At 48.7% G+C, this 144,179-nt stretch overlaps 1 protein-coding gene across 4 annotated transcripts; it reads right to left on the bottom strand.

The window, feature by feature from the left end:
* Positions 1-24,126: 24,126 nt before the first annotated feature.
* Positions 24,127-136,969, bottom strand: ARHGEF10L (Rho guanine nucleotide exchange factor 10 like). Of its 4 annotated transcripts, XM_083161879.1 has the most exons (28): positions 136,794-136,969; positions 112,048-112,107; positions 103,074-103,256; positions 94,272-94,299; positions 75,527-75,618; positions 70,301-70,378; positions 70,013-70,185; positions 66,993-67,109; positions 60,719-60,827; positions 60,067-60,179; positions 59,906-59,983; positions 56,632-56,811; positions 55,126-55,242; positions 54,904-54,996; positions 54,651-54,824; positions 54,229-54,374; positions 53,781-53,959; positions 53,589-53,704; positions 53,327-53,460; positions 51,559-51,659; positions 45,480-45,601; positions 40,942-41,028; positions 40,502-40,716; positions 39,688-39,842; positions 39,454-39,596; positions 35,118-35,286; positions 29,075-29,197; positions 24,127-27,639 (listed from the first exon to the last, which is right to left on the bottom strand). In XM_083161879.1, the coding sequence occupies exons 2-28, from the start codon at positions 112,088-112,090 to the stop codon at positions 27,107-27,109; spliced, it is 3,801 nt and encodes a 1,266-aa protein (XP_083018005.1). In that variant the 5' UTR covers positions 112,091-112,107; positions 136,794-136,969; the 3' UTR covers positions 24,127-27,106. The 4 variants fall into 4 exon arrangements, with proteins under 4 accessions (XP_083018005.1, XP_083018007.1, XP_083018006.1 ...); XM_083161881.1 differs by lacking the exon at positions 66,993-67,109 and having other exon boundaries at positions 136,794-136,968; XM_083161880.1 differs by lacking the exons at positions 94,272-94,299; positions 103,074-103,256; positions 112,048-112,107; positions 136,794-136,969 and adding an exon at positions 75,848-76,008.
* Between the last annotated feature and the right edge of the window lie 7,210 nt (positions 136,970-144,179).

The raw sequence follows: 144,179 nt of genomic DNA, 5'->3' as shown, positions 1-144,179 counted from the left end.
AATAAATATATCTATCTCCAGGAGGGCCTGCACCACCTCTGCTGCCACCCGGTACATCCAGCTGCTGTGTCCAGGAGGGCCTGCATCACCTCTGCTGCCGCCCGGTCCATCCAGCTGCCACGTTTAGGAGTGCCTGCATCGCATAGCACTGGGTTAGTGTCCAAAGGCCAGGTTAATTTCCTGACCACCTACTCCACACATCTCCATTAGAAACTCTTTGGCTAACCTTGCTCTGTAGGCAGGGCCGATGCAAGATTCCTCTGGCAAACTGTCTGCCTACTCCCCCCACACACTATGTATGTATGTATGTTCTAATTGTAAAGCGCAATGGAATATGCTCCGCTATATAAGAAACTGTAAATAAAAAAATTGTATGTGTGTGTGTTTGTGTGTGTATGTTATTGTTCATTCTAGCACGCCCCATCTTTGAAAACCGATGCAGTTCCTGTTCCCTGCCTGGGGTGTCGCTGTCTGCAGTGGTGATTCTTGCACAGGTCTGGTTTTCATATCAGTGCTGATATACAGACCACACTGTGCTAGAAGCACTACAGCAGACAGCCTGTGTGTGTGGTTAGGGTTATAGGCTGCGGTGTGTGTGGTTAGGGTATAGGGTGTGTGTGTGGTTAGGGTTAGAGGCTGCGCGGCATTGTGTGTGTGTGTGCTTTGGGTTTTAGGCTGGGGGGTGTGTGTGTGCATGGTTAGGGTTATAGGCTGTGGGGTATGTTTGTGCAGTTAGTGTTATAGGCTGTGGGGTGTGTGTATGGTTATAGGCTGTGGGGTGTGTATGCTTAGGGTTATGTTATATGCTGCGGTGTGTGTGGGTGACCCCAGCGGCAGACAGATCCCCCGGTTTCTCCCCTCCGGATGTGTTGCAGCCGCCGCTGCATGGGTCACAGAAATTGATAACCATTACAAAAAAAAACAAGAAAAATCTAAATAATGAATGGCTTTTAGCTGCAATAAGATTCCCATTACCTTCCATTTACATAATTGCAACAATGTTTACACAAATGATACATAGTAAGTGCAGATTTTTCAATGTATCAACAAACAAATACAATGTTCTCTTATAGTGGTGTTGAAGGCTGCAGAAAAAAAGAGCAGTCTTCCCTGATTCAGCATAAGTTTCTTTTTAAAATGATCATGCAGAATTCAGTTTATTGGGAATGGGCACAGGTGAATTCATGAATGCATAAAATTTCAAAACAGGCAGGCACTGCCCGCCTACTTCTGTGACATCAGAAGTTGGACAGAAGTTGGCCGGGAAAAAAAAGTTTACTGGTTGGAAGAAAAGTTGGTTAGATGTGTGGGGAACTGTTTTAGTTGGACTGTCAAGTTGGTTGGTTGGAGGTTTGAAGGGTTTCAGAAAAGTTGGTTTGAAGTTGGTCTGATGTGTGGCCAGCATTATTAAGACCTATGCCCAGACGCCAGATCTAGTTGCCTGTCTTTTGCCCAGTGCTGAACGGGAGCTGCAAAGGTCAGAGCCATAACTAGACTTTAGTTAGAATTCTCGAGCTTTCTATGCAGGGTCGGACTACAATGCCACATGTGATGGGTTTGAATCCTGGGCATGTCAGTATCTTAAAATATAATGAAGAACAGTGTGACTGGATAACAAAGGAAGTTCATGAATGTTGTACAGGTATAAGCGACGGAAAGGGTGGAGGAAAGAGACAGCGGGAGTCAGGAGATACCGAGCTTCAAAGATGAGTCACCTAAGGAGTAATTAAAGAAGATAATTAATACTTCTCGCAAACAGCGCCCCCTGCTATGCAGTGCTATGGCACTCTCTACTCACCACCCCTGCCAACGCAAAGACATAGAAGAGGACCTAAAGGTTTATTCACAGAGAACAGTTGCCAAGTCATGCCGGAGCGTTATATTGCTGTATATGTTTTATTAGCGGAGAGCAGGAAATGACCCTCTGTTCTGAGGCTTCTACTGTAGTCTGACAATAGCGCTTTCAGCTGTGCACGGTTATAAAGCCTCCGGTGTGTTCTAAGAAAACCTTCTCCCACAAAGCTGAAAAACAATCTCCAGAGCTGACAAGTGCCCCTGAAATGTGCGCGGTGCGCGGTGTGTGTATATACAGTATATATAACATGTCATTATATCCGGCACACGGGGTCCCTGGAATGAATGGACAGACTGACAGGCCATTTAGTAACGCTCTGATTCCAGGTAGCGCGGCTGTGCATGTTCCTGCGCCGTGACCCCATCAGCTGCGTCACACTATCTCTCAGCTGGTGGCACCCCACCAAGGTCAACACATGCAAAAGGATGGTATGGAAAGCGTCGACACGTGAAAAGGGTGACATGAGTTTTTAAATTTCTTTACTTTTTTTAGAACTTTTTCATACTTTTTACTGTCGACCCATCACCTGTATACCAGACATTTGCATATACATTTACTGAGGCTTCTAAAAATTAAACTGTGCCGCGTAGGTGTCTGCGGCAGACAGGGCCGCCACTAGAAATATTGGGGCCCGGGACTGACCTACAGTCTGGGCCCCCAGCAGCACAGCGCCATATCTCCGCCCCGCCCCCCTCGTGCCTGCCCCTGCCTCCCCCGTCCCCATTACGATTACTTGCCATCAGCCTCCACGGTCCGGAGTGCACACTGCACAGTGCATCCTGCCGAGCGCCGAGCCCCTCTGTGTTCTAGGCTCGGCGCTCTGCAGGCTGCACTGTGTATTGTGCGTGGCTGGCGCCAGTGTCAACACGGGGGGAGGCTGTGTGCGGGTTTGCGGGGGCTGTGGGCAGCTGTACCCAGGGCACCCCCCTGGCGGCGGCCCTGGCGGCAGAACTTCTAGTCCTCAAAGTCCCCTTCCCCCAAAAGACGTCCCATCGCCCTCCACTACCCCAGGATAGCTGACATTATATTTGCCCCTATCGATACCAATAGGGGCTTATTCACATCACACTAGTGCAGATCACGTGATCAACATCTCGGTATCCGTCACCATTTTAATAGTGTCTGATTGGCGTTTAACCCTTTACCTTCCGGCGGTGTTTGAATGCCAGTCTTTGTGGAGGGATTGTGTGCCAGCGCTGCTTGTTCTGCACACAGAGGATTTCTGGATGACTACGCCGCGTTATTAATACGCAGACACAGGCAGAGGGGGTTACTCGCGAAATCTCCATTGTGCAGCTCAGCAAACAATTTTGGCTAAGTACTGTCTGCAATCAGTCCGCCCCAGAAAGGTGGCGGGTAATAGAGGAGCCGCCTGTGCGAGGCTCTGCAATGGAAATGCGATCATCTTTAATGACCCATACAAATAAGACATTGCCGGCTTCTCTCAACAAAATATCATAACTATTGGAAAAAGTCATAATGGATTACACAGGGCTGGAAATGGGAAATGTGCGGGAGGCGGGCGAAGATCAACAGAGCCAAATGCATTGTCTCCACAGAGGAGCGGGCCCAGGTCTGCCAAGCAGTGCTACGCCGACACACCACAAGCATCAGAGGCGGCGGCATGGTATGGACAGTGTCGAGGTCAACAGGTCGACACTAGGAGGTTAACACAAGGTCGACTTTGACAAAAGGTTGACGTGCACATAGACGACATTGAAAATGTTGACATGGAAAAGGCCGACACATGCAAAGGTCGACATGGTTTCTTCACGGTTTTTCGGGGGGTTTCACCTGACCATGTGTACCCCCAATTAGTGTAGCACTAGTTCCAGTGTTTTGAGGGTAAATATGTGCGCTTCTGACGGGATCCCACAGAGGTCAGTATAGTTCCTTGATATATTGGGCTATTTATTGGTTTTCTGATTGAGCCACAAGTGTGTGACATTAAATCCTCAGTGGGAACAGACTGTGATCCTAGAGAGTCCTGCTAAAAGGCTTCGGACAACCATTCATCAATCAACAGGTTCCTGGTATATAACACATAGGTACAGCGCCCCCTGCTGCTCATAGATGAAATATCAGAGGACAGAGCAGCGTAGTAACCACAGGAAATGTGCCGGATAAATCAGTTCTGGAAGCTGCTTGGTTGCTATGGGCAACGTATACTTTTGTCCTCTTAGAAGAATTGATACATCTCCCCCTGAGTCTTCCTGTATCATAGTATATAATGAGTGGTACCCTATTGTAATATACCATGTCCAGGTTATTGGCCTGTTGGGGTGACCAGCGCCTGTACATCGGGGTGCAGATGGAGGAACCCCCAATCTGTGTTCCCTGCAATGAATTTTAGTAAATAGATACAGCAGTACCTACTGTATATGTGCAGGTGGTTACTAGGTAACTGGAAGCCATAGGTCACTTCCTATACCTGCTGCTTACACAATCTCTCCAAGGGGGCGATGGCCGAGATCTGCATGGGGGGGGGGGATGTATTGTGTTATAGTCATGGGATGATGCCGGTATACAGGTAATACAGGTATACAGGTAATACAGGTATACAGGTAATACAGGTATACAGGTAATACAGGTATACAGGTAATACAGGTATACAGAGTATATAGGTAATACAGGTAATACAGGTAATACAGGTATACAGGTAATACAGGTATACAGGTTATACAGGTAATACAGGTATACAGGTTATACAGGTAATACAGGTATACAGGTAATACAGGTAATACAGGTATACAGAGTATACAGGTAATACAGGTAATACAGGTAATACATGTAATACAGGTATACAGGTAATACAGGTATACAGAGTATATAGGTAATACAGGTAATACAGGTATACAGGTAATACAGGTATACAGGTTATACAGGTTATACAGGTAATACAGGTATACAGGTAATACAGGTATACAGGTAATACAGGTATACAGAGAATACAGAGTATATAGGTAATACAGGTAATACAGGTATACAGGTAATACAGGTATACAGGTATACAGAGTATACAGAGTATATAGGTAATACAGGTATACAGGTAATACAGGTAATACAGGTATACAGGTAATACAGGTATACAGAGTATATTACACAATCTCTCCAAGGGGGCGATAGCCGAGATCTGCATGGGGGGAAATGTATTGTGTTATAGGGTAATACAGGTAATACAGGTATACAGAGTATATAGGTAATACAGGTAATACAGGTATACAGAGTATATAGGTAATACAGGTAATACAGGTATACAGAGTATATAGGTAATACAGGTAATACAGGTATACAGAGTATATAGGTAATACAGGTATACAGGTAGAGTATACAGGTAATACAGGTAATACAGGTATACAGAGTATACAGGTAATACAGGTATACAGAGTATACAGGTAATACAGGTATACAGAGTATATAGGGAATACAGGTATACAGGTAATACAGGTATACAGAGTATATAGGTAATACAGGTATACAGGTAATACAGGTATACAGAGTATATAGATAATACAGGTATACAGGTACAGTATTCAGAGTATACAGGTAATACAGGTATACAGAGTATATAGATAATACAGGTATACAGGGACAGTATTCAGAGTATACAGGTAATACAGGTAATACAGGTATACAGAGTATACAGGTAATACAGGTATACAGAGTATATAGGTAATACAGGTATACAGAGTATATAGGTAATTCAGGTATACAGGTACAGTATACAGAGTATACAGGTAATACAGGTATACAGGTAATACAGAGTATATAGGTAATACAGGTATACAGAGTATACAGGTCATACAGAGTATATAGGTAATACAGGTATACAGGTAATACAGGTATACAGAGTATATAGGTAATACAGGTATACAGGTACAGTATTCAGAGTATACAGGTAATACAGTTAATACAGGTAATACAGGTATACAGGTAATACAGGTATACAGGTAATACAGGTATACAGAGTATATAGGTAATACAGGTATACAGGTACAGTATTCAGAGTATACAGGTAATACAGGTATACAGGTATACAGGTAATACAGGTAATACAGGTATGCAGAGTATATTACACAATCTCTCCAAGGGGGTTATGGTGGAATGTGGAGATCTGCAGGGGAGATGTATTGTGTTAAAGCCATGGGATGATGCAGGTACAGTATATAGGTAATACAGGTAATACAGGTATACAGAGTATACAGGTAATACAGGTAATACAGGTATACAGAGTATACAGGTTATACAGGTAATACAGGTATACAGAGTATACAGGTAATACAGGTATACAGAGTATACAGGTAATACAGGTATACATAGTATACAGGTAATACAGGTATACAGAGTATACAGGTAATACAGGTATACAGAGTATACAGAGTATACAGGTAATACAGGTATACAGAGTATACAGGTATACAGAGTATACAGGTAATACAGGTAATACAGGTATACAGAGTATACAGGTATACAGAGTATACAGGTAATACAGGTATACAGAGTATACAGGTAAAACAGGTATACAGAGTATACAGAGTATACAGGTAATACAGGTATACAGAGTATACAGAGTATACAGGTAATACAGGTATACAGAGTATATAGGTAATTCAGGTATACAGGTACAGTATACAGAGTATACAGGTAATACAGGTATACAGGTAATACAGAGTATATAGGTAATACAGGTATACAGAGTATACAGGTAATACAGGCATACAGAGTATATAGGTAATACAGGTATACAGGTAATACAGGTATACAGAGTATATAGGTAATACAGGTATACAGGTACAGTATTCAGAGTATACAGGTAATACAGGTATACAGGTAATACAGGTAATACAGGTAATACAGGTATACAGGTAATACAGGTATACAGAGTATATAGGTAATACAGGTATACAGGTAATACAGGTATACAGAGTATATAGGTAATACAGGTATACAGGTACAGTATTCAGAGTATACAGGTAATACAGGTATACAGGTATACAGGTAATACAGGTAATACAGGTATGCAGAGTATATTACACAATCTCTCCAAGGGGGTTATGGTGGAATGTGGAGATCTGCAGGGGAGATGTATTGTGTTAAAGCCATGGGATGATGCAGGTACAGTATATAGGTAATACAGGTAATACAGGTATACAGAGTATACAGGTAATACAGGTAATACAGGTATACAGAGTATACAGGTTATACAGGTAATACAGGTATACAGAGTATACAGGTAATACAGGTATACAGAGTATACAGGTAATACAGGTATACAGAGTATACAGGTAAAACAGGTATACAGAGGGCGGTATTCAATGAGGCAGAATCGCCAAGTTTTATGGCGATTCTGTGTTTTTTTCATGTGTGCCGGCGATTTTTTGAGCTGAAAAAGCGAATCACCCTATTCAACGTCTTCTATTCGCCGATGACGACCGGTGAATGAAGCACCAATCGCCAAATGTTATTCTCTACAAATCGCCGTTTTTTGTGTATAGGGATTTTCATGGGGATTCGCCGGTAGTCGACGGGAATCGCCAAAAGTGTATTCAATGAGAAGTTGGCGATTCTTATTTCTTGTTTCATATCGCCGTTCCTCACCGAGTGTCCCTCGTCATCTTTTTGTGGTGAACTTTTATCGGAACCTGTGAAATAATTGGTTTTAAGTGTTCAATTTAACTCTGCAAGTGTAATATAATATTATTTGCTGCCCTTGTGTGATGTGATGGTCGTAGAAGTGCTATACAAATATATATTTAATTTTTTCTGGTATTTTTTTTTTCTCCCACAACGCACTGTTCTTACCCATGGTGCACCTCACTTACCCATGATTCTCCTCCCCACCTCACTCCTTCGTTTGGCCTTTGAGGAGATTACACAGCTTTTGCAGTCTGCTGTATTGGAATCGTTTTTTCAGGGTAATTTGCATTTTTCTTGCATTTCACTGCAATTTCTTACAGTACTGAAGCTGTTTAGGGAAACGCCGGATTGGCTGAGAATCGCCGTTGGGGGCGGCGATTCTCAGCCACGTTGAATAGGGTGACACAGCTAGTCCCGGCGACTCCCTACGCTTGGCGAATCGACGTAAAAAACCGGTGAATGGCTGGCGAATGTAAAATCTGAATCACTGTGACCAACGATTCAGGTCATTGAATACCGCCCAGAGTATACAGAGTATACAGGTAATACAGGTATACAGAGTATACAGAGTATACAGGTAATACAGGTATGCAGAGTATACAGGTAATACAGGTAATACAGGTATACAGAGTATACAGGTAATACAGGTATACAGAGTATACAGGTAATACAGGTATACAGAGTATACAGGTATACAGAGTATACAGGTAATACAGGTATACAGGTATACAGAGTATATAGGTAATACAGGTATACAGAGTATACAGGTAATACAGGTATACAGAGTATACAGGTAATACAGGTATACAGAGTATATTACACAAGCGATGACGCTGGCCTTGTGTACTGTACTGGTGACCATCATCATCAGTTCTTCCATGTCTTGTACAATGTACAAATGACTCATCATTGTAATGTGTGTAATTGTAATATATAGGATATATCTAGAATGGGATCACCTCAGATATCTAGAACGGGATCACCTCGGATATCTAGAACGGGATCACCTCGGATATCTAGAACGGGATCACCTCGGATATCTAGAACGGGATCACCTCGGATATCTAGAATGGGATCACCTCTGATATCTAGAACTGGATCACCTCGGATATCTAGAACGGGATCACCTCGGATATCTAGAACGGGATCACCTCGGATATCTAGAATGGGATCACCTCTGATATCTAGAACTGGATCACCTCGGATATCTAGAACGGGATCACCTCGGATATCTAGAATGGGATCACCTCTGATATCCAGAACTGGATCACCTCGGATATCTAGAATGGGATCATGTATGGAACCAAGATTGTGATCACCTAGAATGCATGTGCATGCTGGGTTGTAAAGACATTCAGGAACTCCTAGTTCCAGAGCAGGTTGCAAGTGGCTGACAGGGTGTGCTGAGACTTGCAGTTCCATAGCCAGCTGGTAACAGTTACCGCACACCATCAGAGCATGCTGGGATTAGTAGTCCTACACTGGACAAAGAGACACACACCGCCGGAGTCTGTACTAATTAAAACCTGTCATCATAATTGTAAGTCCGCACAGACATCTTTACTAACACGACAGCAGGTCTCCAATGGAAGACTTGCAAAAGGCAGTTCCGAGCTGAACCGGTGCCAGCGTCCTACAAAGAGGTAGAAGATGCTGACCCCAGGGTCCTGGTGATCTCACGGTGCCGCCTGCGGGCACACATGGCACTGGCACCGGCGACATCACAGATGAAAGGAATTCATGTCTCATGTATAATTGATGAACGTATGCCCAGAGGGCGGCTGGTGAATGCTGGGCCCTTCGGCAGGTGAGTGGTTAACACACTTTTGGGCCCCAGGTGCTGCGTACTCCTCCATCTGCCCGCTCCGTGCTTTGGGCATGAGCCCGGTACTGCGCTGAACATGCCTGAGATGAGAGTATATATCTGAATATTTCATAAGGATAAATTCTCTCTTGCCGAGCGCAGTGTGTTCCTGTGGAAGAGCTTTAAAGACGCCGCTCGTGTTACTGCCGCACTTCACTGATAGAACTTAACCCTCCTTTCAGGCAACACGCTGGGCTCGGACAGAATACCTTACTGGTGAATTATTAACCGCTCTGGATCATTTGCATGGAGCCGATGCTGGGGGACAGGGTGACCAATTCATTCATAGCTGGGTTCCAGGGGCCAAATTCAACAGCGCCAGGAGCCTGCAGAACCCAAACCGACAGCTTTGTTTTCCTACAGAGGATTAGAGACTGCAGTGGGTATCTGTGAGGATTCTGTGCTCAATGCAGTGGCCATGTGGAGCCACCACAAGCGGCTTTCTGGGCAGGTCCATCCTGACATGTGTATAGGGTACAGTGTTCCCTGTGGGGGGCCGGATTACAGGATTGGTAGGAGCGGGGCCTGTGCAGGATTAGTGGTAGGAGCGGGGCCTGTGCAGGATTAGTGGTAGGAGCGGGGCCGCTGCAGGATCGGTAGGAGCTGGGCCTGTGCAGGATTAGTGGTAGGAGCGGGGCCTGTGCAGGATTAGTGGTAGGAGCTGGGCCTGTGCAGGATTAGTGGTAGGAGCGGGGCCTGTGCAGGATTAGTGGTAGGAGCGGGGCCTGTGCAGGATCGGTAGGAGCTGGGCATGTGCAGGATTAGTAGTAGGAGCGGGGCCTGTGCAGGATTAGTGTTAGGAGCGGGGCCTGTGCAGGATTAGTGTTAGGAGCGGGGCCTGTGCAGGATTAGTGGTATGAGAGGGGCCTGTGCAGGATTAGTGGTAGGAGAGGGGCCTGTGCAGGATTAGTGGTAGGAGCGGGGCCTGTGCAGGATCGGTAGGAGCTGGGCCTGTGCAGGATTAGTAGTAGGAGCGGGGCCTGTGCAGGATTAGTGTTAGGAGCGGGGCCTGTGCAGGATTAGTGGTAGGAGAGGGGCCTGTGCAGGATTAGTAGTAGGAGCGGGGCCTGTGCAGGATTAGTGTTAGGAGCGGGGCCTGTGCAGGATTAGTGGTAGGAGCGGGGCCTGTGCAGGATTAGTAGTAGGAGCGGGGCCTGTGCAGGATTAGTGTTAGGAGCGGGGCCTGTGCAGGATTAGTGGTAGGAGCGGGGCCTGTGCAGGATCGGTAGGAGCGGGGCCTCTGCAGGATTGGTAGGAGCGGGCCTGTGCAGAATTGGTAGGAGCAGGATTGGTAGCAGCAGGATTGGTAGGAGCGGCGACTGTGCAGGATTAGTGGTAGGAGCAGGGCCTGTGCTGTATTTTTAGGAGCGGGGCCTGTGCAGGATTGGTGGGAGGGGGGCCTGTGCTGTATTTTTAGGAGCGGGCCTGTGCAGGATTGGTGGGAGGGGGGCCTGTGCTGGATTTGTACGAGCAGGGCCTGTGCAGGACTGGTGGGCACAGGTGCAGGGAACAGCCATCCCACTTATAATTCCAGGGACTGATTTGTAGTACTATACACACACACCACATACTGGGCCTTATTCTGCTCGGTACGGTGGGACCGTATACGGGCGGATCAGGGTTTTTTTCATCTGCGCATGCGTAGCTTTCGCAATGCGCAGGTGCAGCGACCTCACGGACGGGTCTCTCCGTGTGAAAAAACATGTCCGCAAGAGTACGGTCATTGTGGGCGGCATGGGGTCGTTTTTAGGGGAGCGGCCGGAATAATGTGGAAAACTGGGTGTACACGGGGGTGTGCACCAAAAATGTACGGTGCTACAACTGCTCGATCGGCGAACGCACCATGCATTTTGGGCCAAAAACAGGCGGACGCCAAAGATACCTCCAGACCACCCCTAGAGATACCGTATGAGAGCGGACGCCTGGGTCTGCTAATTAACGCCGATTACTAGTCACACACATACACCTGAATGTAATAAGCAATGCTGCAGCCTATTAAGTGAAAACCATGATTTCACTACCTGCAAGCCACACACAGCCCACAAACACATTGGAAGCTTATCTTTCTACACTTCTCTACATGTAAAGGTTGGTTTCATTTCAGGTAAGATTCATTCTAAGACCTGCTTATATATGTCAAGGTAGTTATTATATAACCATCTACACCCATTCAGTAAGTGTTTTTGTATACTTTTAAAAGCAGGACACTCAATTACAGAAGTCGACATGTGTCAACTTTTTCACTGTAACACCAACATAACTTTATTTAAAAGTAAAACCAATGTGGGGAAACATAGATAGTGATTAAAATGCCACATTAGAACATAATAAATATACATGTAATGAGGGGTAAAATGATGTTTTATTAGGCTGTTCATTAAGGTAGATAATTGAGGTAATAGAAAACAATTATTGAATAACAATTACAATAATTAATTAATTGTCTTAATTATAGTTAACAGGCTAGATTAGCAGGTCCATATATGTGAAGGGTATGCCAGCGTGCACAGACGTACGCTCACTCTCACAATCGGTGACACACGCTGAGTTTTCCATTGAAAAAAGGCGAGACCCGTCCGTGCACTGTGGCGTACGCTCAGATAGCCGTAAGATGTCGGTGTGAAAACGGACGCGACCCGTCCGTATACGGTGGCATACGCTCAAGTGTATGCCACTCCCCATTGTCGGTGTTTGTGACCGTCCGTATGCGGCTGTTCTGTGGGCGGATTTACGCTCAACGTCCGCGTACGGGAAACGTACGGTGAAACGGACCGTACGTACGTTGCACTGTCCGACCAGAATAAGGCCCACTGTGTATATAGATAGATAGATACACATGAAACATTGCTGGTGGTGTCCCTATGTGTGATACAGCGAGTGTTCTACCAGACTGATGGAAATGTCAGAACGGATGATTGCAGCTCTGGTAATATCTCCAGCCCAGAATCCATATCACAGTCCCACAGTGGTTGGAGGCACGTAGGAACTATTTCCTGGCGGCAGGGAAGCAGGGGAGCGATGGAAGGAATACAGCAGGAATAGTAGGAGAGCGGGGTGGGGGGGAGGGGGCTACGATGGGGGGGGGGGAGGATCATGCTGATGGTTTATCCAAGCCACACTTCACTGAGCAAGAAATAGCTTCTAGTGATTAAAAAGGAAAGGCCCCACATGGGAAGTGGAAGTGGTATATTGACTGGCACCAAAGTGGTCTGGAGCTGTACACATAGTGTCACACTTACCGGTAATAACCGCTCAGTGTCACACTTACCGGTAATAACAGCACAGTGTCACACTTACCGGTAATAACCGCACAGTGTCACACTTACCGGTAATAACCGCACAGTGTCACGCTTACTGGTAATAACCGCACAGTGTCACGCTTACTGGTAAAAACCGCACAGTGTCACGCTTACTGGTAATAACCGCACAGTGTCACGCTTACTGGTAATAACCGTACAGTGTCACGCTTACTGGTAATAACCGCACAGTGTCACGCTTACCGGTAATAACCGCACAGTGCCACGCTTACCGGTAATAACCGTACAGTGTCACGCTTACTGGTAATAACCGCACAGTGTCACACCTACTGGTAATAACCGCACAGTGTCACGCTTACTGGTAATAACCAAACAGTGTCACGCTTACTGGTAATAGCCGCACAGTGTCACGCTTACTGGTAATACCCGCACAGTGTCACGCTTACTGGTAATACCTGCACAGTGTCACGCTTACTGGTAATAACCGCACAGTGTCACACCTACTGGTAATAACCGCACAGTGTCACGCTTACTGGTAATAACCACACAGTGTCACGCTTACTGGTAATAACCGCACAGTGTCATGCTTACTGGTAATAACCGCACAGTGTCACGCTTACTGTTAATACCTGCACAGTGTCACGCTTACTGGTAATAACTGCACAGTGGTCACGCTTACTGGTAATAACCGCACAGTGTCACGCTTACTGGTAATAACCGCACAGTGTCACGCTTACTGGTAATAACCGCACAGTGTCACGCTTACCGGTAATAACCGCACAGTGCCACGCTTACCGGTAATAACCGTACAGTGTCACGCTTACCGGTAATAACTGCACAGTGTCACACTTACTGGTAATACCTGGACAGTGTCACACTTACCGGTAATACCCGCACAGTGTCAAGCTTACCGGTAATACCCGCACAGTGTCACACTTACTGGTAATAACCGCACAGTGTCACGCTTACTGGTAATAACCGCACAGTGTCACGCTTACCGGTAATAACCGCACAGTGCCACGCTTACCGGTAATAACCATACAGTGTCACGCTTACCGGTAATAACTGCACAGTGTCACACTTACTGGTAATACCTGGACAGTGTCACGCTTACCGGTAATACCCGCACAGTGTCACGCTTACTGGTAATACCCGCACAGTGTCACGCTTACTGGTAATAACCGCACAGTGTCACGCTTACTGGTAATAACCGCACAGTGTCACGCTTACTGGTAATAACCGCACAGTGTCACGCTTACCGGTAATACCCGCACAGTGTCACACTTACTGGTAATACCCGCACAGTGTCACGCTTACTGGTAATACCCGCACAGTGTCACACTTACCGGTAATACCCGCACAGTGTCAAGCTTACCGGTAATACCCGCACAGTGTCACACTTACTGGTAATAACCGCACAGTGTCACGCTTACTGGTAATAACCGCACAGTGTCACACTGGGAATCTGCTTTAGCCATAAAAAATGAAGGGACTGTAGCAGATATATGTTTTGGATCATATATGTGCAAAATACTTACTAAAATGACAATTGTTTGACACAATTTCTGGCTAATTCACAAGCACAAAATACGTCCCATGGAGAGATGCTTTCGCTTATGTTTATGTAAGTTGCGTCCAGCTCCGCCTGTCATGTGGTCAGTATGCCACGCATTTTGCGTCAACTTTGCTCTTACTGTACTTACTATACCATTCTTTCATTTGGCATGGTGGCGGATACATGGGATTTTTCTTGGCCATGACAGTTTGGAAGACTTAAATTGCATCTGCGGAACAGACAGAAAACAACAGCAACACAGAAAACCACGGGACTGCTTTGAGGGCCTTATTCTGGTTCGGGCGGCCAAACATGCGTACGTTCCGTCCACCCACCAAACATCCGCATACGGACGGTCACAAAGACCGACAAAGGGGAGTGGCGTACACTTGAGCGTACGCCACCGTACACGGACGGATCTCCTCTTAGACACCGATAACTGGCGTACAACAGAGCGTACGCCACCGTATACGGACGGGTCTCGTCCGTTTTCCCACCGACATCTTCCGTATATCTGAGCGTACGCCACAGTGCATGGACGGGTCTCGCCTGTTTTCAATGGAAAACTCAGCGTGTGTCACCTATCGTGAGAGTGAGCGTACGTCCGTGCACGGTGGCATACTCTTCACATATATGGCCCTGCTAATCTAGCCTTTCAACTATGATTAAGCCAATTAAATGAATTATTCTAATTGTTATTCAATTATTGTTTTCTATGACCTCAATTGTCTACCTTAATGAACAGCCTAATACAAATACATTTTACCCCTCCTTATATGTATATTTATTATGTTCTAATGTTGCATTTTAATCACTATCTATGTGTCCCCACATTGCTTTTACTTTTAAATAAAGTTATGTTGGTACTACAGTAAAAAAGTTGACACATGTCGACTTCTGTGAATTGAGTGTCCTGCTTTTTAAAGTATACAAAAACACTTTCTGAATGGGTGTAGATGGTTATAAAATAACAGAATGAATCTTACCTAAAATGAAACCAACCTTTACATGTAGAGAAGTGTAGAAAGATAAGCTTCCAATGTGTTTGAGTGCTGTGTGTGGCTTGCAGGTAGTGAAATAATGGTTGGGACTTAATAGACTGCAGCATTGGTTATTACATTCAGGTGTATGTGTTTGAGTAGTAATCAGCGTTAATTAGCAGACCCAGGCGTCCCCTCTCATACGGTATCTCTAGGGGTGGTCTGGAGCTATTGTTGGCGCCCGCCTGTTTTGTGTCAGAAATGCACGGTGCGTTCGCCGATCGAGCGGTTGTAGCACCGTACGTTTTTGGTGCACACCCCCGTGTACGCCCATGTTTACACCCAGTTTTCCTCATTATTTCGGCCGCTCCCCTCAACACGCCCCTATGCCGCCCACAATGACCATACTCTTGCGGACAGGTTTTTTCGCACGGAGAGACCCGTCTGTGAGCGTTGTGAAGTCGCTGCGCCTGCACATTGCGGAAGGTACGCATGCGCAGAACAAAACCCCGATCCGCCCGTATACGGTCCCAACGTACCAAGCAGAATAAGGCCCTGAGTGAGCTCACTTCATCCTCACTACATACTGCTCCTGGCTGCTTAATCTGGATATTCAGCCGTAAGATCGCCATTTCTACATCTGCTAAAACTTTTACTATCACTCATTATAGTTGTATGCACACTGTCAGATTTGACAATGCCCAGCTGTACCTCTAATGATTTCACCTCTCCTGCTCTTCCATTGATAGTAGGTGTCCCCCAACATTTTATTCTTGGTCCTCTTCTTCTCTATCTCTACACGTCCTCTCTCTGGGTGAGCTTATTTGCTCACTAGACTTCCACTGACCATCTCTCATCCTAACCTACTGTTTATGCTCACGTCTTCCCCTTCTGTGTCACCCTTCTGTCTAACCCTCCCCTTTAGAATGTAAGCTCTCACGAGCAGGGCCTCTCTCCTCATGTGCCTTCCTTAGAATATATAAACCTCTGCCACCCTGATGTAACTATCCTTATTTACACTGTACTTGTCCTAAATTGTCTTATACTGTAATTCGATATCTGTCTTTGCTCATTTGTGTATTGTTAGGCGCTGCAGAACCCTTGTGGGGCCATATAAATAAACAATAAAAATAATAATAGTAATCTGCGGCCTACCCCGTACGCATGTATATGATATATACCGGGATCTCTGTCACTTGGCAAATTAGTGCCAGATAAATGTTCCTATGTCATTGTCACCAGTTTGATGGCAGGAGCTGAGCTGCTTACGGATGACAGTGGGAGAACGCCGCTGGGAATCGCCAGTGTGTAAGTCACTCTAGGGATGGCGTTTCGGAGCTGCGACAAATGGCGGACATGCTGGATCTTATCGGTTGTCAGATTGTGTTGCGCAGGTGAGAGAACACGGTGGGTGGGCGGAAAGGGGGACCTGGGTGTCTATCACTCACTGTCCATCCAGGCAGAGTAATTACCAAAGAGAAAGAAAACGCAATCTCTATTCATTTATCATTTTAATTGAGATTAAATGACAGCGTGCGGAGCCGGGAAGCCATCCATCAGTCGGAGCTGTGCCACACTCCGGTACTGTCTGGATGTCATAATACGCAGGTAATTACATTTATAAGCTGCGGTCCTGGATATTGTGCTGACGAACCAAAGAGACGACACGTCGGAACCGTGGGGGGGGTCTCACACTGACGCTGGCCCTCTTCTAGCAGCGAGCACATTCACATTCGGCGTACAAGTCCCTTTTTTCCTGGACGTGTTGCAGTATTTTATTTCCTTGCCTGACATTTCCTAGCTGCAACCTCCGTCTTTCATGCGGAGCAATTTGTGTGATTGCCGCGGCAGCTCGCGTTACTACGGGCCTTGTGTTGCAGAGCGCTTTTGCGTTTGATGTCTCCTTTTGTCCCACTGCAGGTAGTTTAAAGTCGCTCTTACATCTGAACTTATCCCAAGAGCACAGCCTCCAAAGCTCGACAGAAAGGCGCGCGCTCTGCCTCGCTGCCTCGCTCAGCTGGATCCGCTTTGTTATGTCCCCTTCTCTTTTTTTGCAAAGCCGGATTTTGAATTCGTCTCTACGTCTGCCAAGATATTCCTGAGCTTGGAACATACAGGAGAGAACTGCCAGCTGCCAGAACACAGCGACGCCGGGCGAAGGGGGGAAGCGGCGTTTCATGTCACCGTGCGGCGAGGAAAGAAGAAGGTAATCTGCAGTATGATGACGCGGCGTCCTTACTGCAAATCTTGTTGTTGTATACGGTTTACATGTTAACACTACATACAACAACCACACGCTAGACCGTCCTCGCCTGCAGCGGACACCAGGGCCGGGTATTAATCGTCGGTCTTACCGGAGAACACTGGCACTGACAGATCGCTCAGCACCCATCGCTGGCACAATGCTACGTATGTAGGGCCTACTAGAAGCTCCACCGCCACCACCTGCATTCAGTACAACAAGGATCATCCTTCATTTTGTGATGGGCAGAATCGGTGCCCCCCCAAATCCCAGTGCTGTAGGCAGCTACCTGACGCTTCAAGCAATCTGATGGAAGTGTCTGGACATCGCAGGAAATGGCCGGCGGATGACAATGTGGAAAGTTGGATGCAAAACTTGTTCGTGTGCACTTGTGAGCACCGCTGATTCTGCCTCAGCTGCTGAGAAATGTCACAAAACTACATTGCCCAGCATGCACGGGCAGCCAAGGACCAGAGCTGATGCTATCTGAACCACAAGCACCAGCATGCACACAGTCAGTGGCAGATAATCCCCACAAAAGGCAGTGCAAGGTCGCTGAATAGTCATGACCTGATTTGACCTTGACTTCCCTTTGCTGTGCAGCCAATCACAAGCAGTCAGCATGTGGAAAAATGTCTGCAATTGGCTGAGCAGCTCAGGGGTCTCTTGGTCAGTCCAGGTCAAGGACATACAGAGATGGGCACCCGCACTATAGGGATGGCCATTGGTGCAGTCATTACCGATGGTTGCCATTGTTGGCAATGCTGCAACCAGCCATCAATAATCATTAACTATAAGTTTTAGCTATCGATGGTCATCCATTATCTTTGACTGAGTGGCCCTTCGACCAATCAGAAAGTGGGGGGTGGGGCTTCAGGTTGTCGGGGCGGAGCTATGCTCTGTGTCCCAGCTTCTAGGGGGAAACAAATCAGTTATCGGTTCTACTGTGCAATCTATGTAGTAAAAACCATCTGGTTCTCCAACATCGATGGCAAAGGTATTCAACATCGGCCATAAACCATCAATGATTTCAGATTATCGATGGACGATCACACTTGGGGTTTACTAGGTTTCCCCTTTTGGGTATACAGCGAGCATCACTGCCCTGCTCTTGCTTAGATGATGACCCAGAAAACTTCTACCAAGATGGCTGCCATTAAGTACTCATTGGCAGCGCCATCTTCACATACTGGGTGAGATTTAATAGGATGATAGAATCAGAAAGTGAGAGATTTGGTAAGAAATCTCCAGGTTTTTTAAAGCAGCAATCATTTACACTGCTAAACCAGTCTGATATTGCAGTGTAAATGATTGCTGCTTTAAAAAAACTGGAGATTTCTCACCAAATCTCTCACTTTCTGCTTCTCTCATCCTATTAAATGTCACCCACTGTGTTTATGCACTACAGTATTACGCAGATGTGCGCACGGACTGCAGCAGTGACTAATTGCTGCCGTCAGGTAACCAGTAATACTATACTATCTCTGCACATAACATGCATACAGTAGCTGTGTCCATTATGATCTTCATCTTCATTATGATGGTGAGGGTCTCACGAGATTTCTTTTTCGGCAAATATTGTATAATACTAAGTTGAGTGACTACATTGTTAAGGTGATGTCCATATCCCAGGAATTAATGTCTGTAGAGTGCAAGTCGATGATGAGGAGATTGCCATGGTGATGCTACAGAGCTTTAGGGGGAAATTTACTAAACGAAATTTGTAAAAAATAGGTGTATTTGTATCCAGAAATACACTTATTTTTAACATTTACTATCCCGAAAATACGGCAATTCGTATTCGAATTGATGTGCTATCAATACGACTACGAATTGCCGTATTTTCTGGATAGTAAATGTCAAAAATAAGTGTATTTCTGGATACAAATACACCTATTTTTTACAAATTTCCTTTGGTAAATTTCCCCCTTAATGTCACAATTCAATTTCCTAGTGGTTGCTCAAAAGCTAATACCAAAAATCAACAGAGATAGTTAGGATGCCGTTACTGCAGTTCCCAGAACATGTACCAGTTGGATAAAATGCTAATAATACTGCATTACACATCATGGATGTAAAGCCCAGCAACTTCAAGTACAAGACAGGGCACAAAAGAGTACATTTACTAAAGCTTCTAAAAAAACCTCTGTGATCGCTTGGCGTCGACAGTGAGGTCACAATGTAGATACTTTGTGGGATCACATGTAGAGAATGTGCCAGAGGGGTCAGAGAAGGAATTGAGCAGGTCACTGGCTGAAGAATAAACCAATGTATGGCGGAGCTTACCACTCGTCAGTAAAGTAGGAAGCAAGATCTCGTACACGGACAGTAGCTGGTGGGAAAGTGATTGACAGTAATGAGTCATTTGTGGTTGGGAGGTTGAGCAGAGATGGGAGGTTGTAGGTTTGGTTGTTAGTAGTACCCAGAGCACTAGTACAGGTAGATATAGGTATAGTATAGTCCTATATGTGAGGAGGTGGAAATATAAGACCTACCGCAATGACCGTCAACACTTTTGTAGCCATTTGGAATATGGCAGTACTGTAGCTCTTACACCCCAAGCTTCACCCTCTGGTCCTCACTGGTGGATGTGTTAGTGAATAACACTGGAATGTTGGAGATGAGAACGTTGAGTCAGAACCCACAATGGTCCCAGTTGTTGGACTGTGTCTTGCCGGAAGAGCTGGTGTTACATCTCAGAGGTGGAGTTAATACAGCTGGTTTGGGCTTTGGCCTAACGTGTCCCAATTTTCCAACTTGGTAACTGCCTATAACGGCCACTAATACTCATTATCTTGTCGTCTTTGCCGTACTCTATGTTTTGTACTATACCAGCGAAGACGATCTCAGATGACAGCAGCGCGCTGCCTATTTCCTGGATGCCTCTGCGTCGGTTCCCTGCGTCAGCAGCAGTAATGCTTTCAGTCTAGTCGTGTACATAATCTCGCTGCTGTTTGTATTTTTGCATCATCCCAGCAGCAGATGTTCTCTGAGAATAGGAGACCAGAGCCAAACATGTTATCATTAATGTTTAACTTGTCCTGTTGCCTTTGTGCTGGTGGCTGTGATTGGCTCGGCTCCCAGAAGGGGAGAGACGGTACCCAGCGCCGTGTTATTTCGGCTTGGAATACTCTGCGCCTAAACAATGGTCTCTGCTTCTTCTCTGTCTCTCATGGGGCCTGATTCAGCAGTGATTGCAGATTTGCAGAAGTCGGGCGTGATCTTTTAACCTGCGGTCACAGTGCCAAAAATTGGACTGTAGTGTAAGGCACAATGCAGAGAGGCGATGGGACAGGAAGGCAGTGTGCGGGGTGGCCCTGCTTTGTGCTGGGAACCTCCCCCTCCCCCCGCTGGCTACCTCCGGGAGATGTACTGTTGCAACGTTTCGCAGAATGAGAACGGATGCTGAATAAGGCCTACTGGACGCGCATGTGCAGCCACCAATAGCGCCAAGCTCATAGACTACAATGGGCTAACGGCATCTTTAGATGACGTTAGGTACCCGGGGGGAGGCAAACAGTGTGGGGTAGATGGAGCCTGCTGCTTATCCAGTGACATCACAGTGTACAGTATGGAGGTCACTACAGCACCTATACGACCCCCGTCCGCTATACGCGATGTGCAGCAGCGAGTGGAGGCTGCAGCACGGGAACTTGCAGTTTATATAAAACTGATTATTAATGGCTTCCAGCTGAAGGCACAGCCGACACACGAGCGGAAGATAGATGGTCTGTCTCTGCCGCAGACATACCCAGCGAAGGCGGTGGGGATGTATAATTAAGTGGAACATAGGTGTCCGCGTGTAATCAGAATTTACCACATGCACAGTTGGAGATGTTTCTGTATTACTCTGTCATCTCCTGCGTTCCGGCGTCACGCAGAAGGAGCCTCTCAGCCTGGGACTTATGGAACTACTTTGGAAGTGGGGGGATGGGGGGGTCTGTCCCCAACCGCATTACTGTATTCCTTCAGCAGAAAGAAAACAAATGACTATTGTGTGAGAGGGAGGGGCGGCCATTCCTGCGCATCAGTGAGACAGACGCCACACCGGCACAGCCACGTATTCCTAATCCCGTATACCATCCAGTCATCCCTGATGAACAGTAAAGGGAATGGAGAGAATCCTAAACATATCCGGGATAGTACTGGCCCATCTTAAAGACGCAGTAACCCCAGTATTACAGTTTTTCTATATGATCTGATACATAAATAGACGTTTTATATACAAGTGCCAGCGACATATAGAATTACGCAGCACCGCCATTGTTCTCCTTAGAGATGAGCGGTTCGGTTCTCCAGAAATCCAAATCCACCAGAATTCTGAGGTTCCGAACTGAACCGACACCTGTTCCAGATCTCCTGAGTGGATCCAATATGAACAGAATCCCGGTCTGGATCTTCCTGCAGTTTGGAATTCGGATTTTAAATCCAAATGTTGCGCTTTGGATTGCAAACGTTGACATGATTTTAGCTGTTTAATTGTTTTCTAATATAAATCAATTTATATGAACGATTATCGAATTTCTTTTAAATTCTAACGGAACCAAACACCGAATCTGAACCAAACTCGTTAGGGAGGTTTTGCCAAAACACAATAATGCATTAGAACGGACACAAATGCTGCAATACTGTAACTGGGAGTGACCAATGAGACGAGGATGGAGGTTGACGCTGATACAGGAGAGATGGGGGCGGAGTCTGTAATGGTATGTACCTGGGATACTGGCGGCTCTGATGGATTCTGATTGTGGAGTCAGTAACACTTGGCTCATCCACCGCGTGGGGCTGTCATTATCCAGGGGCTCTGGAGATTGGGGTCCTACATTCTTCCAGTAGGATGTTATATGCTGCAATCCAATATAATGAGTGCTAATCACTACAGGGACCCACCCCAGGGTGACACAATTCTGGGGTGACTACTTACCTCTTGCATAAAATTGCAGGGAGTATTTGGGAAAACCGTGAAAGGGTCCAACATGCCATGTTTTCTAGTCGTGTATATGTGTATTCCCAATTATATCCCAATTTCCAGGCGTGTCTATGTGCATTCCCCAATATCTCCAGGCATGTGTATATATACTCCCCATTCTATTCCAACATCTCCCCGTGTTCCCCTGGTTTCCTGCCATCTGCTATACTCCCAGTGTCTGGATTCCTAGTGGACGGTTCCGAGCTTCATGGCTTAAGCCGGCCATACATTAGAACGATATTGGGCCCGATGGTACGAGTTTGACAGGTCGTGCCATCGATTGTGCACACATCATTTTGTATATCGGTGCGAGACTGAGGGTCTGAGGACAGCTCTGACTGTACGACGCCTTGGAATATGTTGGTGCCATACAAAAATACATATTGCAGAATATCATGCTTTTTACTATATGAATGAAATGAATCCCAGCACTAGCGCCCCCATGTATTGGATGAGAGAAGTGCAAGGGGACATTGTATCCTTCTCACACGATGCTCCCTACCATCCCTATGCATTATATATCAAAGCACTAAGAAGAGGAGACCGACCATCGCCAGTCCAATCTCTCGCCTGCTTCCAGAAGCGCAGTCAGTTATGCCATTATGATTCCAGTCCCATAATCCTATCTGGGCTCCCCCTCCCCCGTGCGAGGCCAGGGCGCCCCCCCCCTCACAGACACACGTTTATGCTAAATCACAGCTACATAAACATCGATGCTAAAAGTCATTTGGCCACCTTCCAGATAACTCGCTGAGCAATTTAGGAAGAGATTACAAGAAACAACAGGAGAACCTACCTGACTCACATGACAATGCGGTGTAACAAGGCCCGCGTTCTGCGGCAGCCCCCCCGCGCCATACAATATTTAGCACCCTGGGGAGAATGTAACAAATGTATGAATAGATCATAATACATTGAAGTCCTGATGTGGCACTAACACAGTCTGCTTGATACACATTCACACCCGGGACACAAAACGTTCTAGAAAAACCTTTTTTATTTTCAAACCATAAAGATGAAGATTATGTAAAAGTGTCAGGGGAGGTTCCCGTGCCGGGCTGGGCTCTGGGACTGTGTAGAGATGAAGGCAGCGGGTACGGCGCGGAGAGGTGGCGAGAGGAGGGGGGGGGGGAGCAAGCTACGGCTTTGATCAATAAACCAGGACTGTAGAAAATTGTTAAATGCTCGGCAGGCTGTGCAGCGCGCTGCTTGTTTTATTTAACAGTCCTTTTTCTGTAAATGATTAGTCGCGGCCCTCGGTCGGTCTGTAACTGTCACATGACTGTGCGTTAAGGGAACGCAGTCGCCTTGCTGTCTGGCCATGGCTATTGGCCGGGGTGGGGCAGAATGTAGAGAGATAGTGTCAACGGTCAATATCCCGACCAGCAATGGCCAAGAGGCATAAGGCAGACATTGGCAAAAAGGTCGACATGCACTGAAGCATGGGGAGTTAGGCGAGCTACAGTAGCTGGGGATCCAAGTCAACAGTTGTCGACACTAAAAAAAACGTGAAAACCTCATGTCAACCGTTTTCCGCGTCAACCTAGTGCCTGTCACCCTAAACACTCTTAATGCATTGATCCACGACCAACAGAAACTACCCCCCACCCCCACCCCAAAGGTCGGACACGGCCCCAAAATGCAGCAATGGTAATACAAGGATGGACTGTGTGCTCTGTACAACGCTGCGGAATATGTCGGCGCTATGTAAATGACCGGTGTGGTGGTTTTATGGAAATGATGCATTTTATACCAAAATAAACCAAATGGCTATTCTTTCATTTATTAATATTCTGCAGGTTGTAAATAGAAAACCAAGGCATATAAATAGGCAGAGACAGATCAATACCAGAGATGTACAGGACCTTGCCCAGAAGAGCTTACAATCTAGAAGAGCACATAACACACTAAAGTCCATAGATAGCATTAGAATTCCTTTGTGATCCAATAGTGCACAAACGCCGTTCCTCCAGGGTAATAATAGTGCACAAACGCCGTTCCTCCAGGGTAATAATAGTGCACAAACGCCGTTCCTCCAGGGTAATAATAGTGCACATACGCCGTTCCTCCAGGGTAATAAAAGTGCACAAACGCCGTTCCTCCGGGGTAATAATAGTGCACAAACGCCGTTCCTCCAGGGTAATAATAGTGCACAAACGCCGTTCCTCCAGGGTAATAATAGTGCACATACGCCGTTCCTCCGGGGTAATAGTGCAAACGGGTGATCACCATCCGATCAGGGATACGGTCATTAGGTCTACATTAACTAGGTCGACAAGCATTGGGTCTACACCACTAGGTCGACAGGCAACAAGATCGACATGGGTTTAGGTCGACATGGTTCTAGGTCCACAGGTCATTAGGTCGACTAAAGCATTCAAAAGGTTGACGTGGGGTTTTTCACTTTTTTTTTGAGCCGACATGTGCCGACAGGCGGTATTTTATGCCGTACCATCCACTAGGGCGTGGTGGTAGACTAAAATAGTGTGCAGAGCGTAGCGAGCGATGCGGTGCACTTCAAACTGTGTCCATGTCGAAAAAAGTGAAAAACCCCTTCGACCTTTTGACTGTCGACCTTGCCCATGTTGACCTAATGCTTGTGTCGACCTAATGTCCTGTCGACCTAGACCCATGTTGACCTTGCTGCCTGTCGACCTAGTGGTGTCGACCCAATGCTTGTCGCCCTAGTTGTTGTAGACCTAACAACCCACACCCCCGATCAGATGCCCAGGATAGGAGGGGTCGGGCTGGGGTTTGGGGAAGGAGCTGATCAGTGGCACCAGTGGTGTCAGAACAGGGTAGTATTGTGGGACAGGGCCAGGATCCGGGCTGGGGGGGCTCACTCCTAGGTCTCTGTATATAGTCACTGTTACCGCAGAGGCGCCGGTGCAGGCGTGCTGGAGAATGGCGGCCGTACCTGAGGTCGCAGCTGCAGCTGACATGTCCGGGGCCCGGTGCGCTCGGCCCTAGGTGGCTGCTATGATTGCTCTGTCTCACAGATGTGAAGCTTGTGTGTAGCTGTATAATTTATGCATGCACTAGAGATATATATACACCATTTATACACATAGAAATCTATATATTTACACGCACATATGTACATAATTGGGAACAGCTGCTATGTACAAGCACATCTGCAGCCAAGCTGCTAATTATGTCTCTCTCTATCTTCCCTGAGCCCACCCGCTGTGCCACATTGTGCCCTCATCACACAGCTAACCCGTTCCCTGCTGCCACCACTATACTCCCCGTACAGGCTATACCCGCTTTAGCGCATGCCCTGTCCCCGGATGCCATAAACCTGCGGCAGTGGCGAGTTCTAGGGGCGAATGTTCTGCCTTGCAGACGAGACACTGCATACGGCACTGCATATGGCACTGTATACGGACATGCATTATTTTGGCACTGCACCAGTGCACATCCTAAGGACACTATAGGCTTATAACACTGCGACCTCCGTGGTAGATAATAAGGCACTTACGCTGGCCACAGATCTAAGGACCCACTGATTGGACACTTACATGTCCACATATCGTACATGACCTCTCGCTGTGCATCTGGCACCGATTAGCGTGTCAGAAGGCAGCTTACACGGGCCGATAACCATTCCATCACCATAGATATATTATTACCAGCATGTCCGATGGCGGTGGATCTCAGTGAATTATTTTTGGGCGTGTGGAGGGGTATATAGCCGAGAAGTCTGCAATATTCAGCACAGACAGGCTGGTAGCGGAGGGATGTGGTTACAAAGCCTCCCATTGGCCAGCAGGACCCAGCAACTTCAGTAATACGGTATGCACAGGATTGGATACACTTGCTATAATATATAATATAAGATAGAATTCTACACTATCTAAAGAAAAGTATATCATTATAACCTGGTAATCCGGACCTGGTAGCAATCATATCTGGGTGTAAGGAGAAGAGGAGTCTCTGACCTGGAGGTGAATCACCGCGGTGAGGCGAAACACGTGCTCAAGATGCCGCACTGCAAATATCTATGTGGTAGTGTCCCAAGAGGGGTATTTTTATTAACATGGTTTAAGAGTAAAAGGGGTCACTCTTGTGTCTAAATGAGCCAATGGCAGACTTTACGGCAAGTGGATTGGTTAATGAGGTGATTACAAGATAGGCTTGGCCAGTGTACCTTGCTAATGAGCGCGGCTGACCAATGGGAAGGGGTTACAGTCGCGCAGTGTACCTACGAGGAGAACATTTTTGGTGTATAATGGACAATGTGTGGTCCCCAATCATCACACCATCTGGCCAACGTACTTTGATCCTACTGGCATGAAAGTCTATTTATGTTCTTCAGTGCAAACGCGGTAATAATGGCGCAGTGGGTTGACCTATGCTGAGGTATATGATATCAGTGAGGAAACTTCTGTCCACGACCCCTACAGGACGCTATTCACAAGCATTGTGTAGAGTAGATAGAGGGTACACAAAGACCACCCGGTTATACGGCCAACTACGGTCTCCCACTGAAATACAGAAATAAGTTACCAGCTATAAATACGGTCCTTCTCCCCATCCTACAGTACCTAGAGAACTACAAATTCCTGGAGGACAAAGCTTGGTTGCAGCTCAGTCTTCACCTGAGGTTATCGTCTCCTACCAAGGGGAAGTACGGAGCAGCTGGCGATGGCCGTAAACATTCCAGAGAGCCTAATAACACAACATAACCGCAAAGGGAAGACTCTGTTCCTGTTGTCACCACGGACTGACATAAAAACACCAAATGCTATAGGATAAGAGGCAGCTGCCAGATCAGTAATGTGCTGTCTGTGTCTATTCCGGGCTGGACACCGCTGGTGGAAGGATTAAAGTTCCGATAGCCAGGTCCTCCTGATATTATAACCACTGAGGTGATCTCTTTATGATGAGAGTCTCTGGCACAAGGTCGGCATCTAAACCACACGTCAGGATCGTCAGTCATCTCATATATAGAACCATCCTCCTCGGTGGTCTCCAGACTGCCCATGTCCGCTCTGGAGCCCTCTTTGGCGGAGAGGTGGTGGCCGGGGAGGTGAGATGTTCCGCGTAGTCTGTACTGGAGAAGAATCCCTTTCAGCCGTGATGGAGGCAGGTTCTCAGAAGGGGGTTCTTGGGATAGGCGGTTTGGGTTCTCCTTTGCTGCCGCTGCACCCTCACTTTCCCGAACGTCTTCTGATGACCCCTTCTCTGTCCTAAGAGCTTCTGGGGCCATTGTACTGCAGGCAACGTTGAGGAACTGCACTGGCCCACAATGTCCATTTAGGGAGACCATTCCTTTGCCTATGGGATTAGACAGAGATAAAAGGAAGTGAGTATGAGAGGTACAGGAAGTCCATGCCAACATCTCTTCAGGATTTCCCTGTAACGTGGAGGAGCTTTCAGGTGATCAGCATTAGGAGGGCTGGCAGCAATTCATATAGACAGGACATGTTCATTGCAGCAGCCTCCTACACACATGGTTATTACTATGTGCCCATACTATATATATATATATATATATATATATATATATATATATATATATATACATACCGCACAGAACAGGGAGTGCCGGACTCAGCGCAGCAATATATATATATATATATATATATATATATATATATATATATATATATATATATATATATATATATAATGCCTGTCAGGTTCTAAGCCGCGCATGCGGAATTGGTGCGCCAGTACCTAGCAGATGGGAATTCTGGGAAAACACGTAGCCTTTGTTCTAATTAATAAGTCCTTGGTCCTGACAGTCCCGTTCTTTTCCAGTCCCTATAGCGGATGGGGCAAGAGCTTCGGTCACTGCCCGTGGCCCATCCACCAATGCCAAGCCCATAAGGCAGGCTTAGGACCCAGGAAACACCCCCCTCTCAGTACCCACAGAGAGCACCGAGGAACAATGCAGAACTACATTGAAGACACACATAGCATATGATGCACAGGGGTCAGCATTGCTTACACAACATGGAGTCATGGGTTTCATACCTATCAGAGCTAATTACTGTATGGGGTGACTGCCCCCACATACTGCAGATATATACCAGCAGGGTACTGCCCCCTAAATATACATTAGTCAAACAGGATGCAATGTGCAGTGACAGCCGCACACTGGTAGCACTGTACAGTGACAGCCGCGCACCGGTAGCACTGTACAGTGACAGCCACGCACCGGTAGCACTGTACAGTGACAGCCACGCACCGGTAGCACTGTACAGTGACAGCCGCGCACTGGTAGCACTGTACAGTGACAGCCGCGCACTGGTAGCACTGTACAGTGACAGCCGCGCACCAGCAGCAATGTACAGTGACAGATGTGCACCGGCAGCAATTTACAGTGACAGATGCGCACTGGTAGCACTGTACAGTGACCGCCACATACCGGTAGCACTGTACAGTAACAGCCACGCACCAGTAGCAATGTACAGTAACAGCCGCATACCGGTAGCACTGTACAATGACAGCCACACACTGGTGGCACTGTACAATGACAGCCGTGCACCGGTAGCACTGTACAATGACAGCCGCGCACCGGCAGCATTGTACATTGACAGCCGCGCACCAGTAGAACTATACAGCTACAATCGCGCACTGGAAGCACTGTACAGCGATGGCTGTGCACTGGAAGCACTGTACAGCAATGGCCAAGCACTGGTAGCACTGTACAGTGAGTGGTTTATGCAGCAAGTGTTTTAATTTCCATATTAACAATTACTCCTACCTGTGATTTTGGGGATCCCCTCCAGCTTTGGAACAGGTAATGTGATTAGGATGCCCAGGTGTGTGCCCACCCACAGCAAGCCCTGGCAGATCAGCAGCGCTGTTACACGCGGATTCTTCTGCCCTGTGGAAGGAAGACACCCGAGGGGTGGTCACTACATTGTATGACGTTACACACTACATACAACACAGAGACACATCCACTGTACACCGATACAGGCACATGGGTGGGTGCTGCCCCCTGCAGGCCTCTTATGATTTGCAGTCTCCAGAGATCAGACCAAAAAAGATGCTTGTTCCCGGCCAGAGCTTAGCATGTTGAGAGTGTCAGCTTGGTTTACTCCTAATGTTCACTGATTATCATGAGGCGGGAGCCAGGAATCTGTACTATACCATTACCGAGCCCATCACTACCCCGTCCATCCAGCCGCAGTACACCCCAGGACAGACGTCACCTAATAATAACTTACCTAATGATCTAGGCACATCAGCGTAATGCCAGGAGGTGGCATCTTCTGGGGAACTACACAGAGACTATACAACAAGTATTCACATCCCCCAGCATTGGTGCCGGGAACTACACAGATACTATATAACAAGTATTCACATACCATAGCATTGGTGCCGGGAACTACACAGAGACTATACAACAAGTATTCACATCCCCCAGCATTGGTGCCGGGAACTACACGCAGACTATATAACAAGTATTCACACCCACTAGCATTGGTGCCGGGAACTACACAGATACTATATAACAAGTATTCACACCCCCTAGCACTGGTGCCAGGAACTACACAGATACTATATAACAAGTATTCACATCCCATAGCATTGGTGCCGAGAGCTACACAGAGACTATATAACAAGTATTCACATCCCATAGCATTAGTGCCGGGAACTACACAGAGACTATATAACAAGTATTCACACCCCCTAGCATTGGTGCCGGGAACTACACAGAGACTATATAACAAGTATTCACACCCCCTAGCATTGGTGCCGGGAACTACACAGATACTATATAACAAGTGTTCACATCCCCTAGTATTGGTGCCGGGAACTACACAGAGACTATATAACAAGTGTTCACATCCCCTAGTATTGGTGCCGGGAACTACACAGAGACTATATAACAAGTATTAACACCCTCTAGCACTGGTGCCGAGAGCTACACAGAGACTAAAATCCGGGTACCCACCATTCCCAACAACACTAGGTACACATATTGCTTAGTGTGTACCTGGATTTTACATGTCAGTGTGAGCGAGTACTAATTGAGCATTACCTGGAAGTAAAATTGAGTATTAATATACTATTACATGTCAGTATGAGCGAGTACTAATGGAGCATTACCTGGAAGTAACATTGAGTATTAATATACTATTACATGTCAGAATGAGCGAGTACTAATGGAGTATTACCTGGAAGTAACATTGAGTATTAATATACTATTACATGTCAGAATGAGCAAGTACTAATGGAGCATTACCTGGAAGTAACATTGAGTATTAATATACTATTACATGTCAGTATGAGTGAGTACTAATGGGGTATTACCTGTCAGTAACACTGAGTATTAATATACTATTACATGTCAGTATGAGCGAGTACTAATGGGGTATTACCTGTCAGTAACATTGGGTATTAATATACTACTACATGTCAGTATGAACGAGTACTAATGGAGCATTACCTGTCCGTAACATTGGGGGTTATTCTAGTTCATTCTTTCTGACAAATTCCTTCTTAGATGGACAAAACCATGTGCACTGCAGGTGGGGCAGATGTAACATGTGCAGAGAGAATTAGATTTGGGTGGGGTTTTTCTTCAAAGTAAGATCTATATTGCAGTGTAAAATAAAGCAGTCAGTATTTTCCCTGCACAGAAACAAAAAACTCACCCAAATCTAATTCTCTCTGCACATGTTACATCTGCCCCCCTGCAGTGCACATGGTTTTGTCCATCTAAGAAGGATTTTGTCAGAAAGAATGAACTAGAATAAACCCCATTGAGTATTAATATACTATTACATGTCAGTATGAGCGAGTACTTATAGGGTATTACCTGTCAGCAACATTGAGTATTAATATACTATTACATGTCAGTATGAGCGAGTACTAATGGGGTATTACCTGTCAGTAACATTGAGTATTAATATACTATTACATGTCAGTATCAACGAGTACTAATGGAGCATTACCTGTCCGTAACATTGAGTATTAATATACCATTACATGTCAGTATGAGCGAGTACTAATGTAGTATTACCTGTCAGTAACATTGGGTATTAATATACTATTACATGTCAGTATTAGCAAGTACTAATCGGGTATTATCTGTCAGTAACATTGAGTATTAATATACTACTACACATGGGTCTTCAAACTGCGGCCCTCCAGATGTTGTGAAACTACAAATCCCAGCATGCCTTGCCACAGTTTTGCTATAAAGGGGTGTTAAAACTGTGGCAAGGCATGCTGGGATTTGTAGTTTTACATCATCTGGAGGGCCACAGTTTGAAGACCCATGCTATTACATGTCAGTATGAACGAGTACTAATGGAGCATTACCTGTCCGTAACATTGAGTATTAATATACTATTACATGTCAGTATGAGCGAGTACTAATGGAGTATTACCTGTCAGTAACATTGGGTATTAATATACTATTACATGTCAGTATAAGCGAGTACTAATGGGGTATTACCTGGAAGTAACATTGGGTATTAATATACTATTACATGTCAGTATGAGCGAGTACTAATGGAGTATTACCTGGAAGTAACATTGAGTATTAATATACTATTACATGTCAGTATGAGCGAGTACTAATCGGGTATTACCTGTCAGTAACATTGGGTATTAATATACTATTACATGTCAGTATGAGCGAGTACTAATCGGGTATTACCTGTCAGTAACATTGAGTATTAATATACTATTACATGTCAGTATGAACGAGTACTAATGGAGCATTACCTGTCCGTAACATTGAGTATTAATATACTATTACATGTCAGTATGAGCGAGTACTAATGGAGTATTACCTGTCAGTACCATTGGGTATTAATATACTACTACATGTCAGTATGAGCGAGTACTAATGGGGTATTACCTGGAAGTAACATTGGGTATTAATATACTATTACATGTCAGTATGAGCGAGTACTAATGGAGTATTACCTGAAAGTAACATTGAGTATTAATATACTATTACATGTCAGTATGAGCGAGTACTAATGGAGTATCACCTGTCAGTAACATTGGGTATTAATATACTATTACATGTCAGTATGAGCGAGTATTACCTGGGTAATAGGGTATTACCTGGAAGTAACATTGAGTATTAATATACTATGATATGTCAGTATGAGTGAGTACTAATGGAGCATTACCTGTCAGTAACATTGGGTATTAATATACTATTACATGTCAGTATGAGCGAGTACTAATGGGGTATTACCTGGAAGTAACATTGAGCATATACTATTACATGTCAGCATGAGCGAGTACTAATGAAGTATTACCTGTCAGTAACATTGGGTATTAATATACTATTACATGTCAGTATGAGCGAGTACTAATGGGGTATTAACTGTCAGTAACATTGGGTATTATTATACTATTACATGTCAGTATGAGCAAATACTAATGGAGCATTACCTGTCAGTAACATTGGGTATTAATATACTATTACATGTCAGTATGAGCGAGTACTAATGGGGTATTACCTGGAAGTAACATTGAGTATTAATATACTATTACATGTCAGTATGAGCGAGTACTAATGGGGTATTACCTGTCAGTAACATTGGGTATTAATATACTATTACATGTCAGTATGAACGAGTACTAATGGGGTATTACCTGTCAGTAACATTGGGTATTAATATACTATTACATGTCAGTATGAGCGAGTACTTATGGAGCATTACCTGTCAGTAACATTGGGTATTAATATACTATTACATGTCAGTATGAGCGAGTACTAATGGGGTATTAACTGTCAGTAACATTGGGTATTAATATACTATTACATGTCAGTATGAGCGAGTACTAATGGAGTATTACCTGTCAGTACCATTGGGTATTAATATACTATTACATGTCAGTATGAGCGAGTACTAATGGAGTATTGCCTGTCAGTAACAGAGTATTAATATACTATTACATGTCAGTATGAGCGAGTACTAATGGAGCATTACCAGTCAGTAACATTGGGAATTAATATACTATTACATGTCAGTATGAGCGAGTACTAATGGAGTATTACCTGTCAGTAACATTGGGTATTAATATACTATTACATGTCAGTATGAGCGAGTACTAATTGAGTATTGCCGGTCAGTAACATTGAGTATTAATAGGTACTCTTTACCTAGAACGGCGCCCATCGCGACCATCGTATGCACTAAAAATCGGGTGCGATGCGATGCCCGCGATTTCCCATAGGGATCAATGTTAAAAGTGAGATTGGACGCGATTTTAGTGTTCAATGCCCGCGATTTTTCCATAGGAAACAATGTTAAATGGGCCACAGAGCCCAAATAGTCACCCTAAAGTCTGAAATGGCCCCCACAATTTTTAACGCCACCCCACGATCAACGTCAACCCGAAGCGTGGCGAGTGTAGCGAGCCCGCGAGGGGCGGCGGTACGCGTCCTCCGACCTTTTCATACCCCCACTATCCACGTCGGCGTGGAGTTGAAAATAGAATAGTCCGAAGCGTGGCGAGCACAGCGAGCCCCGCGAGGGGACGCGGATACCTTCACAGGTAAACGCGTCCCTTCGCGGGCTTCACAGGTATCCGCGTCCGCTCGCCACGCTTCGGGCTCGGTGGCTCGCTGCGCTCGCCACACTATTCTGTTCTCGACTCCACGCCGACGTGGATAGTGGGGGTATGAAAAGGTCTGAGGACGCGTACCGCTGCGCTCGCCACGCTTCGGGTTCACGTTGATCGTGGGGTGGCGTTAAAAATTGTGGGGGCCATTTAAGACTTCAGGGGGACTATTAGGGCTCTGTGGCCCATTTAACATTGTTTCCTATGTAAAAATCGCGGGCATTGAGGCATTTAACACTAAAATCGCGTCCAATCTCACTTTTAACATTGATCCCTATGGGAAAATCGCGGGCATCGCGTCGCACCCGTTTTTTATGTGCATGCGATGGGCGCGATGCCCGCGATTTTTTACCCCAGACGCCCGCAATGCCAATCGCGGGCGCCGTTCTAGGTAAAGAGTACTTATTTATATACTATTACATGTCAGTATGAGCGAGTACTAATGGAGTATTACCTGTGAGTAACATTGGGTATTAATATACTATTACATGTCAGTATGAGCGAGTACTAATGGAGCATTACCTGTCAGTAACATTGGGTATTAATATACTATTACATGTCAGTATGAGCGAGTACTAATGGAGTATTACCTGTGAGTAACATAGGGTATTAATATACTATTACATGTCAGTATGAGCGAGTACTAATGGAGTATTGCCTGTCAGTAACATTGGGTATTAATATACTATTACATGTCAGTATGAGCGAGTACTAATGGAGTATTGCCTGTCAGTAACATTGGGTATTAATATACTGATACATGTCAGTATGAGCGAGTACTAATGGAGTATTGCCTGTCCGTAACATTGAGTATTAATATACTACTACATGTCAGTATGAGCGAGTACTAATGGGGTATTACCTGGAAGTAACATTGGGTATTAATATACTATTACATGTCAGTATGAGCGAGTACTAATGGGGTATTACCTGTCAGTAACATTGAGTATTAATATACTATCACATGTCAGTATGAGCGAGTACTTATGGAGCATTACCTGGAAGTAACATTGGGTATTAATATACTATCACATGTCAGTATGAGCGAGTACTAATGGAGTATTACCTGTCAGTAACATTGGGTATTAATATACTATTACATGTCAGTATGAGCGAGTACTAATGGAGTATTGCCTGTCAGTAACATTGAGTATTAATATACTATTACATGTCAGTATGAGCGAGTACTTATGGAGCATTACCTGGAAGTAACAGAGTACGGGTGGCGATATTGATTTCTTGCAGTAGTTCCAGAGTCTCTGTATGGAAAAGCCGAATGGAGGATCCCTCAGAGAACGCCATCCACACCCCTCCGCCAGCTCGGATCATGTGAGTAACACTCACCCCCTCATCTTGCAGGGCCTCAAAACTCTGTGGGGAGTAGTTACAAAGGGATGAGAGGAGTGAACAAAATGGTGGAGAATAAAGATAGATAAAAATAGACAGCCAGCCAGGAGATATAACTATTATACATAGCAATGCCGGTACTCCAGGTCTGGGACATACCACTGCAGCCAGCCAGGAGATATAACTATTATACATAGCAATGCCGGTACTCCAGGTCTGGGACTTACCACTGCAGACACCGGGAGATATAACTATTATACATAGCAATGCCGGTACTCCAGGTCTGGGACGTACCACCGCAGACACCGGGAGCTATAACTAATATACATAGCAATGCCGGTACTCCAGGTCTGGGACATACCACTGCAGACACCGGGAGATATAACTATTATACATAGCAACGCCGGTACTCCAGGTCTGGGGGTGTACCACCGCAGACACCGGGAGCTATAACTAATATACATAGCAATGCCGGTACTCCAGGTCTGGGACATACCACTGCAGACATCAGGAGCTACAACTAATATACATAGCAACGCCGCTAGCCCAGGTCCGGGACGTACCACCGCAGACACCGGGAGATATAACTATTATACATAGCAACGCCGGTACTCCAGGTCTGGGACGTACCACTGCATACACCGGGAGATATAACTATTATACATAGCAACACCGGTACTCTAGGTCTGGGAAGTACCACTGCAGACACCAGGAGATATAACTATTATACATAGCAACGCCGGTACTCTAGGTCTGGGAAGTACCACTGCATACACCGGGAGATATAACTATTATACATAGCAACGCCGGTACTCCAGGTCTGGGACGTACCACCGCAGACACCAGGAGATATAACTATTATACATAGCAACGCCGGTACTCCAGGTCTGGGACGTACCACCGCAGACACCGGGAGATATAACTATTATACATAGCAACGCCGGTAGCCCAGGTCCGGGACGTACCACCGCAGACACCAGGAGATATAACTATTATACATAGCAACGCTGGTACTCCAGGTCCGGGACGTACCACCGCAGACACCAGGAGATATAACTATCATACATAGCAACGCCGGTAGCCCAGGTCCGGGACGTACCACCGCAGACACCAGGAGATATAACTATTATACATAGCAACGCCGGTACTCCAGGTCTGGGACGTACCACTGCATACACCGGGAGATATAACTATTATACATAGCAACGCCGGTACTCCAGGTCTGTGACATACCACTGCAGACACCGGGAGCAATAACTATTATACATAGCAACGCCGCTAGCCCAGGTCCGGGACGTACCACCGCAGACACCGGGAGATATAACTATTATACATAGCAACGCCGGTACTCCAGGTCTGGGACGTACCACTGCATACACCGGGAGATATAACTATTATACATAGCAACGCCGGTACTCTAGGTCTGGGAAGTACCACTGCATACACCGGGAGATATAACTATTATACATAGCAACGCCGGTACTCCAGGTCTGGGACGTACCACCGCAGACACCAGGAGCTATAACTATTATACATAACAAAACCAGCCCAGGTCTGGGACGTACCACTGCAGACACCAGGAGATATAACTATTATACATAACAACGCCGGTAGCCCAGGTCTGGGACGTACCACCGCAGACACCAGGAGATATAACTATTATACATAACAACGCCGGTAGCCCAGGTCTGGGACGTACCACCGCAGACAACAGGAGATATAACTATTATACATAACAACGCCAGTAGCGCAGGTCTGGGACGTACCACCGCAGACACCAGGAGATATAACTATTATACATAACAATGCCATTAGCCCAGGTCTGGGACGTACCACCGCAGACACCGGGAGCTATAACTATTATACATAACAAAACCAGCCCAGGTCTGGGACGTACCACTGCAGACACCAGGAGATATAACTATTATACATAACAACGCCGGTAGCCCAGGTCTGGGACGTACCACCGCAGACACCAGGAGATATAACTATTATACATAACAACGCCGGTAGCCCAGGTCTGGGACGTACCACCGCAGACACCAGGAGATATAACTATTATACATAACAACGCCGGTAGCCCAGGTCTGGGACGTACCACCGCGGACACCGGGAGATATAACTATTATACATAACGCCGGTAGCGCAGGTCTGGGACGTACCACTGCAGACACCAGGAGATATAACTATTATACATAACAACGCCGGTAGCCCAGGTCTGGGACGTACCACCGCAGACACCAGGAGATATAACTATTATATATAACAACGCCGGTAGCCCAGGTCTGGGACGTACCACCGCAGACACCAGGAGATATAACTATTATACATAACGCTGGTAGCCCAGGTCTGGGACGTACCACCGCAGACACCAGGAGATATAACTATTATACATAACAGCGCCAGTAGCGCAGGTCTGGGACGTACCACTGCAGACACCAGGAGATATAACTATTATACATAACAACGCCGGTAGCCCAGGTCTGGGACGTACCACCGCAGACACCAGGAGATATAACTATTATACATAACAACGCCGGTAGCCCAGGTCTGGGACGTACCACCGCAGACACCAGGAGATATAACTATTATACATAACAACGCCGGTAGCCCAGGTCTGGGACATACCACCGCAGACACCAGGAGATATAACTATTATACATAACGCCGGTAGCCCAGGTCTGGGACGTACCACCGCAGACACCAGGAGATATAACTATTATACATAACAACGCCAGTAGCGCAGGTCTGGGACGTACCACTGCAGACACCAGGAGATATAACTATTATACATAACAACGCCGGTAGCCCAGGTCTGGGACGTACCACCGCAGACACCAGGAGATATAACTATTATACATAACAATGCCGGTAGCCCAGGTCTGGGACATACCACCGCAGACACCAGGAGATATAACTATTATACATAACTATTATACATAACGCCGGTAGCGCAGGTCTGGGACGTACCACCGCAGACACCAGGAGATATAACTATTATACATAACAACGCCGGTAGCCCAGGTCTGGGACGTACCACCGCAGACACCAGGAGATATAACTATTATACATAACAACGCCGGTAGCCCAGGTCTGGGACGTACAGACACCGGGAGATAAAACCCTACATTCATGTCATCAGCATCAGGAGACCATGACCACGAGGGCAGAATGCTCAGCAGCGCCCCCTAGTGACACTGAAGCACAGGACTCTGAGTCTCACACACTATACAGAGCTGCTGAGGGGAAATCCCCCCTCTATACAGCGCTACGGGTCCTCTTACCCCCCTCCTCCCCATACGATCATCCCCTAACCAAGCAGCTGCCCCCCGGGGTGCAGAATCAAGAATTCCAGGCAAGGACTAATTAATTAACACCTCCATCTCTCAGCTAATCAATAGATATAATTAAATCCTGGTTCCAATTGTTTCTGCAGTAAAGTGTGACCATGTCATTACCACACTAAGCAATGACCAAGCTCAGTGACGCACAGCGCAATTCCCAGGGCTGTTACTAAGCATAGTGCCGGCGATAGAACCAATTCCCCAACCTAGACACCACGCACGGACGGCCGGTTATACCCTGCTCTGTGCTTGTGAGATGCTGGACCCGCCAATACCATAGTCATCACCCTGGGTATAGCCACTGCTACCCTACGGAAAAGCAATGTGGGGATTGGTGGGGTTATACCAAGGGGTGTGGCCATATGACAATAACTCCAGTACCTATAGGCTCAGCTTTTTTACTTATGCAAAATCAAATAAGGATGTGGGAGGAGCCTCAGATGTTTGTTACAAAAGGAGGAAGTAATAACTTTGTAACAGCAGGGTAACACTGAACAGCGTATTTTGCCTTCATGGATTATATCTGAAAATGTAGATTCTTAGAAGTTGGGCAAGGATTTGCATTTGTTTTACCCAACATCCCTTGCTCCATACCTCCCAACATGTGGAGGTATAGGTCCAGGAGGGACACAATGCTCTGCTCCTGGACAATCCTCTTGATTACCAGGTGCTGCCAATCATACATTTAGAAGGGAGTCCAGGAACAGAGCATTGTGTCGCTCCTGGAGAGGGGCATGTTGGGAGGTATGCTTGCTCTCTCTTTGGGGGACGGGACTGCGGGTGGCGGGCCGCATACTGAGCCCCAGAATGTTACCACAGCGCCTCCCATACACATGACCAATATTACCTGGACTTTCAGGGGTTCCGTCTCCAGCACGTTCACACGGTTCCGGCAGCTCGCCCATAAACAGTCATCCAGAACCAACAACGCCCGTATCGGGCTGGTTCCAACACGCACGGTGGAGGAGTTTTCGGGATCCCACAGACCGCCTGGCAAGTGACCAATGAGGGAAGACAAGTCAGCGGATCTAGCGCCTGACATCACACTCCTGACACACACACACACCCACGCGCGTCTCACCTTTGTTCTGCGGGTACAGTGCCAAGGTGCCATCTTGCAGCCCCGCACACATGTGGCTGGGACTGAGCCGCAGACACAGGACAGGTTGTGAGTCCGGACTCTTCAGGGCCATCAGACAGGTAGATCCGGTGTCCACATTGCTGTACACCATGATACTGACAGAGAACAGAGGGGTGTTAGGGGTCCTGATGCCGGAACCTTTATACATAACGTGCCATAAGGAACATCGCAGCCCCCCACAAACCAACTGCTCCCATTCTCTCTTAGGGATCGATCCTGTTAGGTGCGAATGATTCGCACTTGCGAATCATCACGGCACCGGGCGTACTTTGCGGCAGACCGAATTTTCTTAAAAGTGCTCGCAACTCCATAGGGGTGAGAGCAATTTTAAGCAAATTTGGCCCTGCGAAGGGTGCAAGAGCTGCTTAATTTGGGTGCTGATTTCAGCATTTAAACGGCACCTCGCACCCCTCGGCACTAATAGGATCAACCCCTTAGTCACCAACAGGCGCACCCAGAAAAGAGACGGTTACCACCCCCAAACACCGGCTTCCTGTCAGTCAGACTGTAGCTGGGTTGTGATTGGTAATCGTTTACATTTTCAGTTGCAGTTTGTAGCAATACATGCGCAGTTGTCTGATAATCGCTCTATTTGCGATCTGAATAACCCCCAGTTTGAGCGATGCCAAGCAAGGTGCGCGATAAAGAGGTCGCACACTGATCCCACAGCCGCTGTGAGGAGCGCCGGTAACCAGGCACTGCAGGCAGATGACACTATCTATACTTATGGTCCTATGATGACCACATCTCTCACCTCCCATCCTCCAGTCCGACGCACACAGACGGCTGCACCGGCGCAGACATGAAGTCCTCCTCACTCTCGCCGCCCTCTTCACTCACTTTACTGATCACGTTTTCCACGCACAAGACCCGCGACGGCAGCGGAAAGGCTTTCAGCATTCTCGGGGTAGTGTGATTCAAAGAGAATATCTGGATCTGCCCCACCCCCTCTTCCTGACCCCCGCCGACCTGCAGAGAGAGAGGAACAGGAAGTCCTAGGACACAATACAGGGTTTTGCAAAAGTATTCAACCCCCTAAAATGTGAACAGCAATTTCTTATTTATTTTATGGAGAAATCCTGCCTGGAATGAACCTGTACAAGCATCATCGTGTGACTTTTCTTTTTAAGGGGGATTGAATACTTTTGCACGCCATCGTATACAGCAGGCGGATTCGGCAACAAATCAACTTACCCATAAGTATCCCTGAGGAAGCGATGTGCTGACAGAGGAGAAGCCCAGGAGGGAGGTCTGTACCGGGGTGTGAACGGCTCCCCCCAGCTGTAATATAGAAATACGGGTTAGTAGGAACCAGGCAATAACAGCGTGGGCGGTCAAACAGCCCTCAGGGCACAGGATCGGCGGGGCAACAGTAGGTAGCCAGGATTAATCTGGCACGTTTCGTGCGGAGCAGATGGGCCTGTACTGTCTACTGACACCGATTGAGAAAGCTTCCTACGTGAAACGTACGTCTCGGTGTCCTAGGACCCCGCTGTGTACAAGCGGGACCCTGCACGCTTCACACATATCTACTTGGCTACTACTACTGCCCTGACAGCGCGATATTCCCAGCGCTGCACCCGGGAACCGGTGTCCGTGAGTTACCAACAGCCCTCAGGGCAATACTGTCATTATCTGCTTTTTAATGGTTGGAATTACAGGGTTATGGCAATACAACCCCCTACCTATATTTATTGATATCACATGTTGATTCACCTAGGCACTAAATTGTGAACCCGTATTGCATGGAGGATTTCTTTCTGCAATTACCTCACCCTGTCACCCTGCCTATACCAGTTGATGCCATATTTAAATGTATTGATCTACCTTAGGTTTTAAAGTGTGACTCCGTATTTATAGGGGATTCTTTCCTTCATATATATTTTCACCCTGTCACATACGTGGGACTTGTTCCCTCCATTTAAAAAATGTCAACATTGAACATAGTGTATTTGGGTAAGGTCGACACATAGTGTGTGCCGACACAAGACTACAGACCAGGACTTCATTCTAAACTATTGTGTATATTCCATCATAGATATCCATCTGACTGGGAGTTGTATGCACTAATTTGTGAACCTGTATTGCATGGAGGATTTCTCTCTCCAATTACCACACCCTGTCACCCTGCCTATACCAGCTGATGCTATATTTAAATGTATTGATTGACCTTAGGTTTTAAAGTGTGACTCCGTATTTATAGGGGATTCTTTCCTTCATATATATATTTTCACCCTGTCACACACGTGGGACTTGTTCCCTCCATTTAAAAAAATTTCAACATTGAATATAGTGTATTTGGGTAAGGTCGACACATAGTGTGTGCCGACACAAGACTACAGACCAGGACTGCAATCTAAACCATTGTGTATATTCCATCATAGATATCCATCTGATTGGGAGTTGTATGCACTAAATTGTGAACCTGTATTGCATGGAGGATTTCTCTCTCCAATTACCCCACCCTGCCTATACCAGTTGATGCTATATTTGAATGTATTGATTGACCTTAGGTTTTAAAGTGTGACTCCGTATTTATAGGGGATTTTTTCCTTCATATATATTTTCACCCTGTCACATACGTGGGACTTGTTCCCTCCACTCATCAAAAATTTTCAACATTGAATATAGTGTATTTGGGTAAGGTCGACACATAGTGTGTGCCGACACAAGACTACAGACCAGGACTGCACTCTAAACCATAGTGTATATTCCACCATAGATATCCATCTGACTGGGAGTTGCATGCACTAAATTGTGAACCTGTATTGCATGGAGGATTTCTCTCTCCAATTACCCCACCCTGTCACCCTGCCTATACCAGTTGATGCTATATTTGAATGTATTGATTGACCTTAGGTTTTAAAGTGTTACTCCGTATTTATAGGGGATTCTTTCCTTCATATATATTCTCACCTTGTCACATACGTGGGACTTGTTCCCTCCATTCATCAAAAATTTCAACATTGAATATAGTGTATTTGGGTAAGGTCGACACATAGTGTGTGCCGACACAAGACTACAGACCAGGACTGCATTCTAAACCATTGTGTATATTCTATCATAGATATCCATCTGACTGGGAGTTGTATAAAAAATTTTTGTTAGCCCATTTCTTTCTTGGGCTTGCGGCCAATTAGAGCAAGATATTCAGTCTTATGTGAAGTACAGATTGTGCATTTTCTGAAATCTCCTCCTTTTTTACTACCTTTGCACGGTATAGCAGCGACCCACTAGGAACAATACCAGAGTGCACCCTGTGCTTCCTTCTGCAATTCACTACCCAGATATACCGCTCAACCATTGTTCACTACGTCTACATGCGTACACACTGGACAGTAGCGTATACCTGGGATTAAAGTGAAATTGCTCTTCTTTTCTGGCATCTCCCATAGTCGGGGTTCTCTCATCCCCAGGGGACCCATTACCTGACTCTGCGCTGTCACTGTATAACAGGGCCAGGTTGGTCACCCCTGGAGACAGCAGAAACCTCCTTTTTGTCTTAACTCCTGTACCTGTGACGCTCGCAGAGTCCGCTCAACTGTGCAGTTGTCCGGTTGCCATCATATGCACAGGCAGCAGCCACTAGGCGAGCATTTTCAACCCAGGTACTTCACCACAATTCTCAATTTCTCTTGGATCTTGCAGTCCAATTAGAGTGAGATTATACACAGTTTTCGACCATTAGAAAGTAATTAAGATAACAATAAGTTGTACTGCCAGACAGTGTGCCATTTGTTACGCATTTATTAGATATGTGCTTATGATAACCAATATGGTTAATTGAAGACGTGCTTAGTCTGAAATAATCCTTTACAGGAATACGCTGATATTACAGCCATATTGAACAGAGGCATTTAGCCCATTTTCAGACCCAGATATCATATTTTCACGATCTTTTCTCAATTTTTTCTATTCATGTTATCTGTATGTCCTCGTCTCATGTTCGTCTCTTGATCCATTAACAGGATCAATTTTAGTATTAATAAAGTTGATATTTTAGACTGATACGTTTATATTATAGAAGGCAGTGCCCCACCCGGGAGTTTCTTTCCTGATATTCTCCCTTGAATATCAACCCGTTTCCAATTGTACTTACCATACTCCCCGGGAGCACCTCCACAACGAGATTATAACATAATTTACTCACTCACATGTTGACTGGAGTTTAACCTTCTTACCTGCTAGCAAATTAGTCCTGTGCACCTGGCCCCCATCCCCTCCCCCTTTCCCCATTTTTCCTGTCTACAGAGCTGCAGAATATGTCGCCCATGAATAAATAAATGATCAAAGTAACAGCGGGACAATGGCGGCTTACGCCCCTCGGCGGCAGAACGGCCCGGCTGCCCCTTTCAGCGACTGCCAAGGGGCGAAGAGAAAATAAAAGTTAACTTTGTTATCAATCTTCGCTGACTCCACAGAACGGCTGGAGCCCTCGGCCTCTGTAATTGCCAGTGGGCACGGGGGACGGCAGCGCGGGACGCAAAGCTGGCACTTATTGTGATGAGGAATCACATTTGTTTTAATTAGAGTAAACAGCAGCGTGTGATGTGGCGGCAGAGACATGGAGCTGGGCATTCCCACAGGAGAGGCGCTGGGAGCTGATGACCTGTCACTTTCCAGCTGTTACCAGTTACGGGGAGCTGGGCCGCGACCGCGCTAAAGAGAGCGGAGAGACTTGTCCATGGAATCCCCTGCTCCACCAGCCTTGGCAGTGCAAGAGGGGGACATGAAAGGCAAATAATATCAGCACCGACTTACAAACCACACAAATGTTTTAATGTTTTAACATTTAAAAGTTTTGACCCCCCCCCCACCAGAGTCCGCCACTGGATGGCCAGAGAAGGGTACCGGTCTGCCTGCCACCCACTCTCGCTCAGTGTATTATCTGCTGCCCGGTGTGGTCTGTACTGATGTCATACGGACTGGCACTGTGTAACACTTTGCCAGGTGGGTTTCGCAGCTGCCACTAAATTGTCACCTTATGCCGTCTTGCTGCAGATGGGGTACAGTCTGATGCAGGGGATATTCCGCAGAGCCCCAGCCATCCGTCTCACTGCACATTATGTAACATCTCCCGCTATCTACCAATTGCAATTTGCATAAATTTTATCCTTCTTAAGAAGATGAAAGACTGATTCATAGTCTGATCCGGAGCAGCCCGAGTCACGCTGCTGTCACATGCAGTGTACGTTATCACTGGGGCTTATTCCACATAACTGCGCAAATCTGCAGATTCGGATTCCACGGAATTATTCTGTCATGGACTCCGAATGATCCGACCACAGACCTCTCTTATCAGCCTTTACTAGGCGGAGACTGAAGCCTTTTATCTAATCCTGGGCCGGGTCTGTGACATGTGTGTACTAACTTCAGGGGATTCAGAGAGAGAGCATGTGACGATGAGAGGTAGGAGGGCCCTGCTCGTCAGAGCAACTACAGAGCAGATATGGGGGAGACCTGGGACGTCTGGGCCCCCCTAATTCTGCTGTCCCACATTATACAGTGTCTGTCACTAACAAGGTGGCTGAAAGGGACCATCCGCAGTCCCCGGGAGACTCTCCATTTGTCTGGGACCTAGGTCTGGGAGCAAATCAAAATGAATGCTTGGGGAGGGGGGGGGAGAGAGGCAGAAGCTGATTGGCTGATGGCATAGGTTGCCGTAGGAGACTGCCTTCATACATCCAATGACAATCAGTCCCAGCTTCCACCCGTCCACATCGCCAACTCACCTGCAAGTCTGAGGCTTTAGTGGAGAATGCCGGCAGTCGGCACACCAGCGTCGGCGACCAGAACGGGATCTTCATCTTCTTCTCCTCTTCCGGGCACAGCCAACCAGGCTGGTTCTCTTCTCCTGCAGATGGGCAAGAAGCAGGCAGTGAGTAACACTGGGGAGGTGGCGCACGGAGGGAAATGGGGCATAAGGAGTTAAGAGGAGCGACAGGGCCACAGACCGGAGCCGAGCGAATATCCTGACTCCACCAGACAGGGCAGTACCCAGGGGGCAAAGCCAACATCAGCACCACAAAAAGTAATATTACCCTGCAATAAAAGCGGGGTGCTGCCCAGGTAATGGGATTGGCTGGTGCTGCCCAGGTAACGGGCATGGCGGGTGCTGCCCAGGTAACGGGCATGGCGGGTGCTGCCCAGGTAACGGGCCTACTTTGTGATTCTCCAGCCGACCACACATGGTCACAGACGGCAGACCGCACCAATTCTCCCGTCTCACTAATCTGACTTTATCACGAACTACATTTTGGTCTCTAAACGTTACCGGAAGGGACCGAGGTGTAAACACCGCACCTTGCAGTTGTCACAGTGATATTCCGAGTTCTCTTTATCTATTTATAGGTCTGAGCACATTCATCCAGCGAGCTGGGCGTATTCCTGCCGATTATCGATGCGCATGTGTATGCAACTTGTTCTGTTTGCTGGTCATACACAAGGTGATTGGCAGAAGTGGGCATGTGGGGGGTGGTACCGGCCGTTTCCTGGGAGTGCCAAGAAAAACGCAGTATGACGGGAAAAAAAAAAAGACCACTGGGAGTGTGAGAGTCTGTAAGGGGAGAGCGCGAGTCTGAATCAGGCCCATGTTACGCCCCTGTCACTTTCCTGAGCAGTTATAGGTAGATTATTAAATGTCTTTCTGGAGAAACTGCCTCTAGTACTCCAAGGCAAGGTGTACCCAGTGACCTACTGTCCCTGCTACTAATACCCCTCCATATACCACCAACTGCAGAGTGCGGGCACCGGAGCAACTGACGAGGGTGGAATAATAGAACAAGAATATGGGTAAAATCTGTATTATCAGCCAACGGAGGCCACTGCCTAGGGCTCAGCCACTTACAGGTACAGGATAATGATAGAGGGAGCAGGATGGCTGCTGCCTAGGGCTCAGCCACTTACAGGTACAGGATAATGGCAGGGGGAGCGGGGAGGCTGCTGCCTAGTGCTCAGCCAATTACAGGTACAGGATAATGACATCGGGAGCAGGGAGGCTGCTGCCTAGGGCTCAGCCACTTCCAGGTACAGGACAATGACAGAGGGAACAGGGAGGCCGCTGCCTAGGGCTCAGCCACTTACAGGTACAGGACAATGGCAGGGGGAGCAGGGAGGCCGCTGCCTAGGGCTCAATCACTTACAGGTACAGGACAATGACAGAGGGAGCAGGATGGCTGCTGCCTAGGGCTCAGCCACTTACAGGTACAGGATAATGGCAGAGGGAGCAGGGAGGCCGCTGCCTAGGGCTCAGCCACTTACAGGTACAGGACAATGGCAGAGGTAGCAGGGAGGCCGCTGCCTAGGGCTCAGCCACTTACAGGTACAGGACAATGGCAGGGGGAGCAGGGAGGCCGCTGCCTAGGGCTCAGCCACTTACAGGGGACAGGACAATGACAAGGGGAGTGGAGAGGCTGCTGCCTAGGGCTCAGCCACTTACAGGTACTGGACAATGGCAGAGGGAGCAGGGAGGCTGCTGCCTAGGGCTCAGCCACTCACAGGTTCAGGACAATGGCAGGGGGAGCAGGGAGGCCGCTGCCTAGGGCTCAGCCACTTACAGGTACAGGATAATGGCAGGGGGAGCAGGGAGGCCGCTGCCTAGGGCTCAGCCACTTACAGGGGACAGGACAATGACAAGGGGAGCGGAGAGGCTTCTGCTTAGGGCTCAGCCACTTACAGGGGACTGGACAATGGCAGGGGGAGCGGGGAGGCTGCTGCCTAGGACTCAGCCACTTACAGGTACAGAATAATGACATCGGGAGCAGGGAGGCTGCTGCCTAGGACTCAGCCACTTACAGGTACAGGACAATAGCTGGGGAAGCAGGGAGGCTGCTGCCTAGGACTCAGCCACTTACAGGTACAGAATAATGACATCGGGAGCAGGGAGGCTGCTGCCTAGGACTCAGCCACTTACAGGTACAGGACAATAGCTGGGGAAGCAGGGAGGCTGCTGCCTAGGGCTCAGCCTCTTACAGGTACAGAATAATGACATCGGGAGCGGGGAGGCTGCTGCCTAGGGCTCAGCCACTTACAGGTACAGGACAATAGCTGGGGAAGCAGGGAGGCCGCTGCCTAGGACTCAGCCACTTACAGGTACAGAATAATTACATCGGGAGCGGGGAGGCTGCTGCCTAGGACTCAGCCACTTACAGGTACAGGACAATAGATGGGGAAGCAGGGAGGCTGCTGCCTAGGGCTCAGCCTCTTACAGGTACAGAATAATGACATCGGGAGCGGGGAGGCTGCTGCCTAGGGCTCAGCCACCTACAGGTACAGGACAAAAGCTGGGGAAGCAGGGAGGCCGCTGCCTAGGACTCAGCCACTTACAGGTACAGAATAATTACATCGGGAGCGGGGAGGCTGCTGCCTAGGGCTCAGCCACTTACAGGTACAGGACAATGGCAGAGGGAGCAGGGAGGCCGCTGCCTAGGGCTCAGCCACTTACAGGTACAGGACAATGGCAGAGGGAGCAGGGAGGCCGCTGCCTAGGGCTCAGCCACTTAGAGGTACAGGACAATGGCAGAGGGAGCAGGGAGGCTGCTGCCTAGGGCTCAGCCACTTACAGGTACAGGACAATGGCAGGGGGAGCAGGGAGGCCGCTGCCTAGGGCTCAGCCACTTACAGGTACAGGACAATGGCAGGGGGAGCAGGGAGGCCGCTGCCTAGGGCTCAGCCACTTACAGGGGACAGGACAATGACAAGGGGAGCGGAGAGGCTGCTGCCTAGGGCTCAGCCACTTACAGGTACAGGACAATGGCAGAGGGAGCAGGGAGGCTGCTGCCTAGGGCTCAGCCACTTACAGGTACAGGACAATGGCAGGGGGAGCAGGGAGGCCGCTGCCTAGGGCTCAGCCACTTACAGGGGACAGGACAATGACAAGGGGAGCGGAGAGGCTGCTGCCTAGGGCTCAGCCACTTACAGGGGACAGGACAATGGCAGGGGGAGCGGGGAGGCTGCTGCCTAGGACTCAGCCACTTACAGGTACAGGACAATAGCTGGGGAAGCAGGGAGGCGGTTGCCTAGGGCTCAGCCTCTTACAGGTACAGAATAATGACATTGGGAGCGGGGAGGCTGCTGCCTAGGGCTCAGCCACTTACAGGTACAGGACAATGGCAGGGGGAGCAGGGAGGCCGCTGTCTACGGCTCAGCCTCTTACAGGTACAGAATAATGACATCGGGAGTGGGGAGGCTGCTGCCTAGGGCTCAGCCACTTACAGGTACAGGACAATGGCACGGGGAGCAGGGAGGCTGCTGCCTAGGGCTCAGCCACTTACAGGTACAGGACAATAGCAGGGGGAGCAGGGAGGCTGCTGCCTAGGGCTCAGCCACTTACAGGTACAGGACAATAGCAGGGGGAGCAGGGAGGCTACTGCCTAGGGCTCAGCCTCTTACAGGTACAGAATAATTACATCGGGAGCGGGGAGGCTGCTGCCTAGGGCTCAGCCACTTACAGGTACATAATAATGACATCGGGAGCGGGGAGGCTGCTGCCTACAGCTCAGCCACTTACAGTTACAGGACAATGGCAGAGGGAGCAGGGAGGCCGCTGCCTAGGGCTCAGCCACTTACAGGTACAGGACAATGGCAGAGGGAGCAGGGAGGCCGCTGCCTAGGGCTCAGCCACTTAGAGGTACAGGACAATGGCAGAGGGAGCAGGGAGGCTGCTGCCTAGGGCTCAGCCACTTACAGGTACAGGACAATGGCAGGGGGAGCAGGGAGGCCGCTGCCTAGGGCTCAGCCACTTACAGGTACAGGACAATGGCAGGGGGAGCAGGGAGGCCGCTGCCTAGGGCTCAGCCACTTACAGGGGACAGGACAATGACAAGGGGAGCGGAGAGGCTGCTGCCTAGGGCTCAGCCACTTACAGGTACAGGACAATGGCAGAGGGAGCAGGGAGGCTGCTGCCTAGGGCTCAGCCACTTACAGGTACAGGACAATGGCAGGGGGAGCAGGGAGGCCGCTGCCTAGGGCTCAGCCACTTACAGGGGACAGGACAATGACAAGGGGAGCGGAGAGGCTGCTGCCTAGGGCTCAGCCACTTACAGGGGACAGGACAATGGCAGGGGGAGCGGGGAGGCTGCTGCCTAGGACTCAGCCACTTACAGGTACAGGACAATAGCTGGGGAAGCAGGGAGGCGGTTGCCTAGGGCTCAGCCTCTTACAGGTACAGAATAATGACATTGGGAGCGGGGAGGCTGCTGCCTAGGGCTCAGCCACTTACAGGTACAGGACAATGGCAGGGGGAGCAGGGAGGCCGCTGTCTACGGCTCAGCCTCTTACAGGTACAGAATAATGACATCGGGAGTGGGGAGGCTGCTGCCTAGGGCTCAGCCACTTACAGGTACAGGACAATGGCACGGGGAGCAGGGAGGCTGCTGCCTAGGGCTCAGCCACTTACAGGTACAGGACAATAGCAGGGGGAGCAGGGAGGCTGCTGCCTAGGGCTCAGCCACTTACAGGTACAGGACAATAGCAGGGGGAGCAGGGAGGCTACTGCCTAGGGCTCAGCCTCTTACAGGTACATAATAATGACATCGGGAGCGGGGAGGCTGCTGCCTACAGCTCAGCCACTTACAGTTACAGGACAATGGCAGGGGGAGCGGGGAGGCTGCTGCCTAGGGCTCAGCCACTTACAGGTACAGGACAATGGCAGGGGGAGCAGGGAGGCCGCTGTCTACGGCTCAGCCTCTTACAGGTACAGAATAATGACATCGGGAGCGGGGAGGCTGCACACATATCTACCCCTAGGCAGAGGAATTCATTGGGTTCTAACATTAAATCCGCCTGACAACAGATAACTGGGAGTAATGTGCTCGCTGTGTAGTTATATAGTAGGGGAAAGCACAACACAACGGTATTTCTTCTCCCAGGGACATGTTTAGTGATATCACTTAATTAGCTGCTTTGTTGATTCGTTTGTTCCAGATTTGCTAATTAAATCCAGGTTTAAAAAAATAAATCAGCAAAAATCCAAATTAGAGAAAAATAAATATGGCACTACGTAAATGGCGCGGGCAGGCGCGGGATTAACCCCTCCGGAGCCGGGGAGGTGCGTCCCGGCAGTCTCCAGCACGCAGAGTTTGCAATCAAGCAGAAAAAAGCAATTTCTTCCCATTAGAGTTGAATGGTCTTTTTTAATGAGTTACATTTCTCTCCCCTCTGGCTCGGCAGATTAAAAAAAAAGAAGAAAAGAAAATATATGAAATAAAAACGGTTGCGACCACTAAGCGCAATCATCCAGCGCCGAGACGTTGGGGGCATTACAGAGGGTGTTTTTCGGGATGATTTAAAGCAAATTTGCGGCGATTTAGGTTCCCAGCAGCGTCTGGAGGAGCGGAGAGGAGAATAATGAGGAGACGTACGGGGTCTAAAAGCCCTGACGAGGCCGGGGACAGCGGGGTGCAGAAGAGGCCCCATTCGCACTGCTGACGCTTCTCTCCGCTCGTTACTGTAACTAGACGCACTCGCTGGCTGCTGGAACGCTTGCACAGTGCAAAACTTAGTCTGGGTTGTTTATTAGCTTTCACCTCCTCTAAGGAAAGAACCAGATGCTCACCTGACTGTAAGCAGAGAACTAAAGCAGACAATAATGGAAGTTACTTCAAGAAGAGACCTGGTGAAGAAGGGGGGGGGGGGGGGACTTGCTCAGTTCTATTCTCTAATAGAATATAACTAATTCTCTCTCTGCACCTGTTACATCTGCCCCACCTGCAGTGCCGCATGGTTTTGCCCATTTGCATGATTTTTTGCTTTGCTAACAAAACTAACTAATGAGGCCCATTGTCCTGCACGGTCCCGGCTGACGCCACTTACTCAGGGAAATCTTGGCCAAGTGCATTCGGTTCACCCAGGATATTTTGCTCAGCGGATTCGGAGTGAGGAAAAGCACCATAAAGCTCATCTGCCGTCCGGACCTGGGGAGGGGGAGGGAGAGAGTCAGAGAGGAGGATGGAAGAGACCCCGCAGCAGGCTGCACCCCAGGGGCGAAGGGTGTAACATGCCGGACACAAATGCGGGAAAGTGCAAAACCTCTGTGCAAATGTGGACAGCAAGTGTTCGCTATGGCACTGATCTGTCTGCAGGGGGCGCTAATGTTTCTGATTTGGGGCACATCTGGGGCATTGAGCAGTTTGGCTTAGTTAATGTTACCACTATTTATTAATGTGGTCGGCAGCATACTCTGCAGCGCAGTACATCTTAGCGCATGACGCACACGACTGGCCCGCGCTGCAGGGGTTCACCGTTATTTACACCAATGGAAATAATCGCAGTGTCCTCTGCACATTCCTCTTCAGGTCCTCAGCACATTCCTCTCCAGGTCCTCAGCACACTCAGATGCATTAGCAGAAACCTATCCTTACATCCCGGCTTTATCCAGACTACAATGAGGAGTCTCCGGCGGAACAGTGACCCCTAGTGGTGAAGTTACTGTAGGCCAAGATGATTTTTTATTTATTCCCCCACAGTAACATTTGTACACAGTCATGACTCTATAAATACACTAGAAGGGTCAGGACGGATGGGAGATTTTGTGGTGCCTCCAGGGGTGTCAGCGGTCAATGTAGAAATACATAAATGTATGTGCTATGTTATATAGGCAACCAATATCTATATTCTATGAGAGTCCCGAGCACAGCCTCAGGGATCCCCCAGGACTCTGACCGCAGGAGACCGGGGACGCTCACTGGAACCCCCAGGCATCCACGGATGTGGGACCATTTGTAGACAACAAGTAGATAGACAGCCATTAGGTCGACACCATTAGTTCGACAACTCAATAGGTCGACATGCTTTTAGGTCGACATACCTTTAGGTCGACATGTCATTAGGTCGACATACCATTAGGTCGACATGTCATTAGGTCGACACTGCCATTAGGTCGACACTGCCATTAGGTCGACAGTGTCTAGGTCGACAGTCAAAAGGTCGACAGTCAAAAGGTCGACATGGTTTTTTTTTCACTGTTTTTTGGCCGAAATGTCGACACAGTCGACATGGACACAGTTTGAAGCTCGGCACACTATTTTATTCTCCCACCACGCCCTAGTGGATAGTAGGACATGAAATACCGCCTGTCGGCACATGTCGGCTCAAAAAACTGTGAAAAAAACCATGTCAACCTTTTGACTGTCGACCTAATGGCAGTGTCGACCTAATGACATGTTGACCTAATGACATGTCGACCTAATGGTATGTCGACCTAAAAGCATGTCGACCTAAAAGCATGTCGACCTAAAAGCATGTCGACCTAAAAGCATGTCGACCTAAAATCATGTCGACCTATTGAGGTGTCGACCTAATGGCTGTCTATCTACTTGTTGTCTACATATAGTCCGGATACCGGCATCCACACTGATCAGATGCCCTCCCCATAGGTGCCAACCACACAGAGCTCTACATCACTGTGCCCAGCATCATGCCACCTGCAGTCAGCCAGTACCAGGTAAGGGGTTGAGGAACTGGGTATCTGCAACGTACATATGTATTTAAAGAACCTCACTCACGATGGTATGGGGTGCAGTTGGCTATTTTATTGGGACCCCCTTGGCTTCCTTCCCTTGCCCCCAGACCCTGAGCTCACTTGTCAGATTTCCTCGGCAGCTGGAGTTGAAGGCGTAGGTGGCATTTGTTGGCAGACTGGATCTCATCCTCCTTCAGCCGGATGAGCCTCTGCAGCCCCAAACACCAATCCTGAGCGACCGTCATGTTCAGATTCTGGGATGGAGAAGACATAACTGTTAAAGTGTCCCCTTCGTACGCACTTGTGCCCTCACCGGTACTGGAGATGAGGAAATGGCGGGCACAGGAAGACCTAGGCAGTGGACCATCTCATAGTTACCCACCTGGTAAGTGCCTTGCAGGGTACTGATGAGCTGGGTGATCTGCTCCACAACCTCCAGGTCTTTCTTGACATCTTGAAGCTCCTGGTAGAGGCGAGGAGAGCCCAGGGAGACCTTATCTGAGGAGATAGACAGTGTCACACGACAACGTCTCCACCTCTACTTGGGCCACCTGCAGAGACAGAGTGGACTTACTCTGACCCGCTGAGGGTGACTGCTTCTTGCTGATGGAATGTGGTCCAGATGCCACGTCTTTCTCAAACGCATTCCCTTCCTGACCAAACTCTGCCACGTGGAGCTGGTTCAAAGCGGCGTTCCACTTCAACACATATCGGGGCCCCAGCGGGACCAGGTTCCCAATATCCGGCTGCCCCCTGGAGTGAGAAGAGAGGGACAGTAGGCATGTTTGGATGAGCTCTGAGATTAGAACACCTCCCAGTGACTGCAAAGGGAATCCCCTAATGACCTGAAGAAGGACTCCACCTGACCATCGTCTTCAATGCCCAACAGAGGACTTACAGATGTCTTGTAACCAGGTATTATGGGAAGGGAGATTGGCTAGGTGTCCCCAATTTTAGGGATGTAATATTAAGCAGGCGTAGTAGACAACCTCTTTAACTTAGGACCCACAGTAGACACTCACTTGAAGTTGATGTTGGCACACACCAGGACATCATTCAGTAAGAAGAGCTTACGTTCCTTGGATTTCAGAAGCTGGCCCCTTTCCCCATACACCATCTCAGTGAGGGTCTCGCAGATGAGGAGCTGGTGCTGTCCAGAGCTCAGGCTCTATAAGAGAAAGGAAGAGGGTCACCTAACCTCAGAGACGGCACACCGAAGGCTGGCTGGTGGAGGTGCTTCCACCTGCTGAAGACCTACAGAGGACGTGCCTGGTGGCATCTAGCTATAAATAAGAGGGGTTACTGTGACAGCACACAAATACCATCTTCTGAGGATGATACAGAGGCCTGATCTATATACACCTCCTTTTAGCTTCAGTGTCTGCACCCCAAGCCCGGAAAGACTTACCACAGAGACCACCCGGGCATTAGGGCCCTTCCTCACCTTATACAGGGTGCTTCGATCATTAATACTCTTGCACAGCTGCTGGATCTCAGCCACCTGATCTGCGACGCGTTTCTGCTCGTTCAGCTTCTCCGCAAGTGTCTCTAGTTCTGTCAGCGCCAGCTGCAGCGACAGGCGGTCCGCATGTCCCCGAGGCGTGTTCTTCAGCATATCCTACAGGGCAGACAGTGACAGGTGACGGGTGGGAGATACACGGACACAGCCTGGCTGAGTCTAGGCACCAAGAACTTACCTGCAGGAGGAGGATGAACTGGGGAAACCGCTGGATTGGTTTCACCATCAGCCCATAAAGTGTCACCCTGTCCGGACTGGCTGCCTGTTTCTTCTGTAGAACATAGAACACAGCACATTACAGGTGGTGTAATAGACTCCCGCTCCCATCCCGGTCCACAAGGAATTAGGATGGATGTGTCCCAGAAGTTTGGGCGGAACATAAACCCATCACAAGTCTCACCTTCAGGAACTCCAGGAAGGCCAGCTTGGTGAGACAAGCCTTCTTGATCAGGGTCATGGCGTTGGTGAAGTTGTTGACGTAATCACTGTAGACATCTAGCACCATGGACTTGGAGAACTGGTGGAGAACATAGAAAGCTCATGTCAGCATACGGAAGCTTGAGCAGATAGTCCACAGAGAAGCCTTGAGGTACATTGAAGGGAGAGGGGGGCAGAGCAGAGAATTTATGGGGCCATAGAAGTTTGGAAGAGATGAAAGTGTCAGGAGCAAAGACAGGGGGCTAAGAAGTTGGGGGGTGCCAGTCGGGTAGTCAGGAAGTAATCGCAGACCTAGATGGGTTCTAAGACAGATTCAGGAGTGAGTGTGCCCAATTCTTTCTTTTTAGCAAGTTAGAGTAATCAAGGATCATCAATAGAAGGTGATGAAGGCTGCTAGGTTGGAGCGTAGAATACACAGTGGCGGATCCAGTGAAGACAGGGGTCCCCTACAGAGATGTAAGTCATGAAGGTGCCACGAGTGCATTATAGGCCAGGCCACGTAGCCAGCCACGCATGTAGACAGGACACAGACGCATAGACGTAGCCTGGTCAGGGAGGGGGAAATAGAGGATGACGGCGACCAGATCAGAGATTGGGGATTATGCGGCCACCCGCGGACCCGGACATCTAACTCTCTCTGCACATGTTACATCTGCCCCACCTGCAGTGCATTATAGGCCAGGCCACGTAGCCAGCCACACATGTAGACAGGACACAGACGCATAGACGTAGCCTGGTCAGGGAGGGGGAAATAGAGGATGACGGCGACCAGATAAGAGATTGGGGATTATGCGGCCACCCGCGGACCCGGACATCTATATTATTATAAGTGCAGGTGAACATCAGCCTATGGGACGTGGTCTATGGAGGAATCTGATCATCTTCTTAGAAACGTCGGACATAGAATGATGATAAATTTGTCTACACAAAGGACCTTATTCTGGTTCACTCGCAAAGGCAAATTCCTTCTCAAATGGACACAACCCTGTGCACTGCAGGTGGGGCAGATGTAACTTGTGCAGAGAGAGTTAGATTTGGTTGGGGTTTGTACTTCAAAGTGAGATCTAAATTGCAGTGTAAAAATAAAGCAGCCAGTATTTACCCTGCACAGAAACAAAAGAACTCACCCAAATCTAACTCTCTCTGCACATGTTACATCTGCTCCACCTGCAGTGCAGCATGGTTTTGTCCATCTGAGAAGGAATTTGCCTTTGCAAGGGATCCAGAATAAGGGCCAAAACGTGGCAGAGAGTAGACAGGCGCGGGTCACTGGGGTTAGGCACCAGCATCATCGGCCTCCAATAATAATGAAGCTGGCGATGGGCGGAATTCCCGCGTAGCTACTGACCTCGCCGTGCGGCTAGAACGAGGAGAGGCAGCAGAAGGCAGAGACACGGTTTGGTCACCGATGGCAACATACGCAGGCTACAGAGAGAGGCCACAATACAACCATATAACCAGGACTTACCGAGGCCACAAACAGGTCACCGATCTTCTCCGTGGTGTCCCACTCTGCTACCCGGGAAGACAGGGCGATCTGGAAGACGGAATGGCAATGCAGGATTTCCTTCACCCGAGCGAAGACCAGCTGACACTTGCGAGCGCTTAGGAGCTTGGGCTCCATTTCTAGGAGGGGATTGCGGTAATCCTGCGGGAAGAGGAAGAGGCGGTGAGCAAGCAAAGGTCGGCCCGCAGTATAGCACAGTATATAGCCTGCTTACGTTACCATAGACCGCTCCCAATCCATCGCTGACTGTGTAATAAACAGATTTTATTTTCAAACCAAAGTTCAAATAAAGAGTTTTGTAGATGGATTGGCGCATTTCGCCCTGTGTGGGCGCTCTGCAGCCGGTAATAGAGGTGTAAGCACGTAGGTGGCATTTGGGGGTGGCATGTAGACGGAATTGTGGGGCTACCCTGGTACTAGTCTGCCCTGATACTGACGGCAGCTATGAGCTATCAGTATTCGCAGCAGACTTGTGTTCCCCTAGGTAACGTTGACACACATATATCTAGTTACACTTCTCTCCTGCCTTTGCATGAATATATATAAGAGATCACTAGTACCAGGACGGCACCGGCTCTATAGGCTGGGTCTCTCCATGGGAGGAACGTCTCAGTGGAGCACAGGGATAGTGTCTGTGGCCTGTCCTCTGCAACACAGACTCTCAGTTCCCTGTTCTCAGGCCAGTGGGTATTGCGCCATCAGACAGATGCACATGAGGCGTGTGGTGGTGCCCTCCCTAATACACGTGGTCAGATTCTACATGGACCTCATTCCAGTCAGTACGATGTCAAGGCAGAACAGGTCCACACTATAATGTTATCTGTGACACTATGATACAACAGCGGTATACGCACCAGGGTGACACTATGATATAACAGCGGTATACGTACCAGGGTGACACTATGATATAACAGCGGTATACGCACCAGGGTGACACTATGATATAACAGCGGTATACGCACCAGGGTGACACTATGATATAACAGCGGTATACGTACCAGGGTGACACTATGACACAACAACGGTATACATACCAGGGTGACACTATGATATAACAGCGGTATACGCACCAGGGTGACACTATGATATAACAGCGGTATACGTACCAGGGTGACACTATGATATGATATAACAGCAGTATACGCACCAGGGTGACACTATGATATAACAGAGGTATACACACCAAGGTGACACTATGATATAACAGCGGTATACGTACCAGGGTGACACTATGATATAACAGCGGTATAAGCACCAGGGTGACACTATGATATAACAGCGTTAAACACACCAGGGTGACACTATGATATAACAGAGGTATACACACCAAGGTGACACTATGATATAACAGCGGTATACGCACCAGGGTGACACTATGATATAACAGAGGTATACGCACCAGGGTGACACTATGATATAACAGCGGTATACGCACCAGGGTGACACTATGATATAACAGCGGTATACGCACTAGGGTGACACTATGATATAACAGCGGTATACGCACCAGGGTGACACTATGATATAACAGCGGTATACGCACCAGGGTGACACTATGATATAACAGCGGTATACGTACCAGGGTGACACTATGACACAACAACGGTATACATACCAGGGTGACACTATGATATAACAGCGGTATACGCACCAGGGTGACACTATGATATAACAGCGGTATACGTACCAGGGTGACACTATGATATGATATAACAGCAGTATACGCACCAGGGTGACACTATGATATAACAGAGGTATACACACCAAGGTGACACTATGATATAACAGCGGTATACGTACCAGGGTGACACTATGATATAACAGCGGTATAAGCACCAGGGTGACACTATGATATAACAGCGGTATACGTACCAGGGTGACACTATGATATAACAGCGGTATACGCACCAGGGTGACACTATGATATAACAGCGTTAAACACACCAGGGTGACACTATGATATAACAGAGGTATACACACCAAGGTGACACTATGATATAACAGCGGTATACGCACCAGGGTGACACTATGATATAACAGAGGTATACGCACCAGGGTGACACTATGATATAACAGCGGTATACGCACCAGGGTGACACTATGATATAACAGCGGTATACGCACCAGGGTGACACTATGATATAACAGCGGTATACGCACCAGGGTGACACTATGATATAACAGCGGTATACGCACCAGGGTGACACTATGATATAACAGCAGTATACGTACCAGGGTGACACTATGATATGATATAACAGCAGTATACGCACCAGGGTGACACTATGATATAACAGCGGTATACGCACCAGGGTGACACTATGATATAACAGAGGTATACGCACCAGGGTGACACTATGATATAACAGCGGTATACGCACCAGGGTGACACTATGATATAACAGCGGTATACGCACTAGGGTGACACTATGATATAACAGCAGTATACGTACCAGGGTGACACTATGATATAACAGCAGTATACGTACCAGGGTGACACTATGATATAACAGCGGTATACGCACAGGGTGACACTATGATATAACAGCAGTATACGCACCAAGGTGACACTATGATATAACAGCGGTATACGCACCAGGGTGACACTATGATATAACAGAGGTATACGCACCAGGGTGACACTATGATATAACAGCGGTATACGCACCAGGGTGACACTATGATATAACAGCGGTATACGCACTAGGGTGACACTATGATATAACAGCGGTATACGCACCAGGGTGACACTATGATATAACAGCGGTATACGCACCAGGGTGACACTATGATATAACAGCGGTATACGCACCAGGGTGACACTATGATATAACAGCGGTATACGTACCAGGGTGACACTATGATATAACAGCGGTATACGCACCAGGGTGACACTATGATATAACGCCGGTATACGCACCAGGGTGACACTATGATATAACAGCGGTATACGCACCAGGGTGACACTATGATATAACAGCGGTATACGCACCAGGGTGACACTATGATATAACGCCGGTATACGCACCAGGGTGACACTATGATATAACAGCGGTATACGCACCAGGGTGACACTATGATATAACAGAGGTATACGCACCAGGGTGACACTCTAGGCATTCTCCGACTTTACCATCGCCCCCATATTTAGGCCCTTCTGCCAAATTCCTGAATGAATCGCTAAATTGCCTTTGACGTTTCATGCAACAACCTCACTGCGCTGCAACGGACTCACCTGCAACACGCGCTGCAAGGACTCCACATAGCTCCGCTCGCTCTGCACAATGGAGGCTAGAATGTGCCGCCGCAGAACCTGCAGGAAACACACAGACCCGTTACCTCAGTGCCTTACAGTCAGCACAGACAGCCCGTGCGCGGCATTGCCCCAGTCCTCACCTGCTGCGCGCTCAGCCCCTCTGGCATTGGCCCCAGCTCCGACGGCGGGGGGTTCAGGTCCAGGTTTAGGCCACTGACTTCCAGGAACCCCATCTCTTCCTCCTCGGAGTCCCCTAGGAGAAGACAGAGCATGTGAGCGAGGACGGGGCAGGGAAAGGGAGGTGTCGCTGGGAAAGAGACCGTAGTTACCCGAGGAGACGCTCTCCTCTGTGGTACTGGTGCTCTCCGTCGTCTGCTTTTTACTGCGCCGTTTCCTGAACCAGGTTGAGGAGCGACTCGCCCCACTGCCCGATCTGAATCTCAGCGCCATGATAGCTGTGAGGTGGCTGGGTGTGCAGACTGAGCTCTTGGTGACAGTATGAGCGGGGAGGAGGAAAGGATGAGATTGGGTTACCAGGGAGGACGCTGGAAGTGCTGACAGTAATGGTTTGGGCTGTGACTCACATGACACTTCCCTCTTCATAGAGAGACTGACACGGAGAAACGCAACTGCTGCCCAGGCTGCGGGGACAGTCACATACTACATACAGGCAGCTCCTGGGCCCAGGAACCATTACACGCTGACCTACGTAGTGATTGCGTGTGATGTTACCTGTGTATTACTCAGATCGCCGAGTGGCGACTACAGGCAGTAAATAAACGCATCTCTTACCGGTAGTTTCCTTGCGCTGTAAGAAGGTCACTTTGCGCATGACGGCAATCCGCGTCTTCTCCAGCCCATCCTTGGTGCCACTACGCGCTGCTTTCATCAGCTGTGTCATCTGCAGATCACACACATCCGCCAGGTCACATGACAGCTTCCAAAGCTGGTGCCAAAACTACTCTTTACTGGGCACAACACGGCAAGGGGCAGGTTATAAGTCAATCCCCCTCACAACCGGGCACCATAGGGGAAGGACAGGGTCATACGTGGGGGCAGGAGAGGGGATGTGACCAGGAGCAGGATGATCTAGTACACGGAGCACACATACAGGACGATCTAGTACATGCAGCACACACAGAGGATGATCTAGTACACAGAGCACACACAGGATGATCTAGTACATGCAGCACACATACAGAGGACGAACTAGTACATGCAGCACACATACAGAGGACGATCTAGTACACAGAGCATACACACAGGACGATCTAGTACATGCAGCACACATACAGAGGACGAACTAGTACATGCAGCACACATACAGAGGACGATCTAGTACACAGAGCATACACACAGGACGATCTAGTACATGCAGCACACATACAGAGGATGATCTAGTACATGCAGCACACACAGAGGATGATCTAGTACACAGAGCACACACACAGGACGATCTAGTACATGCAGCACACATACAGAGGACGAATTAGTACATGCAGCACACATACAGAGGACGACCTAGTACACAGAGCATACACACAGGACGATCTAGTACATGCAGCACACATACAGGGGACGATCTAGTACACAGAGCATACACACAGGACGATCTAGTACATGCAGCACACATACAGAGGATGATATAGTACATGCAGCACACAGAAAGAGGATGATCTAGTACATGCAGCACACACAGGGGATGATCTAGTACATGCAGCACACACAGGGGATGATCTAGTACACAGAGCACACATACAGAGAATGATCTAGTACACAGAGCACACACACAGAGAATGATCTAGTACATGCAGCACACACAGAGGATGATCTAGTACACAGAGCACACATACAAAGGACGATCTAGTACATGCAGCACACATACAGAGGATGATCTAGTACACAGAGCACACATACAGAGGATGATCTAGTACATGCAGCACACAGCCAGAGGACGATCTAGTACATGCAGCACACAGCCAGAGGATGATCTAGTACACAGAGCACACATACAGAGGATGATCTAGTACATGCAACAAACACACATACAGATGATGATCTAGAACATGCAGCACACACACACACACAGAGGACGATCTAGTAATCAGAGCACACATACAGAGGATGATCTAGTACACGCAGCACACATACAGAGGATGATCTAGTACACGCAACACACATACAGAGGGTGATCTAGTACACAGAGCACACATACAGAGGATGATCTAGTACATGCAGCACACACAGAGGATGATCTAGTACACAGAGCACACATACAAAGGATGATCTAGTACATGCAGCACACATTCACACACATACATACAGATGATGATGATCTAGAACATGCAGCACACACACACAGAGGACGATCTAGTACACAGAGCACACATACAGAGGATGGTCTAGTACAAGCAGCACACACACACAGAGGATGATCTAGTACACTGAGCATACATAGAGAGGATGATCTAGTACACAGAGAACACATACAAAGGAAGGTCTAGTACGCGCAACACACATACAGTACAGAGGGTGATCTAGTACACAGAGCACACATACAGAGAGTGATCTAGTACACGCAGCACACATACAGAGGAAGGTCTATTATACAGATCACACATGCAGAGGATGATCTTGTACACTGACTACACATACAAAGGATGATCTAGTACATGCAGCACACATACAGAGAATGATCTAGTACACACAGCACACATACAGAGAATGATCTAGTACACGCAGCACACATACAGAGAATGATCTAGTACACGCAGCACACATACAGAGAATGATCTAGTACACGCAGCACACATACAGAGAATGATCTAGTACACGCAGCACACATACAGAGAATGATCTAGTACACACAGCACACATACAGAGAATGATCTAGTACAAGCAGCACACATAAAGAGGATGGTCTAGTATACAGAGCACACATACAGAGGATGATCTTGTACATGCAGCACACATACAGAGGATGATCTTGTACATTTAGCACAAACAGAGGATGAGCTAGTACACAGAGCACACATACAGAGAATGATCTAGTACATGCAGCACACACAGAGGATGGTCTTCTACACATAGCACACATACAGAGGATGATCTAGTACACAGAGCACACATACAAAGAAAGGTCTAGTACACGCAACACACATACAGGGGGTGATCTAGTACACAGAGCACACATACAAAGGATGATCTAGTACATGCAGCACACATACACACACATTCAGATGATGATCTAGAACATACAGCACACACACAGTGGACGATCTAGTACACAGAGCACACATACAAAGGAAGGTCTAGTACACGCAACACACATACAGAGGGTGATCTAGTACATGCAGCACACACACAGAGGATGGTCTAGTATACAGAGCACACATGCAGAGGATGATCTTGTACATGCAGCACACATACAGAGAATGATCTAGTACACTGAGCATACATAGAGAGGATGATCTAGTACACAGAGCACACATACAAAGAAAGATCTAATACATGGAGCACACACAAAGGATGATCTTCTACACATAGCACACATACAGAGGATGATGTAGTTCACAGAGCACACATACAAAGAAAGGTCTAGTACATGCAGCACACACACAGAGAATGATCTAGTACATGCAGCACACATTCAGAGAATGATCTAGTACGCGCAGCACACATACAGAGAATGATCTAGTACACGCAGCACACATACAGAGAATGATCTAGTACACGCAGCACACATACAGAGAATGATCTAGTACACGCAGCACACATACAGAGAATGATCTAGTACACACAGCACACATACAGAGAATGATCTAGTACAAGCAGCACACATAAAGAGGATGGTCTAGTATACAGAGCACACATACAGAGGATGATCTAGTACATGCAGCACACACACACACACAGGATGGTCTAGTATACAGAGCACACATACAGAGGATGATCTTGTACATGCAGCACACATACAGAGAATGATCTAGCACACTGAGCACACATACAGAGGATGATCTAGTACATGAAGCACACACACACACACAGGATGGTCTAGTATACAGAGCACACATACAGAGGATGATCTTGTACATGCAGCACACACACACAGAGGATGATCTAGTACATGCAGCACACATACAGATAATGATCTAGTACGCGCAGCACACATACAGAGAATGATCTAGTACACTGTGCACACATACAGAGGATGATCTTGTACATGCAGCACACATACAGAGAATGATCTAGTACACGCAGCACACATACAGAGGATGGTCTAGTACACGCAGCACACATACAGAGGATGGTCTAGTATACAGAGCACACACAGAGGATGATCTTGTACATGCAGCACACATACAGAGGATGATCTTGTACACGCAGCACACATACAGAGAATGATCTAGTACACTGTGCACACATACAGAGGATGGTCTAGTATACAGAGCACACACACACAGAGGATGATCTTGTACATGCAGCACACATACAGAGGATGATCTTCTACATGCAGCACACATACAGAGAATGATCTAGTACACTGTGCACACATACAGAGGAGCTCAGGACACCCCCGGTCTGACATCCATCTATGACGGATCAGATCTGAGCTGTCAGATGTAATGAGTAGTTGTTAGTCTGGGCCAATAATTCCCACACATCACAAATAACACAAAATACAGCAAGAATTAGCTGGACACAGTATGACACAAGCACACAATGCTATACGACGGCTGCAAAGCTCAGCACACCCCACGTTCTCGTACATGTGCCAGACACTGAGGAGTCGGCCAGGCTGCGGCATCTGTAAGCCTGGCACTGCACTATACCCTACTGTTGTGCAAATGATGTACTCTACCTGGACCCCAATTCTATGAGGTACGCCCCAACATTGGATGTTTTTAAGTGATCTTTGGAAATAATGGTAATCTGCAGATATTTGCTACTGTAGTTTTCCAGTAAGGCCCTGTATACACTAACAGACAGCATGTACAGACGCGTCCACGTACAGCTAGCCTCAGCTATACGGCACGTACAGACGTGTCCAGGTACAGCTAGCCTCAGCTATACGGCATGTACAGACGCATCCAGGTACAGCTAGCCTCAGCTATACGGCACGTACAGACACGTCCAGGTACAGCTAGCCTCAGCTATACGGCACGTAAAGACGCGTCCAGGTACAGCTAGCCTCAGCTATACGGCACGTACAGACGCGTCCAGGTACAGCTAGCCTCAGCTATACGGCACGTACAGACGCGTCCAGGTACAGCTAGCCTCAGCTATACGGCACGTACAGACGCGTCCAGGTACAGCTAGCCTCAGCTATACGGCACGTACAGACGCGTCCAGGTACAGCTAGCCTCAGCTATACGGCACGTACAGAAGTGTCCAGGTACAGCTAGCCTCAGCTATACGGCACGTACAGACGCATCCAGGTACAGCTAGCCTCAGCTATACGGCACGTACAGACACGTCCAGGTACAGCTAGCCTCAGCTATACGGCACGTACAGACGCGTCCAGGTACAGCTAGCCTCAGCTATACGGCACGTAAAGACGCGTCCAGGTACAGCTAGCCTCAGCTATACGGCACGTACAAACGCGTCCAGGTACAGCTAGCCTCAGCTATACGGCACGTACAGACGCGTCCAGGTACAGCTAGCCTCAGCTATACGGCACGTACAGACGCGTCCAGGTACAGCTAGCCTCAGCTATACGGCACGTACAGACGCGTCCAGGTACAGCTAGCCTTAGCTATACGGCACGTACAGACGCGTCCAGGTACAGCTAGCCTCAGCTATACGGCACGTACAGACGCATCCAGGTACAGCTAGCCTCAGCTATACGGCACGTACAGACACGTCCAGGTACAGCTAGCCTCAGCTATACGGCACGTACAGACACGTCCAGGTACAGCTAGCCTCAGCTATACGGCACGTACAGACGCGTCCAGGTACAGCTAGCCTCAGCTATACGGCACGTAAAGACGCGTCCAGGTACAGCTAGCCTCAGCTATACGGCACGTACAAACGCGTCCAGGTACAGCTAGCCTCAGCTATACGGCACGTACAAACGCGTCCAGGTACAGCTAGCCTCAGCTATACGGCACGTACAGACGCGTCCAGGTACAGCTAGCCTCAGCTATACGGCACGTACAGACGTGTTCACTTACAGCTAACCTCAGCTATACTGCAATACAGATGTGTCCCCGTACAGCTAGCCTCAGCTATACGGCATGTACAGATGTGTCCAGGTACAGCTAGCCTCAGCTATACGGCATTACAGACATGTCCAAGTACAGCTAGCCTCAGCTATATGGCACGTACAGACGTGTCCACTTACAGCTAGCCTCAGCTATACGGCACGTACAGACGTTTCCCCGTACAGCTAGCCTCAGCTAGACGGCATGTACAGACGTGTCCACTTACAGCTAGCCTTAGCTATACGGCATTACAGACGTGTCCTGTACAGCTAGCCTGCTGTCGCGTTAAACGGCTTTTCTAGTCGCACAACTCGGCAGCACCAGGTGTCTTTTTTTGCCACCTTTCCAGGTAAATACGGTATTGTTTGTAAAATGGAGCAGATAGGATGCACAAGCAGCTGCCGCTGACTGAAATGATAAGCAGCATGTATCTGCATAAAGAATGCTTTGTTTCCATGAAAACAGTGTAACCTCCCATTTCTTATGTAGACCATAGACATGCTGTATATCATTTAATCAGCAGAAGCTGCTTGTGTATCCGATTCTCCTTGTTTTACAAATAAGATCCTAGTTAATGGAAAAGGTCACAAATATTATATTATGTTTAACACAACTTGTATGGAAGGCATGGAGGATAGATGTATGTGGACACATCTGTAGCTAACTCCAGGAAAGCACCCCAGTACTGCGTCACACCAAATAACGACCAGGAGGGGGCGGTATTCTAGAGCATTCCAGTGATGCAGTATAGATGTACTATACTGGACGGATCATACATACTGAGGGTCTCATCCCAGGATCCCACCTATGGGGCACAGACCCTGTCTTACTGGAGAGAAGGGGGGGGGGGGGGGGCATTATACCTTGCCGTCGTATCGCTGTTTCAGCTCATGGACGTCTCTCCTCCTGACTCTCAGAGCCAGGAGATCCCTCTTAGTCTGGCTGTACCTCTGCTTTAGTCTACTTAGATCTGGAGAAAGCTGCCGACAGGAGAGGGAGACAAGCGGCGAAGCGGAGAGAGAGACAGAGACAGGAGAGCGGAGGTTACTCCAAGCAGCGGGAACACAGTGTGAGACAGCAGCAAGACCCCAACCACCAGCCAGCACCCACGTGTAGCACACCATGCACCAGCCCCGTGTGTTAGCCACGGACAGATCTTACACGCTACACGTCACAGGACATGCAGGCAGCACAAGGACAGAGTTGGTGATGAGCAGCGATACCCAAATCACCGGATAAATCTGAGACTAGTGGTTCTCAAGTTAGTGTGGGGCATGCTTGTACTTGTAGTTCCACAACAGCTAGGGTTGCACCTGGGTCTCGTATAGACTGTTAGAGTGAGGTATACAGCAGGGGCTTCATGTGAATGACGGTCACAGTACTATATTTACATTGGGTCAATGTCGATAAATTTTAATCAATGTTATGCTTCCAGGGCTAAAACACACATTTACTGACAATTGCATTTTAAACATTAGTAAATATGTTTTTTAGCCCTGGAAGCCCAACATTGTTTAATATCGATATTAAATCAATAATAATCATTTAAAAAGAAAAAGGAATAGGAGAACATCCATACGGGGCCGGGCAGCGCCGCTGAGCAGTATGTCAGCCGCTGCCCGCATCTGCCCCGGCAACCCGGAGCGATGTTACAGACAGCATGTACAGACGTGTCCCCATACAGCTAGCCTCAGCTATTCGGCACGTACAGACGTGTCCCCATACAGCTAGCCTCAGCTATACGGCACGTACAGACGTGTCCAGGTACAGCTAGCCTCAGCAATACGGCAGGTACAGCTAGCCTCAGCTATACGGCATTACAGACGTGTCCCCGTACAGCTAGCCTCAGCTATACGGCACGTACAGACGTGTCCCCGTACAGCTAGCCTCAGCTATACGGCACGTACAGACGTGTCCCCGTACAGCTAGCCTCAGCTATACGGCACGTACAGACGTGTCCCCGTACAGCTAGCCTCAGCTATACGGCACGTACAGACGTGTCCCCGTACAGCTAGCCTCAGCTATACGGCACGTACAGACGTGTCCCCGTACAGCTAGCCTCAGCTATACGGCACGTACAGACGTGTCCCCGTACAGCTAGCCTCAGCTATACGGCACGTACAGACGTGTCCCCGTACAGCTAGCCTCAGCTATACGGCACGTACAGACGTGTCCAGGTGCAGCTAGCCTCAGCTATACGGCACGTACAGACGTGTCCAGGTGCAGCTAGCCTCAGCTATACGGCACGTACAGACGTGTCCAGGTGCAGCTAGCCTCAGCTATACGGCACGTACAGACGCGTCCAGGTACAGCTAGCCTCAGCTATACGGCACGTACAGACGTGTCCCCGTACAGCTAGCCTCAGCTATACGGCACGTACAGACGTGTCCAGGTGCAGCTAGCCTCAGCTATACGGCACGTACAGACGTGTCCAGGTGCAGCTAGTCTCAGCTATACGGCACGTACCGTCTTTCCCCGATAATTAGACCTACCCCGATAATAAGACCTACCCCAGATTTTGGACGCTGGTCCAAAATAAGCCCTCCCCCGAAAATAAGACCTACCATTTTCCCCATGTTATTGTGTGTACACCTAATGTGTAGCCTCCGCTCGGCCCCTGATGCATCCGCTGACCCCCGCTGACCCCCGCTGACCTCCGCTCACTTACCAGCAGCACCGCAGCTCCCGTTCCCAGGGATGCATTGCGGTAGGCGCGGCGTGACGTCACGCCGCGCACATCGCGCCGCGCACATCACGCGGCTGACTGACTGAGTGGCTGGATGGCTGCTGCTCACCACAACACGCCATCAACGAACTTCAAAAAAACAGGTGGGGGCATGTAAAATACAAATTGTGGGGCATTTCATAAAGGCAGTGGGGAATTTCTTAAAGGCGCAGGGGGGCACATTAAATTTGCTGTCAAGGTCTATTAAAATAAGCCCTCCCCCGAAAATAAGACCTATGGTCTTTTTTGGAGGAAAAAAAAAAATAAGACAGTGTCTTATTATCGGGGAAAGACGGTACAGACGTGTCCAGGTGCAGCTAGCCTCAGCTATACGGCACGTACAGACGTGTCCAGGTGCAGCTAGCCTCAGCTATACGGCACGTACAGACGTGTCCAGGTGCAGCTAGCCTCAGCTATACGGCACGTACAGACGTGTCCAGGTACAGCTAGCCTCAGCTATACGGCACGTACAGACGTGTCCAGGTACAGCTAGCCTCAGCTATACGGCACGTACATTCGTGTCCAGGTGCAGCTAGCCTCAGCTATACGGCACGTACAGACGTGTCCAGGTGCAGCTAGCCGAGCAGAGGGAGCCGGACAGCGCTGAAGCTAGCTGATTTCAGTGATCAGCTCAGCGGCGCTGCCCGGCTCTAAGCAGTGGCAATCCCGAGAATTTTCCCTGGTTGCCAGTCTGGGCACTGAAGCATAGCCCAGAAAATTCTAGGGATTACCACTGAAGGGGTTAATAAATAAACGCACAGCCACAAATACCACAATGCAGTTTGTAGACAATGCGCACATACAAGACACAGCCACAAGGTGGCGCTCATGTGACACAAGTAAGAAGCTGCAAAGATGAGAAATCTCCGTTCCTGACTACAGATTCCCTGTGTCCCTGATGATGTTTAGACTTTATATAATTTAGCGTCCGGTAACCGCAGATATTCCACTCGGTCACCTGAGGAACAGATCTCATAAGACAGCAAGTACGGCCATACACAGCCAATGAGCAACCATGACAGAATACGGGCAGGAATGAGGCACGCTGGGCAGGGTTGCCAGGGAATTGGGCGCGTATTTATCTATACAGAGGTATTCAGAAGAAAGATGCTATCTATGGGTCAGTAAAGGAACAGAGGTTGCTATGGGTAACGGTACCTTGGGCTGGAAAGCTACAAACGGTTTGGCGGGTTTGGCCTTCCTCTCCGCCTCCTCCGTTTCCGAGTCTTCGCCGTAACTCTCAAACTCGCTGGAGCTCCAGCCCGTGTCCTGAAAGTCGTCCACGTAGCCTTCGCGGGTGATGTTCTCGTAGATCAGGTGGTGTCCCAGCCCTGGAAGGAGAAGGAGCGATAGAAGGATGAGGCCCTCAGACCCAAGCCTCTACAGCCGCCCCCTTAGGGCCCGGATATGGCAATGGCGGGACCACAAGGAAGATGTCTCCCTCACCATCCTGGTTGTCATGGTCGCAGGGAACGTCCTCATAAATAATGCCGTCCTCGGTGCTGTGAGAGCCGGACGAGATACCTGAAATGTAGGGAAGCGAGCGCATCAGTAACATACAGTACAGGCGTGTCCTCCTTTATCCTTTCTGCTGTCATGTTATATTATTTATAGTTGTGCCACATTGTGGCGCAACATCGGTAGCGCTGGGTGTCTTCATGCGACTATTTACCTAAAATGCATCTTCTTCACATTGCTATGCAAATAGGCACAAGCAGCTTCTGATGAGTACAATGATATGGGGCATGCCTATATTCTGTGTGAGACCACGGCTGTATCTGCGTACGGAATGTTGTTTATTTAAGGTGTTTTTCTGGAAAGCAGTAACTGACACTGTAGCGTAGCATTTCCTAGGCAGATACAGCCGTGGTCACGCGGAATATAGGCATGCTGCATATCATTGTACTCATCAGAAGCTGCTTGTGCATCCCTTTCACATAGCTGCAGAGCAGTGCACCTCCCCTTGCACACACACACACACGTGGTGTATTATAGGATCATAAGTGTCTGAAGACCAGTGTCCCCCCTACACTGGGGTATATCATTATAGGATCATTAGCGTCTGCAGACCAGCGTCCCCCCTACACTGGGGTATATCATTATAGGATCATTAGCGTCTGCAGACCAGCGTCCCCCCTAGACTGGGGTATACCATTATATGATCATTAGCGTCTGCAGGCCAGCGTCCCCCCTACACTGGGGTATATCATTATAGGATCATTAGCGTCTGCAGACCAGCGTCCCCCCTACACTGGGGTATACCATTATAGGATCATTAGCGTCTGCAGACCAGCGTCCCCCCTACACTGGGGTATATCATTATAGGATCATTAGCGTCTGCAGACCAGCGTCCCCCCTACACTGAGGTATATCATTATAGGATCATTAGCGTCTGCAGACCAGCGTCCCCCCTACACTGGGGTATATCATTATAGGATCATTAGCGTCTGCAGACCAGCGTCCCCCCTACACTGGGGTATATCATTATAGGATCATTAGCGTCTGCAGGCCAGCGTCCCCCCTACACTGGGGTATATCATTATAGGATCATTAGCGTCTGCAGACCAGCGTCCCCCCTACACTGGGGTATACCATTATAGGATCATTAGCGTCTGCAGGCCAGCGTCCCCCCTACACTGGGGTATATCATTATAGGATCATTAGCGTCTGCAGACCAGCGTCCCCCCTACACTGGGGTATACCATTATAGGATCATTAGCGTCTGCAGACCAGCATCCCCCCTACACTGGGGTATACCATTATAGGATCATTAGCGTCTGCAGGCCAGCGTCCCCCCTACACTGGGGTATATCATTATGGGATCATTAGCGTCTGCAGACCAGCGTCCCCCCTACACTGGGGTATACCATTATAGGATCATTAGCGTCTGCAGGCCAGCGTCCCCCCTACACTGGGGTATATCATTATAGGATCATTAGCGTCTGCAGACCAGCGTCCCCCCCTACACTGGGGTATACCATTATAGGATCATTAGCGTCTGCAGACCAGCGTCCCCCCTACACTGGGGTATATCATTATAGGATCATTAGCGTCTGCAGACCAGCGTCCCCCCCTACACTGGGGTATACCATTATAGGATCATTAGCGTCTGCAGACCAGCGTCCCCCCCTACACTGGGGTATACCATTATAGGATCATTAGCGTCTGCAGACCAGCGTCCCCCCTACACTGGGGTATATCATTATAGGATCATTAGCGTCTGCAGACCAGCGTCCCCCCTACACTGGGGTATATCATTATAGGATCATTAGCGTCTGCAGACCAGCGTCCCCCCCTACACTGGGGTATACCATTATAGGATCATTAGCGTCTGCAGACCAGCGTCCCCCCCTACACTGGGGTATACCATTATAGGATCATTAGCGTCTGCAGACCAGCGTCCCCCCTACACTGGGGTATATCATTATAGGATCATTAGCGTCTGCAGACCAGCGTCCCCCCTACACTTGGGTATATCGTTATAGGATCATTAGCGCCTGCAGACCAGCGTCCCCCCTACACTGGGGTATATCGTTATAGGATCATTAGCGTCTGCAGACCAGCGTCCCCCCTACACTGGGGTATACCATTATAGGATCATTAGCGTCTGCAGACCAGCGTCCCCCCCTACACTGGGGTATACCATTATAGGATCATTAGCGTCTGCAGACCAGCGTCCCCCCCTACACTGGGGTATACCATTATAGGATCATTAGCGTCTGCAGACCAGCGTCCCCCCTACACTGGGGTATATCATTATAGGATCATTAGCGTCTGCAGACCAGCGTCCCCCCTACACTTGGGTATATCATTATAGGATCATTAGCGCCTGCAGACCAGCGTCCCCCCTACACTGGGGTATATCGTTATAGGATCATTAGCGTCTGCAGACCAGCGTCCCCCCTACACTGGGGTATATCATTATAGGATCATTAGCGTCTGCAGACCAGCGTCCCCCCTACACTTGGGTATATCATTATAGGATCATTAGCGCCTGCAGACCAGCGTCCCCCCTACACTGGGGTATATCGTTATAGGATCATTAGCGTCTGCAGACCAGCGTCCCCCCTACACTGGGGTATACCATTATAGGATCATTAGCGTCTGCAGACCAGCGTCCCCCCCTACACTGGGGTATACCATTATAGGATCATTAGCGTCTGCAGACCAGCGTCCCCCCTACACTGGTGTATCATTACGGCGTACCCCACCCCAATCTCTGCCCGGCGTCATCTTACTCCAGCTGCTATTAATAGACGGATCCCGTTGTGTAACCTGAGAGTGAGGTTCCGGATTAAAAAGTCTACAGCGTCCATACAGTCAGTAAGTCGACATCAATAGGTCAGCATGGAAAATGGTGACACATGAAAAGGTCGACATGAGCTTATCAGGGTTTTCTGGTGACAGATGAGCATGTGATCCCCCAATGAGGTGTAGCGCGCATGCTCCGTATTTCCCTCGCTCCGCTGCGCACGGTACAGCGCCGGTCACAATTACAGCCCACGTGGACGGAAAGTGCAAATAAATGAGAATAGGGGGGAAAAATTAACAAAGACTCAGTTGGACCTTGTGTTTGTGTCGACCTTTTGGCGATGTGAACCTTGTTGATGTCGACCTTTTATTGTCGCCCTGCTGACTGTCTATCTCTGGTGTAGGCATCCTGTGGCTCTTCAGCTGTTGTGAAACTACAACTCCCAGCATGCCTTGCCACAGTATTTATATTATTGAGTGCTAAAACATGTTGACTTTTTCCTGCGTCGACCTTGTGCGTGTCGATCTATTTATTTACTGTAGACCTAGACTTTGGGATCAACACTATTAACTGCGGAGAGTGTGACGCGCCACTGCCACGGGATGTGCACCGGATGTACAGTGCGGCCGCAGCGGGAAATGGGACTGACCCCATCCGTGCGGACACACATGTGCCAGGCACACAGAGGACGGGATCCGTGCCGACATACATGTGCCAGGCACACAGAGGACGGGATCCGTGCCAACATACATGTGCCCGGTACACAGAGGAGGGGGATCCGTGCCGACACACATGTGCCAGGCACACAGAGGAGGGGGATCCGTGCCGACATACATGTACCAGGCACACAGAGGAGGGGGATCCGTGCCGACACACATGTGCCAGACACACAGAGGAAGGGGATCCGTGCCGACATACATGTGCCAGGCACACAGAGGAGGGGGATCCGTGCCGACACACATGTGCCAGACACACAGAGGAAGAGGATCCGTGCCGACATACATGTGCCAGGCACACAGAGGACGGGATCCGTGCCGACATACATGTGCCAGGCACACAGAGGACGGGATCCGTGCCAACATACATGTGCCCGGTACACAGAGGAGGGGGATCCGTGCCGACACACATGTGCCAGGCACACAGAGGAGGGGGATCCGTGCCGACATACATGTACCAGGCACACAGAGGAGGGGGATCCGTGCCGACACACATGTGCCAGACACACAGAGGAAGGGGATCCGTGCCGACATACATGTGCCAGGCACACAGAGGAGGGGGATCCGTGCCGACACACATGTGCCAGACACACAGAGGAAGAGGATCCGTGCCGACATACATGTGCCAGGCACACAGAGGACGGGATCCGTGCCGACATACATGTGCCAGGCACACAGAGGACGGGATCCGTGCCGACATACATGTGCCAGGCACAGAGGAGGGGGATCCGTGCCGACACACATGTGCCAGGCACACAGAGGAGGGGGATCCGTGCCGACACACATGTGCCTGGTACACAGAGGAGGGGGATCCGTGCCGACACACATGTGCCTGGTACACAGAGGAGGGGGATCCGTGCCGACACACATGTGCCAGGCACACAGAGGAGGGGGATCCGTGCCGACACACATGTGCCAGGCACACAGAGGAGGGGGATCCGTGCCGACATACATGTGCCAGGCACACAGAGGAGGGGGATCCGTGCTGACATACATGTACCAGGCACACAGAGAAGGGGGATCCGTGCCGACATACAGGTGCCAGACACACAGAGGAGGGGGATCCGTGCCGACATACAGGTGCCAGACACACAGAGGAGGGGGATCCGTGCCGACATACAGGTACCAGGCACACAGAGGAGGGGGATCCGTGCCGACATACATGTACCAGGCACACAGAGGAGGGGGATCCGTGCTGACATATATGTGCCAGGCACACAGAGGAGGGGGATACCTGCCGACATACATGTACCAGGCACACAGAGGAGGGGGATCCGTACTAACATACATGTGCCAGGTACACAGAGGAGGGGGATCCGTACTAACATACATGTGCCAGGCACACAGAGGAGGGGGATCCGTGCCGACATACATGTACCAGGCACACAGAGGAGGGGGATCCGTGCCGACATACATGTGCCAGACACACAGAGGAGGGGGATCCGTGCCGACATACAGGTGCCAGACACACAGATTAGAGGGATTCGTGCTGACATACTTTACATGTATCAGACACAGAGGAGGGGGACTCGTGCTGACATACATGTACCACACACATGTATGTGTAATTAAAGTGATCTCTGTGACAGATATATCCCCATAGCGCTATATATATCACAGTCACGTGTCCCTACCACAGGTGATGTATTACCCACACTGTAATGAATGAATGATTGGGGTACTCCCATTCAGTGGGGTACTCACGTTTCTTGCTCAGACTCTTCTTGATGCTGTAGGAAAGGACATCCAGCTTTCCCCGGCCTCCGGGCTCCCCATTACTGACAGACGAGGGGTTCCTGTGGGGAACATGTAAGTACATATCACTGGCCTGTCTGTGCTGCTTCCTGTGTGCTGACCCCAAATCCTGGCACCCCAGGGACCACCGCAGCCCCCCCCCCCCCCCCCCCAGCTCTAGCCTGGTATACAAGCTGTACATACAATGCAGGGAACGTAATGAGGACACGGCTGCAGAGAACGGTGCAGAAATCCCCGTGAGAACTTAGGGGAAGCACAAGAGACACAAACCTAACTGTGGCCGGTCTCCCCAGCGTGCAGCTGTCTCTGATTGCCTCTGGGAGGTCTCTCTGCAGCACTGCACACAGCACTCTCAGACAGTCCCAGCACTCATTGATCGGACATGTACTGCAGATGTGAGCCGCCACCACATACATTAGGGGTGCAGAACCCCAGCATCACGTTACCTGGTGCACTTAACCCCTCACACACCGCTGCCCGGCAGATCCCACCAGATCCATCAATTAGTCAGCAGGAAGTACAGATCCAGCAACATTCTGGCCGGCCCCAGTCACACACACACACACACACACAGCCAGGGCCTGCAGTCCCATCCACACCCTCCCTCCCTCTCTCCTTCCTCCCCCCCTGTACGTCTGCCTCTCCCAGGACTCCACAGACACAACACAGGCGGAGTGCAGGGTGATATCCATACATGTAGCACACAGGCGGAGCGCAGGGTAATATCCATACATGTAGCACACAGGCAGAGCGCAGGGTAATATCCATACATGTAGCACACAGGCGGAGCGCAGGGTGATATCCATACATGTAGCACACAGGCAGAGCGCAGGGTAATATCCATACATGTAGCACACAGGCAGAGCGCAGGGTAATATCCATACATGTAACACACAGGCGGAGCGCAGGGTGATATCCATACATGTAGCACACAGGCGGAGGGCAGGGTGATATCCATACATGTAGCACACAGGCGGAGGGCAGGGTGATATCCATACATGTAGCACACAGGCGGAGCGCAGGGTGATATCCATACATGTAGCACACAGGCGGAGGGCAGGATAATATCCATACATGTAGCACACAGGCGGAGGGCAGGGTGATATCCATACATGTAGCACACAGGCGGAGCGCAGGGTGATATCCATACATGTACCACACAGGCGGAGGGCAGGGTGATATCCATACATGTAACACACAGGCGGAGCGCAGGGTAATATCCATACATGTAACACACAGGCGGAGCGCAGGGTAATATCCATACATGTAGCACACAGGCGGAGTGCAGGGTGATATCCATACATGTAGCACACAGGCGGAGCGCAGGGTAATATCCATACATGTAGCACACAGGCGGAGCGCAGGGTGATATCCATACATGTAGCACACAGGCGGAGCGCAGGGTGATATCCATACATGTAGCACACAGGCGGAGCGCAGGGTGATATCCATACATGTAGCACACAGGCGGAGCGCAGGGTAATATCCATACATGTAGCACACAGGCGGAGCGCAGGGTGATATCCATACATGTAGCACACAGGCGGAGCGCAGGGTGATATCCATACATGTAGCACACAGGCGGAGCGCAGGGTGATATCCATACATGTAGCACACAGGCGGAGTGCAGGGTAATATCCATACATGTAGCACACAGGCGGAGTGATATCCATACATGTAGCACACAGGCGGAGCGCAGGGTGATATCCATACATGTAGCACACAGGCAGAGCGCAGGGTGATATCCATACATGTAGCACACAGGCGGAGCGCAGGGTGATATCCATACATGTAGCACACAGGCGGAGGGCAGGGTGATATCCATACATGTAGCACACAGGCGGAGGGCAGGGTGATATCCATACATGTAACACACAGGCGGAGCGCAGGGTAATATCCATACATGTAGCACACAGGCGGAGCGCAGGGTAATATCCATACATGTAGCACACAGGCGGAGTGCAGGGTGATATCCATACATGTAGCACACAGGCGGAGTGCAGGGTGATATCCATACATGTAGCACACAGGCGGAGCGCAGGGTGATATCCATACATGTAGCACACAGGCGGAGCGCAGGGTGATATCCATACATGTAGCACACAGGCGGAGGGCAGGGTGATATCTATACATGTAGCACACAGGCGGAGTGATATCCATACATGTAGCACACAGGCAGAGCGCAGGGTGATATCCATACATGTAGCACACAGGCAGAGCGCAGGGTGATATCCATACATGTAACACACAGGCGGAGCGCAGGGTAATATCCATACATGTAGCACACAGGCGGAGCGCAGGGTAATATCCATACATGTAGCACACAGGCGGAGTGCAGGATAATATCCATACATGTAGCACACAGGCGGAGCGCAGGGTGATATCCATACATGTAGCACACAGGCGGAGTGCAGGGTGATTCCATACATGTAACACACAGGCGGAGTGCAGGGTAATATCCATACATGTAGCACACAGGCGGAGGGCAAGGAGATATCCATACATGTAGCACACAGGCGGAGCGCAGGGTGATATCCATACATGTAGCACACAGGCGGAGGGCAAGGAGATATCCATACATGTAGCACACAGGCGGAGTGCAGGGAGATATCCATATATGTAGCACACAGGCGGAGTGATATCCATACATGTAGCACACAGGCGGAGCGCAGAGTGATATCCATACATGTAGCACACAGGCGGAGCGCAGGGTGATATCCATACATGTAGCACACAGGCGGAGGGCAGGGTGATATCTATACATGTAGCACACAGGCGGAGTGCAGGATAATATCCATACATGTAGCACACAGGCGGAGCGCAGGGTGATATCCATACATGTAGCACACAGGCGGAGTGCAGGGTGATTCCATACATGTAACACACAGGCGGAGTGCAGGGTAATATCCATACATGTAGCACACAGGCGGAGGGCAAGGAGATATCCATACATGTAGCACACAGGCGGAGCGCAGGGTGATATCCATACATGTAGCACACAGGCGGAGGGCAAGGAGATATCCATACATGTAGCACACAGGCGGAGCGCAGGGTGATATCCATACATGTAGCACACAGGCGGAGCGCAGGGTGATATCCATACATGTAGCACACAGGCGGAGTGCAGGGTAATATCCATACATGTAGCACACAGGCGGAGCGCAGGGTGATATCCATACATGTAGCACACAGGCGGAGTGCAGGGTGATATCCATACATGTAGCACACAGGCGGAGCGCAGGGTGATATCCATACATGTAGCACACAGGCGGAGCGCAGGGTGATATCCATACATGTAGCACACAGGCGGAGCGCAGGGTGATATCCATACATGTAACACACAGGCGGAGCGCAGGGTGATATCCATACATGTAGCACACAGGCGGAGCGCAGGGTGATATCCATACATGAAGCACACAGGCGGAGCGCAGGGTGATATCCATACATGTAGCACACAGGCGGAGCGCAGGGTGATATCCATACATGTAGCACACAGGCGGAGCGCAGGGTGATATCCATACATGTAGCACACAGGCGGAGCGCAGGATAATATCCATACATGTAGCACACAGGCGGAGCGCAGGATAATATCCATACATGTAGCACACAGGCAGAGCGCAGGGTGATATCCATACATGTAGCACACAGGCGGAGCGCAGGGTGATATCCATACATGTAGCACACAGGCGGAGTGCAGGGTGATATCCATACATGTAGCACACAGGCGGAGCGCAGGGTGATATCCATACATGTAGCACACAGGCGGAGGGCAAGGAGATATCCATACATGTAGCACACAGGTGGAGCGCAGGATAATATCCATACATGTAGCACACAGGCGGAGCGCAGGATAATATCCATACATGTAGCACACAGGCAGAGCGCAGGGTGATATCCATACATGTAGCACACAGGCAGAGCGCAGGGTGATATCCATACATGTAACACACAGGCAGAGTGCAGGGTGATATCCATACATGTAGCACACAGGCGGAGCGCAGGATAATATCCATACATGTAGCACACAGGCGGAGCGCAGGGTGATATCCATACATGTAGCACACAGGCGGAGCGCAGGGAGATATCCATACATGTAGCACACAGGCGGAGCGCAGGGTGATATCCATACATGTAGCACACAGGCGGAGTGATATCCATACATGTACCACATAGGCGGAGTGATATCCATACATGTAGCACACAGGCGGAGTGCAGGGTAATATCCATACATGTAGCACACAGGCGGAGTGATATCCATACATGAAGCACACAGGCGGAGCGCAGGGTGATATCCATACATGTAGCACACAGGCGGAGCGCAGGGTGATATCCATACATGTAGCACACAGGTGGAGCGCAGGGTGATATCCATACATGTAGCACACAGGCGGAGCGCAGGATAATATCCATACATGTAGCACACAGGCGGAGCGCAGGATAATATCCATACATGTAGCACACAGGCGGAGCGCAGGGTAATATCCATACATGTAGCACACAGGCGGAGGGCAGGGTGATATCCATACATGTAACACACAGGGGGAGGGCAGGATAATATCCATACATGTAGCACACAGGCAGAGCGCAGGGTAATATCCATACATGTAGCACACAGGCGGAGCGCAGGGTAATATCCATACATGTAGCACACAGGCGGAGGGCAGGGTGATATCCATACATGTAGCACACAGGCAGAGCGCAGGGTGATATCCATACATGTAGCACACAGGCAGAGCGCAGGGTGATATCCATACATGTAGCACACAGGCAGAGCGCAGGGTGATATCCATACATGTAGCACACAGGCGGAGCGCAGGGTGATATCCATACATGTAGCACACAGGGGGAGCGCAGGGTGATATCCATACATGTAGCACACAGACGGAGCGCAGGGTGATATCCATACATGTAACACACAGGCGGAGCGCAGGGTGATATCCATACATGTAGCACACAGGCGGAGCGCAGGGTAATATCCATACATGTAGCACACAGGCGGAGCGCAGGGTAATATCCATACATGTAACACACAGGCAGAGCGCAGGGTGATATCCATACATGTAGCACACAGGCGGAGCGCAGGGTGATATCCATACATGTAGCACACAGGCGGAGGGCAGGGTGATATCCATACATGTAGCACACAGGCGGAGTGCAGGGTAATATCCATACATGTAGCACACAGGCGGAGTGATATCCATACATGAAGCACACAGGCGGAGTGATATCCATACATGTAGCACACAGGTGGAGCGCAGGGTGATATCCATACATGTAGCACACAGGCGGAGTGATATCCATACATGTAGCACACAGGCGGAGCGCAGGGTAATATCCATACATGTAGCACACAGGCGGAGTGCAGGGTAATATCCATACATGTAGCACACAGGCGGAGTGATATCCATACATGAAGCACACAGGTGGAGCGCAGGGTGATATCCATACATGTAGCACACAGGCGGAGTGATATCCATACATGTAGCACACAGGCGGAGCGCAGGGTAATATCCATACATGTAGCACACAGGCGGAGTGCAGGGTAATATCCATACATGTAGCACACAGGCGGAGTGATATCCATACATGAAGCACACAGGTGGAGCGCAGGGTGATATCCATACATGTAGCACACAGGCGGAGTGATATCCATACATGTAGCACACAGGCGGAGTGATATCCATACATGAAGCACACAGGCGGAGGGCAGGGTGATATCCATACATGTAACACACAGGCGGAGCGCAGGGTGATATCCATACATGTAGCACACAGGCGGAGCGCAGGGTGATATCCATACATGTAGCACACAGGCGGAGGGCAGGGTGATATCCATACATGTAGCACACAGGCGGAGCGCAGGGTGATATCCATACATGTAGCACACAGGCGGAGTGCAGGGTGATATCCATACATGTAGCACACAGGTGGAGCGCAGGGTGATATCCATACATGTAGCACACAGGCAGAGTGCAGGGTGATATCCATACATGTAGCACACAGGCGGAGCGCAGGGTGATATCCATACATGTAGCACACAGGCGGAGGGCAGGGTGATATCCATACATGTAGCACACAGGCGGAGTGCAGGGTAATATCCATACATGTAGCACACAGGCGGAGTGATATCCATACATGAAGCACACAGGCGGAGTGATATACATACATGTAGCACACAGGTGGAGCGCAGGGTGATATCCATACATGTAGCACACAGGCGGAGCGCAGGGTAATATCCATACATGTAGCACACAGGCGGAGTGCAGGGTAATATCCATACATGTAGCACACAGGCGGAGTGATATCCATACATGAAGCACACAGGTGGAGCGCAGGGTGATATCCATACATGTAGCACACAGGCGGAGTGATATCCATACATGTAGCACACAGGCAGAGTAATATCCATACATGTAGCACACAGGCTGAGTAATATCCATACATGTAGCACACAGGCGGAGCGCAGGGTAATATCCAGGGCTATTTTTCAGTAGGCTCCAGCAGGAACTGAGGCCCTTATTCTAGTTCACTCTTTCTGACAAAATATTTCTTAGATGGACAAAACCATGTGCATTGCAGGTGAGGCAGGTGTTACTTGTGCAGAGATAATTAGATTTGGGTGGGGTTTTACACCTGCCTCACCTGCAGTGCACATGGTTTTGTCCATCTAAGAAATATTTTGTCAGAAAGAGTGAACTAGAATAAGGGCCTCAGTTCCTGCTGGAGTCTACTGAAAAATAGCCCTGGTAATATCCATACATGTAGTACACAGGCGGAGTGATATCCATACATGTACCACAGAGGCGGAATGATATCCATACATGTAGCACACAGGCGGAGTGATATCCATACATGTAGCACACAGGCGGAGTGATATCCATACATGTAGCACACAGGCGGAGTGATATCCATACATGTAGCACACAGGCGGAGCGCAGGGTAATATCCATACATGTAGCACACAGGCGGAGTGATATCCATACGTGGGGAGTCCTCACAAACACTCAAAGCGTTTCGGATTACCTTCTTCAGGAGTGTATATATAATATATACACTCCTGAAGAAGGTAATCCGAAACGCGTAGCACTGTTATGTCTTATCCACCTGATCGTTAGCAGCTTTGCCTTGGGGTTGCTATCTCATGCTGTTTTAAAAGTCTACTCTGTGTAAGTGCGGACTTATATTAAATACTGTCTTTACGAAAGGATAATTTGCACTATATTGTGTTTTATTCCACCTACTCACATGAATTGTGAGATTGGGTGGATATCATTTCAGGTCACCAAGCCTGCCTGTTGAATTCCATTTTGGGTATATTCTGGATGTTATACCTTTTGGTGTAATCACACTAGCTGCCCTTTGTTTTAATTGCGCTCCACTGTTGGTACTTTCCTATTCTTCCTCTTAAAACCAGGACTGATTAGCTGGGAATTCTCTGGCCACCGGTATGTCTGGGAATAGCCAATATATGGAAAGATATATTGGCGCATCGTGCTGTGTGTATGGGTGATCCGCCAACCGCCTGTATTCACAGACATATCGTTGGTACACACTGGCCGATGGTCCAGCGATATATCACCAAGTGCGTACCCAACTCAACAGCCCAGGTAAGCTGCGAACAAGACACTTTCTAACAATATGCACGATTATTGTGCATATCATCTAGCTTGTTAACGATGCAGGCTCGCGTGGGTCGTTCTCAAACCCCCCTGTTGTCTGTACTTGCAGTTCGATTTTGCCTATGTCGCTTATGACTATTTGTATATTGTTCAGTGCATGCGAGCGATAAATCTAAGGATACGTTTGTCATAAAACCCGATAATCTGTAGAAAAGTGAACGATGTATCTTTATTCTGTGTCACATTGCTCAGTGTGTATGCACTATAACTACATCATTCATTCTGGGGTTCAAGGAAATCGTTTATATGATATTGTTGACTGAGCAGTCGCATTGTGTGTGTGTATGCAGCTTTAAGCACAGGTGATGTCATTAATACCTCAGTTACTTTTATTTATCACCTGTGTGTAAGCATTGGCTATCACTAAAACAACCTGTATTTCAGGCTTACTGACAGCCTGGGAACCCTTATCCTATGCTGACATCAATCTGCTGCTGCTGCACAAGTCCGCTTGTTAATGCTTGGTGGTAGCACTACAAGTAACAGCATGCCTTGCCAGCCTCATTCTTGTGATCGTACTTGCGCAACAAGTGCTTGTACGGGAACACACATCGCTGGTGTCTGGGGGTTTTTTATTTAGGAAATGAAAGAGGAGGAACTTTCCACATTGCAAGCTCCGAGAATTCACACTACTGAGGCCTATCACAGCCTGGAGAGAGATAAAGGCCCTTATTCTGGTTCACTCCTTCTGGCAAATTCCTTCTTAGATGGGCAAAACCATGTGCACTGCAGGTGGGGCAGATGTTACTTGTGCAGAGAGAGTTAGATTTGGTGAGGTATTTTGTTTCTGTGCAGGGTAAATACTGACTGCTTTATTTCTACACTGCAATATAGATCTCACTTTGAGGTGAAACCCCACCCAAATCTACTTCTCTCTGCACAAGTTACATCTGCCCCACCTGCAGAGCAGCATGGGTTTTGTCCATCTAAGAAGGAATTTGCCAGAAGGAATAAGGCCCAAAGTACCAGCCAATCAGCTCCTAGATGCCATGTTACAGGCTAGGTTTGAAAAATGGACAGGAGCTGATTGGTGTGCAGTTTATTTCTCTTCACTTTACCACTCTCCAATGCTTAGTACATCTAACGCATAATGGCCCTTATTCTAGTTCACTCTTTCTGACAAAATCCTTCTTAGATGGACAATACCATTTGCACTGCAGGGGGCCAGATGTTACTTGTGCAGAGAGAATTAGATTTGGGTGGGGTTTTACTTCAAAGTGAGATCTATATTGCAGTGTAAAAATAAAGCAGCCAGTATTTACCCTGCACAGAAACAAAATGACTCACCCAAATCTAATTCTCTCTGCACATGTTACATCTGCCCCCCTGCAGTGCACATGGTTTTGTCCATCTAAGAAGGATTTTGTCAGAAAGAGTGAACTAGAATAAGTGCCAATGTCCGGCGCTCAATACACTGTATCCGCAACCTGTGAGTTCTGATGTGATCAGTTATAATCACGCTCTGATGTCATCAGTTATAATCGCGCTCTGATATCATCCTTTATAATTGCGCTCTGATATCATCGGTTATAATCGTGCTCTGATGTCATCAGTTATAATCTCATTCTGATGTCATCAGTTATAATCGCATTCTGATGTCATCAGTTATAATGGCGCTCTGATGTCATCGGTTATAATCACTGACGTGTTGTAGAAGGAATTACTTGCACTCTGCTGTGAATTATAGCGGATAGAAAAGATATTTCCAGGACCTGTATATACTGCACCATGCCGCATGTTAGGAGAAGGGGTGTGGCCACATACAAATTTATCAATTAGATTTTTTACCATCGATGGTTTGGGCATGTGCCATTCATCCTCTGATGAATGGCGTGTGCACTACATTGACCAGGCTTCCAGTCACAGTGACAGCTGGAATAACTCGCACACTGCCGCCATCACCAGGACAGTCACACAACGTGTCACAGTAACAGGCCCAGGCTGATCCCTATGCAGGGTACGTCCTCTGAATGGCGTGTGCACTACATTGACCAGGCTTCCAGTCACAGTGACAGCTGGAATAACTCGCACAATGCCGCTGTCACCAGGACAGTCACACAACGTGTCCCAGTAACAGGCCCAGGCTGATCCCTATGCAGGGTACGTCCTCTGAATGGCGTGTGCACTACATTGACCAGGCTTCCAGTCACAGTGTCGGACAGAATAACTCGCACACTGCCGCCATCACCAGGACAGTCACACAACGTGTCCCAGTAACAGGCCCAGGCTGATCCCTATGCAGGGTACGTCCTCTGAATGGCATGTGCACTACATTGACCAGGCTTCCAGTCACAGTGACAGCTGGAATAACTCGCACACTGCCGCTGTCACCAGGACAGTCACACAACGTGTCACAGTAACAGGCCCAGGCTGATCCCTATGCAGGGTACGTCCTCTGAATGGCGTGTGCACTACATTGACCAGGCTTCCTGTCACAGTGTCGGACAGAATAACTCGCACACTGCCGCCGTCACCAGGACAGTCACACAACGTGTCACAGTAACAGGCCTAGCCTGATCCCTATGCAGGGTACGTCCTCGTTGCTTGGCTGGTGACAATAGGTCTCCCTGGCAACCCGAATCTATGCAGTGGGCGGAGGCCTCACACACAGGCCCACAATGGCTGCAGCAGGTCTGAGTGATTACTAATCAGGAGGGAACTCTCCTAAGGACTGACAAGCAGATCTCCCGTCCGGATCACCGCCGCACAGACTGATCACATTTACCATCATTCTCCACTATCACGTATGAATATTAGACTGAAAGGGCCTATGTACTAAGCCTTGGGGAGAGATAAAGTACTGACCAGTTGGCTCCTAACTGCCATTTTGCACAGCTAGGAGCTGGTTAGTGGGCACTGTATCGCTCTCCTATGCTTAGTACATAGGCACCATGCACAGACACATAGATGTATAATACAGAGAGACACACACGGGCGTATTTACTAAGATGGTCAGAATCTTCTTATACCCCTTTCAGACATACGCGAAAATCCCAGGTTTTTTCACATGAACGCGCCCAAACCCGGGACTAGCGTATGTCTGAAAGGGTATACCTGGGATTGCTACAGGCAACATCCCAATAGAACTCCCATCTTTGGGGGAAATTGACCAAGATGGGAGTTTAATTTCGGATGGGATGTTGCTATGGGCAACCAATCAGATACTCTCTATAATTTAGAAGTGGATTGTGATTGGTTGTCAATAGCAACATCCCATGTGAAATAGAAGTCACATGTCTGCTCCCAGCCCCAGAGCGCATCGCAGAGAGCAGCTGTCATCGCGTATGTACATATGGGATAGGTAGCGGCACAGTGGGCGGAGGGAAGTACCGCGAGAGGTTGGTACGTCCCACTTACCTCAGCCCCTACAGACGTGCATCAGACGCGGACGTTCTCCATAACTAATAGCGGCAGGACGGATGGGGGTCAGCGCGCTACCCTCTGGGAACCCCACTCAGTCTGATCACTGATACTAAAATAATCCCGGCAGAATTTCCCACCATTTCAAAATATCTTTTTCCTCTGGAAACATTTCTGTAACCTTTAGCCGCCGGCTCCCCGGAGATGTGCGGACGGCTCTGTTCTGCTGTACATAAAGTATTTCTCCCGATATTAGCAGTGTTCCGTATACAGTAAGGGGATACAGGACACAGCAGTGGGCAGGATACAGTAAGGGGATACAGGACACAGCAGTGGGCAGGATACAGTAAGGGGATACAGGACACAGCAGTGGGCAGGATACAGTAAGGTGATACAGGACACAGCAGTGGGCAGGATACAGTACAGGGATACAGGACACAGCAGTGGGCAGGATACAGTAAGGGGATACAGGACACAGCAGTGGGAAGGATACAGTAAGGGGATACAGGACACAGCAGTGGGCAGGATACAGTAAGGGGATACAGGACACAACAGTGGGCAGGATACAGTAAGGGGATACAGGACACAGCAGTGGACAGGATACAGTACACAGCAGTGGGCAGGATACAGTAAGGGGATACAGGACACAGCAGTGGGCAGGATACAGTAAGGGGATACAGGACACAGCAGTGGGCAGGATACAGTAAGGGGATACAGGACACAGCAGTGGGCAGGATACAGTAAGGGGATACAGGACACAGCAGTGGGCAGGATACAGTAAGGAGATACAGGACACAGCAGTGGGCAGGATACAGTACGGGGATACAGGACACAGCAGTGGGCAGGATACAGTAAGGGGATACAGGACACAGCAGTGGACAGGATACAGTAAGGGGATACAGGACACAGCAGTGGGCAGGATACAGTAAGGTGATACAGGACACAGCAGTGGGCAGGATACAGTACGGGGATACAGGACACAGCAGTGGGCAGGATACAGTAAGGGGATACAGGACACAGCAGTGGGAAGGATACAGTAAGGGGATACAGGACACAGCAGTGGACAGGATACAGTAAGGGGATACAGGACACAGCAGTGGGCAGGATACAGTAAGGTGATACAGGACACAGCAGTGGGCAGGATACAGTACGGGGATACAGGACACAGCAGTGGGCAGGATACAGTAAGGGGATACAGGACACAGCAGTGGGCAGGATACAGTAAGGGGATAAAGGACACAGCAGTGGGCAGGATACAGTAAGGGGATACAGGACACAGCAGTGGACAGGATACAGTAAGGGGATACAGGACACAGCAGTGGGCAGGATACAGTAAGGTGATACAGGACACAGCAGTGGGCAGGATACAGTAAGGGGATAAAGGACACAGCAGTGGGCAGGATACAGTAAGGGGATACAGGACACAACAGTGGGCAGGATACAGTAAGGGAATACAGGACACAGCAGTGGACAGGATACAGTACGGGGATACAGTACACAGCAGTGGGCAGGATACAGTAAGGGGATACAGGACACAGCAGTGGGCAGGATACAGTAAGGGGATACAGGACACAGCAGTGGGCAGGATACAGTAAGGGGATACAGGACACAGCAGTGGGCAGGATACAGTAAGGGGATACAGGACACAGCAGTGGACAGGATACAGTAAGGGGATACAGGACACAGCAGTGGGCAGGATACAGTAAGGGGATACAGGACACAACAGTGGGCAGGATACAGTAAGGGGATACAGGACACAGCAGTGGACAGGATACAGTACGGGGATACAGTACACAGCAGTGGGCAGGATACAGTAAGGGGATACAGGACACAGCAGTGGGCAGGATACAGTAAGGGGATACAGGACACAGCAGTGGGCAGGATACAGTACAGGGATACAGTACACAGCAGTGGGCAGGATACAGTAAGGGGATACAGGACACAGCAGTGGGCAGGATACAGTACGGGGATACAGGACACAGCAGTGGGCAGGATACAGTAAGGGGATACAGGACACAGCAGTGGGTAGGATACAGTACGGGGATACAGTACACAGCAGTGGGCAGGATACAGTAAGGGGATACAGGACACAGCAGTGTTCCATATACAGTAAGGGGATACAGTACACAGCAGTGTTCCGTATACAGTACAGGGACACAGGACACAGCAGTGGGCAGGATACAGTAAGGGGATACAGTACACAGCAGTGTTCTGTATACAGTAAGGGGATACAGGACACAGCAGTGGGCAGGATACAGTAAGGGGATACAGTACACAGCAGTGGAAAGGATACAGTAAGGGGATACAGGACACAGCAGTGTTCCGGATACAGTACATAGCAGTGGGCAGGATACAGTAAGGGGATACAGGACACAGCAGTGCTCTGAATACAGTAAGGGGATACAGGACACAGCAGTGGGCAGGATACAGTAAGGGGATACAGGACACAGCGGTGGGCAGGATACAGTAAGGGGATACAGGACACAGCAGTGGGCAGGATACAGTAAGGGGATACAGGACACAGCAGTGGGCAGGATACAGTACGGGGATACAGGACACAGCAGTGGGCAGGATACAGTATGGGGATACAGGACACAGCAGTGGACAGGATACAGTACGGGGATACAGGACACAGCAGTGGGCAGGATACAGTAAGGGGATACAGGACACAGCAGTGGGCAGGATACAGTACGGGGATACAGTACACAGCAGTGGGCAGGATACAGTAAGGGGATACAGTACACAGCAGTGTTCCGTATACAGTAAGGGGATACAGTAAACAGCAGTGTTCCGTATACAGTACAGGGATACAGGACACAGCAGTGGGCAGGATACAGTAAGGGGATACAGTACACAGCAGTGTTCTGTATACAGTAAGGGGATACAGGACACAGCAGTGGGCAGGATACAGTAAGGGGATACAGTACACAGCAGTGTTCCGTATACAGTACGGGGATACAGGACACAGCAGTGGGCAGGATACAGTAAGGGGATACAGTACACAGCAGTGTTCTGTATACAGTAAGGGGATCAGAACACAGCAGTGGGCAGGATACAGTAAGGGGATACAGGACACAGAAGTGTTCTGTATACAGTACGGGGATACAGTACACAGCAGTGGGCAGGATACAGTAAGGGGATACAGTACACAGCAGTGTTCGGTATACAGTAAGGGGATCAGAACACAGCAGTGGGCAGGATACAGTAAGGGGATACAGGACACAGCAGTGTTCCGTATACAGTACGGGGATACAGTACACATCAGTGGGCAGGATACAGTAAGGTGATACAGTACACAGCAGTGTTCTGTATACAGTAAGGGGATACAGGACACAGCAGTGGGCAGGATACAGTAAGGGGATACAGTACACAGCAGTGTTCCGTATACAGTACAGGGATACAGGACACAGCAGTGGGCAGGATACAGTAAGGGGATACAGTACACAGCAGTGTTCCGTATACAGTACGGGGATACAGTACACAGCAGTGGGCAGGATACAGTAAGGGGATACAGTGCACAGCAGTGGGCAGGATACAGTAAGGGGATACAGTACACAGCAGTGGGCAGGATACAGTAAGGGGATACAGGACACAGCAGTGTTCCGTATACAGTACGGGGATACAGGACACAGCAGTGGGCAGGATATAGTAAGGGGATACAGTACACAGCAGTGTTCTGTATACAGTAAGGGGATCAGAACACAGCAGTGGGCAGGATACAGTAAGGGGATACAGGACACAGCAGTGTTCTGTATACAGTAAGGGGATCAGAACACAGCAGTGGGCAGGATACAGTAAGGGGATACAGGACACAGCAGTGTTCCGTATACAGTACGGGGATACAGTGCACAGCAGTGGGCAGGATACAGTAAGGTGATACAGTACACAGCAGTGTTCTGTATACAGTAAGGGGATACAGGAAACAGCAGTGTTCTGTATACAGTAAGGGGATCAGAACACAGCAGTGGGCAGGATACAGTAAGGGGATACAGGACACAGCAGTGTTCCGTATACAGTACGGGGATACAGTACACAGCAGTGGGCAGGATACAGTAAGGTGATACAGTACACAGCAGTGTTCTGTATACAGTAAGGGGATACAGAAAACAGCAGTGTTCCGTATACAGTAAGGGGATACAGTACACAGCAGTGTTCCGTATACAGTACGGGGATACAGTACACAGCAGTGGGCAGGATACAGTAAGGGGATACAGTGCACAGCAGTGGGCAGGATACAGTAAGGGGATACAGTACACAGCAGTGGGCAGGATACAGTAAGGGGATACAGGACACAGCAGTGTTCCGTATACAGTACGGGGATACAGGACACAGCAGTGGGCAGGATACAGTAAGGGGATACAGTACACAGCAGTGGGCAGGATACAGTACACAGCAGTGTTCTGTATACAGTAAGGGGATACAGGACACAGCAGTGTTCCGTATACAGTACGGGAATACAGGACACAGCAGTGGGCAGGATACAGTAAGGGGATACAGTACACAGCAGTGGGCAGGATACAGTAAGGGGATACAGTGCACAGCAGTGGGCAGGATACAGTAAGGGAATACAGTACACAGCAGTGTTCTGTATACAGTACGGGGATACAGGACACAGCAGTGGGCAGGATACAGTAAGGGGATACAGTACACAGCAGTGTTCCAGATACACTACTGGGATACAGTACACAGCAATGGGCAGGATACAGTAAGGTAATACAGCAAGGAGATACAGGACACAGCAATGTTCCGGATACAGTACATAGCAGTGGGCAGGATACAGTAAGGGGATACAGTACACAGCAGTGTTCTGTATACAGTAAGGGGATACAGGACACAGCAGTGGGCAGGATACAGTAAGGGGATATAGTACACAGCAGTGTTCCGTATACAGTAAGGGGATACAGGACACAGCAGTGGGCAGGATACAGTAAGGGGATACAGTACACAGCAGTGCGCAGGATACAGAAAGGAGATACGCAGGTATATGTAACCATTATCTCTGAATTCTATTATCATGTAGTGTTCAGGATTGGTTACTAATACTACTCAGTGTGCTGTGAGAACCAATGTCTTGTTACTTACCCAGTATTAACCCCTCCCTCATGCACCTGAGTAATATTACTGAACTAATTGAGCATCTACCACTATCTGTATGAATGTTGTGAGAGGCAGAGAGGAGCTTGCATTAGGCGGAGATGCAGGTCCTGATATGCAACATGGAGTAGTCTGGGGTTGCTCCAAGGTAGGTAGCTCTTAGTTCAGATATACCAAGTAAGGAGCCATTATCATGTGGCTCCTTTCTGGTTAATCGTAGACCCAATTTAGGGTAACGGAGGTGAGGGGTGCGGTGCCCCTGGACTGGTTAGGCTGGGTGGCTTTAGTGCGGCATGCCCTTACATTCTATTAACACTTTTCCCTCACTAACACTATCTCTCTCTTATTTTAATTACATTTCATTTATCTCTCTCTTTTTATATAGCTTCGGCTTCCTATCACTAATTATTAACACTTAGTATCTCACTGGCATGCCGCACTGGGATTCCCAGCTTATGATGGTTTTTGGGGTGCCATACCCTGCACCTAGATATAGCTCTAGGGACCCCCAATATACAGAGAAGCCTTGACGCGGCTTGGGGGCATGACATACACCTGCGCAGGTATATGTAACCAATATCTCTGAATTCTATTATCATGTAGTGTTCAAGATTGGTTGCTAAAACTATTCAGTGAGCTGGGGGAACCATGTATTGTTACTTACTAAGTATTAACCCCTCCCTTGCATGCACCTGAAAAGTTTTACTGAACTAATTTGAGCATCTACCACTATCTGTATACAGTAAGGAGATACAGGACCTAGCAATGGGCAGGATACAGTAAGGGGATACAGGACACAGAAGTGGGCAGGATACAGTAAGGGGATACAGGACACAGCAGTGGGCAGGATACAGTAAGGGGATACAGGACACAGAAGTGGGCAGGATACAGTAAGGGGATACAGGACACAGCAGTGGGCAGGATACAGTAAGGGGATACAGGACACAGAAGTGGGCAGGATACAGTAAGGGGATACAGGACACAGCAGTGGGCAGGATACAGTAAGGGGATACAGGACACAGAAGTGGGCAGGATACAGTAAGGGGATACAGGACACAGTAGTGGGAAGGATTCCATTAGGGGTACAACAGTAGGTAGGATACAGTTAGGGGCACAGCAGTGGGCAGGATACAGTAAGGGGATACAGGACACACCAGTGTGCAGGATACAGTAAGGGGATACAGGACACAGCAGTTAGCAGGATACAGTTAGGGGCACAGCAGTGTGCATGGTACAGTAAGGGGACACATCACTGGGCAGGCAGGATACAGTTAGAGGCACTGCAGTGGGCAGGATACAGTTAGGGGCACAGCAGTGGGCAGGAAACCGTTAGGGGTACATCAGTGGGTAGGATACAGTTAGGGGTACAGCACTGGGCAGGATACAGTAAGGGGTACAGCAGTGGGTAGGAAACAGTTAGGGGCACAGCAGTGGGCAGGATACCGTTAGGGGTACATCAGTGGGTAGGATACAGTTAGGGGTACAGCACTGGGCAGGAAACAGTAAGGGAATACAGGACACAGCAGTAGGCAGGACACAGTAAGGGGATACAGGACACAGCAGTGGGCAGGATACAGTAAGGGGTACAGCAGTGGGTTGGGTACAGTTAGAGGCACAGCAGTGGGCAGGATACCGTTAGGGGTACATCAGTGGGTAGGATACAGTTAGGGATACAGCACTGTGCAGGTTACAGTAAGGGGATACAGGACACAGCAGTAGGCAGGACACAGTAAGGTTGCATAGCAGTGGGTAGGGTACAGTTAGAGGCACAGCAGTGGGCAGGATACCGTTAGGGGTACATCAGTGGGTAGGATACAGTTAGGGATACAGCACTGTGCAGGTTACAGTAAGGGGATACAGGACACAGCAGTAGGCAGGACACAGTAAGGTTGCATAGCAGTGGGTAGGGTACAGTTAGAGGCACAGCAGTGGGCAGGATACCGTTAGGGGTACATCAGTGGGTAGGATACAGTTAGGGATACAGCACTGGGCAGGATACAGTAAGGGGATACAGGACACAGCAGTAGGCAGGACACAGTAAGGGTGCACAGCAGTGGGTAGGGCACAGTTAGAGGCACAGCAGTGGGCAGGATACCGTTAGGGGTACATCAGTGGGTAGGATACAGTTAGGGATACAGCACTGGGCAGGATACAGTAAGGGGATACAGGACACAGCAGTAGGCAGGACACAGTAAGGGTGCACAGCAGTGGGTAGGGTACAGTTAGAGGCACAGAAGTGGGCAGGATACCGTTAGGGGTACATCAGTGGGTAGGATACAGTTAGGGATACAGCACTGGGCAGGATACAGTAAGGGGATACAGGACACAGCAGTAGGCAGGACACAGTAAGGTTGCATAGCAGTGGGTAGGGTACAGTTAGAGGCACAGCAGTGGGCAGGATACCGTTAGGGGTACATCAGTGGGTAGGATACAGTTAGGGATACAGCACTGTGCAGGATACAGTAAGGGGATACAGGACACAGCAGTAGGCAGGTGCACAGCAGTGGGTAGGGTACAGTAGGGATACTCAGTGTAGTATAGGGTATACTGTAGGTACTTACTTTGATGGTCGCGCCGGGGCAGTTGGCTCTGTGGAGAGAAGTGATGTATATTAGGGTCAGTAGGAGGAATATTGCTGTGTATAACGTGACTGGCACTTACTATGCCCGCACCTGAGGTCTGTAACTGGTGGGCAGATATAACACAGGGCAATAAGCCCGGTCTGTGGTGAGAACGGGTGTCTCTGCTAGGAAAGGATTACCGACGGGCGATGACATAGCTACCAGGAGGGCGATCCCCTGCGTGTACCAGTTACTTATCTGCCTAATAATATAGTGGTGGAGAAGGCTACAGGGCTGTATACAGAGAGAGGGGACCAGCGTGTTATAGGGGGAAGCAAGTGCTCAATTCATAGCAGAAGACATTCATCAGCCCCTTGTCCTATCAATGATGCCCATTGTCTGCCACAGTAGCCAGATGCATTCCCGTACAGTCACATGACCATGACGTCACCATGTTGTTACTCTGTAGCCATGTACAGATGAGATGATACAAAGGATACACACTGTACAGAGATCATATAAAGGATACACACTGTACAGAGATCATATAAAGGATACACACTGTACAGAGATCATATAAAGGATACACACTGTACAGAGATCATATAAAGGATACACACTGTACAGAGATCATATAAAGGATACACACTGTACAGAGATCATATAAAGGATACACACTGTACAGAGATCATATAAAGGATACACACTGTACAGAGATCATATAAAGGATACACACTGTACAGAGATCATATAAAGGATACACACTGTACAGAGATCATATAATGGATACACACTGTACAGAGATCATATAAAGGATACACACTGTACAGAGATCATATAAAGGATACACACTGTACAGAGATCATATAAAGGATACACACTGTACAGAGATCATATAAAGGATACACACTGTACAGAGATCATATAAAGGATACACACTGTACAGAGATCATATAAAGGATACACACTGTACAGATATCATATAAAGGATACACACTGTACATAGATCATATAAAGGATACACACTGTACAGAGATCATATAAAGGATACACACTGTACAGAGATCATATAAAGGATACACACTGTACAGAGATCATACAAAGGGCAGTACGGATGGTGTAATGGTTACATTGCTGCATCACAGCGCTGAGGTCATGGGTTCTATCCCCACCATGTGTTATATATACGGGGCAGTACGGATGGTGTAATGGTTATAGCATTACTGCCTCACAGCGCTGAGGTCATGGGTTCTATCCCCACCATGTGTTATATATACGGGGCAGTACGGATGGTGTAATGGTTACATTGCTGCCTCACAGCGCTGAGGTCATGGGTTCTATTCCCACCATGTGTTATATATACGGGCAGTACAGACGGTGTAATGGTTAGCATTACTGCCTCACAGCACTGAGGTCATGGGTTCTATCCCCACCATGTGTTATATATATATGGGGCAGTACGGATGGTGTAATGGTTACATTACTGCCTCACAGCACTGAGGTCATGGGTTCTATCCCCACCATGTGTTATATATATATACGGGGCAGTACGGATGGTGTAATGGTTACATTACTGCCTCACAGCACTGAGGTCATGGGTTCTATCCCCACCATGTGTTATATATATACGGGGCAGTACGGATGGTGTAATGGTTACATTACTGCCTCACAGCACTGAGGTCATGGGTTCTATCCCCACCATGTGTTATATATATACGGGGCAGTACGGATGGTGTAATGGTTACATTACTGCCTCACAGCACTGAGGTCATGGGTTCTATCCCCACCATGTGTTATATATATATGGGGCAGTACGGATGGTGTAATGGTTACATTACTGCCTCACAGCGCTGAGGTCATGGGTTATATCCCCACCATGTGTTATATATACGGGGCAGTACGGACGGTGTAATGGTTAGCATTACTGCCTCACAGTGCTGAGGTCATGGGTTCTATCCCCACCATGTGTTATATATACGGGGCAGTACGGATGGTGTAATGGTTACATTACTGCCTCACAGTTCTGAGGTCATGGGTTCTATCCCCACCATGTGTTATATATACGGGGCAGTACGGATGGTGTAATGGTTACATTACTGCCTCACAGCACTGAGGTCATGGGTTATATCCCCACCATGTGTTATATATACGGGGCAGTACGGACGGTGTAATGGTTAGCATTACTGCCTCACAGTGCTGAGGTCATGGTTTCTATCCCCACCATGTGTTATATATATATGGGGCAGTACGGATGGTGTAATGGTTACATTACTGCCTCACAGTTCTGAGGTCATGGGTTCTATCCCCACCATGTGTTATATATACGGGGCAGTACGGATGGTGTAATGGTTACATTACTGCCTCACAGCACTGAGGTCATGGGTTCTATCCCCACCATGTGTTATATATACGGGGCAATACGGACGGTGTAATGGTTACATTACTGCCTCACAGCACTGAGGTCATGGGTTCTATCCCCACCATGTGTTATATATACGGGGCAGTACGGATGGTGCAATGGTTATATTACTGCCTCACAGCGCTGAGGTCATGGGTTATATCCCCACCATGTGTTATATATATACGGGGCAGTACGGATGGTGTAATGGTTACATTACTGCCTCACAGCACTGAGGTCATGGGTTCTATTCCCACCATGTGTATATATATACGGGGCAGTACAGACAGTGTAATGGTTACATTACTGCCTCACAGCACTGAGGTCATGGGTTCTATCCCCACCATGTGTTATATATATGGGCAGTACGGATGGTGTAATGGTTATAGCATTACTGCCTCACAGCACTGAGGTCATGGGTTCTATCCCCACCATGTGTTATATATACGGGGCAGTACGGATGGTGTAATGGTTAGCATTACTGCCTCACAGCACTGAGGTCATGGGTTCTATCCCCACCATGTGTTATATATACGGGGCAGTACAGGTGGTGTAATGGTTACATTACTGCCTCACAGCTCTGAGGTCATGGGTTCTATCCCCACCATGTGTTATATATATACAGTGCAGTACGGATGGTGTAATGGTTAGCATTACTGCCTCACAGCACTGAGGTCATGGTCTATCCCCACCATGTGTTATATATACGGGGCAGTACGGATGGTGTAATGGTTACATTACTGCCTCACAGCACTGAGGTCATGGTCTATCCCCACCATGTGTTATATATATAGGGGGCAGTACGGATGGTGTAATAGTTACATTACTGCCTCACAGCACTGAGGTCATGGGTTCTATCCCCACCATGTGTTATATATACGGGGCAGTACGGACAGTGTAATGGTTACATTACTGCCTCACAGCGCTGAGGTCATGGGTTCTATCCCCACCATGTGTTATATATACAGGGCAGTACGGACGGTGTAATGGTTACATTACTGCCTCACAGCACTGAGGTCATGGGTTCTATCCCCACCATGTGTTATATATACAGGGCAGTACGGACGGTGTAATGGTTACATTACTGCCTCACAGCACTGAGGGCATGGGTTCTATCCCCACCATGGTCCTAACTGTGCGGAGTTTGTATATTTTCCCTGTACTTGCGTGGGTTTCCTCCCACAATCCAAAAATATACTGGTAGGCTAATTGGCTCCAAACAAAATTAATTATCCCTAGAATGTCTGTGTGTGTACATGTGGTAGGGAATATAGATTGTAATCTCCACTGGGGCAGGGATTGATGTGAATGTTCAAATATTCTCTGTAAAGCGCTGCAGAATCTGTGTGCGCTATATAATAACTGGTAATATATAAAATAAAAATACAAAGGATATACACTGTACATAGATGATACAATGTATATACACTGTTTCAGTGCAAAGAATAGGACTGTAATGCTGCCCGCAGTGCAGTCGGATGTAATGCGGCCTCAGTGCGGTCGGATGTAATGCGGCCTCAGTGCGGTCGGATGTAATGCGGCCTCAGTGCGGTCGGATGTAATGCGGCCTCAGTGCGGTCGGATGTAATGCGGCCTCAGTGCGGTCGGATGTAATGCGGCCTCAGTGCGGTCGGATGTAATGCGGCCTCAGTGCGGTCGGATGTAATGCGGCCTCAGTGCGGTCGGATGTAATGCGGCCTCAGTGCGGTCGGATGTAATGGGGCCTCAGTGCGGTCGGATGTAATGGGGCCTCAGTGCGGTCGGATGTAATGCGGCCTCAGTGCGGTCGGATGTAATGCGGCCTCAGTGCGGTCGGATGTAATGCGGCCTCAGTGCGGTCGGATGTAATGCGGCCTCAGTGCGGTCGGATGTAATGCGGCCTCAGTGCAGTCGGATGTAATGCGGCCTCAGTGCGGTCGGATGTAATGCGGCCTCAGTGCGGTCGGATGTAATGCGGCCTCAGTGCGGTCGGATGTAATGCGGCCTCAGTGCGGTCGGATGTAATGCGGCCTCAGTGCGGTCGGATGTAATGCGGCCTCAGTGCGGTCGGATGTAATGCGGCCTCAGTGCGGTCGGATGTAATGCGGCCTCAGTGCGGTCGGATGTAATGCGGCCTCAGTGCGGTCGGATGTAATGCGGCCTCAGTGCGGTCGGATGTAATGCGGCCTCAGTGCGGTCGGATGTAATGCGGCCTCAGTGCGGTCGGATGTAATGCGGCCTCAGTGCGGTCGGATGTAATGCGGCCTCAGTGCGGTCGGATGTAATGCGGCCTCAGTGCGGTCGGATGTAATGCGGCCTCAGTGCGGTCGGATGTAATGCGGCCTCAGTGCGGTCGGATGTAATGCGGCCTCAGTGCGGTCGGATGTAATGCGGCCTCAGTGCGGTCGGATGTAATGCGGCCTCAGTGCGGTCGGATGTAATGCGGCCTCAGTGCGGTCGGATGTAATGCGGCCTCAGTGCGGTCGGATGTAATGCGGCCTCAGTGCGGTCGGATGTAATGCGGCCTCAGTGCGGTCGGATGTAATGCGGCCTCAGTGCGGTCGGATGTAATGCGGCCTCAGTGCGGTCGGATGTAATGCGGCCTCAGTGCGGTCGGATGTAATGCGGCCTCAGTGCGGTCGGATGTAATGCGGCCTCAGTGCGGTCGGATGTAATGCGGCCTCAGTGCGGTCGGATGTAATGCGGCCTCAGTGCGGTCGGATGTAATGCGGCCTCAGTGCGGTCGGATGTAATGCGGCCTCAGTGCGGTCGGATGTAATGCGGCCTCAGTGCGGTCGGATGTAATGCGGCCTCAGTGCGGTCGGATGTAATGCGGCCTCAGTGCGGTCGGATGTAATGCGGCCTCAGTGCGGTCGGATGTAATGCGGCCTCAGTGCGGTCGGATGTAATGCGGCCTCAGTGCGGTCGGATGTAATGCGGCCTCAGTGCGGTCGGATGTAATGCGGCCTCAGTGCGGTCGGATGTAATGCGGCCTCAGTGCGGTCGGATGTAATGCGGCCTCAGTGCGGTCGGATGTAATGCGGCCTCAGTGCGGTCGGATGTAATGCGGCCTCAGTGCGGTCGGATGTAATGCGGCCTCAGTGCGGTCGGATGTAATGCGGCCTCAGTGCGGTCGGATGTAATGCGGCCTCAGTGCGGTCGGATGTAATGCGGCCTCAGTGCGGTCGGATGTAATGCGGCCTCAGTGCGGTCGGATGTAATGCGGCCTCAGTGCGGTCGGATGTAATGCGGCCTCAGTGCGGTCGGATGTAATGCGGCCTCAGTGCGGTCGGATGTAATGCGGCCTCAGTGCGGTCGGATGTAATGCGGCCTCAGTGCGGTCGGATGTAATGCGGCCTCAGTGCGGTCGGATGTAATGCGGCCTCAGTGCGGTCGGATGTAATGCGGCCTCAGTGCGGTCGGATGTAATGCGGCCTCAGTGCGGTCGGATGTAATGCGGCCTCAGTGCGGTCGGATGTAATGCGGCCTCAGTGCGGTCGGATGTAATGCGGCCTCAGTGCGGTCGGATGTAATGCGGCCTCAGTGCGGTCGGATGTAATGCGGCCTCAGTGCGGTCGGATGTAATGCGGCCTCAGTGCGGTCGGATGTAATGCGGCCTCAGTGCGGTCGGATGTAATGCGGCCTCAGTGCGGTCGGATGTAATGCGGCCTCAGTGCGGTCGGATGTAATGCGGCCTCAGTGCGGTCGGATGTAATGCGGCCTCAGTGCGGTCGGATGTAATGCTGCCTCAGTGCGGTCGGATGTAATGCTGCTGCGGCCTCAGTGCAGTCGGATGTAATGCTGCCTCAGTGCGGTCGGATGTAATGCTGCCTCAGTGCGGTCGGATGTAATGCTGCCCGCAGTGCCCCCCTGTTTTACATAAACATCCATTCGGAACCTTGGGTGCTGGGAGAAATCATTCAACGGTTGCCGACTATCAAATGATTTTTTTCAGCGCTCCCAGATGTAACCTCTGTAGGGTCCTACATCTGCGAGGAACACCCATGAAACGCTGGGCACGAACCCTCGCCGCCGCAGCCACCACACGCCTCCCACGCGCTCTACTAAGTGTGAACAGGATGGTAAACTTTGAACTCGCCTTTCCTGCTCGCACCCGGTGTATGCGCAGAAATGCAGGTGCACAATCCTCATTGTCTGACTACACAGACACCTGATTACCACTACATGCTCCGGGAGGAAATATCACGGTGTGGGGCAGGGTCGTGGGGCAGGTACTGGTACAGGCTGGGTGGTGCCAGCGGAGATGGCGGGCAGGGAACAGCAGGTACTGGTACAGGCTGGGTGGTGCCAGCGGAGATGGCGGGCAGGGAATAGCAGATACTGGTACAGGCAGGATGGTGCCAGCGGAGATGACGGGCAGGGAACAGCAGGTACTAGTACAGCGGGATGGTGCCAGTGGAGATGGCGGGCAGGGAACAGCAGGTACTGGTACAGCGGGATGGTGCCAGCGGAGATGGCAGGCAGGGAATAGCAGATACTGGTACAGGTGGGATGGTGCCAGCGGAGATGGTGGGCAGGGAACAGCAGGTACTGGTACAGCGGGATGGTGCCAGCGGAGATGGCAGGCAGGGAATAGCAGATACTGGTACAGGCTGGGTGGTGCCAGCGGAGATGGCGGTTAGGGAATAGCAGACACTGGGGCAGTCTCGGTGCTGCCAGCGGAGATGGCAGGCAGGGAACAGCAGATACTGGTACAGCGGGATGGTGCCAGCGGAGATGGCGGGCAGGGAATAGCAGATACTGGTACAGGTGGGATGGTGCCAGCGGAGATGGCGGGCAGGGAACAGCAGGTACTGGTACAGGCTGGGTGGCGCCAGTGCAGATGGCGGGCAGGGAACAGCAGGTACTGGTACAGGCAGGATGGTGCCAGCGGAGATGGCGGGCAGGGATTAGCAGGTACTGGTGCAGGCAGGATGGTGCCAGCGGAGATGGCGGGCAGGGAATAGCAGGTACTGGTACAGGCTGGGTGGTGCCAGCAGAGATGGCGGGCAGGGAACAGCAGGTACTGGTACAGGCTGGGTGGTGTCAGCGGAGATGGTGGGCAGGGAACAGCAGGTACTGGTACAGGCTAGGTGGTGCCAGCGGAGATGGCGGGCAGGGAACAGCAGGTACTGGTACAGGCTGGGTGGTGCCAGCGGAGATGGCGGGCAGGGAATAGCAGATACTGGTACAGGCAGGATGGTGCCAGCGGAGATGGCGGGCAGGGAATAGCAGGTACTGGTACAGGCTGGGTGGTGCCAGCGGAGATGGTGGGCAGGGAACAGCAGGTACTGGTACAGCGGGATGGTGCCAGCGGAGATGGCAGGCAGGGAATAGCAGATACTGGTACAGGCTGGGTGGTGCCAGCGGAGATGGCGGTTAGGGAATAGCAGACACTGTGGCAGGCTCGGTGGTGCCAGCGGAGATGGTGGGCAGGGAACAGCAGATACTGGTACAGGCTGGGTGGTGCCAGCGGAGATGGTGGGCAGGGAACAGCAGATACTGGTACAGGCTGGGTGGTGCCAGCGGAGATGGCGGGCAGGGAACAGCAGATACTGGTACAGCGGGATGGTGCCAGCGGAGATGGCGGGCAGGGAATAGCAGATACTGGTACAGGCTGGGTGGTGCCAGCAGAGATGGCGGGCAGGGAATAGCAGACACTGGTACAGGTGGGATGGTGCCAGCAGAGATGGCGGGCAGGGAACAGCAGATACTGGTACAGGTGAGATGGTGCCAGCGGAGATGGCGGGCAGGGAATAGCAGGTACTGGTACAGGCTGGGTGGTGCCAGCGGAGATGGCGGGCAGGGAATAGCAGGTACTGGTACAGGCTGGGTGGTGCCAGCGGAGATGGCGGGCAGGGAATAGCAGGTACTGGTACAGGCTGGGTGGTGCCAGCGGAGATGGCGGGGAGGGAATAGCAGACACTGGGGCAGGCTCGGTGGTGCCAGCGGAGATGGCGGGCAGGGAATAGCAAATACTGGAACAGGCTGGGTGGTGCCAGCGGAGATGGCGGGCAGGGAATAGCAGATACTGGCACAGGCTGGGTGGTGCCAGCGGAGATGGCAGGCAGGGAATAGCAGATACTGGGGCAGGCTCGGTGGTGCCAGCGGAGATGGCGGGCAGGGAATAGCAGGTACTGGCACAGGCTGGGTGGTGCCAGCGGAGATGGCGGGCAGGGAATAGCAGATACTGGTACAGGCTGGGTGGTGCCAGCGGAGATGGCGGGTAGGGAATAGCAGATACTGGCACAGGCTGGGTGGTGCCAGTGGAGATGGCGGGCAGGGAATAGCAGATACTGGTACAGGCTGGGTGGTGCCAGTGGAGATGGCGGGCAGGGAATAGCAGATACTGGCACAGGCTGGTATCAGACCCGTGGGTAGATGGGACGTGGGTAATTACAGTGTTACCCCAGGCAACTGGTTACCTGAGCTGGGCGAGGGGGGTTCCTGTCGGTGGGGGGTCTCCGGGACGCTGCTGGAGGATGACAGTCTCTTCTTTATCCCTTTGCTCGCTACTTCATCATCACTGTCAAAATCGAAAACTTCCCCCTGATCATCATCATCCTCCTCCTGCTGGGGGCACCCAGGCACCGATGGTGAGACGTTCTCTGGAAGACAGAACAGACACTCGGGTCACGTGACAGGTGACATACAAGTGACAGGTGACTGTCTACATCTGGTATAGTAAGGGATCACAGAGGTGACTATAACCTGTCACACACACACACACACACACACAGAGGTGACTGTAACCTGTCACACCCACACAGAGGTGACTATAACCTGTCACACACACAGAGGTGACTATAACCTGTCACACACACACACACACACACATACAGAGGTGACTATAACCTGTCACACACACACACACACACACACACACACAGAGGTGACTGTAACCTGTCACACACACAGAGGTGACTATAACCTGTCACACACACACACACATACAGAGGTGACTATAACCTGTCACACACACACACACACACACACACAGAGGTGACTATAACCTGTCTCAAACACACACACACACACACGTGACTATAACCTGTCACACACACACAGAGGTGACTATAACCTGTCACACACACAGAGGTGACTATAACCTGTCTCACACACACACACAGAGGTGACTATAACCTGTCACACACACACACACAGAGGTGACTATAACCTGTCACACACACACACAGAGGTGACTATAACCTGTCACACACACACACACAGAGGTGACTATAACCTGTCACACACACACACACAGAGGTGACTGTAACCTGTCACACACACACACACAGAGGTGACTATAACCTGTCACACACACACACACACAGAGGTGACTATAACCTGTCACACACACACACACACACACACACACACACAGAGGTGACTATAACCTGTCACACACACACACAGAGGTGACTGTAACCTGTCACACACACACACACACACAGAGGTGACTATAACCTGTCACACACACACACACAGAGGTGACTATAACCTGTCTCACACACACACACACACACACAGGTGATTATAACCTGTCACACACACACAGAGGTGACTATAACCTGTCACACACACAGAGGTGACTGTAACCTGTCACACACACACACACACACAGAGGTGACTATAACCTGTCACACACACACACACACACACACACACACACAGAGGTGACTATAACCTGTCACACACACACACAGAGGTGACTGTAACCTGTCACACACACAGAGGTGACTATAACCTGTCACACACACACACACACACACACAGAGGTGACTATAACCTGTCACACACACACACACACACACACACACAGAGGTGACTATAACCTGTCACACACACAGAGGTGACTATAACCTGTCACACACACACACACACAGAGGTGACTGTAACCTGTCACACACACAGAGGTGACTATAACCTGTCACACACACACACACAGCGGTGACTATAACCTGTCTCACACACACACACACACAGAGGTGACTATAACCTGTCACACACACACACAGAGGTGACTATAACCTGTCACACACACACAGAGGTGACTGTAACCTGTCACACACACACACAGAGGTGACTGTAACCTGTCACACACACACAGAGGTGACTGTAACCTGTCACACACACACAGAGGTGACTATAACCTGTCACACACACAGAGAGGTGACTATAACCTGTCACACACACACAGAGGTGACTATAACCTGTCACACACACACAGAGGTGACTATAACCTGTCACACACACACACAGAGGTGACTATAACCTGTCACACACACAGAGGGGACTATAACCTGTCTCTCACACACACACACACACAGAGGTGACTATAACCTGTCACACACACAGGTGACTATAACCTGTCTCACACACACACAGAGGTGACTATAACCTGTCACACACACACAGAGGTGACTATAACCTGTCACACACACAGAGGGAACTATAACCTGTCACACACATACACACACAGAGGTGACTATAACCTGTCTCACACACACACACACACAGAGGTGACTATAACCTGTCACACACACACAGAGGTGACTATAACCTGTCACACACACGCAGAGGTGACTATAACCTGTCTCACACACACACACACACACACACATAGGTGACTAAAACCTGTCTCACACACACAGAGGTGACTATAACCTGTCTCACACACACACACACAGAGGTGACTATAACCTGTCACACCCACACAGAGGTGACTATAACCTGTCACACACACACAGAGGTGACTATAACCTGTCACACACACAGAGGTGACTATAACCTGTCACACACACAGAGGTGACTATAACCTGTCACACACACACACAGAGGTGACTATAACCTGTCACACACACAGAGGTGACTATAACCTGTCACACACACAGAGGTGACTATAACCTGTCTCACACACACACACACAGAGGTGACTATAACCTGTCACACACACAGAGGAGACTATAACCTGTCACACACACAGAGGTGACTATAACCTGTCACACACACAGAGGTGACTATAACCTGTCTCACACACACACACAGAGGTGACTATAACCTGTCTCACACACACACAGAGGTGACTATAACCTGTCACACACACACACAGAGGTGACTATAACCTGTCACACACACAGAGGGGACTATAACCTGTCTCTCACACACACACACACACACAGAGGTGACTATAACCTGTCACACACACAGGTGACTATAACCTGTCTCACACACACACAGAGGTGACTATAACCTGTCACACACACACAGAGGTGACTATAACCTGTCACACACACAGAGGGAACTATAACCTGTCACACACATACACACACAGAGGTGACTATAACCTGTCTCACACACACACACACACAGAGGTGACTATAACCTGTCACACACACACAGAGGTGACTATAACCTGTCACACACACGCAGAGGTGACTATAACCTGTCTCACACACACACACACACATAGGTGACTAAAACCTGTCTCACACACACAGAGGTGACTATAACCTGTCTCACACACACACACAGAGGTGACTATAACCTGTCACACCCACACAGAGGTGACTATAACCTGTCACACACACACAGAGGTGACTATAACCTGTCACACACACAGAGGTGACTATAACCTGTCACACACACAGAGGTGACTATAACCTGTCACACACACACACAGAGGTGACTATAACCTGTCACACACACAGAGGTGACTATAACCTGTCACACACACAGAGGTGACTATAACCTGTCTCACACACACACACAGAGGTGACTATAACCTGTCACACACACAGAGGTGACTATAACCTGTCACACACACAGAGGAGACTATAACCTGTCACACACACAGAGGTGACTATAACCTGTCACACACACAGAGGTGACTATAACCTGTCTCACACACACACACAGAGGTGACTATAACCTGTCTCACACACACACAGAGGTGACTATAACCTGTCACACACATATACACACAAAGAGGTGACTGTGAACTTTTCACATACACAGAGGCGACTGTAACCTGTCACACACACACAGAGGTGACTATAACCTGTCACACACACAGCGGTGACTATAACCTGTCACACACACAGAGGTGACTGTAACCTGTCACACACACAGAGGTGACTATAACCTGTCACACACACAGAGGTGACTATAACCTTTCACACACACAGAGGCGACTGTAACCTGTCACACACACACAGAGGTGACTATAACCTGTCACACACACAGCGGTGACTATAACCTGTGACACACACAGAGGTGACTGTAACCTGTCACACACACAGAGGTGACTGTAACCTGTCACACACACAGAGGTGATTATAACCTGTCACACACACAGAGGTGACTGTAACCTGTCACACACACACATAGGTGACTATGACCTGTCACACACACACACACACACACACACAGAGGTGACTATAACCTGTGTCACACACACACACACACACACACACAGAGGTGACTATAACCTGTCACACACACACACACAGAGGTGACTGTAACCTGTCACACACACACAGAGGTGACTATAACCTGTCACACACACACACACACACAGAGGTGACTATAACCTGTCTCACACACACACACACACACACACAGGTGACTATAACCTGTCACACACACACACAGAGGTGACTGTAACCTGTCACACACACACACACAGGTGACTATAACCTGTCACACACACACACACACACAGAGGTGACTATAACCTGTCACACACACACACAGAGGTGACTATAACCTGTCTCACACATATACACACAAAGAGGTGACTGTGAATTTTTCACACACACAGAGGCGACTGTAACCTGTCACACACACATAGAGGTGACTATAACCTGTCACACACACAGAGGTGACTGTAACCTGTCACACACACAGAGGTGACTATAACCTGTCACACACACAGAGGTGACTATAACCTGTCACACACACAGAGGCGACTGTAACCTGTCACACACACACAGAGGTGACTATAACCTGTCACACACACAGCGGTGACTATAACCTGTCACACACACAGAGGTGACTGTAACCTGTCACACACACAGAGGTGACTGTAACCTGTCACACACACACAGAGGTGACTGTAACCTGTCACACACACAGAGGTGACTGTAACCTGTCACACACACACACACATAGGTGACTATGACCTGTCACACACACACAGAGGTGACTATAACCTGTCACACACACACACACACACACACACAGAGGTGACTATAACCTGTCACACACACACACACAGAGGTGACTGTAACCTGTCACACACACACACAGGTGACTATAACCTGTCACACACACACACACACAGAGGTGACTATAACCTGTCACACACACACACAGAGGTGACTATAACCTGTCACACACACACACAGAGGTGACTGTAACCTGTCACACACACACACAGGTGACTATAACCTGTGTGTGTCACACACACACACACACACACACAGAGGTGACTATAACCTGTCACACACACACACAGAGGTGACTATAACCTGTCACACACACACACACACACACACACACAGAGGTGACTATAACCTGTCACACACATATACACACAAAGAAGTGACTGTGAACTTTTCACACACACAGAGGCGACTGTAACCTGTCACACACACACAGAGGTGACTATAACCTGTCACACACACAGCGGTGACTATAACCTGTCACACACACAGAGGTGACGGTAACCTGTCACACACACAGAGGTGACTATAACCTGTCACACACACAGAGGTGACTATAACCTGTCACACACACAGAGGCGACTGTAACCTGTCACACACACACAGAGGTGACTATAACCTGTCACACACACAGCGGTGACTATAACCTGTCACACACACAGAGGTGACTGTAACCTGTCACACACACAGAGGTGACTGTAACCTGTCACACACACACATAGGTGACTATGACCTGTCACACACACACAGAGGTGACTATAACCTGTCACACACACAGAGGTGACTATAACCTGTCACACCCACACAGAGGTGACTATAACCTGTCACACACACAGCGGTGACTATAACCTGTCACACACACAGCGGTGACTGTAACCTGTCACACACACAGAGGTGACTATAACCTGTCACACACACAGAGGGGACTATAACCTGTCACACACACAGAGGTGACTGTAACCTGTCACACACACACATAGGTGACTATGACCTGTCACACACACACACAGAGGTGACTATAACCTGTCACACACACACAGAGGTGACTATAACCTGTCACACACACAGAGGTGACTGTAACCTGTCACACACACACACGTGACTATAACCTGTCACACACACATACACAGAAGTGACTTTTTTATTTGTATATTCTTGTGGAAAATAAATATTTGGACATAAAAGTTACACTCAATACTTTGTAATATAACCTCTGTTGGCAATGACAGAGGAAAACGTCTCCTGTGGTTCCTGACCAGGGTTGCACACACTGTAGCGGGTATTTGGCCGACTCTTCCTGCAGATCTTCTCTAGATCGGTCATGTTTTGGGGCTGTCGCCGGGCAACACGGACATTAAACTCTCTCCACAGATTGGTTTGAGGTCTGCAGACCGGCTAGGCCAATCCAGGACCCGAAATGCTTCTTACGGAGCCATTCCTTAGTGTTTGGGGTCATTGTACTGCTGGAAGACCCAGCCACGTTCCATCTTCATGCTCTTACTGAGGGAAGGAGGTTTCTGGCCAATACCATACATTGCCCCATTCATCCTCTCCTTAATACGGACCAGTCGTCCTGTCCCCTTTGCAGAAAAGCAGCCCCAAAGCATGATGTTTCCACCCCCATGCTTCACAGTGGGTGTGTGTGTTTTTGAGATGGCGAGTTTATACCCAAAACTTCGTATGGGGCTTGGGGGGACCAGGGGACCAGCAGGCTATCCCCTGCACCCTCTTAATTTTGCTTTTTAAATAGTACAGCGTAGCGCAGGTTGCAGCAGGCACTGGCTGTGCCCGTGTTTTGAGTCCCCCTTCAGTGGGAGCAGGGCACCAGGCGCCGCACAAGACACCACTGCCTGTGCCGTGCAGTGGATGTCCAGAGGGAGACCCGCGCTGACACACCTCTCAGCGCGGATCTCCTCTCCTTGCAAACCTTCCATCTCTCTCTCCCCCTGCCTCTCACACCCCCTATGTGTTACTTCTCTCCCCTTTGTTCTCAACACCCCCATTTCTCATCCCCCCTCCCTCATTTTTCATCTTTTTCTCTGACCCGGTCTTTTTTTAAATCTATCTTTCTCTCCCCCTGTCTCCATCTTTTCCTATCGCCCCATCTTTCATCCTTTTCTCTCCCTCTCTCTTTCTACTTTTTCTCTCTCTCCTGATCTCCTTTTTTCTCTACCTAACACCTTCTCTCTCACTGACTCTTACTCGCCCTCTAACACTCCCTGTCTCTAGTTTGCACCCTCTCTCTCACTCACTGGCCAGTATTCAATGCCGGTGCGAGCGGCCGGCGAGGGGGTTAAACTGCGAGGATCACAGAAAACCAGTGATCCTCGCAGTTTAACCCCCGCGCCGGCCGCTCGCACTATGCAATGTTCCGGGGGAATCCTCGCAGTCACAAAACTGCGAGGATTCCCCTAAACTGCGAGAGCCGCGGCTAGTGCAGCAAACTCGCTGTAATTAGCCTCAGCTCTCGCAGCTTTTGGAGGCACATTCGCAAATTCCCCCTCGCTCCGTTTTTTGAGCGAATGAGGGGGGGTCAGTTGAATACTGACAGGGTGAGCGGTGACTGCGAGCAAAAAGTCCTGCTCGCAGTCACCGCTCGCCCACGGCATTGAATATATGCCACTGTCTCTCCCTCACACCCTTCCTACCTTCCTGTCTCTCTCTCTCACCCTCCCACCCTGTCTCTCTCTTGTGACAATTGTGTAGGGGGGAAAGCCCTTCAAAAAATTTTGTTATGGGGCCCACAGACTTCTAGTTACACCTCTGATTTGTATCCATGACAACGTAGTGTGTTACTAATGGTAACCTTTGTGACTGTGGTCCCAGCTCTCTTGAGGTCCTTGACCAGGCCCCCTGTGTAGTTCTGGGCTGATTCCTCACCGTTCACCATTCTCCCCACAAGGGAGCCCCAGGTCGAGGGAGATTGTCAGTGATCTTATAGTTCTTCCATTTTTTTATAATTGCGCCAACAGTTGACCTCCTCTCACCAAGCTGCTTGCATATAATAATACAGGTATTGATTAGAGGATAGAAGAGAAGTAACAGGTCTGTGAGAGCCAGAAATCTCACTGGTTGGTAGGTGTCCAAATATTTATTTCCCACAAGAATGTACAAATTAATTGTTTACGAATCCTACACTGTGGTTTCCTATATTCCGCTACATTCTGTATCACAGGTGAATTGCACCTATGATGGAAATTACAGACCTCTCATCTTTTTAGGTGGGACAACTTGCACAATTGGTGGCTGTCCAAATACTTTTTTGCCCCACTGTATATGTATTATACACTCACATACTGTATAGGGGAACACATAATACACTCGGGGTACAGAGGTACACATTATACACTAGAGATACAGGATGCTCAACTCGGGGTACAGATTATACACTGGGGATACAGGATGTTACACTCAGGGTACAGGGGTACACATTATACTCTGGGGGTACAGGATGTTACACTCGGGTACACATTGTACACTGGGGATACAGGATGTTACAGTTGGGGTACAGGGGTACACATTATACACTGGGAATACAGGATGTTACACTCGGGGTACACAATATACACTGGGGATACAGGATGTTACACTCTGGGTACACATTATACACTGGGGATACAGGATGTTAGGTTGGGGTACAGGGGGACACATTATACACTAGGGATACAGGATGTTAGGTTGGGGTACAGGGGGACACATTATACACTGGGGATACAGGATGTTAGGTTGGGGTACAGGGGGACACATTATACACTAGGGATACAGGATGTTAGGTTGGGGTACAGGGGGACACATTATACACTAGGGATACAGGATGTTAGGTTGGGGTACAGGGGGACACATTATACACTGGGGATACAGGATGTTAGGTTGGGGTACAGGGGGACACATTATACACTAGGGATACAGGATGTTACACTCGGGGTACAGGGGTACACATTATATACTAAAGATACAGGATGTTACACACCGGGTACAGGGATACACATTATACTCTGGGGATACAGGATGTTTACACTCGGGGTACAGGGGTACACATTATACACTGGGGATACAGGATGTTACACTATGGGTTTCCTGGGGTACACATACTACACTTACAGTAGGTTAGTGAGTGTTACACTTCGGGGGGGGGGGCTGTTTTGGGGAGGTCGGGGTTTGCAGGGTACAGTACCTAGTGCATGGAACAGGAACCGGGACCTCTCTGCAGAATCCATCTCTTCGGTGGATGAACCTGAAACACATGGGACATACTCAGCACTTCCCATTACAAAAGCCTGATGCCAGCCTTGCCCATAGAGGTGGCCACCCCAGGGAGCCTGACCCTCACCTTCCTACTTCCGTCATTCGCTTCCTGCCCATGTAAGAAGCAGAGTGCTAATCCAGCGATAGGTGACAGTCATATCACCCCACAGCTCTTGTATATACACCCATAATAAACACAAGCATGATAATACCTGCTATCTCACAACACACATTACAGGTGCACCCAGACTGCTCCGCTCCTCCCCGACACACACCCAGCATGCAGCCGCTTACTTACATAAGGCTTTGGAAATATCCTCTATAACAAACATTAATATCCCTGCAGGTAACGTCTACACCTGTGAGACCAAACCTTATTCCTGCGCAGGTGCAAATCCTCAAAAATAGATCATGTCACACTAATTTAATTAGCTTCTGTGAGGAAGTCAGTAGGGGGCTGGACTTAGGGAAATCTATTGATGTAATACTGCTTGATTTCGCTAAAGCGTTTGACACGGTGCCTCATAAAAGGTTATTAATGAAACCAGGTAATTTAGGGTTAGGAGATAAAATTTGTAATTGGATTAAAAACTGGTTGCACAATCGGGGACAGAGAGTGGTGGTAAATGGCATACATTCCAGCTGGGGTAAGGTCCAAAGTGGAGTCCCGCAAGGTTCAACATTGGGACCCAATTTGTTTAATATATATATTAATGATATTGAAAGTGACATAGTGAGTAAAATTGCAATATTTGCGGACAACACAAAATTGAGTAAGGAAATTAACTCAGGAGAGGATGTGGAAACACTACAAAGTGACTTAAATAAACTGGAAAGGTGGGCGGAAAGGTGGAAAATGCAGTTTAACTTTAAAGCTCAAGTGCAGCAGCAAAAGCAAACCGGACACTGGCATGCATTAAAATGGGTATGGATTCAAGGGATGCCAATGTGATAGTGCCTCTTTACAAGGCATTGGTGAAACCACACTTGGAATACTGTGTTCAGTTCTGGGCACCGCACCTTAAAAAGGACATAAATGAATTGGAACAGGTACAGAGAAGGGCGACTAAGCTAGTAACAGGTAGAATACAAAGATAGGTTAACCAGGCTGAAAATGTTTTCACTGGAGAAACGGAGGCTGATCGATCTCAATGTTTGACTTCCACGTCTAAAAATAATAAAATAATAATTATTGTTATTATGATAGGCTGGGTGGCTTAATGACACACAGCCTCGGCCAAATGCAGTACAACTTGTCATCAGCTAATTGCTAAATTAAAGTGGATCATTCCCAAAATCCAGGACACGATCAACAGTAACTATGGAGCCGACGCGTTTTGCTGGAGTAGGAGGTCTGGGATTATGTGGCTGATCTCCCCGTCTCCTGGAACTGTTACTATTTCCACCCTGCTGAATCACCGAGATCTGTGTGTACTGCAAATACTTCATGTTTAAGCTGATAACAATTCTTCTGGCAATAAATATATAGGGTTTATACAGGATTTGTGTTCATGGGTTGTGTCTGAGATCCTGCACAATGCTGCACTAAATCCTGATTCCCTGACGTCCACAGCTACCCGATGTCGGTACCCATTTCACTTCTTGCAAAGCTGCATAAGAATAAACTAACACGTTTCAGAGCTGCAGCATTGTCGCAACAATGTAAAGAGTTTTTGTATAAAGTTCTGTGCGCATCTCTTGTAATGGCGGGCACATCTTTGCTGTCCAGGCCGGTCGGCGGATCTAGATGATGCTCTGTTCCTCCATTGGGTTTTTCGACACTCCATTTGGAATGCAAAAAAGAAGTCACAAGGACTCCTAATGTATGTATGGGAGTGACAAACACTCTGCTGGTGGTTGGCCCTAGCAACGTCCTTTGAACTTCAATAAACTTCTTTGATTACAGTCTCCCTTCCTGTCCTGTGGCCCAGGGAAATATGCATCTTACACTGTTACGTTCCCCCGCAGTGCCAGATCAAATCCTGTGGGGGCCCCTAGGAGGTTAAAATCTCGGAAGGGGGGGGCCCTCACAAATGATTTTCTAATACTTTGACATTGTAACAACCAACAGTCTATGCTCCAGAGATTGTAATGTGATCTGGTGTCTATGGTTTATGGACTTAAGGGTACTTTACATTAATACAGTATATTCTGTCTCCGCGGGGCCCTAACAGGAGCAGAGCCCACAGGCCGGTGCCTCCTCTGCCCATCTGGTAATCCAGCACTGGTTCCAGGCTCTTAGGGACGAAGAATCTGGATAACTCCCACACAAGGTCTACCAATACCTCTTTCACACCAGCCTAAATTTCCGGGTTGGGCCCGGGAACAACCCGCGTCTATCGCTGGTATGAAAGGTTCCAGGACAAAAGCCCGGATAAATTTGTCGGGATATTAACCCTTCTAGCTAGCGGTATTGCTCCTGCGACCATCCCGGGTTACTGGCTGGTGTGAAAGGGGCCAACCCGACTTCTACCCAGCGGAGTCTGGGGGACGGGGTAGTCAGGGTGCCAGACCCGGGGGACCCGCCCATGTGGGGGTGGTGCTGGTGCTGGTTCGGGAGGTCAGGCCTGTGGGGAGCGGGTTCTGGTCAGGGGGGTCCGGCCTGTAGCTGCTGGTGGAGAGCCACTGCCATCAGTAACGTCACGCGTCTGGGGGAAGTCGCCGGGTGACTAATGAGTATAGTTCCACCCTCAGCCAATCCCCGGCCCACATGAAAAGGTATACGTGTTTTTTGTTTGACTTTTTCCTGTTTTACCATCTGCGAGGACTATGTCGGTAATGTGTCGCCGCCCCCCAGTGATCGCATCCTTCAGGCGTGTGTCCGCAGTGTGAGCTTTGTGCATGATGATAGCGATTCTAAAGGGCCCCTTACACTTGTGAGATTTTGTGAGATTTGATCCAATTCAGGTGGATTGAGTCAATTTATCTGACAAAATCTGATGTGCCTGTCTGACAGGTCGGGAGGTCGGACGGGCTGCACATAAGATTTGCCAAATCTTATGTGCAGCCCAGCCCCGGAGCCGAGCGGGGGACAGCAGCGGGCGGGGGATGCCGGCTATAGAGACCCAAGCAGGGGGTGACTGCTAATGGCGCCGGGCTGGAGGAAGCTGTTGCGGTGGGGTGACAGCGGGAGCAGGGAGAACTTGATGACATGAAGCTGGCTGCTGGCTGCAGATATCAGCGATTGGCTGAGAAAGGCTTGCTAGTCATCTCTATGGGCGTTTTTTTTTTCCAAGTTATCTGTTCCTCCCGGCTCCCAGCGTCATCAAGTTCTCCCTACTTGCCTCCCGCTGTCACCCCACCGCAACAGCTTCCTCCTGCCCGGGTCCCTATGCAGCCTCCCCCTGCTCATCTCTCTTAGCCGGCATCCCCCGCCCGCTGATGACTACCCCGCACGGCTCCCTCCTCCTGCAGCTCCCCGGGGACTGCATATGATAAATCCATGCGATATATCATATGCAAACCTTGGCACATCAAGTGCCTAATCTTGTGTCCCCCTCCCGGGGAGCTGCAGGGGAAATCAGGTCCGACTTGTCCCCAGGACAAGTCGGACTAATGTATGGGGGCCTTAAGGGGGCCTTTACACTTACACTACGCGCCTCCCCCACAATATAATGAGGGTATTCTGCTTGGATAGCAAGTGGAAACCTCACACCTCCTGAACTCTAAACCTCATACCTCCTAAACCTAAACTCACTTAAATCTCCAGTGCATCTAGCCAAAAAGCCTCATACCTCCAAAATGCTAAAACACACACCTGCTAAACTGCATCTGCAATTCCTCCAGAAACTAACCTCTACTGGTGACCCCAGCACACCCTAAACAGGGCGAGGAGAGGGGCGAGAGGTCCAGAGAACAATCACACTCCCCCTCCCAGTGCACAATCCATTCAGCACACACACATTCACACACACACACACACACACACACACACACACACACACACACACACACACAGATATATAACAAGACCAGACAACTACAGGCTAATAATACAGCAATTACACTATTTTTAGAACAACTCATTGAAATAGAAGCTTACATCAGAGCTGGCAACACCGATGCCACAAACAGACGGGAGTGACAGTGACATATACAGACGGGTGACAATAATGCCACAATCAGGGGTGACCATAATGACTCGATGACCCAGAAATACACCTCGCTCGCCTACTTTTGTAGTCATTCATCTGCACATTGTTTCCCTGAGTCATTATGGATAATTAGCATTTTCCTGGTCAATTATTAACCTTTGGAGATCTCCTGTCCTGTGAGTGCTGGAACATTAATACTTTTCCTATCCCTCATTTGCTCACATATTAGATTGGGGCGTGAGTGACACCCCATGTGCACATTATAGGGTGACACCAGATATAAGGTTGGTGTATACTGCATTCACACACCCCCCCGCCCCCCCCAAATGAAAAACTTATGTCGACATCTTCAGGTTCAACCTTTCCATTTGTCAACTTTTTGATTCTATTGAACTTTTGGCAAATCTTATGCATGTCGACATTCTGGTGTCAACCCTTTGATTCACACCAGTAATGACATGGGTCCACTTGGGGCCTGAATCTCAGAAGGATTCTGGCATCTGGTAACGGTGTGGCGAACGCCAGTATCGGCTGCTGTAGTATCCTGCGCCTGAGTTTGCAAGGACTGAGATGCCGCTTTCAGCGTCTCTGCGCGCTGTGACACTGCCACCATCGATGCACCATCACCACTTGCACAAGACATGCGGCAGGTGCTGTTTCTCAGTCTGACTATGACCGCCACTTTCCCTGACTCGCCCGCGACACTCCCATAACGTGCGCATAAGCCGCTGTTTTGCTACATTCACTTCTATCGACCTCAGAGTCATCGTCGATGCGCAGTTATCCCTGATAAGCAGTCGCCAATAAAAAATGGCTGCTAATAGGATACTGCGATAATAACCATCGGTCGTCAGCTTCGTGGATATGATCTATAGATTGCAAGATTGCTTGCGAGCAGGGCCCTCGTACCTCTATGACTGTCTGTAAATACCCAGTCTGATGTATCGGAATATCCTGCGCTATATAAGAAACTGTTAATAAATAATAATGCAACAAAATATCGCCCTCTACTGTTCACATTGTGGTTATAGACGTTTCCCTCATGGACATCGCAACAACTAACTCAGGTCAAAATATGCACAAAATGTAACGCATCAGATAATAATATGCAACAAGGTTACAATAATAGATCCCATTATTTAAGTACCCTAACAAAGCAATGGCCATCTGCCGCCGTTACCATAACACAGTCACATAGTCACGTGCGGGATCACCCTGCGGAGGTGTTGTACACAGTGATCAGTGTTTGGTGAGTCAGACATTTATCTCTCCTAATGATGCGGCAGTGATGTGAGCACGCACAGGTGAGACCCGTCCTGTACAGGTAAGTCTGCATTCCTCTGTCCCCGGCTCCAGCCCAGACCTGATCCCATCCACCCGGCCTCTGCTGATTAATATCCGTTACAATGTCAGCTCTCACGAGCAGGGCCCTCACTCCTCATATACATTCCTCTGTCCCCGGCTCCAGCCCAGACCTGATCCCATCCGCCCGGCCTCTGCTGAGTAATATCCGTTACAATGTCAGCTCTCACGAGCAGGGCCCTCACTCCTCATATACATTCCTCTGTCCCCGGCTCCAGCCCAGACCTGATCCCATCCACCCGGCCTCTGCTGATTAATATCCGTTACAATGTCAGCTCTCACAAGCAGGGCCCTCACTCCTCATGTGCATTCCTCTGTCCCCGGCTCCAGCCCAGACCTGATCCCATCCGCCCGGCCTCTGCTGATTAATATCCGTTACAATGTCAGCTCTCACGAGCAGGGCCCTCACTCCTCATGTGCATTCCTCTGTCCCCGCTCCAGCCCAGACCTGATCCCATCCGCCCGGCCTCTGCTGATTAATATCCGTTACAATGTCAGCTCTCACGAGCAGGGCCCTCGCTCCTCATGTGCATTCCTCTGTCCCCGGCTCCAGCCCAGACCTGATCCCATCCGCCCGGCCTCTGCTGAGTAATATCCATTACAATGTCAGCTCTCACGAGCAGGGCCCTCGCTCCTCATGTGCATTCCTCTGTCCCCGGCTCCAGCCCAGACCTGATCCCATCCGCCCGGCCTCTGCTGATTAATATCCTTTACAATGTCAGCTCTCACGAGCAGGGCCCTCGCCCCTCATGTACATTCCTCTGTCCCCGCTCCAGCCCAGACCTGATCCCATCCGCCCGGCCTCTGCTGATTGATATTCTTTACAATGTCAGCTCTCACGAGCAGGGCCCTCGCTCCTCATGTACATTCCTCTGTCCCCGCTCCAGCCCAGACCTGATCCCATCCGCCCGGCCTCTGCTGATTGATATCCTTTACAATGTCAGCTCTCACGAGCAGGGCCCTCGCTCCTCATGTACATTCCTCTGTCCCCGCTCCAGCCCAGACCTGATCCCATCCGCCCGGCCTCTGCTGATTGATATCCTTTACAATGTCAGCTCTCACGAGCAGGGCCCTCACTCCTTATGTACATTCCTCTGTCCTCGCTCCAGCCCAGACCTGATCCCATCCGCCCGGCCTCTGCTGATTAATATCTGTTACAATGTCAGCTCTCACGAGCAGGGCCCCCGCTCCTCATGTACATTCCTCTGTCCCCGGCTCCAGCCCAGACCTGATCCCATCCGCCCGGCCTCTGCTGAGTAATATCCTTTACAATGTCAGCTCTCACGAGCAGGGCCCTCACTCCTTATGTACATTCCTCTGTCCTCGCTCCAGCCCAGACCTGATCCCATCCGCCCGGCCTCTGCTGATTAATATCCGTTACAATGTCAGCTCTCACGAGCAGGGCCCTCGCTCCTCATGTACATTCCTCTGTCCCCGGCTCCAGCCCAGACCTGATCCCATCCGCCCGGCCCCTGCTGATTAATATCCGTTACAATGTCAGCTCTCACGAGCAGGGCCCTCACTCCTCATGTACATTCCTCTGTCCCCGGCTCCAGACCTGATCCCATCCGCCCGGCCTCTGCTGAGTAATATCCTTTACAATGTCAGCTCTCACGAGCAGGGCCCTCGCTCCTCATGTACATTCCTCTGTCCCCGGCTCCAGCCCAGACCTGATCACATCCGCCCGGCCTCTGCTGATTAATATCCGTTACAATGTCAGCTCTCACGAGCAGGGCCCTCACTCCTCATGTACATTCCTCTGTCCCCGGCTCCAGCCCAGACCTGATCCCATCCGCCCGGCCTCTGCTGATTAATATCCGTTACAGTGTCAGCTCTCACGAGCAGGGCCCTCGCTCCTCATGTGCATTTCCCTCTCTTATGGTCTTCATACACTGCAGCATCTTCTCGCAGCAGTGTCTGACCAACCAAAACCCTTTGTGCTGCCCGGGACCTTCCCAGGTGGCAGCATCGTACCCATATATCGCATGTGACCTGGTTCCCCGCCACCAGGAGGGGGCCCGATATGCAGAAAGTCCGATCTCTAAATCAATATGTACGGGACTGCACAGGGGACCGGATGGGATGTCAAACACATCCGATTTGGGATGATTTCAGCCGATTTCTCAGCCCAATCCATCAGAATCGGCCCAAATGGAACCAGTGTATGGGGGCTTTATATTTCTTACTCCATTCAATGGCTGCTAACCCCAGGTCTCTGCCACCCTAACAATCATCTCAGTGTCCTGTCCCCTGATACATCTATTACCTTGTACTTGTCCTACGTTGCCATGTACTGTAGCTCATTGTTTCTGATCATTTATTGGCAGGCGCTGCAGAACCCTTGCGGCGCCTTATAAATAAATGCTAATAATATGAAAGCGCTAGAGAAGGGGGAGGTGGGCGCCAGGATCAGCCCCCCACATCTGTGTCTGTGTACCTGCGGCCAATGAATGGGACACAATCACCTACATACAGTAGTAGCCCAGTCCTCCCGCTGCCCAGTGGTGCCATGTCATGTACGTCAGGATGCCCTTTACCCGTCAGTAACCCAATGCTCCCAAAGATAACTAATCTGTGCACAGCTGAATCCGGCCCTGTATGAGGCGGTATTATATACAGTATAACCTTTTATTATATACAGTATAACCTTTTATTATATACAGTATAACCTTTTATTATATACAGTATAACTTGTGTCATTCCTTCCCAGTAACTACATTGCCAGACAGACAGGTGTAATAAAGGTATAATATGACAGACAGGTGTAATAAAGGTATAATATGACAGACAGACAGACAGACAGGTGTAATAAAGGTATAATATGACAGACAGACAGGTGTAATAAAGGTATAATATGACAGACAGACAGGTGTAATAAAGGTATAATATGACAGACAGGTGTAATAAAGGTATAATATGACAGACAGGTGTAATAAAGGTATAATATGACAGACAGGTGTAATAAAGGTATAATATGACAGACAGGTGTAATAAAGGTATAATATGACAGACAGGTGTAATAAAGGTATAATATGACAGACAGGTGTAATAAAGGTATAATATGACAGACAGGTGTAATAAAGGTATAATATGACAGACAGGTGTAATAAAGGTATAATATGACAGACAGGTGTAATAAAGGTATAATATGACAGACAGGTGTAATAAAGGTATAATATGACAGACAGACAGGTGTAATAAAGGTATAATATGACAGACAGACAGACAGACAGACAGGTGTAATAAAGGAATAATATGACAGACAGGTGTAATAAAGGTATAATATGACAGACAGGTGTAATAAAGGTATAATATGACAGACAGGTGTAATAAAGGTATAATATGACAGACAGACAGGTGTAATAAAGGTATAATATGACAGACAGACAGGTGTAATAAAGGTATACTATGACAGACAGGTGTAATAAAGGTATAATATGACAGACAGACAGGTGTAATAAAGGTATAATATGACAGACAGACAGACAGACAGACAGGTGTAATAAAGGTATAATATGACAGACAGGTGTAATAAAGGTATAATATGACAGACAGACAGACAGGTGTAATAAAGGTATAATATGACAGACAGGTGTAATAAAGGTATAATATGACAGACAGACAGGTGTAATAAAGGTATAATATGACAGACAGACAGGTGTAATAAAGGTATAATATGACAGACAGGTGTAATAAAGGTATAATATGACAGACAGACAGGTGTAATAAAGGTATAATATGACAGACAGACAGACAGGTGTAATAAAGGTATAATATGACAGACAGGTGTAATAAAGGTATAATATGACAGACAGGTGTAATAAAGGTATAATATGACAGACAGACAGACAGACAGGTGTAATAAAGGTATAATATGACAGACAGGTGTAATAAAGGTATAATATGACAGACAGACAGGTGTAATAAAGGTATAATATGACAGACAGGTGTAATAAAGGTATAATATGACAGACAGGTGTAATAAAGGTATAATATGACAGACAGGTGTAATAAAGGTATAATATGACAGACAGGTGTAATAAAGGTATAATATGACAGACAGGTGTAATAAAGGTATAATATGACAGACAGGTGTAATAAAGGTATAATATGACAGACAGGTGTAATAAAGGTATAATATGACAGACAGGTGTAATAAAGGTATAATATGACAGACAGACAGACAGGTGTAATAAAGGTATAATATGACAGACAGGTGTTACATAGTAGGTGAGGATGAATAAAGACTTGCGTCCATCTAGTTCAGGGCTGGGCAACACCGGCCCTCCAGATGTTGATGAACTACATATCCCAGCATGCCTTGCATCAGTTTCAGCATGGCCACAAAACTAATGCAAAGCATCCTGGGATGCACTAATGCACTAACATCTGGAGGGCTGGTGTTGCCCAGCCCTGATCTAGTTCAACCTATGTCCATCTAGTTCAACCTATGAACCTATAAAGGTATAATATGTCAGACAGGTGTTATAAAGGTATAATTTCTGACAAAATCCTTCTTAGATGGACAAAACCATGTGCACTGCAGGTGGGGCAGATGAAACGTGTGCAGAGAGAGTTAGATTTGGGTGGGGTTTTACTTCAAAGTGAGATCTATATTGCAGTGTAAAAATAAAGCAGCCAGTATTTACCCTGCACAGGAACAAAATAACTCACCCAAATGTAACTCTCTCTGCACATGTTACATCTGCCCCCCTGCAGTGCACATGGTTTTGTCCATCTAAGAAGGATTTTGTCAGAAAGAGTGAACTAGAATAAGGCCCAATATGTATAAAGCAGGACTATACATTAATATATTTCGTTAGATACATTTAGGACACAACAAATTGCATTCACTTCCCCACGTCCGTTCCCTGAGCCCCCTGCAGTAAGGTCCCGGGTACGGCCGGTTCCAGCACGTAGAACCACGTAATATAGCTGCATTCATACATCAGTAATCACATATTATAGTCCTGGATAGAAGGTGAAGACTCCTAAAATAAGTCCCATAGCAGCAGACTGTAGGCCTCAGTACATTGTAATATCTTTATGGGTGAGAATTGAGGGTAAAATGGGCCTTTGTGCTAAATATAGTATAAATGGCACTATAATGGGAACTACTGAGGAAGAGAGGGATCTAGGAGTCACTATTTCAGGGGACGTAAAGGCAGGTAGGCAATGTAACAAAGCAATGAAGAAGGCAAGTCAGATGCTTGGTTGCATAGGGAGAGGTCGAATGATCCTTACACTGTGTGCAGGGGATACGGTCGTATTGTCGACCCGACTTAGGTCAACAGTCATTAGGTCGACACCGTTGGGTCGACAGGCAACAAGGTCGACATTGATGAAGGTCGACAGGTGTCTAAGTTGACATGGGACAAGGTCGACATGGTTTTAGGACGACAAATGCGTTAGGTCGACATGGGCTAAGTCGACAGGTCGCGAGGTTGATATGGGTTTTTTGGCTGTTTTTTTGAGACATGTGCCGACAGGCGGTATTTCATGCCCTACCATCCACTAGGGCATGGTGGGAGAATTAAATAGTGTGCTGAGCACAGAGAGGCACCGTGCCCGAAGCATCGCGAGCGAAGTGAGGGGCTGCGGTCGACTTCCAACTGTGTCCATGTCGACTGTGTCAACATTCGGGTAAAAAACGGAAAAAACCCATGTCGACCTCGCGACCTGTTGACCTAACGCATTTGTCGACCTAAACCCATATCGAACTTGTCCCATGTTGACCTAGACACCTGTTAACCTTTATCCATGTCAACCTAGAACCCTGTCGACCTTGCTGTGTCGACCCAACGGTGTCGACCTAATGACTGTCAACCTAAGTCGGGTCGACAATACGATCCACACCCATCCGGGACGAACTCATCGGCTGCGATAGAATCAGGCAAATTGGGGCCAGAGCTGACGTCATGTGACTTAGCCTAGAACACCTGGCCACGCCTGCACCTTCTTGACACGCCCAGAAAACATCCAGTTACTGCCCACAAACGCCGGCTTCCTGTCAATCAACTTGCCAACGGCCAACGATCAAAAAAGTATCAGGATTATGTCACAGGACGGCCTCAGGCATGTCTACTATGGAGCATGTGCGATCGTGTGATCAGGTCTGAAGAACTCCCCATAGGCTTAGTACATGGAGCCAACCGTGCTGGATTAGGGTTTGCAGGCAAAAGCTAACGCAGCAGCCGCGTCTGTTGGCGCCACTGCAGGCTGTAATCCCTGGGTGACCGCGGCCGCCATGCATCTGCAGTACCAGTCCGGCGCATGCGCACTGTACTGAACAGCGGGATATTGTAACCTGAAACATACACACACACACACCAACACACACGCACACACACACACCAGCACACAATCAGGCCCTGGATGAGTAACATAACATCAAAGCAAACACAAAATGGAAACTAATTATGTAAATAACATATATCTACCCGCTGTTTATTTAAACAAATATATTTTCTAGGAAAACCTGCACCAGAGTTGGGGATATCATATGGGAGGGTCTGAGCCGGTACTGGTAGCACCCCAGTCCTTTTCTATGGGCCTGGGGCGGGTGACGCGGGCTCAGTGCCCCCTCCAGTCTCAGCCGGGGGGAGTGGTAACATTATACATAGAGATGACATAGTCTACGCCAGCTGGGAACAGAATAACTTTCTATATTTAGGAATGTCTCCCCGTCCTGTGGCTGGGACCTGTCAGATACGTACTAGGCCCCCAGACACCTCTACTAGTGTGTCCTATATAGAGAACCAACGTCTGTGTGTGCATAGGGTCAGTATATGTCTAAAGACTACACCTATATATATATATATAGGGTCAGTATATGTCTATAGACTACACCTATATATATATATATATATATATATATATATATATATATAGGGTCAGTATATGTCTGTACACTACACCTATGTATATATATATATAGGGTCAGTATATATCTATAGACTACACCTATCTATCTATATATATATATATATATATATATATATATATATAGTCAGTATATGTCTATAGACTACACCTAATATATAGGGTGAGTATATGTCTATAGACTACACGTGTGTGTGTGTGTGTGTGTGTGTGTGTGTGTGTGTGTGTGTGTGTGTGTGTGTGTGTGTGTGTGTGTATATAGGGTCAGTATATGTCTATAGACTCCACCTATCTATATATATAGGGTCATTATATGTCTATAGACTCCACCTATCTATATATATGGTAAGTATATGTCTATATACTACACATATCTATATATAGGGTCAGTATAAGTCTATAGACTCCACCTATATATATGGTCAGTAAATGTCTATAGACTCCACACATATATATATATATATATATATATAGGGTCAGTATATGTCTATAGACTACACACACAGATATATATATATATATATATATATATATATATATATATGATCCGTATATGTATATAGACTACACCTATATATATATATGTATATATATATGATCCGTATATGTATATAGACTACACCTATATATATATATATATAGTCAGTATATGTCTATAGACTACACCTATCTATCTATATATATATATGGTCAGTGTATGTCTATAGACTACACCTATCTATATAGATATTTAGGGTCAGTGTATGTATTATGTATGTATGTATATATATAGGGTCAGTATATGTCTATAGACTACACCTATCTATATATATATATATATATATATAGGGTCAGTGTATGTCTATAGACTACGCCTATCTATCTATATATATATATATATATATATATATATATATATATATAGGGTCAGTGTATGTCTATAGACTACACCTATCTATATAGATATATAGGGTCAGTGTATGTATTATGTATGTATATATATATATGGTCAGTATATGTCTATAGACTACACCTATATATAGGGTCAGTATATGTCTATAGACTACACCTATATATAGGGTCAGTATATGTCTATAGACTACACCTATCTATATAGATATATAGGGTCAGTGTATGTATTATGTATATATATATATATATGGTCAGTATATGTCTATAGACTACACCTATATATAGGGTCAGTATATGTCTATAGACTACACCTATATATAGGGTCAGTATATGTCTATAGACTACACCTATCTATATATATATAGTCAGTATATGTCGATAGACTACACCTATCTATATATATATATATACGTATATGTCTATAGACTACATCTATATATATATATATATATGCTCGGTACAGTTATCGGCAATGCTCCATCTGTCTCTATACAACACACAAACTAAGGGCCTCATTCAGGATGGCTCAGTAAGCAGCGGAAATCAGTTACACCTGGTGGGATTGGAGAGACCTCGGCGCTGCAGAACCCTGTGACGCCATATAAATAAAGGGTTATAATACCATGGCAGTTACACACTGATTGGCTGCTCCTTTACCTATTGACACTTTATCAATCCCCAAAGCTTAGGACATCTCCCCCTGACGACAGCATCATTGGTTACTACGGCATCTTTCTCCTCAGCACCGGTTGTACTAAGCCCCCCCCCCCCAGTGTATTACATAGCATCGCACTCACTGACAGTTACATATATCGTCCCTTCTCCCACTGTGCAGTCCCTTCTAAAGGCTCATACAGTGATGGTCGCAGGGGTAGCAGGACGCTCTGCCAAGCCGTCCACCCCGTCGCTCATATGCTTTCAGCTGAAAAGTTGCCCAGTGTGTACGGCGCGGCGATGATGCGGGGGCGTACATCACCAGGCCATACATCTGCTGGTGTGCACTTTTAGTGTGCAATTTTCAGCCCAGCGACTTTCCCAGTCATCACTGTGCATACATGCTGGGCAAAAATACCCAGTGTGGATGGACCTTTAAGGTCTACAGCATACAGTATATTTTCTCCCCGACACCCAGTAATACAATAGCAGCCTGAAACTGAGGCTTCTATAACCAGTAATACGGTACCAGCCTGAAACCAGAGCTTCTATAACCAGTAATACGGTACCAGCCTGAAACTAGGGCTTCTATAACCAGTAATACGGTACCAGCCTGAAACTGAGGCTTCTATAACCAGTAATATGGTACCAGCCTGAAACTAGGGCTTCTAATATCAGTAATACGGTACCAGCCTGAAACTAGGGCTTCTAATACCAGTAATATGGTACCAGCCTGAAACTAGGGCTTCTAATACCAGTAATACGGTACCAGCCTGAAACTGAGGCTTCTATAACCAGTAATACGGTACCAGCCTGAAACTGAGGCTTCTATAACCAGTAATATGGTACCAGCCTGAAACTGAGGCTTCTATAACCAGTAATACGGTACCAGCCTGAAACTAGGGCTTCAAATACCAGTAATATGGTACAAGCCTGAAACTGAGGCTTCTATAACCAGTAATACAGTACCAGCTTGAAACTAGAGCTTCTATAACCAGTAATACGGTACCAGCCTGAAACTAGAGCTTCTATAACCAGTAATACGGTACCAGCCTGAAACTAGGGCTTCTATAACCAGTAATAGGGTACCAGCCTGAAACTGAGGCTTCTATATCCAGTAATACGGTACCAGCCTGAAACTAGGGCTTCTAATACCAGTAATACGGTACCAGCCTGAAACTAGGGCTTCTAATACCAGTAATACGGTACCAGCCTGAAACTAGGGATTCTAATACCAGTAATACGGTACCAGCCTGAAAATGAGGCTTCTAGAACCAGTAATACGGTACCAGCCTGAAACTGAGGCTTCTATAACCAGTAATATGGTACCAGCCTGAAACTGAGGCTTCTATAACCAGTAATACGGTACCAGCCTGAAACTAGAGCTTCTATAACCAGTAATACGGTACCAGCCTGAAACTAGAGCTTCTATAACCAGTAATACGTCACCAGCCTGAAACTGAGGCTTCTATAACCAGTAATATGGTACCAGCCTGAAACTGAGGCTTCTATAACCAGTAATACGGTACCAGCCTGAAACTAGGGCTTCAAATACCAGTAATATGATACAAGCCTGAAACTGAGGCTTCTATAACCAGTCATACAGTACCAGCTTGAAACTAGAGCTTCTATAACCAGTAATACGGTACCAGCCTGAAACTAGAGCTTCTAAAACCAGAAATACGGTACCAGCCTGAAAATAGGGCTTCTATAACCAGTAATACGGTACCAGCCTGAAACTGAGGCTTCTATAACCAGTAATACGGTACCAGCCTGAAACTAGGGCTTCTAATACCAGTAATACGGTACAAGACTGAAACTAGGGCTTCTAATACCAGTAATACGGTACCAGCCTGAAACTAGGGCTTCTAATACCAGTAATACGGTACCAGCCTGAAACTGAGGCTTCTATAACCAGTAATACGGTACCAGCCTGAAACTAGAGCTTCTATAACCAGTAATACGGTACCAGCCTGAAACTAGAGCTTCTATAACCAGTAATACGGTACCAGCCTGAAACTAGGGCTTCTAATATCAGTAATACAGTACCAGCCTGAAGCTAGGGCTTCTATAACTATTAAGACGGTACCAGCCTGAAACTGAGGCTTCTATAACCAGTAATACGGTACCAGCCTGAAACTGAGGCTTCTGTAACCAGTAATTCGGTACCAGCCTGAAACTAGGGCTTCTAATACCAGTAATATGGTAGAAGCCTAAAACTAGGGCTCCTCTAACAAGTAACATGGTACTAGCCTGAAACTAGGGCTTCTATAACCAGTAATATGGTACTAACATGAAACTAGGACTACTAATACCAGTAATACGGTACTAACATGAAACTAGGGCTTCTAATACCAGTAATATGGTACTAGCCTAAAACTAGGGCTCCTCTAACAAGTAATACGGTACCAGCCTGAAGCTAAGGCTTCTATAACCAGTAATACGGTACCAGCCTGAAGCTAAGGCTTCTATAACCAGTAATACGGTACCAGCCTGTAGCTAAGGCTTCTATGACCAGTAATACGGTACCAGCCTGAAGCTAAGGCTTCTATGACCAGTAATACGGTACCAGCCTGAAGCTAAGGCTTCTATGACCAGTAATACGGTACCAGCCTGAAGCTAAGGTTTCTATGACCAGTAATACGGTACCAGCCTGTAGCTAAGGCTTCTATAACCAGTAATACGGTACCAGCCTGAAGCTAAGGCTTCTATAACCAGTAATACGGTACCAGCCTGAAGCTAAGGCTTCTATAACCAGTAATACGGTACCAGCCTGAAGCTAAGGCTTCTATAACCAGTAATACGGTACCAGCCTGAAGCTCAGGCTTCTATAACCAGTAATACGGTACCAGCCTGAAGCTCAGTCTTCTATAACCAGTAATACGGTACCAGCCTGAAGCTCAGGCTTCTATAACCAGTAATACGGTACCCGCCTGAAGCTCAGGCTTCTATAACCAGTAATAAGGTACCCGCCTGAAGCTAAGGCTTCTATAACCAGTAATACGGTACCAGCCTGAAGCTAAGGCTTCTATAACCAGTGATACGGTACCAGCCTGAAGCTAAGGCTTCTATAACCAGTGATACGGTACCAGCCTGAAGCGAAGGCTTCTATAACCAGTGATACGGTACCAGCCTGAAGCGAAGGCTTCTATAACCAGTGATACGGTACCAGCCTGAAGCGAAGGCTTCTATGACCAGTGATACGGTACCAGCCTGAAGCGAAGGCTTCTATGACCAGTGATACGGTACCAGCCTGAAGCTAAGGCTTCTATGACCAGTGATACGGTACCAGCCTGAAGCGAAGGCTTCTATGACCAGTGATACGGTACCAGCCTGAAGCTAAGGCTTCTATGACCAGTGATACGGTACCAGCCTGAAGCTAAGGCTTCTATGACCAGTGATACGGTACCAGCCTGAAGCTAAGGCTTCTATGACCAGTGATACGGTACCAGCCTGAAGCTAAGGCTTCTATAACCAGTAATACGGTACCAGCCTGAAGCTAAGGCTTCTATAACCAGTGATACGGTACCAGCCTGTAGCTAAGGCTTCTATAACCAGTAATACGGTACCAGCCTGAAGCTAAGGCTTCTATAACCAGTGATACGGTACCAGCCTGAAGCTAAGGCTTCTATAACCAGTGATACGGTACCAGCCTGAAGCTAAGGCTTCTATAACCAGTAATACGGTACCAGCCTGAAGCTAAGGCTTCTATAACCAGTGATACGGTACCAGCCTGAAGCTAAGGCTTCTATAACCAGTGATACGGTACCAGCCTGAAGCTAAGGCTTCTATAACCAGTGATACGGTACCAGCCTGAAGCTAAGGCTTCTATAACCAGTGATACGGTACCAGCCTGAAGCTAAGGCTTCTATAACCAGTGATACGGTACCAGCCTGAAGCTAAGGCTTCTATAACCAGTGATACGGTACCAGCCTGAAGCGAAGGCTTCTATAACCAGTGATACAGTACCAGCCTGAAGCGAAGGCTTCTATGACCAGTGATACGGTACCAGCCTGAAGCGAAGGCTTCTATAACCAGTGATACGGTACCAGCCTGATGCGAAGGCTTCTATGACCAGTGATACGGTACCAGCCTGAAGCTAAGGCTTCTATAACCAGTGATACGGTACCAGTCTGAAGCTAAGGCTTCTATAACCAGTAATACGGTACCAGCCTGAAGCTAAGGCTTCTATAACCAGTGATACGGTACCAGCCTGAAGCTAAGGCTTCTATGACCAGTGATACGGTACCAGCCTGAAGCTAAGGCTTCTATGACCAGTAATACGGTACCAGTCTGAAGCTAAGGCTTCTATGACCAGTAATACGGTACCAGCCTGTAGCTAAGGTTTCTATGACCAGTAATACGGTACCAGCCTGTAGCTAAGGCTTCTATAACCAGTAATACGGTACCAGCCTGAAGCGAAGGCTTCTATAACTAGTAATACGGTACCATCCTGTAGCAAAGGCTTCTATAACCAGTAATACGGTACCAGCCTGAAGCTAAGGCTTCTATGACCAGTGATACGGTACCAGCCTGAAGCTAAGGCTTCTATGACCAGTAATACGGTACCAGCCTGAAGCTAAGGCTTCTATGACCAGTGATACGGTACCAGCCTGAAGCTAAGGCTTCTATGATCAGTGATACGGTACCAGCCTGAAGCTAAGGCTTCTATGACCAGTGATACGGTACCAGCCTGAAGCTCAGGCTTCTATGACCAGTGATACGGTACCAGCCTGAAGCTAAGGCTTCTATAACCAGTGATACGGTACCAGCCTGAAGCTAAGGCTTCTATAACCAGTGATACGGTACCAGCCTGAAGCTAAGGCTTCTATAACCAGTGATACGGTACCAGCCTGAAGCTAAGGCTTCTATGACCAGTGATACGGTACCAGCCTGAAGCTAAGGCTTCTATGACCAGTGATACGGTACCAGCCTGAAGCTAAGGCTTCTATGACCAGTGATACGGTACCAGCCTGAAGCTAAGGCTTCTATAACCAGTAATACGGTACCAGCCTGAAGCTAAGGTTTCTATGACCAGTGATACGGTACCAGCCTGTAGCTAAGGTTTCTATGACCAGAGATACGGTACCAGCCTGTAGCTAAGGCTTCTATAACCAGTGATACGGTACCAGCCTGAAGCTAAGGCTTCTATGACCAGTGATACGGTACCAGCCTGAAGCTAAGGCTTCTATGACCAGTGATACGGTACCAGCCTGAAGCTCAGGCTTCTATAACCAGTAATACGGTACCAGCCTGAAGCTAAGGCTTCTATAACCAGTGATACGGTACCAGCCTGTAGCTAAGGCTTCTATAACCAGTAATACGGTACCAGCCTGAAACTAAGGCTTCTATAACCAGTGATACGGTACCAGCCTGAAGCTAAGGCTTCTTTAACCAGTAATACGGTACCAGCCTGAAGCTAAGGCTTCTATAACCAGTAATACGGTACCAGCCTGAAGCTAAGGCTTCTATAACCAGTAATACGGTACCAGCCTGAAGCTAAGGCTTCTATAACCAGTAATACGGTACCAGCCTGAAGCTAAGGCTTCTATAACCAGTAATACGGTACCAGCCTGAAGCTAAGGCTTCTATAACCAGTAATACGGTACCAGCCTGAAGCTAAGGCTTCTATAACCAGTAATACGGTACCAGCCTGAAGCTAAGGCTTCTATAACCAGTAATACGGTACCAGCCTGAAGCTAAGGCTTCTATAACCAGTAATACGGTACCAGCCTGAAGCTAAGGCTTCTATAACCAGTAATACGGTACCAGCCTGAAGCTAAGGCTTCTATAACCAGTAATACGGTACCCTTCTATAACCAGTAATACGGTACCAGCCTGTAGCTAAGGCTTCTATAACCAGTAATACGGTACCAGCCTGAAGCTAAGGCTTCTATAACCAGTAATACGGTACCAGCCTGTAGCTAAGGCTTCTATAACCAGTAATACGGTACCAGCCTGAAGCTAAGGCTTCTATAACCAGTAATACGGTACCAGCCTGAAGCTAAGGCTTCTATAACCAGTAATACGGTACCAGCCTGAAGCTAAGGCTTCTATGACCAGTGATACGGTACCAGCCTGAAGCTAAGGCTTCTATAACCAGTAATACGGTACCAGCCTGAAGCTAAGGCTTCTATAACAAGTAATACGGTACCAGCCTGAAGCTGAGGCTTCTATAACCAGTAATACGGTACCAGCCTGAAGCTGAGGCTTCTATAACCAGTAATACGGTACCAGCTTAAAGCTAATAAACAAAATTGGTCAAAATATCTTTCAGTGCGTTTGCGAAGAACGGCGAATGATGATGCGCATACCCGCCAGTTCATCATGCAGCCGGACCCCACGTCAAGCACAATGTGACCAATAACTGTGCTTGATGTGGGGTCCGGCCACCAGACCTTCAACGCCCAACTCCGCACCCCAGCCACGCATTTAGGATCCACCCCCTAGGAATCTGTGGTGGATATAATGTAAGAGAAGCCAATGGGCGGTGGGCATTGCACCAGCGGAGCTTACAATCCATCTCCTGGCCTGCTGTACAGGGGATTACTGCAATGGGGCTGATGCTGATGACGCAGCGCTGACATTGCTGGCTCTCTGTCCTCGTGTACAAGGCCGCACCACTCACTATTGTGCCATCATTAGTACCGCAACTTGGCTGTGGTGTATTAGTCGGCAGAGAGGAGGTCGACCATGAATGGTTGACAGTGAAAAGGCCAACACAAGAAAAAGGTCGACATGGAAATGGTTGACATGAAAGGTTTGACGTGAGTCCACATGGATAGTACAGTATGAAAAATTTCTGTGAAAGAAAAAAAAAGGCGTGTCAACCTTTTTATGTGTGAACAGTTTCCATGTCGACCTTTTGCTTGTGTCAATATTTTGTAAATGTCAACCTAGTGCATGTTGACCTTTTCACCATGTTGACCTACTGACTGTCGTTATATAACGCGTCAACCTATCAACCGGAACTTACTCTGCCCCTTCTGTCAGCCTGCCCGCCACAAGGAGGCACAGACAGCGGGCGCTGCCATAAGATGACGTACCTCTGTATCACACTACAGCCCAGCACACGTACCTCTGTATCACACTACAGCCCAGCACACGTACCTCTGTATCACACTACAGCCCAGCACACGTACCTCTGTATCACACTACAGCCCAGCGCACGTACCTCTGTATCACACTACAGCCCAGCACACGTACCTCTGTATCACACTACAGCCCAGCACACGTACCTCTGTATCACACTACAGCCCAGCGTACGTACCTCTGTATCACACTACAGCCCAGCGCACGTACCTCTGTATCACACTACAGCCCAGCACACGTACCTCTGTATCACACTACAGCCCAGCGCACGTACCTCTGTATCACACTACAGCCCAGCGCACGTACCTCTGTATCACACCACAGCCCAGCACACGTACCTCTGTATCACACTACAGCCCAGCACACGTACCTCTGTATCACACTACAGCCCAGCACACGTACCTCTGTATCACACTACAGCCCAGCACACGTACCTCTGTATCACACTACAGCCCAGCGCACGTACCTCTGTATCACACTACAGCCCAGCACACGTACCTCTGTATCACACTACAGCCCAGCGCACGTACCTCTGTATCACACTACAGCCCAGCGCACGTACCTCTGTATCACACTACAGCCCAGCGCACGTACCTCTGTATCACACTACAGCCCAGCACACGTACCTCTGTATCACACTACAGCCCAGCGCACGTACCTCTGTATCACACTACAGCCCAGCACACGTACCTCTGTATCACACTACAGCCCAGCGCACGTACCTCTGTATCACACTACAGCCCAGCGCACGTACCTCTGTATCACACTACAGCCCAGCACACGTACCTCTGTATCACACTACAGCCCAGCGCACGTACCTCTGTATCACACTACAGCCCAGCGTACGTACCTCTGTATCACACTACAGCCCAGCGCACGTACCTCTGTATCACACTACAGCCCAGCGCACGTACCTCTGTATCACACTACAGCCCAGCGCACGTACCTCTGTATCACACTACAGCCCAGCGCACGTACCTCTGTATCACACTACAGCCCAGCGCACGTACCTCTGTATCACACTACAGCCCAGCGCACGTACCTCTGTATCACACTACAGCCCAGCGCACGTACCTCTGTATCACACCACAGCCCAGCGCACGTACCTCTGTATCACACTACAGCCCAGCGCACGTACCTCTGTATCACACTACAGCCCAGCGCACGTACCTCTGTATCACACTACAGCCCAGCGCACGTACCTCTGTATCACACTACAGCCCAGCGCACGTACCTCTGTATCACACTACAGCCCAGCGCACGTACCTCTGTATCACACTACAGCCCAGCGCACGTACCTCTGTATCACACTACAGCCCAGCGCACGTACCTCTGTATCACACTACAGCCCAGCGCACGTACCTCTGTATCACACTACAGCCCAGCGCACGTACCTCTGTATCACACCACAGCCCAGCGCACGTACCTCTGTATCACACCACAGCCCAGCGCACGTACCTCTGTATCACACTACAGCCCAGCACACGTACCTCTGTATCACACTACAGCCCAGCGCACGTACCTCTGTATCACACTACAGCCCAGCACACGTACCTCTGTATCACACCACAGCCCAGCGCACGTACCTCTGTATCACACCACAGCCCAGCACACGTACCTCTGTATCACACCACAGCCCAGCGCACGTACCTCTGTATCACACTACAGCCCAGCGCACGTACCTCTGTATCACACTACAGCCCAGCGTACGTACCTCTGTATCACACTACAGCCCAGCGTACGTACCTCTGTATCACACTACAGCCCAGCGTACGTACCTCTGTATCACACTACAGCCCAGCGTACGTACCTCTGTATCACACTACAGCCCAGCACACGTACCTCTGTATCACACTACAGCCCAGCGTACGTACCTCTGTATCACACTACAGCCCAGCACACGTACCTCTGTATCACACTACAGCCCAGCACACGTACCTATGTATCACACTACAGCCCAGCACCCGTACCTCTGTATTACACTACAGCCCAGCACACGTACCTCTGTATTACACTACAGCCCAGCACACGTACCTCTGTATCACACTACAGCCCAGCACACGTACCTCTGTATTACACTACAGCCCAGCACACGTACCTCTGTATCGCACTACAGCCCAGCACACGTACCTCTGTATTACACTACAGCCCAGCACACGTACCTCTGTCTACAGCCCAGCACACGTACCTCTGTATCACACTACAGCCCAGCACACGTACCTCTGTATCACACTACAGCCCAGCACACGTACCTCTGTATCGCACTACAGCCCAGCACACGTACCTCTTTATCGCACTACAGCCCAGCACACGTACCTCTGTATCGCACTACAGCCCAGCACACGTACCTCTGTATTACACTACAGCCCAGCACACGTACCTCTGTATTACACTACAGCCCAGCACACGTACCTCCGTATCACACTACAGCCCAGCACACGTACCTCCGTTTAACACTACAGCCCAGCACACGTACCTCCGTATCACACTACAGCCCAGCACACGTACCTCCGTATCGCACTACAGCCCAGCACACGTACCTCCATATCGCACTACAGCCCAGCACACGTACCTCCGTATCGCACTACAGCCCAGCACACGTACCTCCGTATCCCACTACAGCCCAGCACACGTACCTCCGTATCGCACTACAGCCCAGCACACGTACCTCCGTATCGCACTAGAGCCCAGCACACGTACCTCCGCATCGCACTACAGCCCAGCACACGTACCTTCGTATCGCACTAGAGCCCAGCACACGTACCTCCGCTTCGCACTAGAGCCCAGCACACGTACCTCCACATCGCACTACAGCCCAGCACACGTACCTCCGCATCGCACTACAGCCCAGCACATGTACCTCCACATCGCACTACAGCCCAGCACACGTACCTTCGTATCGCACTAGAGCCCAGCACACGTACCTCCGCATCGCACTAGAGTCCAGCACACGTACCTCCGCATCGCACTACAGCCCAGCACACGTACCTCTGTATTACACTACAGCCCAGCACACGTACCTCCACATCGCACTACAGCCCAGCACACGTACCTCTGTATCGCTCTACAGCCCAGCACACGTACCTCTGTATTACAGTACAGTCCCCCATACACTGGTATGGGACTATCACCAGCCCAGACATTGGGACCACCAGCCAAGACATTGGGACAACCAGCCAAGACATGGGGACCACCAGCCCAGAGAGGGGGACCACCAGCCCAGACAGGGGGAGCACCAGCCAAGACATGGGGACCACCAGCCCAGACAGGGGGACCACCAGCCAAGACAGGGGGACCACCAGCCCAGACAGGGGGACTATTAGTCCAGACAGGGGGACCACAAGCCCAGACAGGGGGAGCACCAGCCCAGACATAGGGACCATCACTAGCCCAGGCAACTGGACCACCAGCCCAGACAGTGGGACCACCAGCTCTGACATGGGGACCATCACTAGCCCAGACAGGGGGACCACCAGCCCAGACAGTGGGACCACCAGCTCTGACATGGGGACCATCACTAGCCCAGGCAGGGGGACCTCCAGCAGCTCTCACACTGGATTCCTCATCCTATGCGGGCAGCGCAGACAAAGGGTGTGAGCAGCACAATGCTGTGCAGTGGGGGGTCTGTGCCCGGCCATTGTGTGCGGGGACCCTTCTCACTGGGAGGGGGCTGGTGACTGGGACAGACGGAGGCACCCACCTTATACAGCAGCAGCGGCGGCGGCGGCCGAGCCGGCGGAGATACAATGTATCCAGCAGCGTCTCCTGCTCCGCACCTGCTGGTGTCACACACAGCCCCATGCAGCAGCCAGGACACACCGGTGCCTGCCCGGGCCCGTCCCCTTCTATTCCCAGCCTGCAGGCCAGCCAATCCCCGGGCACTGCTGCTGCTGCTGCTGCTGCTGCTGCCGTCCCCCCTATACCCAGGCTAGCCAATCCCTGCCATCCCCCATATTCCCAGGCAGGCCACGCCCCTTCTCTGGTGGGAACCAGCATCTGTGCCCAGTAACACACAGAGGCAATGGGACCTGTACCAGGCGCCACCTGTGTGACCTGCACATCATTCATTATTATCCTTTATATGGCGCCACAAGGGATCTGCAGCGCCCACTTACATACCACCTATAGATATAAGCAAAACAAGAACATATTATTATTATTATTATTACTGGTATTATTGTTATTATATTATTTATATGGCGCCACAACGGATCTGCAGCGCCCACTTACTTAGCAGCTACACATATAAGCAAAACAAGAACATATTATTATTACTGTTCTTATTATTACTGTTCTAATTATTGATATTATATTATTTATATGGTGCCACAAGGGATCTGCAGCGCCCACTTACATACCACCTGTACATATAAGATTGACAGCCCCCCCGCCTAGCGTTATACACATACACACAACTGCACACACCTGGCGTCCAGGACCCAGCGTTATACACACCACCCCCCTGCCCTGCGTTATAAAACACCACACCCAGCAACACACACCCTCAGCCAGCTCCGCCCCCCCCTCACACAGTAATTGGACCATCGAATGATTTCTAAAGCGCTTGCAGATCTAATGCACCCCCCTGTGCAAACGCCCAGGAGAGCGATGGAACTAGAATAACCTCCTATCTGAGAATGTGCGTCTCATCTAAGATGCGTGGAAAGATAAGCGGTACTGTGCGGCGCTCCTCATAGGCAAAATACACAGATACTGAGAATAACTACCAGAATACAGGGTAAGATAAGTGGTACTGTGCAGTGATCCTCATATGCCAAATACACAGATACTGAGAATAACTACCAGAATACAGGGTAAGATAAGTGGTACTGTGCAGTGATCCTCATATGCCAAATACACAGATACTGAGAATAACAACCAGAATACAGGGTAAGATAAGTGGTACTGTGCGGCAATGCTCATATGCCAAATACACAGATACTGAGAATAACTACCAGAATACAGGGTAAGATAAGTGGTACTGTGCGGTGATCCTCATATGCCAAATACACAGATACTGAGAATAACTACCAGAATACAGGGTGAGATAAGTGGTACTGTGCGGTGATCCTCATATGCCAAATACACAGATACTGAGAATAACTACCAGAATACAGGGTAAGATAAGTGGTACTGTGCAGTGATCCTAATATGCCTGATACACAGATACTGAGAATAACTACCAGAATACAGGGCAAGATAAGTGGTACTGTGCAGTAATCCTTACATACAGAATAATCACATATACGTAGAATAACATTCAGTTTAGAGGGCAAGTGGTACTGTGTATCACTACATGTATAACATAGATACTGAGAACAATATCCAGTACACAGGACAAGAGGAATGTTATTGCACAGTTATCCTTACATATAGAATAACCACATAAATATGGAATAAGGTCAGGTATAGAATGGATGAGAAGTAATACTGTGCATCAATCCTTTCATACAGGATGATCACATAGACATGGAATAAGTTCTAATATAGAATGGAAGAGAAGTGATACTGTGCAGCGATCCTTACATAAAGGATAATCACATATACATGGAATAAGTTCCGGTATAGAAGGGAAGAGAAGTGATACTGTGCAGTGATCCTTACATACAGGATTATCACATGTACATGGAATAAGGTCCGGTATAGAAGGGAAGAGCAGTGATACTGTGCAGTGATCCTTACATACAGGATGATCACATATACATGGAAAAAGTTCAGGTATAGAAGGGAAGAGAAGTGATACTGTGCAGTGATCCTTACATACAGGATGATCACATGTACATGGAATAAGGTCCGGTATAGAAGGGAAGAGAAGTGATACTGTGCAGCGATCCTTACATACAGGATAATCACATATACATGGAATAAGTTCCGGTATAGAAGGGAAGAGAAGTGATACTGTGCAGCGATCCTTACATACAGGATGATCACATGTACATGGAATAAGGTCTGGTATAGAAGGGAAGAGAAGTGATACTGTGCAGTGATCCTTACATACAGGATGATCACATGTACATGGAATAAGGTCCGGTTTATAAGGGAAGAGAAGTGATACTGTGCAGTGATCCTTACATACAAGATGATCACATGTACATGGAATAAGGTCCGGTTTATAAGGGAAGAGAAGTGATACTGTGCAGTGATCCTTACATACAGGATGATCACGTATACATGGAATAAGTTCCGGTATAGAAGGGAAGATAAGTGATACTGTGCAGCGATCCTTACATACAGGATGATCACATGTACATGGAATAAGTTCCGGTATAGAAGGGAAGAGCAGTGATACTGTGCAGTGATCCTTACATACAGGATGATCACATGTACATGGAATAAGTTCCAGTATAGAAGGGAAGAGAAGTGATACTGTGCAGTGATCCTTACATACAGGATGATCACATGTACATGGAATAAGGTCCGGTATAGAAGGGAAGAGAAGTGGGTACTTGTGTATTTTGGCGGCGCCCCCGATGTCCGTCGTTCGACGAACAGATCGCATCGCATCGCATGCCATGCACCCGATGGCATGCGATGCGATGCGACGCGATTTTGACCCCCTATACGACCAAAAATCGTATAAGCACCCTAAAGGGTGCTTTTGAGCACCCAAATGGGTGCTTACAATGTTAAATGCACCCCCACGCCACCCCCCACTATAAACGTGAACCCGAAGCGTGGCGAGCGCAGCGAGCCCGCGAGGGGCGGCGGTACGCGTCCTACGACCTTTTCATACCCCCACTATCCACGTCGCCGTGGAGTTGAGAATAGAATAGTGTGGCGAGCGCAGCGAGCCACCGAGCCCGAAGCGTGGCGAGCGCAGCGAGCCCCGCGTGGGGACGCGGATACCTTCACAGTTATACGTGTCCCCTCGCGGGCTTCACAGGTGTCCGTGGCGACGCGGACACCTGTGAAGCCCGCGAGGGGACGCATTTACCTGTGAAGGTATCCGCGTCCCCTCGCGGGGCTCGCTGCGCTCGCCACGCTTCCGGCTCGGTGGCTCGCTGCGCTCGCCACACTATTCTATTCTCAACTCCACGCCGACGTGGATAGTGGGGGTATGAAAAGGTCGTAGGACGCGTACCGCCGCCCCTCGCGGGCTCGCTGCGCTCGCCACGCTTCGGGTTCACGTTTATAGTGGGGGGTGGCGTGGGGGTGCATTTAACATTGTAAGCACACATTTGGGTGCTTAACATTGTATAAGCACCCATTAGGGTGCTTATACAATGTTTAATCGCATCGTATCGCATCGTATGGCATCGTATGCCATGTACAATGGCATACAATTTCAAAATTGTATGCCATCGTGCACTATCGTACGATATCGCGTCGCATCGCATACCATCGTATGTGTTATGGTATGCGATGCGATGGGCGCCGCCAAAATACACAAGTACCGAGAAGTGATACTGTGCAGTTATCCTTGTATACAGGATGATCACATGTACATGGAATAAGTTCCGGTATAGAAGGGAAGAGAAGTGATACTGTGCAGTTATCCTTGTATACAGGATGATCACATGTACATGGAATAAGCTCCGGTATAGAAGGGAAGAGAAGTGATACTGTGCAGTGATCCTTACATACAGGATGATCACATGTACATGGAATAAAGTCCGGAATAGAAGGGAAGAGAAGTGATACTGTGCAGAGATCCTTACATACAGGATGATCACATATACATGGAATAAGGTCCGGTATAGAAGTGAAGAGAAGTGATACTGTGCAGTGATCCTTGCATACAGGATGATCACATGTACATGGAATAAGTTCCGGTATAGAAGGGAAGAGAAGTGATACTGTGCAGAGATCCTTACATACAGGATGATCACATATACATGGAATAAGGTCCGGTATAGAAGTGAAGAGAAGTGATACTGTGCAGTGATCCTTGCATACAGGATGATCACATGTACATGGAATAAGTTCCGGTATAGAAGGGAAGAGAAGTGATACTGTGCAGAGATCCTTACATACAGGATGATCACATATACATGGAATAAGGTCCGGTATAGAAGGGAAGAGAAGTGATACTGTGCAGAGATCCTTACATACAGGATGATCACATATACATGGAATAAGGTCCGGTATAGAAGTGAAGAGAAGTGATACTGTGCAGTGATCCTTGCATACAGGATGATCACATGTACATGGAATAAGTTCCGGTATAGAAGGGAAGAGAAGTGATACTGTGCAGAGATCCTTACATACAGGATGATCACATATACATGGAATAAGGTCCGGTATAGAAGTGAAGAGAAGTGATACTGTGCAGTGATCCTTGCATACAGGATGATCACATGTACATGGAATAAGTTCCGGTATAGAAGGGAAGAGCAGTGATACTGTGCAGCGATCCTTACATACAGGCAGGGCCGGTGCAAGGCACCGGAGCGCCCCAGGCAAGTCGGGCTGGGGGCGCCCCGGTGCCGGGGGGGGGGGGGGGGGGGGGGGGGGGCAGAAACGTGGCGCAATTGCCGATGGACCAGCAGTGAGGTGTGGGGGGGGTTACCTGTCGGTCGGCGCAGTCTATTTAAATCCGGCGGCGGAGGCAGCGGGGGTCCCTGCAGTCTATTAAAAATCACGAGCGCTATCCGCCGGGCTATGCGGAAGCGCTTCTAGTGTGAAAACTCTGGCAGCACGCTGATTGGCTGAGATCAGCGTGCGCCGTGCTGCCAGAGTTTTCACACTAGAAGCGCTTCCGCATAGCCCGGCGGATAGCGCTCGTGATTTTTAATAGACTGCAGGGACCCCCGCTGCCTCCGCCGCCAGATTGAAATAGACAGCGCCGGTAGGACAGGTACCCGGGCGGCATTTTCCGCCCTCCAGTGGCCGGCGCCCTAGGCAAATGCCTAGGTTTGCCTAGTGGTGGCGCCGGCCCTGCATACAGGATGATCACATGTACATGGAATAAGGTCCAGTATAGAAGGGAAGAGAAGTGATACTGTGCAGTGATCCTTACATACAGGATGATCACATGTACATGGAATAAGTTCCGGTATAGAAGGGAAAAGAAGTGATACTGTGCAGCGATCCTTACATACAGGATGATCACATATACATAGAATAAGTTCCGGTATAGAAGGGAAGAGAAGTGATACTGTGCAGTGATCCTTACATACAGGATGATCACACATATACATGGAATAAGGTCCGGTATAGAAGGGAAGAGAAGTGATACTGTGCAGTGATCCTTACATACAGGATGATCACATGTACATGGAATAAGGTCCAGTATAGAAGGGAAGAGAAGTGATACTGTGCAGTGATCCTTACATACAGGATGATCACATGTACATGGAATAAGTTCCGGTATAGAAGGGAAAAGAAGTGATACTGTGCAGCGATCCTTACATACAGGATGATCACATATACATAGAATAAGTTCCGGTATAGAAGGGAAGAGAAGTGATACTGTGCAGTGATCCTTACATACAGGATGATCACACATATACATGGAATAAGGTCTGGTATAGAAGGGAAGAGAAGTGATACTGTGCAGTGATCCTTACATACAGGATGATCACATGTACATGGAATAAGTTCCGGTATAGAAGGGAAAAGAAGTGATACTGTGCAGTGATCCTTACATACAGGATGATCACATGTACATGGAATAAGTTCCGGTATAGAAGGGAAAAGAAGTGATACTGTGCAGCGATCCTTACATACAGGATGATCACATGTACATGGAATAAGGTCCAGTATAGAAGGGAAGAGATATGATACTGTGCAGTGATTCTTACATACAGGATTATGCCATGTACATGGAATAAGCTCCGGTATAGAAGGGAAGAGATATGATACTGTGCAGTGATTCTTACATACAGGATGATTACATGTACATGGAATAAGCTCCGGTATAGAAGGGAAGATAAGTGATACTGTGCAGTGATCCTTACATACAGGATGATCACATGTACATGGAATAAGGTCCGGTATAGAAGGGAAGAGAAGTGATACTGTGCAGTGATCCTTACATACAGGATGATCACATGTACATGGAATAAGTTCCGGTATATAAGGGAAAAGAAGTGATACTGTGCAGCGATCCTTACATACAGGATGATCACATGTACATGGAATAAGGTCCAGTATAGAAGGGAAGAGAAGTGATACTGTGCAGCGATCCTTACATACAGGATGATCACACATATACATGGAATAAGGTCTGGTATAGAAGGGAAGAGAAGTGATACTGTGCAGTGATCCTTACATACAGGATGATCACATGTACATGGAATAAGTTCCGGTATAGAAGGGAAAAGAAGTGATACTGTGCAGCGATCCTTACATACAGGATGATCACATATACATAGAATAAGTTCCGGTATAGAAGGGAAAAGAAGTGATACTGTGCAGTGATCCTTACATACAGGATGATCACATATATATGGAATAAGTTCCGGTATAGAAGGGAAGAGAAGTGATACTGTGCAGTGATCCTTACATACAGGATGATCACATATACATAGAATAAGTTCCGGTATAGAAGGGAAGAGAAGTGATACTGTGCAGTGATCCTTACATACAGGATGATCACACGTGCATGGAATAAGGTCCGGTATAGAAGGGAAGAGAAGTGATACTGTGCAGAGATCCTTACATACAGGATGATCACACGTACATGGAATAAGTTCCGGTATAGAAGGGAAGAGAAGTGATACTGTGCAGTGATCCTTGTATACAGTATGATCACATGTACATGGAATAAGCTCCAGTATAGAAGGGAAGAGAAGTGATACTGTGCAGTTATCCTTACATACAGGATGATCACATGTACATGGAATAAGGTCCGGTATAGAAGGGAAGAGCAGTGATACTGTGCAGTGATCCTTACATACAGAATGATCACATATACATGGAATAAGGTCCGGTATAGAAGGGAAGAGAAGTGATACTGTGCAGTGATCCTTACATACAGGATGATCACATGTACATGGAATAAGTTCCGGTATAGAAGGTAAGAGCCGTGATACTGTGCAGCGATCCTTACATACAGGATGATCACATATACATAGAATAAGTTCCGGTATAGAAGGGAAGAGCAGTGATACTGTGCAGCGATCCTTACATACAGGATGATCAC

Source organism: Crinia signifera, chromosome 19 (genome assembly GCF_055691185.1).
Source record: "Crinia signifera chromosome 19, ASM5569118v1, whole genome shotgun sequence".
Taxonomy (NCBI): domain Eukaryota; kingdom Metazoa; phylum Chordata; class Amphibia; order Anura; family Myobatrachidae; genus Crinia; species Crinia signifera.
The sequence above is the reverse complement of the archived record's forward strand: the minus strand, read 5'-3'. Positions and strand labels throughout refer to the sequence as shown.

Coding starts and splice junctions, on each gene's coding strand:
- ARHGEF10L (XM_083161879.1), bottom strand. CDS start 112,090: ATGGATTCTGCAGAGAGGTCCCGGTTCCTGTTCCATGCACTAG. Junction 59,984..60,066: donor AGGGGCTGAGCGCGCAGCAG/GTGAGGACTGGG, acceptor TGTTTCCTGCAG/GTTCTGCGGCGGCACATTCT. Junction 54,997..55,125: donor CCTTCCTGGAGTTCCTGAAG/GTGAGACTTGTG, acceptor TATGTTCTACAG/AAGAAACAGGCAGCCAGTCC.